General features: G+C 39.0%; 4 protein-coding genes across 6 annotated transcripts; all 4 read right to left on the bottom strand.

The window, feature by feature from the left end:
* Positions 1–42129: 42129 nt before the first annotated feature.
* Positions 42130–64064, bottom strand: LOC103720985 (CDK5RAP1-like protein). Of its 2 annotated transcripts, none has more exons than XM_008810986.4 (3): positions 63593–64064; positions 58050–59098; positions 42130–43017 (listed from the first exon to the last, which is right to left on the bottom strand). In XM_008810986.4, the coding sequence occupies exons 1-3, from the start codon at positions 63901–63903 to the stop codon at positions 42515–42517; spliced, it is 1863 nt and encodes a 620-aa protein (XP_008809208.1). In that variant the 5' UTR covers positions 63904–64064; the 3' UTR covers positions 42130–42514. The 2 variants fall into 2 exon arrangements, with proteins under 2 accessions (XP_008809208.1, XP_017701642.1); XM_017846153.3 differs by having other exon boundaries at positions 58050–59093; positions 63593–63681.
* A 4983-nt stretch (positions 64065–69047) lies between these two features.
* On the bottom strand, positions 69048–77065 carry LOC103720984 (beta-galactosidase 5-like). The gene is made up of 19 exons (XM_008810985.4): positions 76637–77065; positions 76420–76515; positions 76185–76297; positions 75998–76064; positions 75724–75816; positions 75387–75530; positions 74560–74648; positions 74232–74337; positions 74052–74139; positions 73169–73287; positions 72888–73052; positions 72491–72669; positions 72028–72137; positions 71823–71932; positions 71602–71712; positions 71391–71504; positions 71098–71303; positions 70178–70514; positions 69048–69668 (listed from the first exon to the last, which is right to left on the bottom strand). The coding sequence occupies exons 1-19, from the start codon at positions 76814–76816 to the stop codon at positions 69537–69539; spliced, it is 2559 nt and encodes an 852-aa protein (XP_008809207.2). The 5' UTR covers positions 76817–77065; the 3' UTR covers positions 69048–69536.
* A 15655-nt stretch (positions 77066–92720) lies between these two features.
* On the bottom strand, positions 92721–97764 carry LOC103720982 (zinc finger BED domain-containing protein RICESLEEPER 2-like). Its single transcript, XM_039117085.1, has 4 exons — positions 97585–97764; positions 94686–96712; positions 93358–94601; positions 92721–93118 (listed from the first exon to the last, which is right to left on the bottom strand). The coding sequence occupies exon 2, from the start codon at positions 96708–96710 to the stop codon at positions 95010–95012; it is 1701 nt and encodes a 566-aa protein (XP_038973013.1). The 5' UTR covers positions 96711–96712; positions 97585–97764; the 3' UTR covers positions 92721–93118; positions 93358–94601; positions 94686–95009.
* Positions 97765–137913: 40149 nt separating this feature from the next.
* LOC120105034 (pentatricopeptide repeat-containing protein At1g31430) lies at positions 137914–143971 on the bottom strand. Of its 2 annotated transcripts, XR_005507416.1 has the most exons (2): positions 141428–143971; positions 137914–138527 (listed from the first exon to the last, which is right to left on the bottom strand). XR_005507416.1 is itself a non-coding variant. In XM_039117084.1 (1 exon), exon 1 carries the CDS (start codon positions 143964–143966, stop codon positions 141951–141953), a length of 2016 nt encoding a protein of 671 aa, XP_038973012.1. In that variant the 5' UTR covers positions 143967–143971; the 3' UTR covers positions 141267–141950. The 2 variants fall into 2 exon arrangements, 1 of the variants encoding a protein (XP_038973012.1); XM_039117084.1 differs by lacking the exon at positions 137914–138527 and having other exon boundaries at positions 141267–143971.
* Between the last annotated feature and the right edge of the window lie 208 nt (positions 143972–144179).

Here is a 144179-nt window from a genome sequence, read left to right as displayed (position 1 = left end):
TGGCCACCTTATATAGCCACTCTCACCTGGTGATGGATCCCCTGGGAGTATGCTGGTGAGGATGCGAATCCGGGATGCTCATCCGATGGGAGCTGGCTGCGGGATCAATGTGGAATGCATCGCGGGAGAAGAAACGGGGGACAGATCGCGGACGGTTGGAATGGCTCAAATCCGGCAGAAGGGGACGGCTAGATGCTTGATTTCATGGGATGCTGGAAGCGTTAATCAGGGAGGAGAGTTGGTTGCAGGATTGCTGGGACGATTGCTCCGATCTTCTTCTGTCTTTGGACCGCGGAAGGAATGGATGCGGGATCGTCGGACGCCTGATGCGGAAGGATGGCTGACTCCGAGAGCGGCTGGGACGCGATGCTAGGAGGAGCGGAAGAAGAAGGTGGCCGGATCCATGGCGTGATACGCTGGGAGCCTGCGGAGCTTGTCTCGGACGCCCGGAATGGCAGCCGTGCGGAGGCGCTGGTCACGGCGTGGAGATGGAAATCCGAAAGAGGAGATGCCGCACGTGGTTGATGGCGGAGGAGCTGGGAATTCGGAAGAGGAGATGGCATGAACGCGGTGGGCACGACGCGGGATCGATGGGAGGAAGGTGGACGGCCCTGATGCAAGGAGGGAGGAAGGGGGGGAAGAAGATAAACAGTAGATATATGTATATATTTATTTTTTTTAACACTGTTCATATGAACAGTGTTTTCACGGGACACTGTTCATATGAACAGTGAATCATGGATATTCAATTATTATTATTATTATTATTTTTGTTTTAAAATTATAAATTTTATATGAAGGCAGGTAAGGAATTGGTTGGAAATTGGCTTTGGATTTGAGGTGGGTCATGATCGTTGATTTGCTTGAAATTGTTCTCGAGCCCAATGTTATTTAAATTTAATTCTTGCTGAGCTGCTTCAGATCGAACTCGACCAGACAAGACTAAAAACCGGACCGTGACCTAATAAAAAAGGTTAATCAAACTTTTGCCCCATACATAATTAATTATAACTTTCGATCGAATCAGGCCCAAAACCTATTTAATCATAGCCTTAGCTTGATTACAACTCCATCAGGTTACTAAACCGGGTCAACACAATCTCCTCCTTATATGTTTTCCTGTAATTTTCATGAAAGATTGCAAACAAGAGATAGACAAGTTCAGAGTCTGATTTAAGAAAAGAATTATTTGCTTTTTACCATATTTTAAATTTATTTCAATGATCATTCAATTTTATGGTAAAATACGTATTTATCAGTTTAAGAACATTGATAAGTGCTATGGAAAGATAACTAAATTATAGATTATCAAGCACTTATCACCATACCGTGAATAATCATCGGTAAAGGTAATGAAGTACGAATAACGTCTCCTGGCTCGCACATCGAATGGGCCATATACATCTGTATGTACTAGGGTAAGTATTTCAGTGGTCCTCTCCCCATGTCCTACAAAGGGCAATCTAGCCATTTTTTCTTGAAGACAGGACTCGCAAACTGGATATGACTCGAAAGTCAATGAGCCGAGAAACCCATCTTTATCCATTTTGTTCATTCTGTCCTCTCCAATATGGCCAAGCCTAAGGTGCCACAAATATTTTTGGTTTATCTCACCCTGAATCTCTTGGATCCTTTGGCACTCACTTCTTGCTCAGACACATTTACAGATACATCCATATGCAAATGATAGAGACTGTCAATCATAAAACCACGTGCGACTATTTTATTTCTGAAATAAATAGAACAACAGTCTTTGTCAAATGTAAAAAACATGACCTTCCTGTGCTAGACATGAAACAGAAATCAAATTTCTGCTAGCAGCAGGTACATAATAGCAGTCTCTAAGTAATAAACTAAAACCAGACGGTAGTCGCAGATGGTAGGTGCCCACAGTCACAGCAGCAACTTTTGCCCCGTTGCCAACCCGAAGGGTTACCGCACCTTCCGCCAGCCTTCTACTTTCCTTTAGACCGTGCATGGTAGTGCACAAATGAGCACTAGAACCAGAATCTATAACCCAACTAGAAGTAGAAGAAACCGTTAGATTAGTTTCAATTATGAGCAAGTCTATACCTTCTGAAGGTATGTCACCTTTCTTGTTCTTCAGGCTCTCGAGGTATGAAGGACAGTTTCTCTTTCAGTGGCCGTCGACATTGCAGTGAAAACATTTTTCTTTGTCATTAGCCCTTTTCTTTTGAACTTCCTTCTTTGGCTTCTTGTCTTTCTTCTGCTTCTTAGCAGGCTTCTTTTTCTTCCAAGTAGACTTTCTCTTGGAACCAGAAGTCAACTCAGCAGCAAAGACATTGCCCCTTGAACCTTTCAAGGCTCCCTCAGCAGTTACCAACATATTTATCAGTTCAGTCTTAGTGCATTCAATCTTATTCATGTGGTAGTTTACTATAAACTGTCCAAATGAATCAGGTAGGGATTGAAGGATCAGATCTACTTGCAATTCCTTGTGCATGTTCATACCGAGCTTCTCAAGCTCCTCTAGGTCCTTGATCATAGTCAGACCGTGATCATGGACAGACTGCCCCTCGCGCATCTTTGCTTTGAAGAGCCTCTTGGACACTTCAAAACGAGCTGTGCGACTCTGCTCACCATACAACTCTTGCAGGTGTGCCAGTATGTCCCTAGCAGTCTTCATATTCTCATGCTGGCATTGGAGTTCATTGGACATGGATGCCATGATATAGCACTTGACCCTAATGTCATCGTCTGTCCACTTTTCATGCGTTGCACGCTGATCAGTAGTCGGACGTGCTGGTAATGTGGGGATGTCATTGTCGAGCACATAGCCTATTTTCTCGCAACTCAGAACAATTTTGAGATTTCTAAGCCAGTCTCTGTAATTGGTACCAGTCAATCAGTTGGTCTCAAGAATACGGGTCAAAGGGTTTGAGGCTGACATTATGATCTGCAGAGAGTAAAGATTCTAGTTAGACTTTTGTACTTGATCCTTAATCTGTTCTAAGGACTTTTAGAACAAATGTACCTCCCACTATTTTCTCGAATTCCTCACACTCCCCTGGTAGGAAAACGGAAATCCTACTCGACTAGGGTTTCTAGTAGGTACTGCGGTCTCACCAATCTACATGGCACCTCACCTAACAGTTATTGGTGACAAATAGATGAATGAGTGTACAACTCTTGTACAATGCTTCTCAAGCATGTTGCAGTGCAACTTGGTCTCTAAGCCATGAAGACCTCACCTAACAGTTATTGGTCCCATTTCTTAGTTAAATCAAACCCACCGTATAACCGTAGAAATAAAGTCGTCATTGGGTCCTCACCTAATAGTTATTGGTGCCCAACCCCATCTTTACCCTACAACATCTCATGTCTATAGAGAGGTCCAGCCCCTCGATGCAACTTGACCACTGTATCCAGCCGAGACAAATCAACATCAGAAAGACCTTAGCAGCTCTACTACCGTGGAAGACCTATTGACTTAATATTGGTTAATCAGGTCTTAGTGTTTGCAACTTGAGCTCTTCATAAGAGGTAATCAAACAATTGGCCAGGTAAGCAGGTGGGAGGCTCCCCTTACTCAGAGAGTAAGGTCCTAATTAAGTAACCACCTTTCATGCTTTCCTAGACACCAATTAGATCAATTAATCTAATATGACTTGCTCATGTTGGTTCACTCTCGACTTGATTGAGAAGGTTTTAATTTAGGTCTCAATTGGGTTTGTTACATCACATGTAAACCTATCTACCCGCTCTCATTCACATCACATGCAAACGGCACATCACAGGCAGTTATAATCGCAGCATCAAATAAAGCTAAACTTTTAAATAGGTGATGATCATGGATTCTAATTAGGTCGTATTACAAGCACATGCACGTCAATCAATCAATTGGTCTTCAACTCTTGAATTGGTTCCAAGCTTCCTTGATTCGATCCTTGATCAACTCTTGATCCCATCACCATCAACCGCTTAGATCGCCGTTCATCTCATGCCTTGTCTTCAACTTAATCGTTGACGTACATCACATCACAGAAATACAACCAGATGTAAAATAAAAATAATAATAAATTACATCCCCTTTTAGGAGGCATGCAGGCCTCTCAAAACATCAAATAAGATGCATGCAAGCATCTGAAAAATTATATGACATTACATATCACATCGCAGGTCATTACATTTGATACCAAAAGGGTTTGAATCCTATGATCATCACCACATGCAGCAATTATAATTTTCAGATCTAAAATCTAATTGATTATCTCATGACATAGGTTGCTGATCATGCTAATCATGATTCTAAACTTTGTAATCCCATTAACAATGCAATTAGAATCATCTTTTTATCACATAAAAATCAGCATGCAAAAATCAGCATCCTAGAAAAAATCTGCATGCAGAAAATTTTCAGCATGCATAACCATTGAAATTTCAGATCTAATAAGCCTATTAATAATTAATCCTTACCTTAATCTACGATGCCTAGGCTCTGATACCACTGTTGGAAACCCTCCCATGCCGCAGAAAAATTTCAAAAATTTTAGATGCAGCGGAAGAGGCATGCGCGGGATCAACCGTTCATCGCATGAACGTTGTTTAAAACCGTTCGTAGATAGATAAAGATTAAAAACCTTTTTAAAAACATTAGAAGATCATATCTTCACCTTGTGCGGGTAGATGATCACCGCAAACTGATGATCATGGTTTTGGATGAAGGTTCGCTTGAAGCCGTTCAAGTGCCCGGCCTCTACGGGTATCCACACGAAGCAGGAACCGATCCAAGCTTTCTATCTCCCCGAGGTGCTAGCTTCCTTGCAGAGATAACTTTGATGGCTGATGTCCTCCCTTTTAATCAACCCTTGATTGTGCTTGGGAGGAGGAAGAAGAAGGATGAAAAGAGGAAGAAGATCAAAGCCCCTGCAGCCTTCTTTCTTTTCCTTGCATTGGAAGGAAGAAGGGAGGAGGAAAAGGCCACCAAATAATCTTCCCTTGCTTTCCTTTGCTTGCGGCTGAACCAAGGAAAGGGGAGGAGAGGGGGCCACAAATTGGAGAGGGAGAGGGCTTCTATGATGCCCTAGGTCAGCCCCCACGCCTCCTCTTAAATAGCATGTGGAGCTCCTACTTTGTAGGAGCTCCTTGATAAACTTCTAAGAGGGGCGCCGGCCCCTCTTCTTTGCCGCACCAAGCAAGGAAAAGGAGGAGGGGCGTGTGCCCCTCCTTCATGGTTAACCTAATCCTCCTTTAAGGAGGATTAGGAAGGTCACTCATGGTTAGGTCCTAATCTAATTAGGCTTGGACCAAGGGTGAACCAATTTGGGTTTAATCTAGGTAAGTCCTAATCCAATTAGAACTTAATGAACCATGACTCAATTGACCCCTTCAATCCTAATCCAATTAGGAGTCTTGTTGATTCATTAGATTAATAATTAATTAGAACTTAAGAAATCTGTTGCCCAAGGTGACAACCCAAGAGGGGGGGGGTGAATTGGGTCTTTTAAAAACTTTTAAACTACTTCTAATCTTTTAGATTAACTATGCTAAGTTGTATGGATGCTTAGTGAAGCTTAACCTTAGCAAGAGTATGATTCTAATCTAATCAACTATTAAGCAGCGGGTTCAATAAAAGATTAGTCTAATTTTGCCCTAGTATGCTATTCAATTTAATGATTGAGTAAATTGATTATGCTTGCAACTAAAGGATGCACGAAGAAGAGTTAAGCAAGCTTAATATCTAAGTGAGTGAGTGAGGAGGTCAGTCAACAAAGAGCATCACAAATACAACAAAAATATAGTGGTTCGGTGCATCCCAGCACCTACATCCACTCCCCAAGACCTCTTGGGAATTTCACTATAATCCTACAGATTACAGCCGGTTGTTTTACAAGCTCACAACCCAACTTGTTGTTTTACGAGGTCACAACGAACTCGGTCGGTTTTCCCAGGCTCACCGACTAGAACCACCTCCGATTGTTTTTCCGGGATCACAATCGAACCCTTACACGTTGGTTTTACCCTTGGCTCACCAACAAACCTAAACCCCGTTGGTTTTCCCTTTGGCTCACCAACAAACCTTACACCGTTGGTTTTCCCTTTGGCTCACCAACAAACCTTTAACCCCTTGATTCAATCCCTTGATTGAATCAAGTTACAAGATATTAAAACAAAGAATAAAAACAAATCAAAGCTTCTTAAACAAGCAAATATAACAATATAAACAAATAGAGTAAAGAGAAGCCCTCAAACGAGTTTTGAAGATGGAGGAGCTCGACTTCTTCTTTACTTGACCCTCTTCTGATTTGGCACGAAGTAGAGGATCACCGCGGCAGCACACGGATGGAGAGGAAGCTTTGGGATACACTTGGAAGCTCTTCTTCTCTCTATTTCACTTTGAATGGCCCTTATTGTGCTTATGGGAGATTTCCCTTGGAATCTCTTCCCTAAATGTTTTCTCCCACTTCCGTTCCTTCTCCCCTAGCTCTCTTCTTGTTTTTATAGCTTTAGATGGCGTGGAAACAAGAATATAGCCGTTAGAGACAAAAATAGAGCCGTTGGACACAGTCTGCACTTCCTGACAATATTACCGTTGGGATCGGAGTCGACTCGCGCGATCAGGAGTCGACTCGCCTGTTGCAGGAGTCGGCTCGTGCTTTACTGGAGACGACTCGGCCACTGTTCCAAATTTGAATTAAAGTGCATGCCTTGACTGGGAGTCGACTCGACTTAACCCGGAGTCGACTCGCCAACATCTGGAGCTGACTTGGCATTTTCGGAGTCGGCTCATCCCATGAATTTAGAGGACATTCTTTCTGATTTTCTTCCTCGAGTCGACTCGGATTCTCTTGGAGTCGACTCGGCTCTCAGAGCCCGAAAACTGATCCTCTGTATTTTTGGCTTGTCTGGTCTTGGAGTCGACTCGAACTTCCCCGGAGTCGACTCGCCTCTCAGTTTCCGAAACTCAGCCTTCTGTCATCTTGGTGTAGCGCTGCCTTGGAGTCGACTCGAGCTGTCTGGGAGTCGACTCGAATCTCAGAGTCCGAAAACAGCTCTCTGACTTTTTCCTTGTGTACCACTGAGAGTCGCCTCGCGCTTTCTTTGGAGTCGACCTGCCAACCATCGGAGTCGACTCGCGTTCCACAGGAGTCGACTCGAATCTCAGACCTGAAAACTGCTCTCTGACTTTTCTGCCTGTGACTCCTAGGAGTCGACTCAGACTTCTCCGGAGTCGACTCATACTTCTCCGGAGTCGACTCGAATTCCACTGGAGTCGACTCGAAGACTGTTCTTTTGAATTTTTCTTTTGATTTTACTCCTCCAATTTGAATCCTTTGAACTTTAAACTTGGGCCAATAAATTGTAGCTTTCTTCCAACTTGAGAGCTTTGGAGGCCTTCTTGTGTTCTTCCAACTTGCTATGTTCCTTGCAAAATAAATATCTTTCTCCTTGCAACATAAACATTAGTATCTATACTTCAAGGTTTTGTGATCATCAAAATCAATCTATGAATCAATCTTTGGGTCATCAATCTCCCCCTTTTTGATGATGACAAAACTTGGAGTATATGCAATATAAAAGATATTGATTTCTAGAAGTAATACATAGCTAAGTTGCATGAAGTGGAAAACATATATATGTAAAAACATACTTCATGATAATGCTTTAGATTTAATCAGCTTAACACAATTAACATATTTAAATTTTAAGCTGATTTGTATTCAATTCAAAGTAATAAAGCATTCAATTCAAAGTAATAAAGCATTATGAGTATATATAGCATATACTTAGATAGTTCTCCCCCTTTTTGACAACATCAAAAAGATAGTGAAACATTAAGCACAAAGATCAGAGCAGAACACATCGAGTGTGAATTCAAGAGGTTTTCTAATTTGATACCACAGATAGTTTTCTAATCAAGTGTAGGTGGAATCTTCCTTAGGTTAATTCAAGATATTCAAGGAAAAACATGAGTGGAAATCTAACCTCTTCAATAAGTATGAAAGCTTGTTCATTTAAGACCTTTTGCCCAATCTATTAAGTATTTTGAGAGCAATTTAATTAAGTTTCAGAGTAAAAGATCAAAACTTATATATGTGAAAGACATATCATCATGTTGGATCATTAATTCTTCTATGACTTCAAAGTTCTTCTATGATAATAAGAGCATTGGAGCACAAATACCAAAATATGAAATCATGCAATTTTTGATACATCTTAGAGCTCTTTTAAAGACTTTCTTTTATTTCTTTAGAAAGTAAGCACAATTTGATACATAAAAATATGAATTGGCACACAATTTAAGTTCTAAAGATCAAGTCAATTAGGACTCATTAGTGAATATCAAAATAGATTTTCTAAAAGATGCTCAAGAAGATTTTACACGTTATTCTCCCCCTTTTTCATTAAGTTAGAGGCTCTTAAGATCAACTTGCAATTTGGTTCATGATTTATCCATAAGATATACTAACCAAATAACACGCCTCAAGGTGTATCATAAAGATTTTCAGATTTAAATTTCAGATGATACATATTGGAGAGTATTAGGATCACTTTTCATTTAGTATTCTTTCTCTCTCCTTTAGTTATAAATTTATGCAATTAAGTTCCATAAGATCTCTCCTTCTGAAATTTTCTTTCTCCCCCTCAATTGATCATTCCATTTAAGAGTTTAGAATTTGAAGATAATGTTCAATAAAATTGTCAATCTCAAAAATATATTTTCTATAAGTTTCAGCTTATTTTCATAAGACTCAAGGTTTGAGATAAGACAACCTTTATAGAACTCATCTCAAGGTAATTAAAGCATGTCTTGCAATATAAGGAGGTTCATCAACATCGATCCATGAAATTCAAGGTATGCTTCAAATTAAAGTGACTTTAGGATAAGATACTGAATATCTAAAGCTCCCCCTCAAAAGATGCATTCTTCTTTAATCATTTCTTTTTTTTGTTGAATTTCAGATTTTAATGATAAACGTGAATAAAACTGAAACTTTATGATATCAAGAATGTAGAGTGATCTAGAATTATTCAAAATTTATAGCAATCACTCTTTTTAATCTTTCAAGAACAAGTTATGCTTCCTCTTAATCTTTGAGAAAATGTATAGAAATATTAATCAGAAAATGATTCAATTGAAGCTCAATTTCTTTCAAAAGCATTTACATTTTCTTTCTTTTAGAATCATTTGAGTGAGCTGAAATATTTCTAGCTTTAAGATCGTTCACTCCATTGATGGAAGTTTTTAATAATGTAGGAGAGAAAAACATATAGATGATCATTGAAATATATATATTTATAGAATTCAATTTCTTAATCATAGTTTTTCAGCAATGTATTCATGAAGCACAATAAATCTTTTTAATATCAAAATAAAATCATATATTTAGAAATTTTTGTTTGCAATCAAGATCATCGAAAGACACATCATTTGAACCAATATTAGTATACTTTGAAGATAAGAAATGATATGTTTCGGATGCGTATCGGAGCAATCACCAAAGGCATCAAAATTAATTCTGTTTTTCTTACATTAAGATTTTATTTAGAAATCATATTGAGTTTAAGCTTTTATACAAAATCAGATTCTGAATTATATAGGATTTTCAATTGAGGCTTTCAAAATCATAATTTGAGATATGTATCTTCCACATTATAGCTCATCTTAAATCATTATGATTGAAAACACACATTTCAAACATTTATAAGAGCATATTCAGAATATTTGTATTTATGTTGAGTTTTGGTATGAATTAGAACATTATATACCAAAGTTAAGCAAGTTGAAGGATAAACCAAACTCAATTCATTTTGCCTAAATAGAGATATCCTTCTCTTCTCCTTTTTATAAATTTTATTTAACTTTCAGATTTTAGAGATGATTCTGAATGACAAATCTGAAATTTCTTTTCAATAATAAAATAACTTCATATAGTATTTCAATCATTCAATCATGGAACATTACAAAATGTTGAGAATCCATAATTCAGAACATCATGCCATATGCAAAATATATCATGCATTAAAATATTAAGAAAAAGAATGTCAAGGATCAAAATCAATTCTTTTCAAATAAACTCCCCCTATTTAAATATGATCTTGCATTGATTTCATCCTTAAATTGTGTTTTCAAGTTATTAAAAAAAATGACTTGATTCTTCTTATATACTTTCATTAACTTTGTCTTTCATTTTTACTTTCTTATGCTCTATACTCTATTTGCTCCCTATCCGGTGGAGTTGGGAAGGGGCACGAGGTACTACCACTAGCCTCCCTCTTGTGCCGTCCCTAATATGCCCTACACCGAATAGTTGGGTCAAATAGTGCCGGGTACTACCACTAGCCTCCCCATTGGCACCATCCCTATGATGAGCAATATAGAAAGGTTAAAAATATTTACTTCAAACTCTCCCTGTTTAAGTGTAATTAATTATGAATTTTATTCCTTCCAAAGGAATGCTCACACAAGTCTCACAAATGTGCCGAATATATTATGTTCGTTTTGCTTTTCCTTAAGATTGAAGTATTTGCCTTTACTTAGATTTTACTTCTCTTGAATAACATCCATTTTCTTTTCTTTATCTCTCTCTCTTTTTGTTATTCTCAAGTAATTTACATGAAAGAGCAGAATAAAGAATTGATCTTATGTATCATATAGATGTATATCATGCAAACAATATTTTCATTGTGCTCAAGGATTCATAACTTCTCACAAGTTATTCTAAATTAGAGTTTTAATCATATACTTGTGTATTTCATGGTTATGATATAGCCATAGAAATATTTTAGATTGAGCAAACCATGAAACAATTTCCAAAAGCATAAGTCAATTAATACATATATGGACATGATATCAAAAGATTAACAATTAATGATCTTAATCATGTCATAATAAGATTTAAAGTTATTGACTTAGCTCAGCTAATTTATGAGAGAGATATCTAGAATTACTTATTCATTATATATTCTTCAAGCCAAACTAAATTTCTTATGTGTGAACTTTTGGCTGAAGAAGATCCTCTCTCTTGCTTGCATGTGAAAGTTTATTGTATCTTATGTGGAGGTGTCCTTCAAGCTAAAATCTCTCATTTTTCTTTCTTGAAGGAGAGTCATTAGTTTCTTTAAGATACAAAGCATTCATCCAACATATATATATTTTTAATTAGATGACTCAATATGAGATATGACAATAGTTGCATGTTGAGTCACTTTACTCAAGAGATTGCCTAAATATAAGCAAACACATATCATTAGAACTAAAAAGATAGATTCATTAAATCAGATGGTTCAAGGACAAGCATGTGAGGCAATAGGAAGATTTATCAAGGTCAAATCAATTTCTTATTTTCAAGATCAATTTAGTTTAGATTCTACTTGCTTAAGATAATTATCAATAAGATATGTTGTCTAAGTTTTAATCAACTTATCTTAAGCGGTTGTTTCTATCAAAATTCAGATTATGATTTATTTGTTATCAATATGATTCATTAAGGTTGGATTGAAGTTTTGCATAAGGGCACATAATAAGCATACATTCTGGTCTACTAGCTGTATGATAAAATAAATATTCTATCATGCTTCAATACAGCTTTAAACAATAGATCTACTTTGCTCATTCTTTTCAAATTCTACAAGATGGGGTCATAGATATACCTTCTTCATGCCAATTTTCTATAAGAGTTTTCTTGTGGTCTAACGTTGGTCAATGAAGATCCCCTTTCCTGTTTGTCTTAATTTGGAGTTTGAGAGAAGATGTTAATTCATTCATCATACATATTTCAAACTCACCTTGTATGATCTTAGTAAAAATCTACATATAAATCTTCATTAGCAGAACTAAGAATGATGTCACAAATTCTTCCTTTTGATACATAGATTTATCATTATTACTTTCTATCAAAAAGATTGCTTAAGCTTTTATCATGCTTTTGATGCTTGTTTCAAATCATATATTGCTTTATCATATTTGTAATGAGTGTTTTCAAATATGGTGGTTATTTAACATATATAAAGTAAGCACATAGGAGTCCATTCTACACACTCATTTGATAAAATATAACGTTCATAAAGCAAACAAATGATAATGGTGATTTTTACTTCTAATCATGCAAGAATCTTATCAAGATCTATTTCATCTTTTCTTGATTTAATCTTTTAGTAGTCATCAATTTTTCTTTATTAAGTGTATATGTAAAAGATTAACCATATAATTTGATTTTAGTATTTTGATAATAAATCATTAGTCTCATAAAGAATAAAATGAATTGATACTTCTACAACTAGAATTTTTCATGAATGTTCTATATGCATTGCTTGATGAATGATATCCAAGGATAGAAATATCTTTATTAGATTTGGCATTACTTTTCAAGAGAACATATCAAGCATAACATGTACAACTGAAAAATATGAGAGATACGCAATAGTTCATTTTCTATTTTTCAGAAGATCAAAAGAAGTTTTCATCAAAAATAGATCTAATAGAAGTCATATGTATGACAAGTATTGATGATAGCTTTTTTTTTAAAAAAAAAAAACATTTAAGTAGATGACTATCATACAACATTGCCTTTTTCAATTCTTCAAAGATTCTATTAATCCTATTTTACTTATAGTGTTCTTGGTGCAGAAACAATTGTATTCAATATTATTTTCTGTGCACAACTTAACACAAAAATTGGTTTTCAAAACTATGCCGTGATTCATAGTTTGCAAACCTTTATCATTTGATTGCTTTTTGTGAGTTTGTGCCAATGCAGAAAATATTTCAATTTGAGTGCCAAGAACAAAGCTAATGTAAGCTTTTGAAAAATTAGTGTTGGAAACAACATCTCTAGATTTAGAAATTATTTTTGTTTGTTTCCTTAGTTAGCATGCATAGCGAAGCTTTGACCTTTAAGAGGATAATCTAAGTAAGCCTATGGCAAGGTCTTTTGAGATTAAGTACATACTAGCATGAGTTGATTTTGTATGTTAAAGATGGTTTCTTTAATCTTGGTATTCATAGTGCATATATTCAAAAACATACCAAGTACACATTATCATATCTATGATCAATAAACAATAATGCCATGGATAAAAACTCTCAATCAAGCATATAGAGAATTCATAGAATTATTCTTAATAAATTAATCATTTTGCAACTTATCCAATAGTGAGTAAAGTATATTATAAAATGAAGTGATTTGATTATATTTCAAAAAGTATTTTCTATATCACAAAATTGATCAATACATGCACTTCATACTTTAATCAAATATTAAAACAAAAATAATGATGAGATGCAAGGATTACTAATTTCCTTATTATTATAATTATTATGTTTATTTAAAATTACTTTTCATAAGTAAGTTTTAAGTTTCAATGTGTCTAGAACACCCATTTGTATGAATCTATTTGTTCCATGGGTATCTTGGCACATCTATGTCTACATCCTCATATTTTCATTTTAGGTACCCAAGCTTGCTTGGGTCCTTGAGAGTTAGGACATATGGTTCCTTTTGGAACCTAAATCTGTTTAATAGTAATAACTTTACCATTTGATTTAATTGTGTTAGAACGATAGATAAAGTTGTTATGCCCATTCTTTTTATGTTTGAAATAAGTTATCTTATTTAATGGTTTGCTTGGTGAATTGATAACCTTTTTCTCTAGAGATTTATGGCTAAGTGAAGGAGTCAAGCTAAATTTTGATTTATCAAAATCAGCATGTTGGCTTTCAAACATCATTTTTAATCTTTCTGAACTTACAGTGAATTTGTTAATAAAAGATTTTAATTGATTAATTTCTTTACTTAAGTTTTGATTTTCTTTAATTAAGCTATGATTTTTCTGAATCAATTCTTCTGAAAATGACCTTAAGCTTTCATTTTCAGAATTTAGTTTCTTAAGATTTTTATTCTTTACAGTTAATTTTCTACATTCACTATACAACTCATGAAAAGCATTTAATAATTCATCATAAGAGAATTCTTCTTGAAAATCATTTGAGGTAAGAGTAGATTCAGATTTTACCTTGTCTTCTTGTGCCATAAAGCACAAGTCAGTTACCTCTTGTAGTTTCTTGGAGCTAATATCATCATTGTTGCCCCTAACCTTTATTTTTTGGCTTGACTCTTTCTTGGTCAAGGCTTTCTTCCTTTTTATCTCTTTCTTCCTTTCTTCTTGCTTCCTCTTTTTCCTTGTCTTTAGGAAGCTGATTTGCCTCGGAGTCAACTCGGACCTTATTGGAGTCGACTCGGCTAGCTTGGAAGTCGACTTGGAACTACTTGGAGTCGACTCGTTCACAGGGTCTTCAAGACTGTGTCTCTGCCTTTCAGACTATTCTTCTCTAGGAGTCGACTCGGACAAACTGGGAGTCGACTCGGCTACTGTGGAGGATTCTGCAATCTCATTGTTAGTACGCAATTGAAGCACATGTGAGCTAATCTGAGATTTATCATAAGTAGTTTCTAAAGTATCCCAGATCTCCTTAGCAGATAAGCATGCAGAAATTTCATTAAACTTCGTTTCATGAATAGCACAATATAATATGTTCATAGCATTAGCATTCAATTGTGCTAAGTCCTTTTCATTAATAGTTTGAGAGAGTGTATGAAGGTCATTTATTATGATTTTTCATAAATAATAGTTTTGTGATTGAATAAAAATGCGCATGCGTGCTTTCCAATATGTGTAGTCTATGCCATCAAATAGTGGAGGTGTATCAATTGATTGTCCTTCTCCTAGAAAACTATCTATTTGAGTTGTCATAATCTTTGGCTCTTGATCGTGAGATCAATAATTAAACTTAGAGCACCTGCTCTGATACCACTTGTTGCCCAAGGTGACAACCCAAGAGGGGGGGGTGAATTGGGTCTTTTAAAAACTTTTAAACTACTTCTAATCTTTTAGATTAACTATGCTAAGTTGTATGGATGCTTAGTGAAGCTTAACCTTAGCAAGAGTATGATTCTAATCTAATCAACTATTAAGCAGCGGGTTCAATAAAAGATTAGTCTAATTTTGCCCTAGTATGCTATTCAATTTAATGATTGAGTAAATTGATTATGCTTGCAACTAAAAAAATGCACGAAGAAGAGTTAAGCAAGCTTAATATCTAAGTGAGTGAGTGAGGAGGTCAGTCAACAAAGAGCATCACAAACACAACAAAAATATAGTGGTTCGGTGCATCCCAGCACCTACATCCACTCCCCAAGACCTCTTGGGAATTTCACTATAATCCTACAGATTACAGCCGGTTGTTTTACAAGCTCACAACCCAACTTGTTGTTTTACGAGGTCACAACGAACTCGGTCGGTTTTCCCAGGCTCACCGACTAGAACCACCCCCGATTGTTTTTCCGGGATCACAATCGAACCCTTACACGTTGGTTTTACCCTTGGCTCACCAACAAACCTAAACCCCGTTGGTTTTCCCTTTGGCTCACCAACAAACCTTACACCGTTGGTTTTCCCTTTGGCTCACCAACAAACCTTTAACCCCTTGATTCAATCCCTTGATTGAATCAAGTTACAAGATATTAAAACAAAGAATAAAAACAAATCAAAGCTTCTTAAACAAGCAAATATAACAATATAAACAAATAGAGTAAAGAGAAGTCCTCAAACGAGTTTTGAAGATGGAGGAGCTCGACTTCTTCTTTACTTGACCCTCTTCTGATTTGGCACGAAGTAGAGGATCACCGCGGCAGCACACGGATGGAGAGGAAGCTTTGGGATACACTTGGAAGCTCTTCTTCTCTCTATTTCACTTTGAATGGCCCTTATTGTGCTTATGGGAGATTTTCCTTGGAATCTCTTCCCTAAATGTTTTCTCCCACTTCCGTTCCTTCTCCCCTAGCTCTCTTCTTGTTTTTATAGCTTTAGATGGCGTGGAAACAAGAATATAGCCGTTAGAGACAAAAATAGAGCCGTTGGACACAGTCTGCACTTCCTGACAATATTACCGTTGGGATCGGAGTCGACTGGCGCGATCAGGAGTCGACTCGCCTGTTGCAGGAGTCGGCTCGTGCTTTACTGGAGACGACTCGGCCACTGTTCCAAATTTGAATTAAAGTGCATGCCTTGACTGGGAGTCGACTCGACTTAACCCGGAGTCGACTCACCAACATCTGGAGCTGACTTGGCATTTTCGGAGTCGGCTCATCCCATGAATTCAGAGGACATTCTTTCTGATTTTCTTCCTCGAGTCGACTCGGATTCTCTTGGAGTCGACTCGGCTCTCAGAGCCCGAAAACTGATCCTCTGTATTTTTGGCTTGTCTGGTCTTGGAGTCGACTCGAACTTCCCCGGAGTCGACTCGCCTCTCAGTTTCCGAAACTCAGCCTTCTGTCATCTTGGTGTAGCGCTGCCTTGGAGTCGACTCGAGCTGTCTGGGAGTCGACTCGAATCTCAGAGTCCGAAAACAGCTCTCTAACTTTTTCCTTGTGTACCACTGAGAGTCGCCTCGCGCTTTCTTTGGAGTCGACCTGCCAACCATCGGAGTCGACTCGCGTTCCACAGGAGTCGACTCGAATCTCAGACCTGAAAACTGCTCTCTGACTTTTCTGCCTGTGACTCCTAGGAGTCGACTCAGACTTCTCCGGAGTCGACTCATACTTCTCCGGAGTCGACTCGAATTCCACTGGAGTCGACTCGAAGACTGTTCTTTTGAATTTTTCTTTTGATTTTACTCCTCCAATTTGAATCCTTTGAACTTTAAACTTGGGCCAATAAATTGTAGCTTTCTTCCAACTTGAGAGCTTTGGAGGCCTTCTTGTGTTCTTCCAACTTGCTGTGTTCCTTGCAAAATAAATATCTTTCTCCTTGCAACATAAACATTAGTATCTATACTTCAAGGTTTTGTGATCATCAAAATCAATCTATGAATCAATCTTTGGGTCATCAAAATCCTAATCCAATTAGGACTTATTTAATTTTGGTCCTAATCCAATTAGGACTCTAATTTGAATCCGAAGTCCTAATCCGATTAGGACTCTAGGAATCCTATTCCAAGTAGAAATCCAATTTTAATTCAAAACTCCTAATCTCATTAGGATTGTAGGAATCCTACTCCAAGTAGGAATCCCAGTCCTACTCCAACTAGGATTCCCAGTCCTAATCCAATTAGGACTCTAGGAATCCTACTCGAAGTAGGTTTTGTGTTTAAGTCCAATTAATTAATTCCATTGTTCCTTCTTCAACTGATTATCAATCGAATTGATTACTTGTGAATCCTAATCACGATTCAACCATCGGATCGGTCAATACTTCTAATGTGTGTGACCCCATAGGTTCTATTCTGATTGGTAGTGAGATATATAATGATCTCTATCACAATATCATTGAAAACTCCTTTCAATAGATTGGAACGATTCCAACTCTACTCATTAGGGTTTATCGATCATCGAGATAATTCCTGTGAGTCCCACCAGATACTTAGGCAGATGAGAAAGGTCATATGCAATTTGAGAGTCTCCCTGCCTTATGGTATGATACTCACCCTGATCTTCCGACAGCATGACATATCAGTAGAGGGAGAGATCTCCAGGCATCTACTATTCACTGACACATACACTGCACGATCCCTTATTCGCATGGGTTATGAGAAGGTGAACGGACAGTGGGTGCGTGCAGGAGCTGGGATTCAGGGTGATGCACCAGAGGGTGATGCACCAGAGATTGGAGACCCCATCCCTGAGGATGAGGAGCCTGCCGATCATCCTACAACACCTTCAGAGGCTGGACCTTCGTCATCTGTTCCTGCGGGATACACAGATGAGTTTTGGAGTAGGATGACTGAGCTTATGTCAGCTCAGGCGAGGACTATCACTGATGGACTGATGAGCAGATTGGATATTATGACTGCTGAGATTAGCGATCTTAGAGAGCAGATAGGAGCTCTACGGAGAGAGAGAGAGGTTCATGGACCATCTGTGCCTCAGGCAGCTGAGTCAGAGATTTCGGCACAGAGTCATCAAGCTCACCGAGCTCCACGCCAGACTCAGTCCCATCAAGCTCGACCTCCCCTCGCCACTTATGCTAGGAGGATGAGGACTAGATCACAGCCATTAGATACCCCCTAGGCTGATGTTAGCACCTTTGGTATTAGTGCCTAGGATTTATCTAGTTCTCATATGTATTTTGTGTTGATCATGTACTTTGTACTTTGATTGAGGAACATTGTTTTGTTTTGGCATTAATGTATTACAATGTTTCATTTTGATCAATGAAATTGAACTGTTTATTATTTATTGTGTCTACTTATTGTGTCTATTTGATGATAACAAAAAGGGGGAGAAGCAAGGAAAGAGAAATAAGTTGACAAACAAGGTTGAACATTATATTAGGAAAGACTGTACATTTAAGGGGGAGTAATCTGTAACAATGAAAATGTTAAAGTCTAAGATTTAAATCGAATTTCAGAATTTGGCACATAGAATTTCAGAATTTGGCACATACCTTTCACACCTCGATACATAATCTGAAACTCATGCTTTATCTCAAATTTTTGAAGTTTCATCTTTAATGAAATATAAAAGAAAGGGGGAGTAATTCAAAAGGTCAAATTGGAAATATTTGGATGAAATAGGGGGAGACTTCACTCTCAAATTTGAAAAGCTGAAATTCAGCAACTTGAGCCCTTCTAAAACTAATTTTAAGATAAGTATCAATAGGCTCATACTCAATATTTTGTAATCATCAAAAAGGGGGAGATTGAGGATGATAGTGGTATTTTGATGATTAATACAATGATTAAGAGTATGTTACAAGTTAATTCGATACATCATTAATAAGTCCGTCACTCTCGATACATTAGTATAATGAGATTAAGATGTATTTCAATGATTATTAATGAGATAAAATTTGCGATAGGAAAGGGATAGTGAATTCTAAATTCTAATTCGGCAAAGTTTCAAGTGAAACATACTCTTAAGTGGACAATAGTAATTTTCATTGTTTGGAGTATGTAGCACTACCATGACATATATTCAAAATTGTTTAAAGTTTATTTCATTGATTATATGGATGAATCTAACCTTAAGTTGCAGCAAAGTGTGGATTGAGTCGACCCCAAGATTGATTGAGTCGACCCTGGCACATCAAGAAACCATCTGGCACACTTCTGCAAAAATGGCACGGATGAACAGTACTTGGATCGACCCAAGTAAAGGATGAGTCGACCCAATCCTCAAGCCTCAAGAAAACAGTTCTCTGGAAACCCTGAGAGGGTCGACCCAAATGAAACTTGAGTCGACCCAAACTTGAGTCGACCCCAAGTTAACATGAGTCGACCCAAAGGCAATGACATTCAAAAATAGGTTCTCTGGAAACCCTGAGAGGGTCGACCCAAGTGGAAGTTGAGTCGACCCAACTGAACCTTGAGTCGACCCAAAAAGTGTTAAGTCGACCCAAGTGAAGGAAGGCTGAGATACAAGGTTCTGTGGTTTCTAAGAGGGTCGACCCCAATGTTGCATGAGTCGACCCAAGTGAAAGTTGGGTCGACCCCAGTAAAAGTTGAGTCGACCCAAGCACGGGCAGAAGCATAACGGCTAGTTCTGCAGAAGTATTTTCAGACCTCCCAACAGTGAGTAACGGCTAGTTTTTGAATTCTAACCATTGGAGCTTGTCCAATGGATGAAGGAAACTATTTAAAGTGACACTATTCATCAGAGGAAACATCCTTTTGCAAAATATCAAAGCTTACACAAGAAAGAGAAGAGCCCTAATCTTCTTCATCCAAGTGCTTCATTCAAGAGTTAAAAGGAAGTGGTTGAGAAGACTCCAAGAGATATCAAAAGCTCAATCCACCCTTGAAGAGTGAAGCATTCTTGACAAAGAAGAGAGAAGTCTCATCAAGCGATAACTATTCTCTAAACTCTTCTTTGTAGCTTATAATTGTTATATTTGCTCATCTAGGAGCTTCAACTTTCTTCTTTCTTTTATTAATCACCTTGTAAAGGTTTGTTGGTAAGCCCGCAAAACCAACGGTGTAGGTTTATTGGTGAACCCGTAAAACCAATTGTGAAGGTTCGTTGGTGAGCCCGTAAAACCAACAAAGGATTGGTGATCCCGGAAAACCAAAGTGTAAAGGTTTTTGGATTGTGAGCCCGGAAAATAATCCAACTGTAATCCGAGGGATTATAGTGAATTCCCAAAGAGTCGCTTGGGGAGTGGACGTAGGTGCTTAGGAGAGCACCGAACCACTATACTTCTTGTGTGTTTGTATTGTGCATTGTTCTAATTTTACTCACTCATCAATTGACTAGAGTAAGATAGCAATAATTTAGAAAAACCAATTCACCCCTCCCTCCCTCTTGGCTTGTCACCTTGGGCAACAGAGGAGGACGCGGACAGCCGGGGCGGTGATAGCGGCTGCTGCGGTGCTTCACAGGCGGAAGGAGAGGGATCTCGAACGTTGATCGTGGAAGATGGATTCGTTGCTGGGGCGCTGCAGAAGGAAGAAACGGGTGTTGCAGAGGCGGAGGGCGTCAATCCGTGGCTGGATTTCGGGCTGGAGGTTGGCACGCGGACGCGGTTGGACGCGGTTCACGGACGCATGATGCTGGGAGGTGATCACAGGATGATCACGGAAGATTGCTCGCAGGGGAGAAGCTCGGATGCCGTGGATCTGAGACTCCAGACGATCGCTGATGCTTGGGATTACGGGCTCGGGCGGACGCCGTGGAAGAGGCGGATGGCTGGGCGGTGATCACGGGCGTTGCGTTGCTTGATCCGGAAGCTGGGATTACGGGGAAAGAAGATGATGTGGGGTGCTGCTAGCTGGTTCCGCAGGAGAATCAAGTGGAAGAGGATGCGGTGCTTTGGGTGTTTTGGGATGCAGACTGATGCGGAAGGATGGGCTTCGGATGTTTCTGGTGCATTCCATGTGGATGGTCGCCAAGTGTCGCTCTAATATGGTCAGGCCTGGCTGCTGCCCATAATTGTGAGTTTGATAAATGATGAGTTCGACTAGGATATGGCGAGATTGGGTGCGCACAGCTTGGGTTAAGCATCTTTCTGAACCAAACCTGTACCAAATGTGCATTTTATCTCTGATTTACGATAAGACTATGCGAAACACAAAATACAATTTAACTCGACGATATTATCATCATCTGTTAACAATAAGACTAATTTAAGTGGTATGTAGATCACATTTTTGTGCTCTCATCACACCCCCCAACTAGCTTATTGCTAGTCTCTAGCAATTCAGAGTAAATAATAACATGAGAGTACAAAAAGTGTTGGTCAATTCTTTGACTTTTTATTAAAGCTAAAGACATAAAACTAAGATATATACCCACTTTCGTAGGGCATCACGATTGCACTTAGCACGTGCAACAAGCCGTTAAACCCCTAGGTTATCCTAGTGGACGAGTGTTGTCTCGTGAAGGTTTGTAGAGATGTTACCCACAAACATCATGAATGATATGACATGAGGTCCTAAATTCTAAGCTAATACCCATGTAATTAATATATATTTTCAAGCATGGCAACTATCAAAGCAAGGGGAAATATGAAAGTGTAGTGTGCATAAAATAGTATGACTTTCTCAGAGTACTAATACCTCCACCACAACATGGTACCGCTTGAATTTTAGGTGTACTACTCAAGTTCACAAGTGTTTACTACAGTTTATTAGAGCCTGATCCATCAAATTTTCGGAATATCTCATGTTGTCTAAAATTGTCAAGAATGGTTCGCATAAAAAGGAGCTATCAATCCCAACTAAATATCCAAAGTACACAAAGGTCCAATACAATGGAGTCAAACCAGCCATTACCACATGTCACTGGGTTCAGCCCGACCAACCCTATTCATGCTTATTTTTATTTTTGAACACATATGATGATTACAATAGTCCAACCCCCTTAGGCTCTAGCAAGGTCCATGTAGCGAGTTTTCGGCCAATGACTCCTGATCCAGTTGGCTCAAGGCATTTGGTGAAACACCCCTCGGGCTTAATTACTCGAACCAGACTACGCCACGAGGTTAAACTTGTCATCTCCTCATTTTTTTTTATTTTTTTTTATTATTTTATCTTTTTTTGCAAAATAGAGAAGGCAAACTGAACCATATAATGTGACTGTATCGTGACTATAGGTCAACCAAGGTCGGAACATAAGACACTTAGATGATCTAGCCAGGGTATTCAACCTCTATCTTTATGTGAAAACCAAATCATGAACCTTATAGTACGGACAAGGATACTCGTACTTCTTTTACAGATATGGCTTAATAAAAATGCATTAAACAAATGTAAAATTCTGAGGCCTTCCTATAATCATTAAGTACATGTGCGGGGATCTAATAATAGATCTCTGATCAGTCATAGTATGCATGTGTTCCTTGCCTTAATAGTTGCACAAACTTAATATGAAAATACATGTGCATTGGTAATAAATCAAATGTTGCATTGTCCTCAATGTAATAGATACAAGAAATATTTATATGAGAGACAGTAGAGAAAATAATATTGGAGAGAAGGAAAATACCTTGAGCTGTTGATATCCAGAAAATAAGACCTACAAAACTAGAAAAAATATAATTCTAACTAATATACACATACCTTTGCCTTCATATTCAGTCATAAGAAGGCTCCCCCAAGGAAAAGGAGTCCTCTTCATCTGCAAAATTCTCAAGAAAGGGTTTTAACCTGTGTCCATTTACCTTAAAAATTTTACCATCTCGTGGATTCTCAATCTCAACCGCTCCATGTGGAAAAACAGTTTTTATAATATAAGGACCTGTCCATCTCGATCGCAACTTACCAGGAAACAGATGTAAGCGGGAATCATATAAAAGAACTTTTTGCAAAGGTTCAAAAGATTTTTTTAAAATTGATTTATCATGTAAGATCTTCATTCGTTCTTTGCAAATTTTAGCATTGTCATAAGCATCTCTGCGAATCTCATTAAGCTCGTTCAATTGCAATTTTCTAGTTAGACCGGCATCTTGTAAATCAAAATTTAATTTTCTAATTGCCCAATACGATTTATGTTCTATTTCTACAGGCAAATGACACGCTTTTTCGTAGACTAGCCGGTAGGGAGACATGCCAAGAATGGTTTTGCATGCAGTCCGATAGGCCCATAATGCATCTGATAGTTTCAAGGACCAATCTTTTCTTGATGGATTTACCGTTTTTTTCTAAAATATGCTTGATCTCCCTATTGGCTAATTCTACTTGGCCACTAGTTTGCGGGTGATATGGGGTAGCAACTCTGTGGGTGACACCATACTTTTTCAATAAGGTCTCGAAAGGCTTATTACAAAAGTGTTTTCCACCGTCACTAATTATAACTTTAGGCATCCCAAATCGTGAAAAAATATTTTCTTTTAAAAACTTCAGGACAGGTTTGTGATCATTGGTCCTACAAGCAACAGCTTCTACCCATTTGGACACATACTCGACACCGACTAAAATGTACTCATATCCAAAAGACGGTGAGAATGGGCCCATAAAATCGATGCCCCAACAATCAAAAATTTCGATAATAGTAATGGGTTGAAGAGGCATCATTTACCTACGAGTTAGACTTCCAATACGTTGACATGGATCACATGTCCTGCAGAACTCGTGGACATCTTTGAACATAGTAGGCCAATAGAAACCATATTGCAAGACCTTTGCAGCGGTTTTCTTAGAAGCAAAGTGTCCACCACAAGCATCAATGTGACAGAAAGAAAGTACGCTTTGTATATCATGATCCGGTATGCATCGTCTAAAAATTTGGTCATTGCAATATTTAAATAAATAGGGTTCATCGTAGTAATAATTCTTTACTTCGCGTAAGAAAATTTTTCTATCTGTCGACCCCCAATGCTCCGGAATCCGGTTCGTGACAAGAAAGTTTACAATATCAGCATACCATGGCATAGTAGAAAGTGCAAACAACTGCTCTTCGGGGAATGAGTCCTTGATGGGGAACTGTGATACCGAATCATTAAAAACTAATCGTGATAAATGGTCAGCAACCACATTCTCTACTCCCTTTTTATCTTTGATAGTGATATCAAATTCTTGGAGTAGAAGTATCCATCGTATTAAGCGTGGTTTGGCCTCTTTCTTATCCAACAAATATTTTAGTGCCGCATGGTCCGGGAAGATAACAATAGGAGCACCAAGGATATAAGAGCGAAATTTATCATAGGCAAATACTACTGCAAGCAATTCCTTCTCGGTGGTAGTGTAATTCATTTGAGCATCGTTTAAGGTTTTGCTTGCGTAGTAAATGACATATGGTTTATTATCCTTGCGTTGTCCTAGGACAGCTCCTATCGCATAGTCGCTAGCATCGCACATAATCTCAAAAGGTAATGACCAATCAGGTGGTCGCACGATGGGTGCAGTGCTAAGCATAGACTTCAACTTTTTGAATGCCTCCTGACAGGTTTCAGTCCAATTGAACGGTGTATCAAGGGATAGGAGGTTACATAATGGTCGAGCTATGACACTAAAGTCCTTGATGAACCTCCTATAAAATCCGGCGTGACCCAAAAATGATCTAACATCTCTAACCATCTTGGTGCAGGTAGCTTAGCAATTAAATCAATCTTAGCTCTATCTACTTCCATGCCCTTCGATGAAACAATATGTCCTAAGACAATTCCCTTTGGCACCATGAAGTGGCATTTCTCCCAATTCAGTATCAAATTCTTTTTCATACATCGAGCTAAGACGGCTTGTAAATGTGACAGGCAATCATCAAATGTGTCGCCAAAAACGGAGAAGTCGTCCATGAACACTTCCAAAAATTTCTCGTTCATGTCTTCAAAGATGCTGAGCATGCATCTTTGGAATGTTGCAGGTGCATTACACAACCCAAATGGCATTCGTCGGAAAGCAAATGTGCCAAAAGGACAAGTGAAGGTAGTCTTCCCTTGATCTTCTGGTGAAATTTCAATCTGATAATATCCCGAATAGCCATCGAGAAAACAATAGAAATCATGCCCTGCAACCCTCTCCAATACTTGGTCTAGGAAGGGTAGAGGAAAGTGATCCTTTCGTGTGACCAAATTCAGCTTTCGGTAGTCAACACACATGCGCCAACTTGTCGGGACACGAGTTGGAACTAGTTCACCTTGTTCATTTTCTACTACTGTCAAACCCGATTTCTTAGGAACGACTTGAGTAGGGCTTACCCACTTGCTGTCGGAAATTGGGTAAATAATACCTACGTCAAGCAACTTGAGGACTTCTGCCTTAACCACATCTCTCATCGTAGGATTTAACCTTCGTTGCATTTGCCTTGTGGTATTGGCATTGTCCTCCAAATATATCCGGTGCGTGCAAATTAAGGGGCTAATTCCCTTCAAGTCGGCAATAGACCACCCTAAGGCTCCTTTATGATTTTTTAGAACACCAAGTAATTTTTTTTCTTGGTCATGATTAAGATCAGACGAGATGATTATAGGGTAAGTGTCCTCGAGTCCAAGAAAGGCATACTTGAGTTCCTTCGGTAAAGGTTTTAACTCGAGCTTAGGCACTTGCTCATGGGATGGTACTATCTTTGCTTCTTGAGATGGCAACTGTTCAAATTTTTCTACTTTTGGTCTCCACCCATTGATCATCATGGCGTTCGAAAAATTCATACTAGGTTTGACCAACAAATCCTCTTCATTGGTGCCATTAGAGCACCAATCAATTAAACTATCGCCGGATGGATCGTTAAATGCTTCAGCTAACAAATATTTCTCCACGATGGTTTCAACCCAATCAACCTCCTTATTCTCTTTGTGATCATTGGGTTGCTTGCAAACATTAAAAATGTTAAGTTCCAGGGTCATGTTACCAAAAGAAAGCTTCATGACGCCATTCCTACAATTAATCAATGCATTAGAAGTTGCAAGGAATATACGTCCTAAAATGACCGGAATCTGAGACTGTGAGTTCGAAGCTGGATGTGTGTCCAATACGATAAAATCGACAGGAAAATAGAACTTGTGTTGCCCAGATAGACAACCCAAGAGGGGGGGTGAATTGGGTTTTAAAATGATTTAGATAATTTAAATCGTTATGGATGATTAATTAAAAACTATTGCAAGTTATTTAATGAATGCTAAGTGCTGTGAGTAATATGAGAGGAAGAAGAAGAGAGACAATCCAACACAAACACAAAGTTTTATAGTGGTTCGGAGCTAACCCTTGCTCCTACGTCCACTCCCCAAGTCTCACTTGGGAATTCACTATAACCCTCTTGGATTACAGCCGGTTGTTTTCCAAGCTCACAACCAAACTTGTTGTTTTACGAGCTCACAACGAACTCGGTCGGTTTTCCCAGGCTCACCGACTAGAACCACTCCGATTATTTTCCCGGGATCACAATCGAACCCTTACACTCGTTGGTTTTACACTCGGCTCACCAACCAACCTCAATCCCCTTGATTCAATCTCCCGATTGAACCAAGTAAATACAAGTTGTAAATAAAAAGGAAAACTAAGCTTCTCAAAAGCAGATGATAAACAATATAATCAAAGAGGAGTTTAGAAGCCCTCAAACACTTTTAAGTTGAAGAAGAGGAATGGCTTCTTGAACTCCGAGTCTCCTCTTGAATGTGTAGTCGACTTGAATGCAGGAGGAGCTTCTTTAATTGCAGGGAAGGTGTAGGCGGATGCAGTAAATGCAGCTCTTCCCTCTTTTTCTTTGAAGCACAGGTTGCAGAGATTGAATGCTCTATTGCTTTGAGTGGAATGAGTGTTCTCTGCCTTGCTACAGTCCTCTGTGGCAATTTAAACCAACCCCCACGGAAACTAGCCGTTAGAGTGCTTTTTCTGCCCGTTCTGCACACTCTGCGCAGCCTGACAATGTGTCCGTTGGTGGGTTGGAGTCGACTCGTGCGATCAGGAGTCGACTCGACTGTAGCGGGAGTCGACTCATACTCTTCCGGAGTCGACTCGGCAACTGTTCCAAATTTGAATTAAAGTTGCCTTCACGACTGGGAGTCGACTTGTCTTGACCCGGAGTCGACTCGCCAACTTCTGGAGCTGACTTGGCAATTTTGGAGTCGGCTCATCCACTGAAGTCCGTGGATCCAATTTTGAATTTTGTCCACTCGAGTCGACTCGACTGTCCTGGGAGTCGACTCGAATCTCAGAGCCCGAACTCCCTATCCTCTGTCTTTTTGGCTCGTCCAGTCTTGGAGTCGACTCGAATTTCCTCGGAGTCGACTCGGCTCTCAGTTTCCGAAACTTGGTCTTCTGCCTTTTGATGTGAAGCTGTCTTGGAGTCGACTCGAGCTGTCTAGGAGTCGACTCGAATCTCAGAGGCAGTAACTTGATCTTCTGTCTGTTGATGATCGCGGAGTCTCGGAGTCGACTCGCGTATTGCGGGAGTCGACTCGAATCTCAGAGTCCCAAAAATGCTCTCTGACTTTTTCTTTGTGTTCCGCTGAGAGTCGACTCATGCTTTCTTTGGAGTCGACTTGCCAACCATTGGAGTCGACTCGCGTTCCACTGGAGTCGACTCGAATCTCAGACCCGAAAACTGCTCTCTGACTTTTTCTGTGTGTTCCTCTTGGAGTCGACTCTTACTACCCTGGAGTCGACTCGAGCTCGTGCCAGTGAACTTGATACGCTTGGAGTCGACTCGTGATACTCGGGAGTCGACTCGCGTCTCAGACTTTGGTTCAGGCTGACTTCTTAGCTTATCCAAAATACTATGAACCAAGTCTAGAGACACTTAGACAGGATTTTCACTGAAACACTCAATTGAATTCATTAGTAATCAAAAGATATACTCAAATGCTTTGAGCTCATCAAAATCAAATGGGGTTTTAATCAATCATTCCACAATCTCCCCCTTTTTGATGATGACAAAATATTGAGTATATGTAAAGTGAATTGCGCAATAAACAATGAAATAAAATCCATAAATGAATTTAAATGTCTGGTAATTTAATTTATCCAAGTTTGAAAGGAGTGAAACAACAAATTTCGGAGTTAAAGCTCCCCCTTTCATTTGGAATTATATAAGCCTTCATATTATGCAATCAATTGTTTGGCTTATATGTTATTAATGATTTAGCTTGATTAAAATTCAGATTCTCCCCCTCAACATATGCATTCTACTATGTTTTGATTCTCTGAATTTCCTTTTAATGCTTTGGAGTTTTTGAACTGAATTTTTTCGTTTTTAGAGGAAAAATCTGTCAATTTGTTCTTGAGTAGGATTCAGCTAATCTCCGAATATCCCTTGAATAGATTCTGGAGATTACTCCATTAGGAGCCCCAAAAGAGAGATAATGAGCCTCGAGGTACCGAATCCACTTAGAACAAATTTGTGTTTTTTAAGAGTTTATCTTTTTATTGATTTCCATTGATTCCTTTTACATATTTTTTCATATTTCTCCCCTTTTACATATTTTATACATATTTCTCCCCCTTTTTGTCATCATACCAAAAAGGAGGTAATCACACACAATCAATGGCACAACCAATCATCAAATGGCACATAATTGAAGAAAAATGCGGCTACTCATTATATTAATTTGTATGTAAGTACATTTGAGCATACAATAAGTAAGGCAAAACAATACAAAACAAAACACAAAAACATCTATGGCCTCCTCGAAGATGAAGCTCCTCTCGAGGACGTGGCTCCGCCTCTCGAGGACGTGGCTCCTCCTCTCAATCTACTCTGCTCCATGAGGAGGGTGACTGCATCTGTGACATGCCCGAGCTGAGTGATAATAGACGAAGTGGCTCTGCTATGTGTAGTGGAGAGCTCAGTCACCGATGTCTGAAGTGCGTCCAGCTTGTCGATGAGCACATTCGACAAGCGCTCGGCCCCCTGGGTGGTGGTGCTCATGTCCTTCCGGATGTCATCGCGCATCTTCCGAGTGATGCCCGTGACCTCACTCATACTGGAAGACTGACCCTGGACCAAACTCCGGACATTGTAGATCTCTTCCCGTACATAAGCCGTCATGTCAGTCACGGCGGTCAAGGAAGGGACCAACTGAGAAGATACGGGTGCAGGAGTGGGAGCAGGCACCGAACCTCGGAGCTCCTGGAGCAGATCTCGGACTATCTCCTGCCGCAGCTCCCGGAGCTGCTCAGACGAGATCCGGACCTCCAAAGGCTGAGTGGGTGGAGCTGAGGAGGAGGGTCCGGCGGAGGTGGTAGGAGCAGGAGGAGTGGATGGAAGGTCTGGATGGTCTGGAAGGTCTGGGTAGTCTGAATCGGGCTCAGGACTAGGGAAAGGTCTGTTGGTCTGTGAGGTGAGGGACGACTTCCTAACCCAGATCCCCTCTCTCTTCCGAAACCCCATCCTGTGCAGGGTCCCCGTACACATGCGATCAGTCCATCGCAATGTGCGAGAGGGTTCCCCGTCAGGGATAGGAATCTCGTACTTCCTAAACAATAATGTGAAGACCATGCCGTAGGGTAGGGTGAGCCTAGGTCTATCTAGGGGCTCACACATATACCTATAGATGAGTTTAGGGAAGTTGATTGGGGTGTCCTGAAGAATGTAAAACATAAGAGCTAGGTCTCTTTCATTTACAAAATCAAATCTCCCTGTCTTAGGGAAGATGGACCTAGACAAAATACTCAAGAGGATCCGCATCTCAATCGGTAGTGAGCTAGCGGATACCTCGTCTATGGGTGACTGGGGTGGATGCCCTAGAACGGCCGTAAGGGCCTCAACCCGGTCCTCGGGGTGTGTGGGAGCCACCCCTACTAGTGGAAGATGGAGGATGTGTGCAATGAGATCCTCCGTGATGAACAGAGGGACACCGGCTACTGTGCCCTCGATACCTCCATCTCCCCGATGGACGGTACCATAGAACTCTCTAACAAGCCCTGGATATGTGGGGAGATCTAAAGTGAGGAAGTACTCTAGGCCCTGGGCTCTAAGCCTATCACCTATGGTGAACCCTTCCCGGGAGAGATAGTCGAAACTGACATATCTCCCGGTGGTGACGGCCTTTCCGGCCAATGGCCTCGCGGGAACCGCCCTAGGCGGGGAACGAGCCGGAGGTGGTTGCCTCGCTGGATCGTGCCGCGCCTTGGAGCGCCGCTCGGGACCGGCCTCGGGTCGGGACCTCTTCCTAACTACGGTCTTATGCGGCATTCTGACCTAGACGGGATGAAAACCTAAAGAACGGTGAGAGGTCGACGAAGGAAGCTTGGGACGGACCGGAGACGACCTAGGAACGGACGAAAACCCTAAGAACCGGTGAAAAATCGACGGAAAAGGGGTTGGAGACGATCGGGGACGACCTAGGAGTCGGCTCTAGGGCTTTTTGAACAGTGGCGGCTTGAGAGAAAAGTGTTTTCGAAACGACAAATCTAGGGTTAAAAAGTCGGATCCCGACTGCGAGTCGACTCCACTGAGTCGCGAGTCGACTCGACCTCGAGTCGACTCCAGAATATGCGCGAGTCGACTCTCCTTAAGCGCCTGTAGACCTCGAGTCGACTCCCGACTGTATGCGAGTCGACTCTCCCTCTGCTGCCATCTTTGCGAGTCGACTCCCGCCAATGCGCGAGTCGACTCCCCCTTAGGAGCCGGCTCTGAAACTTACTCGAGTCGTCTCTAACCTTGGCACGCACCTAAAAATCATGCTATTATCGTGCCAAATGAGGGAAAATCACTAAATTTCGATCTGATTTGATGATCTTTGAAAAGAAACTCCAATTTAACCACAATCTAATCATCAAAATCAATGAATCTAGTGGAAACTACCACTAGGATGGATCAATCACTCCTAATCCCCTTCTAAGCACACTAAACCTCTCTTCACTTAGGGATTTTGTAAAAATGTCTGCTAATTGATTATCAGTACAAACAAATTGGAGTGTCACATCACCATTCAATACATGATCTCTTATGAAGTGATGTCTTATCTCAATGTGTTTAGTTCTTGAGTGCTGAATTGGATTTTTAGTTAGATTAATGGCACTTGTATTATCAAAGTTAATAGGAATTTTATCTTGTTTAATGCCATAATCTTCTAATTGTTGTTTAATCCACAAGATCTGAGCACAACAACTCCCGGCTGCAACATATTCAGCTTCAGCAGTGGATAATGCAACCGAGTTTTGTTTCTTGCTAAACCATGAGATTAGGTTTTCTCCTAGAAATTGACAAGACCCGCTGGTACTTTTTCTATCAAGCTTACATCCAGCGAAGTCTGAATCTGTGTATCCTATTAAGTTTAGGCTAGATTCTTTAGAGTACCATAGCCCTATATTCTTAGTTCCTATTAAGTATTTAAAAATTCTCTTAACTGCAGCTAGATGTGATTCTTTAGGATTAGCCTGATATCTAGCACACATGCAAACACTAAACATAATATCAGGTCTACTTGCAGTAAGATACAGTAAAGATCCTATCATACCTCTATAAAGTTTTTGATCTACAGATTTACCTGATTCATCTTGGTCTAATTTGCATGATGAGCTCATGGGGGTGTTGATTGACTTGTTTCCCTCCATATCAAACTTCTTGAGCATCTCCTTGATATATTTGGCTTGATTGATGAAGATGCCTTCTTCAGACTGTTTGATTTGAAGCCCGAGGAAGTAGTTCAGCTCTCCCATCATGCTCATCTCAAACTCACTCTGCATCAAAGCAAATTCTTCGCAGAGGCGATTGTTAGTAGCACCGAAAATGATATCATCAACATAAATTTGTACTAATAACATATCTTTATTTTGCTTTTTCAGAAATAGGGTTGTATCTACATTTCCCCTAGAGAATTCATGTTCTAATAGGAATTTGCTAAGTCTCTCATACCATGCTCTAGGTGCTTGCTTTAAACCATAAAGTGCTTTGTTCAGTTTATAAACATGATTGGGGTATTGATGATTTTCAAAACCAGGAGGTTGTTCTACATATACCTCCTCATTAATATACCCATTTAAAAATGCACTTTTTACATCCATTTGAAATAGTTTGAAGTCCTTAGAGCATGCATATGCTAATAATAGTCTAATGGCCTCAAGTCTAGCTACGGGAGCAAAGGTTTCATCAAAATCTATACCTTCTTCTTGATTATACCCCTTTGCTACTAGTCTAGCCTTATACCTTATTACGATTCCATTTTCATCTAGTTTATTTTTATAAACCCATTTAGTGCCTATAATTGGATATTCAGAAGGTCTCTCAACTAGGTTCCATACCTTGTTTCTTGTAAATTGGTTTAATTCTTCTTGAATTGCATTTATCCAATTTACATCATTTTTGGCTTCTTCTATATGTTTGGGCTCAAAGTGTGAGACAAAGGCTAGATGGTTATTTAAATTCCTAAGGAATGCTCTAGTCCTAACCGGTTGAGATGGATCATCTAGAATTAGTTCCTTAGGATGCCCGTGAGCATACCTCCAAGCTTTAGTTAGCCGATGATCCACAATAGGCTCTTGGCTTGATGATGCTCCTTCAATCAATTTTTGATTATCATCTTGTAATCCCATCTCATCTATCTTTTCTTCAAGTATTTCAACATCATCATCAAAATTAACTTTCTTACTAGAGGAGATGTCACTAGAGTCATCAAATACAACATGTATAGATTCTTCTATAACTAAGGTTCTTTTATTAAAGACTCTATAGGCTTTACTAGTTGTAGAGTAACCTAAGAATATTCCTTCATCCGATTTAGAGTCAAATTTACCTAGATTATCTTTCCCATTATTATGAACAAAACACCTACATCCAAAAACATGAAAGTAATTAACTTTTGGTTTTCTGTTTTTCCACAGTTCATAAGGTGTTTTCTTTATGATGGGTCTTAATAAAACTCTATTTAATATATGGCAAGAAGTATTAATGGCTTCTCCCCAAAAGTACTTAGGGAGGTTGCTTTCACATAACATAGTTCTAGCCATTTCCTCTAGAGTTCTATTTTTCCTTTCCACAACTCCATTTTGTTGTGGTGTCCTAGGTGCAGAGAAATTATGGGTTATCCCCTTTTTACTACAAAACTCTTCAAAAGACTGATTTTCGAATTCGGTACCATGGTCACTTCTAATAGCTATTACTGAGGTATCTCTAGCATTGGTTACTTCTTTATGGAATTTCTTAAAAACAGAAAATGCTTGATCCTTATGTGCTAGGAACATGACCCATGTGTACCTAGAATAATCATCTACAATGACTAGACCATATTTATTTCCACCTAGGCTTGTTGTTCTAGTTGGTCCGAATAGGTCCATGTGTAATAATTCTAGAGGTCTAGAAGTGGAGACACATTTTATGGATTTAAATGAGTTCCTAGATTGTTTGCCAAATTGACATGCTTCACATATTTTATTCTTTTCAAATTTTAATTTTGGCAAACCTATCACGGAATCTCTTTTAACTAATTTAGTTATTGTGTCCATGCTTGCATGACCTAACTTACGGTGCCATAACCAACTAGCATCATTATCTTTAGTTTCATTAACAACTAAATATTGGTTATGTTTTGCAAGATCTTCTAGGTCTACAACATATACATTTCCACGTCTAATTCCTTTAAAGACTAAACTATTGTCATTAGGGTTTGTTATAATGCATAGTGATGATTTAAACATAACATCATATCCTTTATCACACAATTGACTAATACTTAACAAGTTATGCTTAAGACCATCAACATATCTAACATTATCTATAAAAGTTGAAGGGGTGATTTGAACTTTACCAATACCAATGATGTGACCTTGGTTGTTGTCTCCAAAAGTCACAGCACCTCCCTTCTTAGCTTCAAGGGTGAAAAATTGATCCTTATCACCCGTCATGTGCCTTGAGCAGCCACTATCCAGATACCAGCAGTTTTTGTTGACCTTGGCTGCAAGACACTCCTACACAAGCAAATCATGTCATCTTAGGTACCCAAGTTTTCTTGGATCCTTCATGGTTAGTCAAGTTGGTTCCTTTTGGAACCCATACCCTTTTAATTTTTCTTTTAGTTTTTCTTTTCCTATAGTCACATGCATTTGCTTTATGTCCTACAATTCCACAACAAAAGCAGGTTATTTTCTTAGTTTTACTTTCCCCAGCTTTAACAAAGAAGTTACTAAGGAGTTTTTGTTTATTTCTTGGTTTATACCCTAAACCCGCTTTATTAAATACTGCTCGTTGACTATTGAGTATCATATTTAACTTTTCAGAGCTATATGTAAATTTTTCAACTAAGGATTTGTATTTGTTAAGTTCTTTAGTTAGTGTTTGATTTTCTGCTTTTAGATCATTTAGTTCTTTTGTTAGATCCTTGTTTAAGATTTGTTTATGGTTTTTAAGTTCTGAAAGTTCCTTAGTTAGTTTTTCATTATCTTTACTTAAGGTGTTAGTCTTCTTAACTAAGAGTTGGTTGCTTGTCTTAAGTTCTAGATTTTCTTTGATAAGAGCATCTTTATCCTTAACTAATGAATCATACTTACGGATATAAGTTTGGTTAGTTACTTTTAGTTCTCTGTTTTTTACATTTATATCCTTATATTCAATCATTAGTTCATTAAAAGCATCATAGAGTTCATCCAAAAAAAAATCAAAATGCGTATCGGAAGTTACCTCATTTTCATTGGCCATGAAGCAGAAATTGGCCTTCTCTTCTTGTTCATCATCTGATGAGGAGGATGATGAGTCGGAGTCGGATAGTGTTGTGACAAGAGCCTTCTTCTTCTTGTACTTACTCCCCTTCTTCAGTAAAGGGCACTCAGCTCTTATGTGACCCGGCTTCTTGCACTCGTAACACCCAATCCCCTCATTTTCTCTTTCCTTACCCTTATCCTTTCGATAGGAATTTGAGGGGCCTCTCCTTTGATGATACGCCTTCTTGTGGTTGATGAATTTCTTGAACTTGCGCACAAGAAGTGCCTCACCATCATCTTCCTCATGTTCTTCTTCTTCACTGCTGCTACTGCAAGATAAGTCTTTGTTAGATGAAGTAGATTTTAAAGCTATTACCTTTTTCTTATGGGAGGACTCTTCCTCGTTGTGTTGTTTCATGGTGAGCTCGTGCGTCATAAGGGATCCAAGGAGCTCTTCAAGTGGAAGCTTGTTCAAGTCTTTAGCTTCTTGGATTGCCGTCACCTTGGCTTCCCATGACCTTGGTAGACAACGAAGTATTTTCCTGACAAGATCACTGTTAGTATAGCTCTTGCCAAGGCTTTTTAGGCCATTGACAATGTCAGTAAACCTAGTGAACATGCTAGTGATTGTCTCATTAGAATCCATTTTAAATAGTTCATACTTATGAACCAATATATTAATTTTGGATTCTTTAACTTGATTTGTGCCCTCATGGGTCACTTCAAGTCTATCCCAGATCTCTTTTGCAGAGTTGCAAGTAGAGATCCTATTGAATTCATTTCTATCTAAGGCACAATAAAGTACATTCATAGCTTTAGAATTAAGTTGTGCCTTTCTCATGTCATGCTCATCCCAATCCTTTTCTAGTTTGGGTACCGTGACACCCTCTACATATATGGATGGGATGTATGGGCCATTTACTATAATGGTCCACATCTCATAGTCTTGGGCTTGGATGAATATTCTCATCCTAGCCTTCCAATATGAGTAGTCGGATCCATTAAAATATGGGGGTCTTTGGGTGGACTGACCCTCAATGTGAGAAGATCCGAAAGGGGTTGTCATTTCGATCTTTTACTCTTGAGTGGAAGAGTTTAGGCTCTGATACCACTTGTTGCCCAGATAGACAACCCAAGAGGGAGGGTGAATTGGGTTTTAAAATGATTTAGATAATTTAAATCGTTATGGATGATTAATTAAAAACTATTGCAAGTTATTTAATGAATGCTAAGTGCTGTGAGTGATATGAGAGGAAGAAGAAGAGAGACAATCCAACACAAACACAAAGTTTTATAGTGGTTCGGAGCTAACCCTTGCTCCTACGTCCACTCCCCAAGTCTCACTTGGGAATTCACTATAACCCTCTTGGATTACAGCCGGTTGTTTTCCAAGCTCACAACCAAACTTATTGTTTTACGAGCTCACAACGAACTCGGTCGGTTTTTCCAGGCTCACCGACTAGAACCACTCCGATTGTTTTCCCGGGATCACAATCGAACCCTTACACTCGTTGGTTTTACACTCGGCTCACCAACCAACCTCAATCCCCTTGATTCAATCCCCCGATTGAACCAAGTAAATACAAGTTGTAAATAAAAAGGAAAACTAAGCTTCTCAAAAGCAGATGATAAACAATATAATCAAAGAGGAGTTTAGAAGCCCTCAAACACTTTTAAGTTGAAGAAGAGGAATGGCTTCTTGAACTCCGAGTCTCCTCTTGAATGTGTAGTCGACTTGAATGCAGGAGGAGCTTCTTTAATTGCAGGGAAGGTGTAGGCGGATGCAGTAAATGCAGCTCTTCCCTCTTTTTCTTTGAAGCACAGGTTGCAGAGATTGAATGCTCTATTGCTTTGAGTGGAATGAGTGTTCTCTGCCTTGCTACAGTCCTCTGTGGCTATTTAAACCAACCCCCACGGAAACTAGCCGTTAGAGTGCTTTTTCTGCCCGTTCTGCACACTCTGCGCAGCCTGACAATGTGTCTGTTGGTGGGTTGGAGTCGACTCGTGCGATCAGGAGTCGACTCGACTGTAGCGGGAGTCGACTCATACTCTTCCGGAGTCGACTCGGCAACTGTTCCAAATTTGAATTAAAGTTGCCTTCACGACTGGGAGTCGACTTGTCTTGACCTGGAGTCGACTCGCCAACTTCTGGAGCTGACTTGGCAATTTTGGAGTCGGCTCATCCACTGAAGTCCGTGGATCCAATTTTGAATTTTGTCCACTCGAGTCGACTCGACTGTCCTGGGAGTCGACTCGAATCTCAGAGCCCGAACTCCCTATCCTCTGTCTTTTTGGCCGTCCAGTCTTGGAGTCGACTCGAATTTCCTCGGAGTCGACTCGGCTCTCAGTTTCCGAAACTTGGTCTTCTGCCTTTTGATGTGAAGCTGTCTTGGAGTCGACTCGAGCTGTCTAGGAGTCGACTCGAATCTCAGAGGCAGTAACTTGATCTTCTGTCTGTTGATGATCGCGGAGTCTCGGAGTCGACTCGCGTACTGCGGGAGTCGACTCGAATCTCAGAGTCCCAAAAATGCTCTCTGACTTTTTCTTTGTGTTCCGCTGAGAGTCGACTCATGCTTTCTTTGGAGTCGACTTGCCAACCATTGGAGTCGACTCGCGTTCCACTGGAGTCGACTCGAATCTCAGATCCGAAAACTGCTCTCTGACTTTTTATGTGTGTTCCTCTTGGAGTCGACTCTTACTACCCTGGAGTCGACTCGAGCTCGTGCCAGTGAACTTGATACGCTTGGAGTCGACTCGTGATACTCGGGAGTCAACTCGCGTCTCAGACTTTGGTTCAGGCTGACTTCTTAGCTTATCCAAAATACTATGAACCAAGTCTAGAGACACTTAGACAGGATTTTCACTGAAACACTCAATTGAATTCATTAGTAATCAAAAGATATACTCAAATGCTTTGAGCTCATAAAAATCAAATGGGGTTTTAATCAATCATTCCACAACTTGTCTACTTGGACCAATACATCCTCGATAATCCCCCTTGGAATTTTAACTGACCTGTCAGCTAATTGCAAAGTGACGGAAGTTGGCTTCAATTCACCTAGACCAAGTTGCTCATATACAGAATATGGCAACAAATTCACACTTGCCCCAAAATCTAACAATGCTCGCTCTATCCTAAAGTTGCCTATGATGCATGGGATGGTTGGGCAACCTGGATCCTTATATTTAGGGAGAATGTTGTGCTGCAAAATAGCACTCACATTTTCAGTTAAAAATGCCTTCTTCTTAACATTTAATCGGCGTTTGACAGTACACAAGTCCTTCAAAAATTTGGCATATGAGGGTACTTGTTTGATTGCATCAAGAAGAGGTATGTTGATCTTTACTTGCTTAAAAAGCTCAAGAATTTCAGAATTAGGTTCGAGCTTTTGCAACGGCTTTAACCGTTGTGGAAAAGGTGGAGGAAAAGGACATTCAACTTTTTCGGTAGAAGTTGGGACCTCAACTTCTTCTTTGTCCCTTTCATCGGCTTTGGGAGCATCAGAATTAGAAGTGAGCTACGGTCTCAATGGGACGGTCTGATTAATGACTTTTCCGTTACGCAAAGTCATGATGCTCTTTGCATGTTCTGTATGCGAACTAGAAGGAGCCGTATTATTACTACCATGCACTTGTGGATTAGGTTGGGGTTGAGCTGGAAGCTTACCCTTCTCTTGGGTACTTAGGACGGTAGTCAACATTGACAATTGGTTCCTTATATCTTCAAAATTTTGAGTATTTTGAGCATTGATATTAGCTTGACCTTGTAGAAAAGTTTGTATAGATTGCAAGGTATCCTCAATATTCGGCTTCTGAGAGGGTGGTGATGCAAAAGTAGGATGTGCAGGTGGAGGAGCTGAATGGTGTGACTGTTGAGGATGATCATTTCTTCACCTAAAATTTGGATGATTCTTCCAACCAGGGTTATAGGTATTCAAGTATGGATCGTTATAAGGCTTTTGGTAGGAGTTCATAGCATTTGCTTGATCATGCAAGACTTCCTTGAATGCCAGTATGGTGGGGCAATCTGTAGTAGTATGACCCGACATATCGCAGATACCACAACACTCGTTTTTAAGCTCTATAGTCTTGACAGGCTCAACCTTACTAAGCTCAATTTCTTCTACCTTCCTAGTGAGGGCTGCCATTTTAGCATGAAGATCATCCTCAGTTCTAAGGTAGTAAAGGCCTCCCTGTACAGAGCTAGTAGGCTTAGGCAAAGACTTGTTGTTTCTATCCCCGTTATCCTAAAGTTGGGCAGTCTCAGCAAGGGAATCCAAATACTCCCATGCCTCATCAGGTTGTTTTTCTAAAAATCTACCATTGCACATGGTCTCTACAAACTGTTTCAACTGTGGAGATAAACCTTCATAAAAGAAGCTAATGGTTCTCCAAGTTTCGAATCCGTGTGAGGGCATGAGAGAAGAAGGTCTTTAAATATTTCCCAACATTCATAAAATGTTTCATTATCTTTTTGTTGGAAATTGTTGATATGTCTTTTCAAAAAGTTGGTCCTTTGTGTGGGGAAGAATTTTTTTAAAAATTCTCTCTGCATATCTTGCCAAGTTCTTATTGATCTAGGTCGCAAAGAGTTTAGCCATGTTTTGGCCTTATCCTTTAGAGAGAAAGGAAACAATGTCAACTTGAGGACATCCTCGGTGACGTTTGGCACTCTAAATGTAATGCTCAATTCTTCAAAATCCTTTAAATGAAGATACGGACTCTCGGACTCTAACCCGTGAAACTTGGGCAGCAATTGAATTACCCCGGGTTTGATGTCAAAATGTCCTACATTATCAGGAAAAATTATGCATGAAGGCTGACTAGTCCTAGCCGGTTGTAGGTATTGTCTTAGGGTCATAACATGGGGTTCACGTTCTCGATCGTGGTGGCTTCCCGCATCTTCATTTAAATCAGCCATCTCACAAGGTGTGAGATATTGCGAAGGAATTTCAAGGCTGTGTCCTAAGGGATGATCTAAAGTTGTACGACTTAATCGACCGGTGTCGTCCCTATTCTACTTTTGATGCAAAAATATTTCCCTCTCTTCTTTTTTTTTAAAAAATAAAAAATAAAAAATATATAAGTACCAACTAAAGATACCCTAAAACGACACCCTAAAACAAAAATCTATTCACAATCAAACATGCAACAAAACATTACACCTCAATTTCTAATGTTTTTCTTAAATTTCTAGACAGCTCCTAACTGGTTTGAAGAGGACACCTAAGCCTCCAATCCGGTCTAATGAACCGAGTTGATCAGGTAAGCCCCAGGTAAGTGGAGGGGTCACGATGCGTTCGCAAAGGTCCCACTTAAAACCCACTTGCCTCGAACAGATGAACTGTCTCCCTTATAGGGACAAAGCTTGCCTAGACATCAACTAAGCCACAGAGCGAAATTGGTGCAACTTTCGGTGGTCTTCGTCCTATTGAGCTCGAATGTCCTTAGGGGCCAACGTCTAGTTGATTTTAGTTTAGCTTAGGATATTTATGCACTGGGGTGATTTTTGGGCTAAGGACGAGTGATGAAATCCCGACCCTATCTTTTTAAATGGGTTCAGCCCTTAGAATATTTTATGCTGATGCCTTATACTATATGCAACAATCAAGAAATTTTTTTTTTAATATTTTATGACATGACATTAAATTCATTGAATAGGTGATCAAGCAAATTATTTATTTATTTTTTAAAAAAAATTTTATGAGTTGAAGTTTGAAATTTGAATTCTGAAATTTGAAATTTGAAATTTGAAATTTTAGGTTTTTCCTCTTTTTTTTTAATTTTTGAATAATCACCCTTGATCTTTTCTTAAAGTTTTTTTTTTATTGATTTTCAATTAGCAACAAGGGTTAATGAGATATAATAACAATAAAATTCTGATTCTAAAAAAATTAAATGCAGAAAATTCAAAACAGAAAGCAGCAAGGTTTTGTATTAATCTAATGGTACAATGTGTCTCAGAATGTCAATCAGACCGTTCATATTATTGAACAATGTGTCTTGCACTAGCTGACCAAATTTGAGGCAAATCAGACGGCTAATTTCTATGATATCAGAGTTTGATGCAGACTGTGTAGGGAATTAAAAATAGTAGTAAAGATTTTTTTTTTTCAAAAGAAAAATACTAACTACTAAGGTAAAAATTAAATATAAAATTATACTAATAACTCAGCCGTTCCCCGGCAATAGCGCCAAAAACTTGGTGCTTTCGAAAAATTGTTCTCCCAAGTGCAGGAGAATCGCACAAGTAGTATAACTCGGAAGTCCGAGGTCGATTCCTCAGGGAACGATCTATGGGTTATTAGCTTAATTTCAGATTAATTGATTCAATAAACTTATGGATTAAGATGATGGTTTGCAAATAGAAAATAAACCAGTCAATAGAGAATCGAAGTTTGGATAGATTAAGATGGTGTAGGGATCCAGAATCTCCTTTAATAATATCAAGTTCATGCGATAAATTCTATGATTCTTTTGTTTTCTTTTAAAAATTATAAGCAAATAAAATTTAATTATTGAGTATGTTCTTGATAACATGAATTCTCTTTTTAAGCATTCAACGTGCCTTAGAACGTCTATGATGAATCAAATAATTGAGGAAAACATGTATCAATAAGCATAAATCATAAAAGAATTTTCAACATATAAGAATCATAACATAATCAAAAGATAGATCGTATAAAGAAAAGGATTAGAATTTACATCATGAACTTGGTACACCAAAGGATCTTCCTTCACCCATCACCAAGAACTTTAGCTCATCATCTTCCTCTCTCTTTCTCACTCTCTTTTTTTTTTTTTAATAACAGAAACAGGGCATCCCCTATTTCTCTCTAAACCTTTTGTTTTTCTTTCCACTGCAGCAGCCCGGCTCCACTCTTCCTTCCCCCCCTCTTATAACAATCTTCACCGCCTCCCATTCGAGGTGATCACGAGCGTTGGAACGGAGGAGGACGCGAACAACCGAGGCGGTGATAGCGGCTGCTGCGGTACTTCACAGGCGGAAGGAGAGGGATCTCGAACGTTGATCGCGGAAGATGGATTCGTTGCTGGGGCGCTGCAGAAGGAAGAAACGGGTGCTGCAGAGGCGGAGGGCGTCAATCCGTGGCTGGATTTCGGGCTGGAGGTTGGCACGCGGATGCGGTTCACGGACGCGTGATGCTGGGAGGTGATCACAGGATGATCACGGAAGATTGCTCGCGGGGGAGAAGCTCGGACGCCGTGGATCTGAGACTCCGGACGATCGCTGATGCTTGGAATTATGGGCTCGGGCGGACGCCGTGGAGGAGGCGGATGGCTGGGCGGTGATCACGGGCGTTGCGTTGCTTGATCCGGAAGCTGGGATTACGGGGAAAGAAGATGATGTGGGGTGCTGCTCGCTGGTTCCGCAGGAGAATCAAGAGGAAGAGGATGCAGTGCTTTGGGTGTTTTGGGATGCAGACTGATGCGGAGGATGGGCTTCGGATGTTTCTGGTGCATTCCATGTGGATGGTCGCCAAGTGTCGCTCTAATATGGTCAGGCCTGGCTGCTGCCCATAATTGTGAGTTTGATAAATGATGGGTTCGACTAGGATATGGCGAGATTGGGTGCGCAGAGCTTGGGTTAAGCATCTTCCTGAACCAAACCTGTACCAAATGTGCATTTTATCTCTGATTTACGATAAGACTATGCGAAACACAAAATACAATTTAACTCGACGATATTATCATCATCTGTTAACAATAAAACTAATTTAAGTGGTATGTAGATCACATTTTTGTGCTCTCATCAATTGAACTCGAAATGTCCTGGCAGAAGAACGTACAAGCTCTGTATCATATGGCAGTACAGTAGCCCCAGGATGCTAGATTGCAAACACTATCATTCCTCAGGAGATTATATCGTGCCTCTAAATCTTTGGAAGAGTTTGAAAATGGACTACTCAAACTACTAGATTCACATCCTCCGTAAACAGACTTGCGGTCCCCTTCTCCATATAGACAGCAAGAAGTAGCACCATTTGACAGGATCGACCATCTCAAAAATATGGATCACCATCTCATCAGTTACCTTGCAGTTGCACCAGAAGACACGAAAGTTTTTTCATAAAACATGCTCAAGCTTGTGCGTGCAAGCACCTCTCCAGACAAAGATGCCCTCGTTGATTTCAAAATGCGGACTTCCACATAATCTCCAGCCTCTGGGTTTCGCATTCCATCAGCCTCAACTGTGTGCAGGAGAGGAACATTAAGAAAGGAGACTTTGTGACCTCTATCGCTCCTTCCAATCAGTTCTGTCTCAGGAGCCCTCTTATTGGGTCCCTCAACTAAAACAAGTTGAACAGTTCCCACCTGAGAATCATAGAACTGCCCGGTGCTTTCACGGAAGGCATCAATCAGTTCAGTCAGCCTCCTCTGTTTGACACTGTCAGGAACATCATCTATGTAATTTCTGTGGGCATGAGTTCTTTCCCTCATGCTATATGCAAACATGTATGCCATATCATATCCAACAGCCCTTACAAGACTCAGGGTATCAGCATGTTCCTCCTCTGTTTCTCCACAAAAGCCTGACAGAACCAAAGAGAAAACTCTATTAATAGAGTACATGATCGCATAGTGGATAAATGTGCTCAGGAAAAATTACTATTTGCTGCCGAAAAATATAACTCTAGGAGATTATTTTGTAAAAACTTCACCAAGTCATCTTAACCTTTTCTTTTACTAGGTCTAGCCAATTTATTCAACCATGTTTCGTGCATACATACAGGAAAAGAAAACATGTAATATAAGAGAAGGATTTACATAAATGAATAGAATCTTACAGGAATCAGCTGGACAAGAAAGTCAAGTAGAAAAAGCCACAAACGTTTGAAGTAGACAAACAAGTCTCACAAGTAACATATGGTGTTCTATGTCCAAGTTCACTCAAACCTGGATCACTTCAAATTTGACTCCAGGTAGTTCAAAATGGACTTGATGACATTCTAGACAGTGCTGTACGGTTCTACACAGTCCATAGGTTAAGAATAAGAATTGGTCTGATGCTAAAAAATATTGAAAAATAACTATTGACATGGAGAGAAGACCTCCTGTATGAGATTAGATAATTTGAGAATTACTATAGTTTTAAGATCTTAATAGAAATCCATGGAAAAGTAGGACTTCCAAAAATCAACATTAAAATAAATCTAGCTACCATACATTTCCTATTAAGAAAAGAACCCATATTCCAAATACTCTCTATTTGGACCCAAAAGCAGTACAAAAGACATGATCCATGTAAATAGTGGGCTCTATTACCTTCTTGTATTTCAAGAAAATGAATTAACATGTTCAGTCAGCACAGTGTCATTTTACGCTGTCAAAGTTGATGATATTAGAGGTTCCATGTAGTTTTTTCATTCAAATTCCCATAGCACTACTCTTCTAAAACTTTTCCCATGATCATTTGTATTCTCAGGTTCTCTGAGGATATAAAGAACAAATTGTATATTATGCAGTGAAGTGCACTGGCATGCTTCATACATGTTCCTGTAGAAGAAGTAAATATATAACAGCATTCTTGGGCTTGGGCCACTGGATACCTTACTTCCTGTACTTTATTGGATATTCTTATTTACCCCAATTATTTTCCATTTCAAATACATAGATCCTTAAGTATGTATGTGACGCAATTATGATACCAAATACGACAAGGGATCTTTTTTGTTCCTGTTTCCTTTTTTCTTGAACTAAAATCACTATTTTTCAGGAAGCCTTAAAAGTCAGACGGGTTGCTAAAAGTTTTTAAGTTAGATATGCTCAAAGGTCTATCTACTTAAGAAATATATTTTGCTTCTGTGTGTGTGTGTGTGTGTGTGAGAGAGAGAGAGAGAGAGGAGATGAGCCTCCCCACACCACTCTCATTGATATAGATATTTTCCTTTCGCAAACTTAGACAGATCAAGATCCTTATCCTCAACGGTTTAATTGGCTACATTGACTTTGAATGGCTATTACTTTCTTACAATTTTAAATATGAGATTGATTTGAAATTTCAGTTTCTTTCAGAATACCTTATATGTTCCATACAGCTATGTTCTTCCTCTCTTGATCATGGGTTAAAATCAAAATCCTATCCTCTCTCTCTTTACCCACATATTCCTCAAATCTAAACTAAAGTCAGATTTAGCTTTATATCAACCAGATCCCAAAATGCATTCGACATTAGTTTGTTCATAGATCTCAAAATTTCTAAAATTGGTAATTAAGCATAAATATTTCATGTGCATGGATAGAATAGTTCGCATTATTATCAGGCTTGAAGAACTTAACACTAAGGGTCTGTTTGGAAACAAGCTGCCAGATCCAACTGGATCGGTGGAAGAAGAGAGAACAGCATGGGAGAGAGGGAGGTCGTGGGAGAAGAAAGAGAGAGCTCGTGAGGTTCCTCATGATGAATAAATAGATGAACATCGGATACTTGCAGCGGAATATTAGGACCTTCGTTCATGATACTTCCATGGAAAAAGCATGCATATAATGTTTAAAATATTTATACCATCCCTTAATGGTACATCTGGAGTTGATTCGATCCTCTCAGAAGAGACTGAGGCCATGATTGCATACAACCCTCTAAGAATTATTACTTGCAGCTGCTTTATTTTATGTGATCTACTCTATGCAAGTTGTCTGCTTGCATAGAGTAGCCCTTACATGAATTTTCCTAATAATTATGATTGTGAACTTAGAGATAAACAGAAAATACAAGGACTTTTAGACTCTCCAAAATTCATCCTTAAACAAATAAATAAAAAAAAGACTACACAAATAAATCTTAATTTTCCTTTTCTACACCAAAATTCATGTCAGGGTGTTCACGACCCACATTAGTTATATTTATGCGCTAAAATAAGAATAGAAAGATATGTGGTATTTTTTGCGGCCTCAGAAGAGCATGCACTTTAGCTATCAGCATGACATTCTTCATGCTAAAAGAAACTGAATATGATCTTTAGTGAAGACTAGCATTGTCCAAACCATGTCTTACATGAAGATGAATTATCTGAAGCTAAAACAACTAGCAAACTCAAGTTCACTCAGATATGTAATTTTTCTCCTTGCCTTTCTTCTAACAAATTTTATGGTTGTATCTCATGTGGCATTACTCATTGATTTCATCGAAAATTCAAGATAACATAAGAAAATCAAAAATTAGAAAGCCCAGCTTTAAGAATATCACAGATACAGAACATCAGGATTCGATCAAAATAGCACTTTTGGAGCACCAGCATTAACAACAATGATGAGCCTCATTGGTGCTTGGTGTTGTTGAATACTAGACTCAATTACTTACATTAGCACTAAATACAATTGCAAAAATTGATTACACTACTTTTTCAGTTAAAACATTTGACATGCTGCGCATCTACATAACATAAACACAAAGGATATTTTTTATTAAACACCAAGGATGAGAATTCACAATAAATTCCATACCCTTGTTCCCGTCATCAGCTAACTTTGAGAGTATTTTTATTCCATTACGAAGATATTCTACTGATCAGTAAAAAAAGTATGATTGTCTGATTAGGATCGGTGCACCACAAACTCGATAATAACAACTATTTCCTCGTGTACTTTTATGATTGTTCCTGGTTTAACTATCATCCTTAACCAGCCACAAGTCAGATCTGAAGCAAACAGCATATCATAATCCATTATACCTGGTAGTCTCAGATATATAAAATCCAAGTAGTAATCAAAGAAGCTTGTCTAAACCCCAATCCATACTTCATATTTTACATATGCTCCCAATGTAAATTTACATCAGTTACTTGGGACAAATACCCCATTCCCCTGACAGGTAGGAGTTCTGGTGCAACGGACCGAGATTTCACAACAATTTGAAAGCTCATGATCAAAGAGTGCTTAAGGTTTGTTAGAAACTTGCAGATAAGGGTTTGTATTGTTCCTTCCAAATGTTCTAGAGGCTCTTATTGTAGAATAGATAAAGTTCTACAAATAAAGAAACAAAATACACTTTTAGCATATGCATTTACACCCTCCCCACACCCGGGCGCAGGCACAGAAAAAAAGCAACAATAATAACAAAAAAGAACTATGAGAAGTAATTGTTTTGAGCATCATTTGAGTATGGTAATAACAATAGCAAATGACAAAATGATTAGCTCTAGAAATAGACATTTTGAAGCAAGATTGTTGACCCCCTAATGGATTTTGATGAATACAAAACACTAGAGTTTAATTCCATTTATCTTAACAATTTACTTGAGGATTTCAGGTGATTAACTAAGAATATTGTTAAGAAATGTCTAGACAAGTTCCCATATTTTTCAAGAATTTATTGAAGAATTTTTGAGTTGAAGAAAACAGATCAGGGACAGCCGAGACGTCTCCGGGTCGTCTCAGAGACGTCTCTGGCACAAACAGGAAGAATTGGCACGTCTGGAGACGTCCCCGGCACCTGGCGAGGCGTCTCGCAGGGTCGGAGTCGACTCCCGACACTGCGGAGTCGACTCTCTCAGAGGCGGCAGAAAGGCCGATTTCAAGGGATGCGCGCGAGTCGTCTCCACAGGACGCGGAGTTGTCCCCGCGAGTAAAAAGCAGACCTTCCGAGTCGTCCCCAGAGAGCGCGGAGTCGACTCTCTCAGAGAATTCCAGAGGACTTGTTTTTCAGAGATAAAACAGCGGAGTCGTCCCCGAGGCAGCGGAGTCGTCCCCATACAAAAAGCGTAAACATCCCGAGACGTCCCCGTAAAGTGCCGAGGCGACTCTCTCAGAAAAACAGAAAAACAAGAAGTCATAGAGTCCTTCTACAGAGTCGTCCCCGTAAAGCGCAGAGTCGACTCCAAACAACGTCAAAAGAAAATTTATACAGCCGAGACGTCTCGCGTTGAAGCGGAGACGTCTCCGGAGCGCCTGGGACGCGACTGACACACCTTTTCAGGTAAATTTGAATTTCAAACGGTCATATTTTTGTGTCTAACGGATCTATTGCTTTTTGGGCTATAAAAGGGAGCTTTTAAGTGCCTTCCAACAACTTCTCACCAACCCAACACAAGATCATTCAAGAGAGAAGAAAGAAAAAGAGGTTCAAGGGAGTTAGAGCTTTCAAGAGGAGAAATCAAGTGCATTCAAGTTTTCCCAACTGATTTCGTGCTCAACCACTCACTCCCACTCGGCATTCAAAGCTCACATTCAAGCCAACGCGATCCACATCGGAAGAATCACCATTTCCCACGCTTCCAACGGCAAAAGGATTCTTCCGGGTTTTTCATTATTTCTCATTGTCATATTTGCTTATTAAGAGCTTTCAAATCTTTTGTAAAACCTTTGTTTATTGTGCTTGTTCCAGTCAAGGGACTTGGAACAAGGGATAGGCGTCCCAAGCCTAGGTTAAATTGGGGGATTGTAGGGTTCGTTGTTAGCCTGGGGTAAAACAACGAGTTGGGTAGTGAACTCGCAAAACTACCGTACTGTAATCGCTGATTATAGTGGAAATTCCCAAAGGTGTTTGGGGAGTGGATGTAGGAGCAGTGGAAGCTCCGAACCACTATAAACCTTTGTGTGTTTGCGATTGACTGTGATTGCTACTCTAGTTTTATCTTTGCACACACACTTGAGTATTTGATTTTAATTAGTCAAAAAGTTTTAAAACACCCAATTCACCCCCCTCTTGGGTGACCATCTCTGGGCAACAAGTGGTATCAGAGCAGGTGCTCTGTGTATTTCTTGAAGACCTAACCGTCTTAGCCAAAGATCTAGATGGCAACACCCTTCAATAATATTCCTGCTGAGGGGCAGGCAACCAATAGACCTCCACTCTTCAATGGGACAAATTATACCTATTGGAAGACTAGAATGAGGATTTTTATTCAAGCACAAGATTATGCCTTGTGGAGGGTTATAATCAAGGGACCACACGAACCATCTCACATGGTTAATGGCATTCAAGTTCCCAAACCTGAGGAGGATTGGGATGAGAATGATAATAGGATGGTTCAACTCAACGCTAGAGCCATGAACTCATTATTCTGTGCTCTAGATGTGAATGAGTTCAATAGAGTTTCCACCTGTAATTCCGCCAAGGAAATATGGGATAGGCTTGAAGTTACCCACGAGGGTACAAATCAAGTCAAAGAGTCTAAAGTGAACATTCTAGTTCACAAATATGAGTTATTTAAGATGGAACCCAATGAAACCATTTCATGCATGTTCACACGCTTCACGGACATAATAAATGGTCTAAAGAATTTAGGTAAATCTTACACTAACCCAGAACTTGTGAGTAAAATTCTCAGGTCTTTGCCAAAAGCATGGGAAGCGAAGGTCATGGCGATCGTAGAAGCCAAAGACCTCAACACATTGGGGCTTGAACAACTATTGGGCTCATTGATGACGCATGAGCTCACAATGAAGCAACATGAAGAAGATTTGCCAAAGAAGAAGACAATCGCACTCAAGGCTACTTCGAGTGTGTGTGAAGAATAAAGTAGTGAGAGTGAAGAAGAAAGCGAAGATGAGGATTTGGGTTTAATAGTAAGGAAGTTTAAGAAATTCATGAGAAGAAAGAAACCCTTTCCAAGAAAGAAATTTGGAGGGAGAAATGATTGGAAAAAGGAAAAAGAAAAGAAAAGAGACCCAATCATATGTTATGATTGCAAGAGACCGGGACACATCCGTTCCGAATGCCCTCAACAGAAGAAGCACTTTGGAAAGAAGAAGAAGAAGGCGTTGAAAGCAACGTGGGATGATAGTGACACATCCTCCTCCGAGGAAGAGAAGGAGGAGACCGCCAACTTGTGCTTCATGGCATTCGAAGACGATGAGGTATGTCAAAGCTCAACTACAAATTTTACATTAGAAGAATTATATGAAGCTTTTCAAGAACTCATGAGTGATTGTAGTATGCTAGGAGCAAAGAATAAAGAATTAAAGGCCTCCAATCAAAAACTAAAGGATGATATTAAAAACCTATTGATTGAGAAGGAGAGCGTTAAAAATGTTAACACCATTGACCTAGAAAATAAAAATTCAAAACTTAGCATTGAAAATGAAACGGCAAAAACACTAATTAAGGAATTAAATCTAAAAGTTAAATCCCTACTGAATAGTAATACCTCACTTGCGCAAAATGTTGAATCCCTTAAAAATGATAAAGAAGAATTGGCTAAAGAAAATTTTATTCTTAAAAATGAGGTACATAAGTACAAACCAATTGTGGAGAAATTTACACAAAGCTCTGAAAAATTAAATCTTATTCTATCCAATCAAAGAGCTGTTTTTAATAAAGCCGGATTAGGATATAAAACTAGCAAACAACAAAAGTATCTAAAGAATTTCTTTGTGAAAGCAAAAGATGTCAAAACTGAAAAACCTACATGCTTTCATTGTGGAAAAAGTGGACATAAAGTCTATTCTTGCATTCAAAGAAAGATTCAAACTAACAAGAATACATTTGTAAAGGGTAAAAACACAACTAAAGTATGGGTGCCTAAGGGAACCAACTACACTAACCAAGAAGGACCCAAGAAAACTTGGGTACCTAAGAGCTTCACATGATTATTTTGCAGGTATGCCTGGCAACCGGGAGTAAAAAGAGAATGTGGTATCTTGATAGTGGTTGCTCAAGGCATATGACCGGTGACAAGAGTCTCTTCGTCACCTTGAAATCAAAAGAAGGAGGAGTAGTCACATTTGGAGACAATGCTAAAGGTCAAATCATTGGTGTTGGTAAAATCTCCATATCACCCTCCTCATTTATTGACAATGTATTGTTAGTTAATGGACTAAAACATAATTTATTAAGTATAAGTCAATTTTGTGACAAGGGCTTTAAAGTGTCATTTGAATCTTCACTATGCATAATTAGTAGTCCAGTTGACAATGAGATCATACTTACAGGACATAGGCATGGAAATGTTTACATGGTAGATCTTGATGATCTCACCATGAAGGATGGCCAATGTCTTGTAGCCATGAGTACCAAAGTATATGAGACTAGTTGGTTATGGCATCGTAGGTTAGGGCATGCTAGCATGGATTTAATTTCTAAATTGATTACAAAAGATCTAGTAAAAGGACTACCAAAAATAGACTTTGAAAAGAACAAAATTTGTGCTGCATGTCAATTAGGGAAACAAACAAGAAGTTCTTTCAAGTCTAAGAACATAGTCTCAACATCAAAACCCCTAGAACTAATTCACATGGATTTGTTTGGACCCACTAGAACTGCTAGTCTAGGGGGTAAGAAATTTGGTCTTGTAATTGTTGATGATTTTTCACGTTTTACATGGGTTTCATTTCTTGCACATAAAGATGAGTCCTTTTCCGCTTTTATCAAGTTTCATAACAGAATTTCGAATGAACTTAATCTTAAACTAAAAGCAATTAAGAGTGATCATGGTACCGAGTTTGAAAATCAGCACTTTGAAAAATTTTGCGACGAAAATGGTATCAATCACAATTTCTCGGCCCCTAGGACACCCCAACAAAATGGGGTGGTAGAAAGGAAGAATCGCACACTAGCAGATATGGCTCGTACCATGTTGTGCGAATCGGATCTACCAAAATATTTTTGGGCTGAAGCAATAAATACTGCATGTCACATTCTAAACCGTGCATTAGTCAGATCTATTTTAAAGAAAACACCTTATGAGTTGCTGAATAATAAGAAGCCAAATATATGTTATTTTCATGTTTTCGGTTGTCGTTGCTTTATTTTAAACAATGGAAAGGACAATCTAAGTAAATTTAGTGCTAAATCAGATGAGGGGATCTTCTTAGGTTATTCCTCATCTAGTAGAGCATACAGGGTCTTCAACAAGAGAACTCTCGTTGTTGAAGAATCCATTCATGTTGTTTTTGATGAAGCTAATGGAGATTCTTCTAGAAAAGAAGAAGATGGTGATGCAGGTATACTTGAAGACAGAATGAAGGAGTTCTCCATACAAGACAAACAACTTGAGGATGAAGTCAAGGAAGATACAATTCAGCAAGATGAAGAAGATCTACCCCAAACAAGAAATCAAGATCTTCCGAGGGAATGGAGGTATGCACATGGTCATCCAAGGGATTTAATCCTTGGTGATCCCTCACAAGGGGTAAGGACAAGATCCTCTCTAAGAAATACTAGTAATTATCTTGCTTTCGTTTCACAAATAGAGCCTAAATCACTAGAGGAAGCCGAAAAGGATGAAAATTGGATAAATGCTATGCAAGAAGAGTTAAATCAATTTGAGAGAAATCAAGTTTGGACTCTAATGAAAAGACCCCCTAATGTTTCAATTATAGGCACCAAGTGGGTATATAGAAATAAACTAGATGAAGATGGAATAGTTATAAGAAACAAAGCTAGACTAGTTGCCAAAGGCTATAATCAGGAGGAAGGAATAGATTTTGATGAAACTTTTGCTCCTGTTGCTAGGTTAGAAGCTATTAGACTACTTTTGGCATATGCATGCTTCATGGATTTTAAACTCTATCAAATGGATGTAAAAAGTACCTTTTTAAATGGTTATATAATGGAGGAAGTTTATGTAGGACAACCTCCAGGTTTTGAAAACCACTTACATCCAGATTATGTTTATAAATTGCATAAAGCATTGTATGGACTTAAGCAAGCCCCTAGGGCATGGTATGAAAGATTAAGTAATTTCCTAATTGAAAATAAATTTAAGAGAGGAAATGTAGACAAAACCCTCTTCATTAAAAGAAAAGGGAATGACTTATTGCTTGTGCAAATTTATGTGGATGATATAATTTTTGGTGCTACTAATGATAGTCTTTGTCAAGAGTTTGCCAAGCTTATGCAGGGAGAATTTGAAATGAGCATGATGGGTGAGCTCAACTTCTTCCTTGGGCTACAAATAAAACAATCAGAGGAATGCATCTTCATCAGTCAGTCCAAATATATCAAGGAAATGTTGGAAAAATTCAAGATGAAGGATGCAAAGGAAATCAGCACACCCATGGGCTCAAGTTGCAAGCTTGACAAAGATGAAAAAGGTAAAAGTATAGACTGCAAATTGTACAGAGGTATGATAGGCTCTTTACTTTACCTTATGCTAGTAGGCCAGATATATTATTCAGTGTTTGCATGTGTGCTAGATACCAAGCATGTCCTAAGGAATCACACTTGCAAGCTGTTAAGAGAATATTCAGATATCTAGTAGGGACATCTAATGTAGGCTTATGGTACTCTAAACAATCTGATATAAACCTAATTGCTTATTCCGATGCTGATTTTGCCGGGTGCAAACTCGACAGAAAAAGCACAAGTGGCACATGTCAATTCTTGGGTGCTAATTTGGTTTCTTGGTTTAGCAAGAAACAAAATTCAGTTGCCTTATCCACAGCTGAGGCTGAGTACATTGCAGCTGGAAGCTGTTGTGCCCAAGTTCTTTGGATTAAGCAACAACTTGAAGACTTCGGTATCAAAATGGACAATATACCAATTAGATGTGATAATACAAGTGCAATTAATTTAACAAAAAATCCTGTCCAACACTCAAAATCAAAACATATAGAGATTAGGCATCACTTTATAAGGGATCATGTGCTGAAAAATGATGTGATGATTGAGTATGTATGTACTGAAAATCAATTGGCTGATATCTTTACAAAGCCCCTTTGTAAAGATAGGTTCAACCTCTTAAGGAATGCTTTGAGCTTGTATGATCCTAGCAAATAAATTGAACTTGTATTGCAATGCTTTGCTACTCAAACTAGTAATCCACCTCAAAGTCACAAATAGCAAACCTAGTATCTATTAAGTAAAAGCATGAATCTATCTAAGTTAAATGACGAACTGTTTGACTTTCCGGAGGATGGTTACCCTCCCTTGGACTCTTCATGGAGATATTTTCAGAGCCTATTTCATAGGTATTCGAAATTTGGTCAAACATTCCTCATTTCAATATTAATAATTCAAAAATCATTATCAAACTTTTATAGGGTGTATTATTAAAGGGGAGGATCACAAACAAACTCACTCTATATTCACCAAAAGAAATCATGTTGATTAGTGTGGTTAAATAAAATAAATTGGGAAAAGATAGAAATCATTCAGAAAATTTTCAGTGCCGGAGACGTCTCTGGCAAATCACAGAGACGTCCCCCCGGCGAGACGTCTCGCGTTAGTCGTGGAGACGTCTCGGGGACCGAACGAAAGTTTTTAAATTAGGTCGAAACAGCTCGAGCCGACCCGAGCTATCCTCTTTCGTCCCCAACGAAAACACAAAACCCTAGCCTCCATTTTCTCTCCACCACAAACCCTAGCCTCTTTCTCCCCATTTCCCTAGGGTTTCCGAGCCATGGCACCTAAAAGAGCTAGGAGAACGGGTGGGAGGCGTCCTAGGGTAGCGACCGACGACGAGGAACGGAGGGAAGAGCCTTCCGCGCCGTCTCCTCCGGTTGCTCCGCCAACCACGACCCTTTCCTGTGCAAATCGCACAGTAACCACTGGTAGGTACATTGACTTCCAATTTCTAGATAGTGAGGGGTTCTCTATTGGAGAGAGACTCCGTGCCCAAGGTTGGGAACACCTTTGTACCCTAAACACATCAACCTATCCCGGCCTAGTTAGAGAAATGTTTAGCAACATGGCCTTAGGGGACTCGGAATACACTGGATATGTCCGAGGGACATTGATAGAGATTAATGAGGATATCCTATCTAGCATATTGCAAATCCCCAAATACGGTGAGGCTCCGACCTCACATCCCCAAAGGGAGATTGCCCTAAACCTAGTTTTAGGACGAGAGGACTGCGGCCCTCTTGATGTAGTTAACTCCCAAGACCTCAATGCCGAAATGAGATTGCTTTTGAGCATTGTGAACTGGATCTTGTTTCCAAAAACCGGCCGCTTCGATTTCGTTTCGGAGCGAGACTTAGCTATCATGCACCATATCTTACTAGGGATCCCCCTAAACCTCCCTAGACTTATGTTAAACTACATCTCTATATGTCATAGGTATTCTAGGTTTAGCATACCCTATGGAATGATCTTTACTTTACTGTTCAAACATTTCAAAGTTCCCATTCCAGAAAATGAGCCTGCAAAACCTTTAAGAAACACCGACTACTATAATGAAAGCACAATGCGTAGAATGGAGTTTCACAAGGTAGATGGGTCTTGGGTTAAGGTCCCTAAAAGAAAACCTCAAACCTTAGAGCCCGAGATCCCACATCAGGAGCCTGACCACCACTCTCCTCCACATAGCCATATGGCCTTCCCTGATGTACCCTCCAGCTCAGCTGGACCTTCCACCTCTATGCCTCCTCCTCCTCCAGTTAGTGGGCCTTTCTCCCTATCAGATGAACAGATGCACACTCTAGCATCTGTGATATGCCAGCAGATGAGGGAGGAGATGAGATCGATGATCACTGCTGAGTTGGCCCCCATCCGTACCTCACATGAAGCTCTCCTACAAGAATTGAAGGAAATCAAAACTCAGGTAGAAGCTACAGCATCAGAGTTGGTTCATGTGAGTACCATCCAAACTATAAGATCAATTGAGCTACAGGAGAAATTGAAGATCATATCAGATGGTCTTCAAGAGTTGACAAGCCCTGGAGGCAGTGTAGGCACCGTGGCTGCCCAACTTAAAGGAAAAATTGAAAGGGCGAGTCTTGAGTTTGAAGCACTAGTAGCAGCCTTCCATCAATCTCAGGGAGATCAGTTTAAGACTCTACTAGATTCAATAAATGCATTCATAGAGGCAGCGGCTAGAGCTATTGAGCAACGTCGCCGGTGAAGGACATTTTGTAGACATCTAGGGTTCTTCTTCTTTTTGTAAACCCTATGCTCATTTTGAAACTTCTTTTGTATTAGGAATCAATACTTGTAATGATTTCCTTTCTTAACTTTGTAATGACCTCAAACGATTGCAATGATATATGAATGTCATACAATTCCTTTGAAACTTTGTGTATGTTTCAAATTCTGTGGAATCAAACTTTGTGTATGTGATTCTGTGATGTGCCATAAAAATCTCATAACATACCTTAAGTGTTCAAATTTGACACAACTTATCAATGCATATAAAACAGGGGGAGCACATCTTGTAATAACTATTTTAAACAAAAAAAAGGGTCTGAAATGAATTCCAAAACAAAGGGGGAGTGAAATGAATGCTGCATTCATTAATAGACATAACTTGGACAGCAGGAGCATAACTTGAATATCCTTAAGTGAATCATGGTAACATGCTGAATTCCACTAGAAATTGTGTTTTAAGTACCTAAGAATAATTTGTCCCCTTCATTGTTGATGACAAAAAGGGGGAGTAGATATATAGAACCTATATATGGAGTATATGAAGTATATGGAGTAGAACCTAAATATGGAATGCAAAATTTACACTCATACTTAAAAGTTGAATTAGAAAAGACAAAATTGAAGAATATTGGCTTTAAGATAATTGCCCTTCTGGAAAAGAAAGGGGGAGTCAAAAAGTACTCAGCCTTCAATTGTCTTTAGTATCAATATTTCATTAATTTACATTTTAACTTGATTCAAATTCAGTTGATATACCAAAATTGCTCAAGAGCTACTAAGACCAATACTTATGCATAAGGGAAAAACTGAAAATTGACTATTTTGAATTATGCACACTGTATCTAGCTCTAACCAAAACACAATACTTGTACATCTGATCAAATACTGTGTATATGTTTAAATTTCGAATTTTGCATATACTCAGTGTTTTGTCATCATCAAAAAGGGGGATATTGTTGACCCCCTAATGGATTTTGATGAATACAAAACACTAGAGTTTAATTCCATTTATCTTAACAATTTACTTGAGGATTTCAGGTGATTAACTAAGAATGTTGTTAAGAAATGTCTAGGCAAGTTTCCATATTTTTCAAGAATTTATTGAAGAATTTTTGAGTTGAAGAAAACAGATCAGGGACAGCCGAGACGTCTCCGGATCGTCTCAGAGACGTCTCTGCCACAAACAGGAAGAATTGGCACGTCTGGAGACGTCCCCGGCACCTGGCGAGGCGTCTCGCAGGGTCGGAGTCGACTCCCGACACTGCGGAGTCGACTCTCTCAGAGGCGGCAGAAAGGCCGATTTCAAGGGATGCGCGCGAGTCGTCTCCACAGGACGCGGAGTCGTCCCCGCGAGTAAAAAGCAGACCTTCCGAGTCGTCCCCAGAGAGCGCGGAGTCGACTCTCTCAGAGAATTTCAGAGGACTTGTTTTTCAGAGATAAAACAGCGGAGTCGTCCCCGAGGCAGCGGAGTCGTCCCCATACAAAAAGCGTAAACATCCCGAGACGTCCCCGTAAAGTGCCGAGGCGACTCTCTCAGAAAAACAGAAAAACAAGAAGTCATAGAGTCCTTCTGCAGAGTCGTCCCCGTAAAGCGCAGAGTCGACTCCAAACAACGTCAAAAGAAAATTTATACAGCCGAGACGTCTCGCGTTGAAGCGGAAACGTCTCCGGAGCGCCTGGGACGCGACTGACACACCTTTTCAGGTAAATTTGAATTTCAAACGGTCATATTTTTGTGTCTAACGGATCTATTGCTTTTTGGGCTATAAAAGGGAGCTTTTAAGTGCCTTCCAACAACTTCTCACCAACCCAACACAAGATCATTCAAGAGAGAAGAAAGAAAAAGAGGTTCAAGGGAGTTAGAGCTTTCAAGAGGAGAAATCAAGTGCATTCAAGTTTTCCCAACTGATTTCGTGCTCAACCACTCACTCCCACTCGGCATTCAAAGCTCACATTCAAGCCAACGCGATCCACATCGGAAGAATCACCATTTCCCACGCTTCCAACGGCAAAAGGATTCTTCCGGGTTTTTCATTATTTCTCATTGTCATATTTGCTTATTAAGAGCTTTCAAATCTTTTGTAATCAAGGGACTTGGAACAAGGGATAGGCGTCCCAAGCCTAGGTTAAATTGGGGGATTGTAGGGTTCGTTGTTAGCCCGGGGTAAAACAACGAGTTGGGTAGTGAACTCGCAAAACTACCGTACTGTAATCGCTGATTATAGTGGAAATTCCCAAAGGTGTTTGGGGAGTGGATGTAGGAGCAGTGGAAGCTCCGAACCACTATAAACCTTTGTGTGTTTGCGATTGACTGTGATTGCTACTCTAGTTTTATCTTTGCACACACACTTGAGTATTTGATTTTAATTAGTCAAAAAGTTTTAAAACACCCAATTCACCCCCCTCTTGGGTGACCATCTCTGGGCAACAAAGATTATCCTTCTGAATGCAAAAAAATTTGAATTTTCACTAGGGCTTAAGCTGATGGACCCTTCAGGCTCCGATACCAGAAGGTACAAAATAAGTTCGAAGATTAAAAAACTTAATTATCACCATAATTAAATTGAGTGCAGCACAAAACAGAAGCCATGTAAGCAAGTGCTGACGTGAAAGTTCAAGAGAGCTATACAACCATTCATATATCTATGTGTACGTATTTCTTTATACAAGCAATCCAATAGTCCATTAACTTGATAGGACAGATATCAGATAAAAACAGCCTACCCAAAAAAGACAAAAAGAAAAGACACCATACTAAAATTCAACAATCGATTATTTAGAAACTTCAAAATTAAAAGGCAAAAGGAAAAGGCTTACCACATATAAAATCACTACTTAATCCTACATCTGGAACGATGTCTCGTATTTTGCGCACAAGGTCCATGTAAGCCTCCCGGGTATAACCTCGACGCATTCTTTCAAGCACTGAGGTACTCCCTGTTTGAGCTGGCAAATGAATATTTTTGCAGATATTATACCTATCCCGCATTAAGAACAATAAATCATCTGGAAAATCCTTTGGATGTGGTGATGTAAATCTGAAGCGCATCTCCGGAAATTCCAAGGATAGTCGATTCAAGAGATCAGAAAACCGCAATCCCATATTCTTCACTTTGCACACACTGGAAAATCCTTCACTAAGTCTCCAATTTGATCCTGGTTCTTTGGCTTCTGAAGTATCATTATAACTGTTCACATTTTGACCAAGGAGAGTTACTTCTTTTACACCCTCTTTCCATAGTTCACCAACTTCTCTAACAATTGAAGACACCGGACGAGATCTCTCTCTGCCTCTAGTGAATGGAACAATGCAAAATGAACACATATTATTGCATCCCCTCATTATTGAGACAAATGCAGTCACTGAATTGCTTGGAATTCTTACTGGACTGATATCAGCATAAGTTTCTTCAAGGGAGAGAAGCGTATTGATTCCTTTTTGCCCATAGTCAACCTCTTCTAGTAAGCGAGGCAAGTCCCTATAAGCATCTGGTCCACAGACTACATCTACCATTTTATCTGCATCAAGTATTTTATCCTTCAACCTCTCAGCCATGCATCCCAGAACAACAATCTTTGGCGGACGCAGAGACTGTGATCTTCCAACAGAAACATTAGTCTTCCATTCCCTTTTCAGAAACCAGAAGTAGTTTAGTCTCTGCCAGACCTTTTGCTCAGCATTGTCTCGGATGGCACAGGTGTTAATAAATATGACCTCTGCATTCTCAGGCTCCTTCACAACTTCTACATACCCTGCATTTTTCATGATAGACAGTACTATCTCCATGTCATTAACATTCATTTGACATCCATATGTCTCATGGTAAATACGTCCTTTATCATTGTTCTCAGAAGTTGACACTGGACTAGACAAAGCATATAAAATACAAATGATCAGAATTCCAGTTTAAACTAACCAAATTGTGCATGACATTCCAGCCTCTAACATGTCATATCTGAAGGGAAAACATCTTATGCACAAATAATGCACTGAAAACTGATTATTAGAAAAACTTAAATTCCACCATAGGAGGCAACAAGTCACAATAAGAGATGACTCGTACAACAAAACTATAACTTATATTATTCCGTAATTAGAAATTAACAACATAAATAGCGATGTAATAATATTGAATAATAATATAGTATACATAAAAGCTAGGATAAAAGCAGGTTGCTAGATGTACTCAGAGATTGGTAGAACATACTGCAATCCATAAAGCTGATCCACAAATGTGGTAAGTTTGTAGGTGGGCAAGACAATATGATCACACACTGATTATGTTTTGTCTAATCAATCTTTAAGTAGTCCAAATAACCAATTAGATAGCATACAAATCACTTCACAACAATATATGCTAAATGTAGTTGTTTATTGTCGTCCCCTTATACCTATTACATCCTATCCTGAAATCTTTGGTGAGCAAAGATCAAGAATCCTGTAGGAACATTCTTTAGCTAGTCTCCTAGTTTGCACATAATTCATGATTTTTTGGCTATTGCCACACTTCATGGTATCAAGCTTGGAGACATAACCAGAATCCCCGCGATCACTTAAAAAATGTTGTTTGAGACCAATATATCCATTTTCTATTCAACTGCTAGACATGAAAGCATAAATATTCTCTCTTTATTCATACTTTTCATCTATTGTCTCATTAGTGTATTGGCAATCTTAAGAAATGGCTCAAAGCAAGGTTTGTCGTATGTACTGACCGTACCGTATTGTACCAAAATCGAATAGGTACATGGTATGAAGGACGTACCAACACTTGTAATGCCGAACCGGCCCCTATACCGAACATACCGATACTATAATAGAATGGAACCGATACGGGGTCCGGTACCAAGATGACGAACCTTGGCTTATAGAATTCCAATAGAAACACTAAAAAATGCATGAGGATTAACTAAAGAGTATAGATTTCAACTTAATATAATAACTAGTGCAAAAGGATCAAATCCTCAAGCTCTACCACCAACTACGATTGAGGTCTGCTCAACAAAGAAGGTGGAAGATCGACTGAACAGTTAAAATTTCAAAAATAGGAAGAAAAGCAAAAAGGAGCAAAGATTTCAACTGAGGCTACTCAAAGGGGTGCTACCAATGGCTCAACATATCACTGTTTACTGAGGAATCAAATAAATACTGAATTGATCTCTTAAGTCAATCTAGATTGTGAATTTGTACATCACTATTTACTGAGGGATCAAAAAAGCACCTAATTAATATCTAAATAAATCTAGATTGTCAATTCTAGAACACTGCCTTTGACCCGAAAGTACCAAAAATTGATCAAAAATTACTTTGATGTCGACCCTATTCAGAATGGTGTGTAGCACTACTGGAAATGGTGCTGGCCCTACTAGGAGTATGCCTTTGACAGCAGGTCAGCAGGACTAATATGCCAGAAAGTAAGATTAAGCAAAGGTTACAGTATTTTAGAAATTAGACCATATTCATCGAGTCTCGGGTTCAAACGGTTCAAGATACCAGGGAAAGGTAATACAACAGTATCTCCAATTTATCCAGAAAATTATTTTTCAGCTACTAGTATCACTGGGATATATTAAAACATCATTTGTCAATGGTGGCTTTGGACTGAGATTCTTGTGCTTGGCCCGCAACTTGAGCCAAGTTACGCAAGTTCCTCGACAGATTAACATAAATACAATACCTAAAGTAATAATTTCATGATGAAACATGCAGAAGGGATTGTATTGATATTTCTCAAAATCCAACTACAACTTTGATGCCTGTTCTCATGAATGGTTAATGACATACATGCAAGAGGAAGTCCAAGCATTGAGGTGTCCACACCATACAATACAAATCTAAATCATATTTTTAATGAAGAGGGTCAAATTTAATGGGATGACAACGATGATGTATTATTATCATGTTAAGACAGTTAACAGCAATGATGGTGGGTATGGCTATGACAATAGGTATTATCAGAATGGTGGTTCCAATGTTGATGGAAGCTGAATGGCAACAATCAAGGTAGTCCTACATTTGATCAAAAGCAATGCATGCCAGTAGCTCTTTCTCTCTTGCAGATACTGGACTGATGGTTATATTAGATACTCTAGCATAGTATAGGGGGTACAGTAGCAGCTATACTAAGTAGGGGCACTAACTGCCTAATTCTCTACCGTACACTCATGTCTGGTGTACTTTTAACTTTGACAGCAATTGGATTGTTGTCCCCGTTCTCAATAGGTGTTGAGTTATTACTTATATTAGGATCATGATAATGTAGATCCACACAAAAATAGTCGAAATGGAAATGTCATCAACATTACATCGATATATTATATCATTTTGACAAATGTTTTGTTAAACTTCAATCTCCATATAAACTCCCTGATTAATAACCAAAGGCAATAACAATATGAGCTACCACACAGCCCATCGAAAACAAGTTCAGATCTGTACTTTCTAGTATTATTTTCAATGTCTCAGAACTGAAAAATATAACCTGCTCCAAAAAGCTATAGATTAGCCCTGAGTTCATGAAGATCAACAAAAAAAAGAAGAGGGAGAGTGGGAGAGAAGCAGAAAATCGCATAAAGAAGGCACTATTATTTCCAAATTAGGACTCTAAGAAGAACAAAGAGTCTTCATAACACCTTCCTAGTCCCAATAAAATTGACTAGCTTTGTTTTTTGTTTTTTTTTTTGATGGAAACGGAGGGCCTAAGCCCTCCCATATAAAAAAGTAAAATATGTATTCTAATGGAACTCAACATGGAAAGCCATAAAAAATAATCCAAAACATTAGTCTTATGATTTAAAATCATTCCTAACCTAATCCAGATCTAAAGTGGGTTTTGCAGATTATAATCCTATTCAAAATAGGACACAGAAACCCACAAAATTCAGTGCTAAAATGATTAAAAAATACAAGAAAATCAGATACCTGACCTTTTCCTAGAAAATTAGGACTGCCTAATAACTGAAAATCAGCACATAGTCTCCATATGTGACTTGCATTCAAAATTCCACACTTCACCATGAGAATGCAATCTTCTATCTTTATTGCATCTTCTCACATGAAAAGCACAGATTGAATCTACACTTACCTTTTCCGGCATGTTTGCAGCATGGAATGACCTCTTCCATCAACTATGAGAACAAGTAAAAACAAATTCTCCTCTATAGAAATTCCCAACATAAAATTCTGATAATATATGTCTAACAAATAGTAGTAGGTTGATAGAGTCCCACTACTCCACTGATGATTGAAGTAATAAGGACTCAAAGTAAAATCTTACTTGGCTTACCCACTTAAAGAAATACAAGAGCAAGCAAATCCAAGCTGTCATAAAGTTTCCCTCAAATGAAATTAGAGCAAAAAGAACCCATCTAAGTTAAAGATACATCTACCTCAAAAAAAAAAAAAAAACGGTGTCCCACTACTACTTTATGATGAACCTAATAGCCTTTCTCCTAAGGGTTATTTCTAAAGATATCCTCTTCCCTTCAGCACCTTGTAAGGAGAAACTGTTTACGTTAATGAGCATAATGTTGCTCCTTCCTGCTTTCTCCTTTGGAACACTTTGTTTCCAACTAAATAAATTTGGGCTGCATCATGACTTTTGATCAAGAACACTTCATATTGTTCCTCAAAAGTAAGAATCTTCCACCTACCATGGCATATACACTTCAAAGGAGACTCGTCCCTGCACCCAATTACAAAGCATTTCCTCTCTTTTTTCTTTTTCTATGAGAGTCACTTCCTGCACCTGCACTTGCTTCTGGAAACTAAGTTTTGCCCTTCAATTTCTCAACATCATGGCCCACAAGAACAATCATAGGTCGCTTTTTAACTTTTCTAAAGATGCAACTTCCTGTTTGCCATCAATATAGCATGCCACAGCTATCTCCATCTCCACCTTCTCTACTCCACCTCCTTCGGTCCAAGTAAGAAGGCACGAAACTATGCTTTTGTAGGTCAAATGAACCATGTATAATTTTGACTTATTGGCATGCTTCCAGGGAGGAGAAAAAGAAAAGAAAAAAATTCCAACCCTAAACAAGCTAAAGAAATCGTCTTCAATACAAAATGAAAGAAACTACAGCATTTTAAAAGTACAAGTTTGTGTAATTCTAGCAATTAAAATTTAAATTCATGCCAATTAAATAAGTGCGGATCTCCATGCAAGCAATTCCAAACAAATTGAACTCAAAAGTCACTTATATTTGCTTACGGTGGCAGAATAACCACAAGATAACGCATAGAACAAAAGAACAATCTTGAACCATAACGAATGCACAATAAATAGAATCGTTCAATTCCAGTGGCTCTATTCAAAAGCATATACAGACATTTGGAAAATATTAAAGAAAAAGCTTACTCTTGCGGGGCTTCGGAGGCCACGGCGGTGGCCGCACACCGGGCAAAGCGGCGGAAGAGACTTGGAGAAGGGTTGGGGCTGGGAACAGAAGCGATGCTGGACACGGGAGACAAGCAGCGAAGGAAGAGGGGATTGAGAGAAGATCTGGGGGTGGGTGGCGGGGGCGGGGAGATGGGGGGGCGATGATAAGGGTTGGAGAAGGCGGAGGTGGGGAGGAGGGAATAGAGAGGGTGGCAGCGGCATCGCCGGAGAGAGGAGAAGTTGATGCGGACTGCCGAGCGGGGCTGGTAGAGAGGGGAGAAAGAGGCCATGGCGACTGTTTGTGGGGAGAGAGAGGGAGAGAGAGGGAGATATCGGGTCGGCGGATACCGTGATAACAGTGGATAGGAGCGGAAGGGCGGGAAGCCGTCCGGGAAGAACCCTAGCTTGGGCGGGGTCAGGTGCTGATCTAACGCCACAATATCCCAATCTACATGCATGAAATAATTATTTAATAATTAAAAGAGAAAAAATTATTATTATTTTTGGTACAATAGACGGAAGAAAAATAAAACAAATATAAGTAAGAAACAACAAAACGTAAAACGATGTAGCATCCAAAAACCACGAACATAGCCTAAACTAGAAATATAGGTGGAAGATTAATCTCTGTATAAATAACGGATTCCACATGAAACCCACAGCTAACATCACTGCCTGCCAGCCAATCCACCATAAAATTGACCTCTCTAATTACATATTCAGCTCCGAAATAATTTAGTGAAAAAATAATATAATGGATGTCACGACTAGATGTTGTAGAATGCATTAGAGTATTGATCCATGTAACGACAATGACTAAATCACCCTGCAAACAGGGTCTCCTTTTTTTTTTTTTTTTTTTTGCTAAAAAAAAAAAAGGGGGTAGGGGGAGGAAGGGACAAGCCCACCCCCGCGTAGCAGCCCCCACTGGGCCCCCGCCCCGCTAGGAGAATGTTCGATGCGGGCAGAAATGGCCGTGTGTTGGGCACCCCGACCGGTTTTACTCATACCCTCCCCACCCGTGGGCCCGGCTCAGCTACTCCTCTGAGCTCTGGCTCGAGTTCCACGTGTGAGTACGTCACACCCGGCACCACCCCGGCTACTAGCGGTTCAAGAGCGGTCCTACACCACAAGTCCAAGCAGTGGCCAAAGTAGTGAGCTCCGGTCCACAATTTAATCGTCGCCGCAGCGATTCGAACTTGGGACCTTGTGGTTAGAATTGCTGCCCAGTACCACTAGGCTACCACCTTGGTGGCAACAGAGTCTCCTTTTGCCGGTGGATTTTCGGCCGTTTTTTGACCGGCGGCCATTTTCTCTACCGGCGATCGTGATTTCTAGTTGTGGGAAGAAAAAAAAAGAAAAACGAGAAAAGTCTAGGGCATTACCTTGACTCCGGCGATGTCCGGCAGCCCTATTTTTCGATGAGCACAGTGATGAGATGCCGTGATTTTGAAGGGAGAAAAAAAGAAAAAAGGATCATGACACTCGACGATGGTGGGGGGCTCGCTCTTATAGAGGAGCTCTTAGTGTCCCCACAACCCTAGGACTCCTCATCCTGATCGAAATCGTCGGAGGGAGAGGAGCTGATATACGGAGGGAACTGACTCAGGAATCTTCCTTGGATGATATACGAGGTGAACCCCCGCCGCAGGCCGAGCTTAAGCTAGTCAAATGGACGTGCCCAAGTGGGCCTTCACATTCTTCCCTCCTTAAAAGAGTTTTGTCCTCGAAACTTAATACACCTTAATTTTAATAAATAAGGATACTTAGTCTTTTTCTACTCCACCATACTTCTACTGCGAAACTCTGATCTAAACCAACTCTTTTATACTTGTCCTATGCCTATCCCAATGAATCATAATCCTAAGCTTAATTTTCTACCCATGATCAAACCTATTGCTCTGACACCATAATTGTCATGCCTTAGATCCGGAGTATGACATAGCTGTGCTACCGAGGGATACAGCCCATGATAATATGAAACCAACATTACACTTAGCTTTCAATTCCATATCAAATATAATTGAATAAATAGAATCCAATTTTATTCCATTAAATACAACCAATACTGGTTTAGAGCTTCTAAATCCAAACATAAGTACCAAACCCATAATCCTCAATATCAAAAAATCATTAACTACAAATTCATAGTCAATTTAAAATGCTAAATTTTTTTTACAAAATCGCCACGCTTGCTAGCGCGAACTCCAAGCCTGAACCGATCTTCGTCCCTACTGATCCTATTCACCTAAGAAGAGAAAAATAAAAATAGAAATTTATGAGTGACACGACTCAGTAAGTAAACCTTTCACTACCTTACTAGATCAAGCATAAATTTTTACATAAAACAATGCATTATATATAAAAAATAAATATTGCAAAATAGTACATTCATAGTATCATATAATAAAATAAGTCATAAAGTCAATCATACATGCATAAATCATCAATATGTCATAAACATGGTTCAGGGTATAGAGCATAAATAAACTCATAAATCATTTACCATTTAACCATATCATTGATCAAAATACTTATCTGAGTCTAAATGCTAAGGTCACTATTATACTCATGATAGGGTCGTAATTGACAAACACCAACTACTATTATCTGCTGGTAGGGTCATATGCCAACTACTATAATCCGCTAGTAGGCTTGTATGCCAACTACTATTGCCTGATGCTAGGGTCGTATGAAATTGGATGTCGATCTATCCCACTTTTAGGGGCTATACATACTATCTCAGAGCCTTTTTGCCATAGTTCTTAAGACAATTTTTTCTTAAATCATATTTCTTGAATCATATTGTTTTAATTATACATGAATAAAATACTAAATCGCTTTATAGAGTTCATAACCCATAAATAAGCATTTAACAATAGAATAATCATGAAAGTAATCTTTTCATAACAAAAATACAATTTCACAAATATGGTGTTCATAATTCATAAATAGTGCTTAATGGTAAAAAAATTATTGATCCATTATTTCGCAATAAATCATGAGTTTCATAATATCATGTGCTTGATCCTTAATTTAAAAAAATATATGATATCATCAATATTTAACACTATTTTTATTTTTCATAATACCAAAAAATAAGTAAAAATTTGAAAATTAGTAAGGAGCATAAGGCCTACTTACCTTTTCTGCCTTAGACTATCAGACTTCGCTAGACGACTCCGCTAGACCTATTTAAAATATCAACAACAAAATTAATTTCTAATTGATAATGACTTTAATAAAATAACACAAGAAGTCTTGACCAAACGCATAGTGGTTTTATGTAGGTCAGATTTAGACGATTCGCTCAATGAATCAAACTCGATCAGGGCCAAGATTAATCAACATGGTTTATCAATGAAAATTTCAATGACGTTCATCAGAGCCGGGGTGATCGGTCCAGTAGGTAGCCCGGGTACCAGAGTGATCAAGGCCCTTTATAAAGGTTAACTCGGATTCGTAGATCAGGTCGACAAAACCCAATACTTAGTTCCATAGGTCTTCTAGAGCGAGAAAGTAGAGAGAAAATATGAGAGAGAAGGAAGAGAGAAATAATAGAGAGCTCTCTCTCTCTCTCCTCCTCCTCCTCTACTTCTCTTCTTCTTTCTTTCTTTCTTTCTTGGCAAATAGGGAAAAGGTAGAGGGTGGACTGGTAATTGGCCATGGTAGTCCGGCGAGGTGGCAGCCGACGGTGTTGATGGCCGGCAGCAGCGATCGACTGACAAGAAAATTCAAAAAAGTCCCAAAAATAGGAAAATTGAATATTTTTTTATTTTCCGTGGAACTCAACTGAAGGTCCGACACCAAGAGGCAGCAGTGCTGGTGGCTGGAAAGAGGAAAAAAACTCGGCCAAAATAAGCAAAAAAAAGGGGTCTCCTTTTGCCGGTCGATTTCTGGCCAATTTCTTGGCTGGTGGCCATGATTCCTAATCATGGGCATAAGAAGAAGAAAGAAAGAGAAAGAAGTCTAGGGCATTACCTCGACTTCGGCAAGCACGGTAACGAGATGCCATGACTCTAAATAGAGAAAAGAAGAAGAGAGGGCAATGGCACTCGACGGTGGTGGGGAGCTCGCTCTTATAGAGGAACCCCTAGGGTCCTCGTGACCCTAGGACTCCTTATCCCGGCCAAAATTGCCGGAGGGAGAGAAGGAAGACTCCCTTGGCTGATATGCGAGGCGAACACAATTCGCCCCTGCCGCTGGCCGAGCTTGGGCGGGTCAAATGGATGGGCCCAGGCGGGCCTTCACCAATCATTCTTCCGCGCGAAAGATACAACCGGAACCGCCTCACAAATGCAAAGCAGTGGGTGAACTTGGGCTGCCTTGTGTCAGGCCTGGTCCATTACTTACAATATCTAAGCCCAAGCCTAGCCATCCTACATGCTTTAGCTAAATTGGGCCTTAAGATTGAAACAGACGCCCAGAATAGGTCTCCTGCCACCGACAACCTCTTGGGTGGAGAACATGCCTGTCGCTGTACTGAAAAAAAAAGGCAAAAGGAACAAGACTAACAGTCACACGTGTCACCTTTCTCTACCACCCATCCTTAGAGCCATCCAACAAGAACCTGACAACTCCCTCATCCAGCCTGTACCCAAGGAAATAAAGTAGGAAAAGGAATACCTCCATTAAAATACCTTCACAAGCTCAATCCATGCCTTCAAAGGTCCCACCAAGAGCAAGAGCGAGGCCTCAATTATTATCACATAACTTCGCAAGACAACCACCATTGACATAGAAAAAGACAGCAGGCAACATGACCAATTCAGTTGTCCTCAGGAGCAGTGCAGTCATGCAGGTTGTACCAGCATAATAATTATTACCACACCAACATTGTAACACAACCAATATCATTGCAATTATTGCGTTCTTCTCTGAAATTTTGGAAGTTCTACTGAACATATGACCTTTTTCTTGAGGACCGTCTACTTCTCTAGTCTATAAAATAAATTTGTTAAAATTTACTATTTATGTGGATCATGCTAACGTAGGATGGCATGCTCTCTTGAGTTCTGACTATCCAGAGATAAAATTACAAGGGTGATTAAGATTGTATTTATGGATTTGATGGGTTTTTTCATGGCATCATAGTGCAAACATCTTTCAGGGACTCCCTGGAATATTTGTCTTATGATGCTTGTAGTGCCAAATTTTATCTACAGTGAATGCATCCCCTTGTTTTCGGAAATGTTTTCTATTGTTTTTCTCCTCTACTACTATATGATGAGTCCATAGTTATGCGGGCACCCCACCTCATGGAACTCTTTCTTTCATTCAATTTTTAGTTTTTGTTTTCTTATTTTTTGTTTGGGAATTTTATCTCGCATCACATCACATGTAAGCCTCATATTAAGAAATCATGAGGGGGAACAAAAGAAAGAAAGAAAGAAAAATCTCAGCACCAATACACCACTTGTAGAATACAGATAAATTGGGGGTAGACAAGTAAAAAATGACATCAATTAGCATCTTCACAATCAGACCGAAGCTTAAAATAACCTTACATCGTGAACTGACATTAATCACAACTTTCTTCCACAGAATAAGAAAAAAAGGACATCAATGAAAGCAAATATGCAATCCACATCTCTCTTCCCTTTGTTTTTTTTTTTAATTTTTGCCCCCTTTGTCACCTTCTCCTCTCCTTTCTGGTACCAACTTCTGAATAAAGGTTGGGAAACCAGTGAATAATTTGGAGCTGGAGTGACATCTCTACCTAAAAATAAATGCAAGGACTCAACTACAAATCTACCATCTTTCCCACCAACATTAACTCCACACACAACAAACACACCTTTCTTGTGTGCACATGCGCACTTCACAGTTATTTCCATTCTCTCTTATACTCCTATCGGGTACAGTTTGCACGAGAGCGAAACCAATTGAAGAGCCTCCTTCAGTTGCACTTCATCTCCCAAGCTCATGATAATGGCTGAGCAGTGGGGGAACATATTGCTTCTACAGCCACCCTTTTCATCACATTGGGGCATGGATCCCCACCGAAATTGTCCGTGGATATCGTGACTGCACATCTCTGCTGCCCAATGCATTTCTGTTAAAATAGACGACAATGCATTCACAATCAGTCTCATAAACCAAGAGCTAAAAATGTCAATTTCTATATCTAACACCTCCCTATATGTCCATACTGTGCAAGACATCATAATTGTTTTTGTACAGGTAATATAAGACATGATGAATAAGACTATTTGTGTTCATTGGTAGATTTTGGTTATAACCAATTTCTCCAGTCCACCCAAGTGATCATATGGTATTAGCAAGAGCTCTGTGCTCTAACATCTCATGTGCAGCAACCAATGACACCTTAACAGTAGTTAAAATTGGATCTTCAGAAATCTCATATAAATTGGGACACATTCAATGTCATTTGAGTTCTAAATGGACTTGTCCTATACTTTTATTAATTTGTAGGAAGAAAATCTCCAAGCAGTTTGAGAACTCTAAAACAGAACATATGCATAAACAGCTAAGAATACAGGCAGATATCAAGAGATATGCATATGGCAGAAGATAGAAAGATGAAGCGAAGCATTCAAGAACCTTTTCCAAGGTGCTGTGCGAATTTGTCGAGTGGCAAGCTCCCTGTTGGAAATTTCCACAAGTTCCCAAGGGTGTGCCAAAGCTGGCAAACTTGATAGCTGAGATAGACTGTCCTGGTGCACAACGAAGGTGAACTTTTGGCTTATGGTGCTCCACAGGCTGACCATAGCTCTCAATATGCCAATTCTTTATTGTGGGATGCCACTCAGAAACGTCAGCACAAACACTGGACACAGATTTCTTAACAAGAGAAATCTTTGTTGCATCACCTCCAAGTTCTTCGAATACTACTAAAAGATTTTGGGCTGGCTGTAACCAGGACCTTGGCACATGATACCTGAGCATCCAACAATTAGTTTTAATATGCTTGATCAAATATAAAAGAAACAATAATTAATTCAAGTAGAACCTAAGATTCAGTTCAGTATCCCATGGAAATTACACCAAGTAATAAAATCTTTCTAAGAAATTTGCTCTGTCATACAGTGATCCAATAGAGCTTGGTTATGATACAGCACCAGAAATACCAGTTAACAGTTGGCTGATCAACTAAATCGGTACCTTTCATAATAAGGCTTCATTGTAACCTACACTTGGTCACCTTATTTAATTTAATTTAGTTGGCATCATTGAGGCAGATAGAATCAACTGTAGTAATTCATTGAGATGCTATGAAATTTATGGGAGGAGCTGACTTAACAACAAACAAATGACCTCATGATATCAAGTCTTAGCAACACCAAAGACATGATATTTTTAAAGCCGAGTGGAAGAATATTTTAACAGTGACAACCAACTGCTTAAACATGTCATTGGCTCATTAATACGAATGTAATGTTGGCTTTATTTCTGAAGGATGATAAAAAAATATAATGAAACAAAAGTTCATAACACAGAAAAATTGTCGAGCTGTTTCTTACCAGCGTTGGGTTGGTTGACCACAACCACTTTGACAATTCGGTGATCGGTATGTCCCTGCATAGTTGCATCCTTTGCAATCCCCATCTGGGGCCCATAGAGACCAGTATCTTCCAACGCTTTGTCCATTTATCCACACTTGACCCTTACCCATACTGCCCATATCCAATGCCAGTGGGTCATCTCCAGCAGGAGCATCAAAGTAGGCCTGATCATGAAAGGCAAAAGAAGTGAACCAAGAAAAAAAAACAAATAGAAACTGACCTACAGATCATGGCTAGGCCTCATTTCTTACCCTATACCATGTTAAAGGCTGCTGCTTTTGAGATGCTAGTGACTCTTTCATCCATTCAACTGAAGAAGTGCCATCTAGAGAGTTTATATTCATAGCTTCTCCTTTCAGGCCAACCTGCATATATAATCATGAAAACAATAAAGATTTACCACATTTACATCCATATCAATCCTTCCACTTAAAATCCACTAATCATGTGAAAAAAAATGACCTGGTATGACCATTTCTGCCAGGTTAAATCTCTTTTTCCTTCATCAACTCCATGTAGCATCACAGGACCTAGGACTCCAGTGTTCCACAACTCATAATGCACCCCAACGTTCTTCACACACAATAGGACAATAAAGAGGATTAAGTATTCAGGTTGAGTTGAAAAGACAACCAATATCAGTAATCAGAAAATGAAATGGAGAAACCAGTAAAGTAACTAACTGGCAGTCCAACAGCGACACTTAGCAGTGCAATTCTGTTAGATCCAGCACGAAGATTGATATTGCCGGTATATGTGATTCTCCTATTTTCCCTGGTTCCATAAGCAGAACCTGCATAGCAAGGTCACAATTTTAGTATCTTGATTGTTGGGCGTTGAGCTAACTAAGATCGCATGAATAAACGAATTACTTATCTGATAATATACCTGAGAGTTGATCATTGACAAAGACATGCAGGGCATGACCAGCTGACTGCACAGTCAGAACAGGAAGTTGACCCCCTCGTAGAAATCCTTCAGCAGGACTTACATCAACACTGTGAAAGACAAAAACAAGAGTTTTCTCTATCTCACGGTACAAGACTTTATATCTGCTGTACAGATATAGGCTGTACAAGAGTTTTACAGCCTATGCTATTTTATGATTTACTTGGCCCAAAACCCATGCAAGCTTGTAGTTCAGTACAGTTCAGCATGTTGGAGGGTTCCTCCATACAGAATTCAATGGCATGACTCGCTCGATGACCCAATATTATATACAAACAACCGCAAAGTACTATTATGAATAACAATCTGGCAATAAGAAGTGATAACTAACGAGCAAAAATTTGATACTCTATATATGCTTTATATCTCTAACATTCAGATAAGAAGGTTGATCCAATCTCACCTGGTAATGTACCATAGATAATCACTGGCATCTCTGGTAACATTTATCTGCTCCAAAAGACCAGTTGTGGAGATCAATGAATTATCTTCCAATGAAGCAACCTCCTCATCATATGTCTCCCACATAAGGGACTGACTGTCAGCAGGAAACATTTGCATTTGAGATGTTTGAACACCAACCTGCAATGAAAACAGAGGAATTTTTATTTTGGGTAAAACCAATATAGCTTTTGCCTCTCAGTATGCGACCTTTAATAATCTAATTGTAAATTGAAATTAGGCTATGGAAGTATCTAGTAATGCAAAAGTGGCTTTTCCTGCATATCATGGACATTTAATGACATGAAACAACATTGACAAAAAGAGTAAGCAAGTTGAAACAGATATGTGTCACTTACTTTTGCAGTATTGAATACTACATTTCTGCAGTCAGGAAGGATGCTGATTGACCAAGGAGGCAGATTGTAGTGCATGTTATTAAACATTACTCTTGCAACAGAATTAAGGTTGTAGTTTGCAAGGAAAGCTGCGCAGCGTCCCGATTCGGAACTGAAGACATGAGCCTAAAATGCCAAAACATAGTTAGACAAACTAAGGTAAAAAATCATCTTAATATCCAAAAAAAAATAGCGGTATCAAATAAATAATTGACTGTCCGGAAAAGGGAAATCTAACATACCTGTTCATAACTTCCGAGAGAAGTAACAGTTGGATCAGCAGAAACTAAAGCTGGTTCACATAACTTGATGGCCTTGTGGAGCTCTTTCAGATGTCCGTATTTAGGTTCCCTGATAAGTCCTGCCATTTGCCAGAATGTATGACATTACCAGTAGTCCACATTAGGGGGGAAAAAAGATATGCATAGCCTCAACCAAAAGTAGAATCAAAGTTTGCCACATTTATATTACTATAGCAAGGAAAAAAGAAAGTATCATATAAGTGAAGATTGGGAAATGGAAACTAGGTGTTTTAGCTAAATTTTTTTAAAACAGCACGTCATTTTCAAACTGCATAGTAGAATCTCAGAAAACTAGATCAAATCATGTTACAGATAACAGAAAACATGTAAGCAAATCTCCTCAAATATTTTTAACAAAACTAGAAAATACAAAGAAACCTGGTATAATATCTGACAGCTACCATAGTCTACATGCATCACTTACTATACCCCAGGCAACTAAATGTTACCAAGAAAACAAATTTAACGTTCAGTCAGTAATTTCCCTTTATTTACATTTATGGATGATAAGAGCTAATTTTGATGATCAATAACTGCTTATAATAATGAGCATTTAGTCCGCTATTTCTTTTCTTCTCATTTTAAGGGTGAAAATAGATAATTTTGACTTATTAACAACCATTGATAACAATATTTGCCCATTTCATTAGACCGTATAATTGATATAATTTGATCAACAGAGCTCAAATGGACAGAATTATTATTTAAGAAAAGGCCGATCCATAATCTTTACAATACAGTGAAATTTAACAATATTAAGAAAATCTGGAAGAAACTGCAGGAATCATAAAAAAGACTCTAAAATTTGGTCCTTTTTTCTTACCGTATTCATCAATAGGAGCATCATAATCATAGCTGGTTGTAATGAAGGGACCTCCCGCTGTACGACCAAAATTAGTTCCACCATGATACTGTAGCAAACAAGCATTGAATATCACCTTTTTACTGATACAGATTTCCACACAAGCACAAAATACCCACATAGCAATTGATCTTTTCTAACCATGTAATAATTAATGAAGGAGCCACCCTTTTGTATAAAGCGTGCAACAGCAAATGCCAGATCCTCAACTGGTCGCTGGCGAACAGTGCCCCCAAACTCTGTAAACCTGCAATCGCAAGGAACCAAAAGGAAAAGGAACTCATGTTCAGCTTGAAGTAATCAATTCCTTTCAAATTGTTTCTGTAGCATCAAAAACCTATTCCAGTAGTTTTAGGATGAAATCTATACACAATGATGGAATTTTCATTCTTTTAACCTATGTCCAAAATGAAGTCTCTATGGTCTGTGATTCAAAGTTGAGCCTGTCATAACTGTAGAAACAACTTACCAGCCACTCCAAGCTTCAGTCCACATTGTAGGCTTGTAAGGCTTGTTGGGAGTAAAAGCATCACAATAGAAACCATTGCATGCATTTATCTGTTGCCAAAATTTAAAGAATAAATAAAAATCACAACAAGAGGCTTGAACATTTCGTCCGAGAAAGAAAAAAAAAAAAGCTCTAACACATTATCAATCAGCATCAACCATGATTATGAGAAAGCCTAGAGATCTATTACATCGGTTTTCCATCAGATTTAGACTACTCTTCACATGGCACAAAACAAGAAAGAAAAAATATATTATTTTTACTATAAAATTCAGTGTTTAATAAACATTGCGCAACTCAGCATATTGTCCACAAACTAGTTAAAGGACCATCTTTCTGGTCAGATCATCACTCTAGTCTGCACTAAGTACAGTTATAATCTAAAAAACTAAATTAATGACAAAAAATAATCCCAAAATTTTTTTTTGACCGAGCTCATGCATCCATAGTTTGGGAGATGTGGCATAGGCATCCATGCTACTTTATTATGAAAAGAATACGAGACAGCCGGTATATACTGAGTCTCCCATTTCTCTGCATATACACTAACTAGATGTGCCTCGCTGAGAGTGCAGCAAATAATATCATGTGAAACAAATAGTGAGCACAGAAGGTGTATTAGCAACTAAATGAGAAAAACACCGCCATCAGATCATGGAGAACAAGACCAAGAAACCACCTTAATTAGCCAGCAGAGGTAAAGGACCCTAGCTTCAATACCATATAACTTTGCTTGTAAGACATATAGGCACAAAAAAATGTAGAGAGGAAAGAACAAGTCTTCCTACCATTGGATCTGGGGCATCCTCCTCCTTGCACATCACCCAGGGGACACCTGTTCCCATACCAACCGCCATTTTAGCAGCCCAGTTCACATATGCATGACCAGCAGCACCAAATGCGTTACTTTCTGGTCCATACTCATTCTCAATCTGCACCCCATGAACCAACCGACCTCTAGATCAGCCAAAAAAAAACTCGATTTTTTCTTTAAAATTTTCTTTTTCACAATATTTTATAAGACAAATAGATCTCCCAGAGCCAAAGGCTAAATGAAAAGAGTATTCGGAAGAAGACCTTAAATTCCTCAGAAAAGAAAAAAAGGGAGAAGAAGAAAAGCCATGCCTGTGAGAGTATAATTGGGCCACCCTGCGACGCAAATAGCGACTCGCTCTTCATCATCTGCACAATCTTTTGGGTGAATCCTTGCATCGCCGTCTGCAACACCAAATAAGAATAAATTGCCAATGGAGAATCTATTTAGAAAGCAAAGAAGGCCCAAACCATGCAAAACAAATTAAATAAATTCCAGGAAACAAGGCCAAAATCTTTCTGCATCTTTTCAACCAGCACAAGAAAATGAGAGAAGTATGGAAATGCAGAGGACAAGGAAAAGAACCTTGAAAGGTTCATTGTCTGTTCTGAAGCTGATGCCTGAAACATACTTCAACCACACTGGAAATCCTCTACACAAGAAAAAGGAAAAGAAAATTAAAAAAAAAAACCTAAGAAAGAAAGAAGCTGGTCATCTTGTCTTTAGAAGATCTAACAAAGAAGAGGTGTGTGAGCACAGAGAAGAGGAGTACCCAAAATTCCACTCCCCGCAAATGTAAGGCCCGATGCGGAGGTGGACATACAACCCCGCCTTCTGCACTGTCTTTATAAACCTCACCAAATCATAGCTCCCCTTGAAATTATACTGCAATCCCAAAGAAACGCATTCCCATTAAAGATCCCATAACAACAAATCCAAAAGAAATCCGGCTAACCAGATCTTACTAAAAAATAATAATAAAACAAGAGAGACAGAAGAAATTATACACTTCCAGGAGAAGGCTCATGACCATTCCAGAACACATAAGTTTGTACCACATCCAGCCCTCCATCCTTGGCCTTCTGTATCAGCCCTTCCCACATCTACCCCAGAAACCAAGAAAAAATAAAATGCCAGTTAAGTACAAAGCCAGGGACAAAAAGAAAAGAAAAGAAAAGAAAAGAAGAAGATGGTGAAATCAAAGGAAGCAAAGAGATGGGATACATCTGGGGTGCTTCTGGGGTAGTGAATGGAGCCCGAGATGAGAATCCTCCGATGGCCATTTATTACGACGGCCTTGCGGTCGTAGGTGACTCCACATTGCGCGGCAGGAAGGAGGAGGAGGAGGAGGAGGAGCAAAAGCAGCGGCCAGGAGACGGATGGCAGTGAGTTTTGAGCTCCCATTGCTGGGTTGCAGCTTCACCACCACTCCGCCCAAATCTCCCTCCCCCTCTCCCTCTCTTTTTTCTTTCTAGGGAGGGAAAGCTTTAGGACTGGAGGGAAAGCTGAGCTGTGAGAAACACAGTACTTGGTGGTGGAGAGAGAAGGGAAGAAGGAAGGGTGGACTGGTCTTCTAGTCTGCCAAGTAGTCCATCTGTTGCCTCTCTTGGATGAAGTGACCATAGCCAGTGCAGAGCCTAGAATGGGAGTTGGGGTTATTATTATATTGCGGGAAGATGCTGTGACACTAAAAGAAGAAATTAACAAATAAATGGTGCAGGCTTGCAGCTCATCACGTTACGCTTTTCCGGTGCTCGCCTTCACGGTTCACGCTCTCCCAAACCTACTACCAGGGTTAGGTTTTGGGTTAGGGTTACATCTGTTTTTGTTTGGGTATGAAATGGCATCATCCTTCTTTCCTTATGCAAAACAAAATAGCTGAGGAGCATGGTTGCTTACCATGCTTTGCGGTGTGCACCCAATGCAGAGCTTGATGATCATGATTAGAAAATAGACAGCTATCATATAGTATATTTTTATAAATTTATTTGATTTATGAGAAGAATTTTTTAATAAAATAATTTTTTAAAATAGTTTTTGCATATTTTAACTATAGAAAAATTGCACATCTTAAAATAGTTATATTTAGTTGGGCATTATTTTTTAAAAAATTATATAAAATATCCGATATTACTTTTAATAAAAAAATTTACTTTTTTTTTTTTGCTAAAACGGATGTATCATAGAGTCTCTTCAGATTAGCCTGCATAGAAGGCTACCAATCTGCTGGTCCGGTGGCCTCTCGATATATATGCTTACCTGTCTATAAGTATGAGAGTATTTTTGGAGAAAAAATTATGAGAATTAGACTTTCTTATCTTCTAAATTATTTTTTTTCTATGAAATATGATATCCCTCTATTTTTTTGTGATTTTTTTTTTATCAAATGAATCCTAGGTGTGATAGTGGGCATCGAGCATCCCATCCAACTTAGCGCTATAAACCGCACTATTGAGGATCCTGGGTGATAGCTAGGATGGCTGCATCAGCTGTTGTAAATTAGATCGATAACCACCAGGCGAAGTTAGTTGCACCGCTAAAGTGGGCGCTTCTTTATTATTAGCTGGGTCAAACTGGAGCGAGAGATCAGGGGAATCACCGTGGCGTAACGAGCGCGGTAACAAGGTTATCATTAGTTTGCGACATGAGTTGTGAAGTGGGACCGAGATCGGAGTTGCAGGCTTTTTTGTAAATGAGAATAAGAGGTTTCCGTGCCCTAGTTTCCACAAATGCCACCACCGTCCATGGCAAAAGCCTCGGTGAGTCCTCTTCCCTTGTCTCTGTCCGAGTCTTTGCCGCTCCCGTGACCGATTACCCGTGAGGCGTCCAAGGAACTATTGATGAGGTGCTCGGGCTTGTGGATGGGTGTTTTTGTTTGTCTCCGTGCTATAAATACAGAAGAAAACGTCAAGTAAAAGAAAGGGTACATACAATGAGTAGGGTACCACTCTATGGCCCGAACCTGACCCAGGATGAACAAGCCTAGTTTAGAGTAAACAGATTTCGATCGTGAACAAATCAATTCAACTGAACCTATTTATTATGCGGGGTGCACTTAGGCTTTCAATAGTAGTGGTACACCTCCAAATCAGTTACAGCTCACTATAAAGTTCAATCAATTAAAACATACCATGATGCCAATACATGGTGGATCGAGAGCGGCTACTGAGCGGGCTCAGCGCCATGCTGCCGAGCTTGCATATCAAGAGCTCCCATGGTTGGCCGCATCATAACCGAAAAATTTAGTGATCATCGAGGTCCCACCAATATAACAGGCAGGACGTCGTCCGCATGCAAAGCATTCACGCTTGATATTTTGGCGGTACTCAAGCCAATTAATTTTGGTCGACCCACATGCCCTAATTCTCTGGTGGTATGTAGGCTCCTCTACCGGATATACATAAGAAAAGTGAGGATAGGGGGTAAAGGAGGTAAGAAAAAGAAGAGCAGCCGACCATTGAGTTCTCTAGCGTCATCGTGCTTCTTGCCACGATGCCTAAAGCCAGTCAGTTCTCGGCGGCAACAATTAGTAATCCATTACATATGTTTAATAATCAAATTAAGCCAAATTGATCTATTTATGACTTATTTACATTCTACTTATCTATATAAAATTAGGTTAATAGTTCTTTCTTGACCTCACTAATTTAACCTTCTTTCTTAAACAAGTTATGTTTGTGGGATGATTGGCTTTTGATTTTGATTTCTAACCTACTTAATAAGAAGGTTAGCTTCAGTTTACCAGCGTTTTTTTCTTCTTTTTAATACTTATATCTCAACTCCACTTATTGTCATGCCTAAGTAGAAGGTGAATTATGCCCCAAACATGTGCTCTCTTTTTATTTAGACATTAATAAAAAAATTAGAGAAAAAGGGAAAAAATGTATATAGAGTCTTTATTGATTTAGAGGAAACTTATGATAGGATGCTAAGAAAAGTGATTTAGTGGACTTCGAGAAGAAAGGATGTGCATTTATATCAACGATCGGCACCAAGGCTATATCTCTTTGTACTAATTATGAATGAACATACAACTAATATTCAAAGAGATGTATCATGATATATATTATTTATGGATGATATATTTTTCATTGATAATAAAAATTGATTGATGAACAAAACCTAGATCAAATATTGAATTAGACTTATGGTGGAAAAGTTTAGAGAATTCGAGCTTAAAAATTAATAGAATAAAGATAGATAATTAGGAATATAAAATTAATAAGAATGAAAGTGAAAATATAATATAATTGATAGAGGGAAAAACGGATCGTCTGGCCTTCCTCTCTCCACACCGGCAGCTCCCTCGGCTCAACCGGCATGGTCACCCTCGGGCCAGATTTGAACCACAACAATAATTAAGATTGATGAATGAGAGATATTATAAAGTGACTAAATTTGCTATTTAAGATTTATTATATAAAATAATGAGAAAATAGATGAAGATAGATATAATAAAATTAGATTTTGTTGTATAAGGTGAAAATGTGTGCCTGGAATATTATATGATAAGTACATACTTTTAAGATTTCACAAAAAATTTATAGGACAATAGTAATGCTTTCAATGTTGTAGTACTTAGGGTTCCAGGTAATAAAGAAAGCACATGGAAATAAATTAAGTGTATAAAAAATGAGAATGTTAAGATAGATTTGTAGTAAAATTGAGAAGGATTAATTAATAAATTAATATAGTATAGGAGTTGTGAGACTTGCACAATTTAAGGACAATGTTATGAAAAATTGATTAAGATGGTATGGACATGTACAATGAAGATATGATGAGACACCTATAAGAAGAGTTATTTTAATTTGTATAGAAGATTAAAAAAAAGAAAAGAAAAGGAAGATCTAAATTAATATGAATAAATTGTGAGAAAGGATATGAAGAAAATTGGGATTGTATTAGAGATGGCATTACATAGACATACTTGATGAACAAGGATCGAGAAGCAAATCCAAATAGTTGGAAAAGGACTAGATAATTATAATTATGACTATACATATACCTATATTGAGAAAAGGAGTTGCCCAGTTACGCTATAATTATCTAGGTCCTACTACAAGATTCAAATCTAAAACCTCTTATTTTATAAACAAAGGGTATAACCATCAGAGCAAGCAATAGCTTATAGAAGAGTATCATAATTAGCTCATAATTATTAGATAAGTTGGTTAACACCCAACTCTCCATGAAAGAAGTCTTAGAGTCAATCTCAAACCGGCGGTAAATAATCATTATGTTACTCAAAAAAATATAAAGTGTCGAAGTCACCACCAATCTTTGGTCTATATAGATCTTGCTTTATTATCAGATTTATTTCACTTTTCATATATATACCAAAACTATAGTTAAATAGAAAAATAAAATAAGAAAAAGAAGATCAGAAAAAACATTTGCAACTTCTTATTTTGCTAGGAGATATATAGTAGAATGGAAAATTAATTGCATTAGATGCTCATGTTCAAGGCAAATTGCATAATTTACAATAACAAAAAATAATTAGTGAGAAAAAGACGTTGCAACGGTCTTATTGATTTGATGTAAGGTCTCTTTCAAGATAGTCCAGGACCACTTATAGCCTTCTTCCAAGCACCTCCCATGAAGAAGCCAAAATTTACTCAAATATGATTCAGTTCGACATCTACTCTATAGCAGCTGACAATGATTGGATGGGCTGCTATTGGGTCCAAAGTTTTCCAAAGGTTTTACGCACCACAAAAACAGTAAAGAACAATATATGGTGCCTCATGCTTAAGACGCTGAGACGAAGTAGTCATGCTATGCTTCCCGAAGAAAGAATTGGCTTCCGTCTTGATCAGTAGACGAGAACCCCACGATATTTTGTCCCAAGATTTCGGTACAACAGCTACAGGAGCCTTAATGGTACCTTCTTTATAACAAATCTTAAAATCACTACATGGTTGTTCTCTCAATGTTATGGTTCTTATTTACAACCTGCATATGTTTGTGTGTACATACATATATACATACATACATATATATATATATATATATATGTGTATGCATGTATGCATGAATGAATGTATGTGTGTGTATATATATATACACATCTACATATACACACACACACACATATATATATATATATGTATATATAGATATACATATATACATGCATACATAGATACATACATACACAAATATATATATATGGATACACATATAGTTTATATATTATATAGTCTAGAATGTACTCGAATGCATTTGGTCCAAAATATTTCTCAATGGAAAGTAATAATGGATCTTTTAAAATAAAAATGGATATTATTGAACATGATTTATGGTCGCATTTTTGTGAACTTTTAAGCATGTATTGAATCAATGAAATGAAAACAGTATAATGCCATATCTTCATTTGATCTGAAGTTTAAAAGCATCCAAACCAGCTAATTTTAGTTTGTATATATTTTAAGGTATTTACATCAAGATTAATGATTTAAATTTGTAAATTATATAGTATATAATATATCTTAGGTCACTGGCTATATTGCTATGGTTCATTTTATACTTACTTGACACGCATATAAGGGCTATCTAAATAAATGATTTTGTCACTAGATATTTTATACTATACACTAAAGATTATGATGTACAATATTGATATTCATCCATACACTATTAATTTCTACTAAGATATATTTGTGACCAATTGTATTCGAGTGCATCCTAGCCTAATTATACATAGATATATTTATATAGATGAGATGATATCATTTTTCAACCTTTTCATTATTTATATTATTTATATAAAATCAAATTTTTATGTAATAAAATAAAATTTACTCTGTAGGTGGTAATATATTTTGTAACTAAAATGCTTTAATATACATTTTTGCTTTTACTCCTCGATATGGCCTCATGTTCCCATCATCTGATGCGGTGTAATGGTGCCTTAACCAATTCTTTCTTTGTTTCTTTAGAGAAATGGGGCTCTCATGCATTATCAGTTGGACTTAAAAAAACCATTATCTCACTGTAGCAAGTTCTGAATAACATCATGAACATCAAACCATTTAAATATAAACAATTTCATTATGCGAACATGTAACAACTAAAATCTCATCTAAAAAGACTAGCTAGAAGATATTATTTGGATTCCTTGATCCTGCATAAGTACTCCAAATCTATCCAGCTAATAATCCATATGGAACTAAACACACGCCCGCACGGGGCTTCATATGCTCTCCCCATTTAAGCCCTGATGTCCTTAATGAACTTGTGCTGCAGTGTCCCCTAGTTTATATATGTCATGGGCTGGATCCGCTCTAATATTATTTGTAACAACTCAGAACCTCACCCAAAAAAACTAGCCAGAAGATATTATTTGAGTTCATTGATCCTGTCTAGGTACCCAAAATCTATCCAGCGAATAACCGATGTGGGACTAAACACACTCCTGTACAAGGCCTCACACAACCAATATTTGCCAAACCATTGACAATTGAATTTACCTATAAGCTTGCACCATGCAGCAACTCTCGACTACCTTATTTCTTGCTATAACGACTGATACAAAATTAGGAATCACTATTCCTTGCGAAAAAAGTAATATAATCATTAGGAAAATATGTGCGGATATTTATTTAGTTATACATCAGCTATGTATTAGGTAGATCTTGGATATTTATACTGAGCCAAGAAACCCAAACAATATCATACGGCTGGCCTATTTGGATAAAAATTTGGGTTGTTACAAATAATATCAGAGCAGATCTAATCTATAGCCTATATAGAATAGAGACACTACAACATATATTCATTTGGACTGGCCGCGAGCTGATCATAATGTTTGTCGATTCTTAATCTACCGACGTCGGCTATCCACCGAGTAGATTTTGAGTACTTATACAAAGCTAAAAAATCTAAATAGCATCTTCCAGCTAGCTTTTATAGGATTTGTTATATAATGGGATGACAGAGTTAAATGGAATTATTAAACCTTGCTTGGAGTAAACGGATAGACATAGTTTGACATATATAAAATATACAACGTAATCTGAACTGACTGACGGTGTTATTTTTAAAAGCAAAAGAGTGGGGCAGGCCGGGTTCATGCCGTTGCCGACAGCAGTCATCTTGGCTAACCGGCTTGAGTGGCGTAATCACCGGTTCGGTCCAACTCGGACCCCTCCACTTTCGTTCATGTTTTTAAAGGCAAGGCGCCATCAGTAGCATTTCAGGCGTGAGGTTACTTTATTCGTTGATATATCGTTCTTTTCTCTTTGGCCATTCCATTTTCCTAATTTTTTATTGGTGCCAGGCTTCCATTCCTTTCCTAGTTTGCTGGTTGCCAAATTTTTGCCTTCAGATTTCTCTGCCTTGCGTGGAATCCAATTGCGTAAAGCTTAGGGGAGGGTGGATTTCTCTGCCTCCATCCAAGTCTCGTCAATCCTGCGGGGGAGCTTCGCTTTACGCTTACTTTGGATATGAACAACAAATTCAAACATTATTCTTTTAATTCTCAGTGAATATAATTAATTTCAGAATAAAAATAAAACAAGACTTAATGCCAATTTTTTTATATCATGATAAAGCCAATGTACTTGTGGTTTCTTTTTGGTTAAAGATAAATTTGTTAATGGAAAAAATAATGGACAATGTTTTGAATTATTTTATATAATGAAGTGACATAAAATGACAAGTAGGGGTGGCAATTAGTGGGTGACTCTCGCAGATCAGGGATGCCTCACCTGAATCCAACCTATAACTATTTTAAGAAGCGAAGAGGGCAGAATCTCGTTCCATAATCATCTCCCAAAGATAGGCATTTATCCAAAATACTGATATTCCGAGTCTCTCGAATATACTTTTTTTAATTAAAGAATTAAAGAATTAAAGATCTTATTTTTAACTTGCTCTTTCGTTTAGTTGTCTTATATCTCTTTAGCTGTGAGCTTTTTATTGCGGGGGTAGAATATTTATTTATCATATTTTTTGGATTATTTTTGCTATAAGTTAGCTCAAAAACTTCTTGCTATATCAAATAATTAATTTGTTTTGCAGTTTAAAACTAAACATGTTAACAACACACATATTACCAACTCTTTTCCATCTATTCCTTTTTAAATTATCTATTGATTCATGAGAAATTATCTAAATATATATTTTAGAATATCTAATTACACCAATATATAACCCAATGACCATTTGGGTTGAGAGCTTTTGACCAGAACCTAACGAACTTGTTGGCGGATCATGTCTGAATTGGTCAAGTTGCATCTCTAGACAACTACCCCAAGTGACCGGGATGCTTGGATTTGGAGGACCTATCTGAAGTTTGGCCGAGCCTCATCAGTATTTATCTCTAGATCATGGTCTATCCTGTCATATAACCAACATCCAAACTAGGGCTTAAAGTTTGTTAGGATTTTCTAGCCATCACTATTTAAGCTCAAACTACTTCTCTATCAGCATAATACAAAATATTCTATATTTTGGCTCCATCCCATTCTTTTAGAGAATGATTCACCAAGAGCATGACAAAAGTGTCTTCTTTGGCCCATAACACATCATAAATAAAAAATTCTTCGTATCTTACCTAATGTTTGTTGCCATATAAAGGAGCCTCACTCTCTATTCTTTGAATCAACACAAGATTTGGGGAAGATGATGAATCGAAGAAAGAGCAGTAAAGAAAATATGTGATGAGAAAATTCTCATCTTAAGATGTTAAAAGTGCACAATCAATAGGTGCGGAGCGGCAACAATTGCTTAAGCAGGAGCTATTATTAGTTTTGGAAATGTCTAAAATCCTTAGTTCATTCTGTGGTGTGATATCTATCAAAAAGCTCAATTTTTTCTGCCTGTCAAAAAGCTCATTTTTTCCTACCCATCTGCATGCTTACATTTATGTGTGAGCATTTATGTGTGTGATTTTAGTTTCCTATCTTTTGGATTACATTTATGTGTGTGATTTTCTTTATGGAAGCTGCACTGCTTTTGCTTTGGACACCTACCACAAGTGCCCAAATGTAGTGTGTTTTTTTTTTGTGCACCATGCATGTTGGAACCAACCATTTTGCAACAACATTTTGATTCAACCACCTTACTTTGATTAGCTTATAAGAGCAATTGGTCATAACAAAAATAAAGTATGACCTTACAAGCTGTCTTGCATCTTTTTTTTTTTTGGTTAAGTGTCTTGCATCTTCAATCCAATAGAGAGTTCCTCCGTTAGCTACCTAAACTGCCTCGCATCTATTAGAAATACCATGGGCTTACTTGTGACTATTACTATTTCTTTATCTATTTATGTAATAGATTGCGGATTTTACACAAAAAAAAAGTCACTGCATAATTTATTTTGCAAGATAATCATTCTTTTTTTTTTTTTGCAATGTTGTCCATGTTTAGTGTTTTTCGAACCAAATTGCCCCTTATATATTTAACATTGGATTTTCTTTATATATATATATATATATATATATATATATATATATATATATATATATAAAACCAAAAATCATGCTCAGCTTGATGAAACAACGTATACACAGCAGTGCTGGTAATTGAGGTGGGCTCATGGGCAACGACAACATGTTAGATTGTAGTAGAGACCAGAGGGGTGTGATTAAATATGAAGTGCGGCCAACCAAGTCTTAGAGGGCTATAGTGTTCGTCATAGAGTCTAGAGGAGTGGGAAAGGGGAAGATAGGTGTTCTTATAGCTCGGGTAAAGGAAAAGGGAAGGAGAATGCAGATGAGGTGGCAAAGGAGGAGATAAAGGAGAAGATTAAGGGGCATTGGTGGGTGGAGTAGATTGTGAGGTCAATGAAGAGGAAAATATCTACGTGGAGGGACTTATATCTGAATAGGAAAAAAAGAAGATGAGAAATGGTGGTTAGTTTTGGAGGATATGTCTTCTACATGTCAACAAAACATCTTTTTATAGATTTTATCAAGTACATATTCTAAGCATTTTTTATAGGATATGTACAAGTGAAAAGATTTGGCTAATGAGGCATCTCCCCTTTTTTTTATAGGCTTTACTGAGTACAATGAATGGTTAGATATATACAAGTGACACAATTTCAATGGTTAGGATCATTTTAGCTTTTGCTATAAGAGCCAGGAAACATATGTTGCCTTCTTGCCAAATTAGCAGGTTTCTAGAGGATTCTACAAGCTTCCATCTCATTGGGCTCCTTTCAATAGGGAAATAGTGCACCCAATGTTGCATGGAAGGCACCAGCTGTAACATTTGGCCCCTCTACTCTAACATGGCTCCAACCTAGGCTCATCACTAAAAATACCTATTCGAAAGTGATAGCATATATACATGACACCACTCAATAGTATCCACTACAAAGTCTATCCTATGAGGAGAGTTTTGTCCTATTCCATTGTTTTTACCTATCTATCTTCTTCTCTTTTCCTTCTCTAAGTTTATGTTGAGTTTAGCTTTTCTCTTAAAGCTTACTTATATTATATTAAAATTACTTATCATATATTAGATTAATGGCTTATCATGATCATTAACTATTGATGTATCTTCGAGAACTAATCCAATCAAATTATGGTTGATACAAATATTAAATTTGCTATAGCAATATATAACAACTTGCATATGATGCACAATGTGCGGGATGCCATTTTTTCTTCTTTTTCTAGCTATTCTTGAATGTAATATAGAATAGATATAATTGAATAAATAATAGAAGTAGAATAGAATATAATAGATATAAGAGCTTAAGTTTTTATAAAATAAAATTTTGATATTAATATTATGATACATGATTGCTATACAAAAATTTTAATAGTATATGTATATCTATCGATATACTAAAGTAATATATCATAATGAAATAATAAGAATAAATAAGAAATAGAAAAATATTACATCTAGAAAATATTTAAATACAATATATTGAGGTCAAAAGTTGTTGTATCTTTTAAGTAAGATCATGTTCATAAAAATATAATAAAAATTAGTAAAATATCAGTGTAATCTAATAACGCATGAGGATATAGGCAGGATACGACATTGATGAAAAATATTTTTATTAATATCATCATATATTAAGTAGGTATAGTTATTAATAATATCGTTAATTTCTGATTTAGTTTAATATTCATGAATTCTTTATTTAATATGGTTTAATAAGCTAATAAGCTTTTTACTAATGATATTATGTCATTATAGTTTGATAAAGAATTGTATTAAATAAGAATCCTATTTATTATCCAAAATAAATAGCTCTATTAATATAATGATATTTATAATACAATTAATTATTCTATTAATATTAATACCATAATTTTTATATTCATTATATTTATATGATATTATAAAATTTTACCAAATTATCTAAATACAACTAATATATAATATGTAATATAATGTATATTAAATGATATATCACATTATTAGTTATCATATACATATTATAATATCAGAATATTATACTAAATAATAATTATCTTAATATTTTATTAACGGATTATGAACTAGAATCCATGTTGCAAAGGACTGTTCGCTTAATTTCAATCCAATCGAGGACCAGATGATAAATTTCTCCTTGCAGTCTCCCCATAGCGCTAGCTTTTCGTCTCTAGACCTATTAGATGGCATGAAAAGCTAAGTTGACACCCATATTATGCATGGAAGTATGTGTATGTGTATATATATATATATATATATATATATATATATATATATATATATATATATATATATATATATATATATATATATGGAGTTAATATTATTTTGGAATTAGAGATTGTTGGGCAAGAGAAATAAATCTTTGATGAATAGCTGCAATTTCAACAAAATAGTAAACAATTCAGGTTAAATCATGCTAACTATTAATTTTATTTTTTCAAGTAAATAAATAAATTAAGTAAATTAGCTGACACTTGCAATACGAGTCAATCATATTTTTAGTAGTAATATGAAAAGCAAACCAAATCTTAGCGACCTCTTTATTATTTATTTATTTTTAATTAAAGGAGGACAAACCAGGTTCAGGCCGCTGCCGACGGTGGTCGTCGTGGCTGCCGGCTTTGGCGGCGTAATCACCGGCTCGGCCCCACGAGGACCTGCCCACTTTCGACGATCCACAAGCTGTAAGGGGCCGCCGCACTAATGCCATTTCCGTACATATTTTCGTCTCCTTTCCCTTTGTTAATTTGATTACTTTGTTGGTTTTGGGTACTTTGGTTGGTTATTGGTATTACTTTTGTCCTTGGATTTCTCTGGTGGTAAAGGGTCTACATCTGGTTTTGGGTCGTACTTTGTTGGTATACTTTTGACTGTCCCTATGTTAACCCACTATGGGTTACAGCTTTCAGTGTCACCAAACATTTTAGAGGACGATCATCTGATAGATACGTCGATGTCATAGTTTTGTTGAAAATACTGTACGATTACACCCTAGAATTTGGATGCCTTGTGATGGATTGCATTATGCATTGAGTTCTTGGTACCCAGTCCCTTTCTTTCTAATTGGTGCTATTTTGTTTTTTTATGGCCTATGCTATGATCTTTACTTTTAGTTTAGGTCACTAATTTACGATTAGTTGTGTTTTGTTTTTGGCTTCTCCTTCGCCTCTCACTACATGGCCTGTTGGACAAATTGCACAAAATGGAAACTAGTTTTAGGTATTTCTATGTTGTGCATAATCAGAGTTGACAGGCATATTGAGTAAATACAACTATAAAACATAACCTATAGCTTTGTTATTTCTATTATATGCTTATTAATATTTATTTTTTGTAAATTTATTTATCTAAGTTATCACCTAATGTGGCTTCGTCAATAATTACTAGCATAGTGGATTGACATTTTATCTTTAAAAGCTTGCATGTCCAAACTTTGAATTCCAAGTGTTAATTGCTCAAAGAGAATATTACCCACTATAGTTTTTGTTGCCGTTGAGAACTAGCCTATTCTAGGCACCATGATGAGAAGTGCCACGATGCTGGAGAGCTCGACTATCAGCCGCTCCAGTCTGGATCGGAGAGGACGAACGACACGTGGTCGCCATCGGAGTCTTTGTTGGGTGGCCGGACTCCGACCTGAAACAACACAAACGAAAAAGTCCTCTGATCAAAGTGTATCTGACGGGAGACCCCCATATGCCTATATCAGGATGGTGCTTAGAGAACAAAAGAAGATTCTCTCTCAATCTGTTAGGGTGTCTTATGTGCACTCACTTCTTGGATTTCCCTCTTTTATTGATTGAGTGGATAAAGGAGCTTACTTACCACTGAAGAATTAGGGCACGCGGGCTGACTAAAAATGACTAGTCTAGGTACAAATTGGACATTAGGTGTGAAAGTCTCGCACATGGATGACGTCTCACCTATCACATCAATAGACATTCGGTGATCACTAAGGCCCTCGGTTAAGATGCAGCCAATCGTGAGGAACTATGATATGCGAGATCGCTCGTGTGGTGCTGGTCCTACCAAGTGGCCGCTCTTGATCAACCACATGGTGGCATTGTAGAAAATTTTGATTGGTTGGTTCTTCTGGTGAGCTGTGGCCAATTTGGAGCCGCATCAGTTGCCTCCTACATTCGCAACCAAGCTAAGCTAGCCTGCTTGGGCTATGGACGTAGTCTTCTTAGAAGGGCCATTTCGATGGAGATTGCTGAGGAGGATATGTGGTGCCTTTTCATTAGAAAAACGACGATTTTCTAGATCTAGCATTTATTAGGGGCATAGATGTGTTATCCTTTTCGAAGAGCTGTAATCATGAGGAAAATGTCTGTGGATTAAATGGGCATCTTGGTCTTGGTAGCGATACGAATGGGTTGTCTTGGGACAAATGCCTAAGAACACATGTCCAAGGTTTGGCGAACCATCACCTCAGAAAGGATTGCTTAAATCCTTGATAAATAGGGAAGGCGGCAACCCTGGCCCATTCACTTCATTCTTTTATTCTCGAGAGCTTAGAGAGAGAAGAGATATGAAGGTGCAAGGCATGACTCGTGTGCTTCCGTTGCAAGGTTCTCCTTCTTTTGCCTCAACTAGAATCTTGTCTTTGTCTCCTGGTAGGTTTTTCTGCTTTCTCTTCCTTTTTTGTCTTCTTCTCATCTTCTTCTCTTTTCCTTGGGGACGATTCATGAATCCATCCTCTGGAGGTTGGTCTTCCGACGATGAGGTAGTGGGTTGGGGTTCTTCTGACCAGGTCTCTATGACCTTGGGGGGAGTTCTTCTCAAGGTGTCATCTAGTCCGAATACTGAGATAAGCTTCCTAAGGGAGTTCGACCTCGATCGGATTTGGATGGCATTTTTCATTTTCGAGGACTTTGCCCTTGAGCGCCTTGGTCCTTCGGATTGGGTTACTTCGCCCAGGGAGAATCGGATAGCATTGTATGAGGAGTCCCTGCAGGTAGGGCTAGGGCTCCCGATCCTGTCGGTTATCGCCGACCTACTGGGCCAGTACTAACTTGTCTCCACACAACTCGTCCCTAATGCTTGGAGGATGATTATAGATTTCTCTTGCTTTGTCCAGCTTTAAGGGATCACCCCTATGCCATCGATGTTCCAAGTTTTCTTTCACGTAAAGGCCCATCTTTGAAATAAGAGGTGGTGGTACCTTTCTTGTAGGAAGGATTATAATGTCCTTCCTCATGGTCCTTCGTTCATCCATGGGTGGAAAGGGTCAGTATTTCTTTGTGCCTTCATGTTGACCCTACAGAGTTGACTTTGATGATGCAAAATGATTGAGTAAAAAGATGACTAATCTATTACTTTGAGTTTAATTGATTAATTTCAAGAAAACTTTGATAACTCTCTAATGAAGATCATCTATCTAAAGCTCCATATCAAGAAGCATAACTCCAAAAAAGCCATGAGAACAATTTTTGGAAGCTCGCATGTAGATATAAAAAATTTCATCCGAAGCTATCTTAAGTGTCAACTCCAAGCTTGCAATGAGTCAACCCCGGAACATTATTACTGTCAGATACGTCTTCATGAGATGACTCCAACAGATTGCGAGTTAACTCTAGAATAGTCTCAGAAGAGAGATATAAAGCCGTGCAATTCACTATAGTGGCGAGTTGACTCATGAAGTGCATGAGCCGACTCCAATCTTACAAGAGTCGACCCTAGAGAAGAGACAGAGCTGGAAAATTCATCGCATTGGCGAGTTGACCCATGAAAACTACGAGCCGACTCTAGTCAAACAAGAGTCAACCCCAGAAAATAATGAGTCAACCCTTAAACAACCACAATGAAAAGATAGAGAGTAGTAAAACTTAATTTGTTGAAGAGTCGACCCCCGAAAATAATGAGTCGACTCCTGTCACCAGACAAGTTGACCCTTGAATTGAGAGAGCCGACTCCAAACTATACACAGGTGAAAGACAAAACGTAGCAAAAGCAAAAGCAAGCTTAAGTTGACATCGAAGATTATAAGGCAACTCTTGAAGATCACTAGTCAATCTTTGAAGATGTTGAGTCGACTTTTCTATACTTAACAACAGTAGCGGTTAATTTTTCTGAGTCAGAATGACTATTTTCATCTCATAATGGCTATATTACTTGTCTAAAAGCAAGGAGTATGTTCCAACCTAGCATTTGTCGACCTCGGGACTTGCAAGATCTCAAGCTCCTCGAAGGCTAAGGAGGCTTCTTTGACTTTCTGGAAGAACCTTGCCTTAATTGGGGACCTTGCTTCAAAATCTCCTTGAACTTGTGTAGATACCAATTGGGAATTGATGAAAACCTTCATGCGCTGGACTCAAAGTTCTCGGGCGAGCTTTAACCCGATCAAAAGAGCCTCGTACTCTGCCTCGTTGTTCGAAGCTTTGAACCCAAAATGTAGTACATATTTAGCTACAACCCCTTCTAGGCTGGTTAAGATCAACCCAATCCTACTTTTGTTGGCATTGGAGGTAGGCCTGTTAACGAGCCGAGCCGAGCCCGAGCTTGGGGAGGCTCGGGCTCGGCTCGTTTCACAGAACTCGGGCTCGGGCTCGGTACCGAGCTCTGTATTGGGCTCGAGCTCGAGCTCGCTTGGCAAAATAAAAGCTCGGGCTTGAGCTCGTAAAGCTCGTTTCAATTACAGCTCGGGCTCGGGCTCGATATGAGCTCGGGCTCAGGCTCGATACGAGCCCGTTGGTCTGTTTTTTGTTTCCTTGAAACAGCACAGAAATAATTTGAATGTATATAAAAGAAATCATAAAGTGGTAGAACAATAAACAAGTAAGAAATAGACAAGCAAGATTGGACTACAGAAGTTTCAGTTTAATTATGCCAGCATAAATTCTTTTTGGCTCTGCGCCTAGCAGTACCATAAGACCACAGATACAAGTGTCACAACAAATTAAGGGAAAGTATGAACACAAGTTGTTAAAAAGATGCATCATCTTGAACGAAGACATCTTAAATGGTATTCATCAGATTGGCTGCCAATAAAAAGGACAAGAAAATTTTGAATTAGACATTCATCACTGTCCTCTACTGTTTAATTTACAAAGAGAGCGCTGCATGAGCAAGCTATGGTGACCGCCAGGTGTTCTGGATGTTGTTTGAGCTGATAACCTCCATGGCTCTATTTCAGTAACATCCTATGGCCTGGAAGGAGAAAATTGACTATTTGACGCATCAGTTCAGCCTGTGATGCACGACAGCAACTATGGCGATGTTAACTATGGGTGTATCCTGGCTCTTTTCAAGGAACGAGCTTCACTTTTCCCTTGGGAGTATTCCTCACCCAACGGCCACCTTGGATGCAAGTCAAATTGTATCATGGCAAACAAGCAATTAGGTGCAGTGGCTACTAAACAAAACAAGATTATAAAAGCAAATGTAAGAAATAATTTGCAGGGTTTTTTTTCAAAAAAGAAAGGGAACTAATTTGTTTGACTATTTTCAAACAACTAAGAATTTGCTGAATTTGCTTGTGAAGAAAAAAGTATACAATGGCATGTTATAGGAACAAATACAATGGCATATTCACCAACCTGAATTGCCATGTTATAGGATCACAGCCATCAAACCAATGGCATATGCATAACAAAGCTGCACTGTTCATTTCATGGCACGAGAGTTAACAGGTCTGCCATTGAAATCAGCTCACGCTAAGCATCTCTAAACAGCCATTGATGTTAACAGGATTGGCTCTTGCCTATAAAAAAGGTATAATAAACTAAACAAAGATGAAGATAGATAGCTGACGAACACTGCTCGATGACCCAACTAATAGGTCTAGTTCCAAACAATGTTCCAGCTAATAGGCCTAGCTCCTGAAATTGAAAAAGATCTTTAAAATTTAAAACCCAATTCCAGCAATTACATGTGATTTTTTAAATTCATGATGTCTTTCCTTTGATCTTATAATTTTGGAAAATAATCACCTGATTATGCATCAAAACTAGGGAACAAATTCGGCTGTTCAGTTTCACATAAATTACAGCATCTATCCCTGCAGAAAAAGATAAGAATATTAAGAAATCAAAATATAGCCATATACATCATATGGAAGCTGAAAATCAACAAAAGATTAGTCTATATGACCAAAACAAATAATAGTTACTATAAAGCTTGTAACTAATGTCAACATCTTGAGTGCTCACTATTGAAGATTCAAGAGGTTCTGCATCCAATATTAGTACAATAAGAAGAACTACCTTGAGTAGATGAACTTGGACCAAAATATCTTTGCGAAGAAGTCATAAATAATGATCTGCTAGATGAAGCATTACCTTGAGTAGAAGAATAACAATAAGGTACCTCCTGCTCATAGGTGGATGAACTTGGACCAAAATTTCTTTGCGAAGAAGTCATATGATCTTTATCTGCACCACTAGCTCCATCTTCAGCATTGTAATATGGACGTCCATCTATACCATAAAATGACGACCCAGAACTAAAGGATGTAGAAACCATGAACATGACTAACTTGTTTCTGTTGATCCATCAAGTGGCTGGCAATTGTTGAAATGGTCACAGACAAAAAAAGGCAATGACAGCAAGCCCGGTCACAGACAAAAAAGAAAAGAATTAACCACATCCAAGCACAAAGGCAATGACAATCAAAGAGATATTAAATGGTCTAAGTGAAACCCCACCAAACTAAAAAACATCCAATACAAATCAAGTTCTACAAAAGAGTTGAAGAAGCATAATAAACATAATAAATCTCAAGTTCTCAAGTAGTCTAGTTTAGACCAGTCTCTGTATTCCATTGCATAAACTCTTCATCAACCTGTAAATTAAACAAGAAACCAGAAATTATAAATTGAAAAACTAACTACTAAAAGATATATTAAATACTATAAATGATACTTACATTTGATGACTGCTCCAATCCAAGCTCATGATGCAACCAATCTCTAGTACAAATCAAAGCTTCTACAGTCTCAGGCTTCAAAGAGCTACGATATTGATCAAGCACTCTACCTCCAGCACTAAAAGCAGCCTCTGAAGCAACAATAGTAATAGGAATGGATAATATGTCCCGAGCCATCTTTGATAGAGTGCGAAATTTTAGAGTGTTGGCTTTCCACCAATTCAAAGCATCAAACTTGTCATAGTCTTCTTCACCAGGCTTGCAAATATCTTCTTCTAGATATATGTCCAACTCAGTTTTATTTGAAGGAATAACATTCCTATATTATTCAGCCCACATATGAAAGGCATGATTAGCCCTTCTTTTTCTTTTCAGTTTGGAGGAGGTACTAGGGATATTGCTAGCATCAATATCTATTTGTTCATCTGAAGATACATATTTCTTGTAAAGCATATCTAAAGCTTCATGAACATCATCAATATGGCGTTGAAAAGCATCCTCACCATAAATTTTTGGAAAACAAAATATAATGAGCTGCATTTTATAGCGAGAATCCAAAACTGCTCCAATTGCCATTAGTAAGTTACAGTCTCCCCAATATTTCTCAAATTTTTCATTCATTCTTCGAGTCATGCGCATCACAAAATCTCTAGTATCGAAGGACATATCATTTAATTTCTCCTTCACTCTCCAAATTTCATTAAGGAACAAATTTGAAGTTGGATATTGACGTCCTGAGAATACTTCTATGACTTCATTAAAAACTTCCAAAAATTTTGAAACCTCTGTAGCTCGTATCCAGTCCTCCTCGGATGGTAACCATTTATAGTTGGAGTCTCTTTCCTTGTACATTGGAAACACCGGTTTGAACTCCAATGCTAACTCTAGCATTTCATATGTTGAGTTCCATCGAGTAGGCACATCAAGTTGAAGAATTTTAGAGGTTGACAACTTCAATTGTTTAACAATTTCAGTAAACTTATGAAGTCGTGAAGGAGACATCTTCAGATATTTCACACTTTCGTAGATATTCTCAATTACATCCCGTATTTCTGCTAAACCATCTTGTACCATTAGGTTCAAAACATGTGCACAACAGCGAATATGAAATATTTTTCCATTGAAGTAAAGCTTTCCTTTGATTGCAAAATTATCCCTTAAGACTTTGACTGCTGTGTCATTCGAAGATGCATTGTCTAACGTAATAGTAGAAACCTTATCTTCAATCCCCCATTCACTTAGACACCGAAGAATACAATCAGCAATAGCAATTCCCGTGTGGGGAGGTGCCAAGCTACAAAAGTTTAAAATTCTCTTTTGCAACTTCCATTCAGAATCTAAGAAATATCCAGTGAGGCAAATGTACCCTATTGTTTGATTTGAGGTCCATAGATCCGTCGTTAAGCTAATTTTATCAACATTTCTTAACATTGACCTCAACTTTTGCTTCTCAATTGCAAACATTTTCATGCAGTCACTCCTCAAAGTAACCCGCTTTATTAGCTCAAATTTTGGGTTAAGAGCTTTACATAATAAAACAAAGAACTGCTGTTCCACCATCCTAAAAGGATACTCATGCACTATAAACATCTTTGCAAGAATCTCTCTTATCTTGTTTTTATCATACTTGTAAGTTGCTAGCATTGCATGACCTTGAGTAACATCAAACGATAATAAGCTTTGTTTTAACTCTTTGTCTTCGCTAGACTTAGAAAGTTTTTGAGGCATGCAAGCATTTAAATGTCTTTTGAGATGAGTTGTGGCACCCCCCTTCTTCCATGCCAATTTAGCACTACAATAATTGCATTTTGCCTTTGTGTTACCATCTACTGTTACGATTTCAAATTCAGTCCACACCTCAGATCTCTTCCTCCTGTTTGGGTCATCCCAAGATTGTTCTGTACCCATTTCTTTCATTTCATCCATGGCATCATCTTTATCAATAATATTTTCCAATTCAACAAGTTCGTTTGCACTATAAGCTGTAGAGGCATGTTGATCGATTTCATGTTGCCCATTTGACATTTCTAGAAAAATATAAACAACCAGTCAAATTACATATTTAGTACATAAGCATGCCATACAAAGCCTATTTAAGGCCAAAACAAAACCAATCAAATTTAGATGCCAATTTATTTAAATACTTGAAAGCATAACATTCAGCTCTCCTCCCAAACACGTTTTCATAAAGAAATAATAATAACAATAATAACAGATAAACCAATCGAATCATGAGATTATAGTTAGACAACTCAAGAATGTAAGGAAATGAAAAGAATTCAGAATCATAATGCAACCTTAAGAAACCAATCGCAGACAAGGTTAGCAGAGATTCCTAAATCGTAACCCAGAAGAAAGAAACCAATCCCATAAAATAAAGGACTAAAATTTTGCCATGATTAATTCAAGGTAAGAGCTTTGGCATGTGGGAAAAAACAAAAAGGAAAGCAAGTGCAGTCCCACGATAGCAAGAGCTATCAATAGAATACACAATCCTAGCCCAACAGCACTGATCCTAACAAGAAATCGAGAAATAATTTTGATGATACCAGATCGAAGCATACGGGGGAATTAAAAAGGAAAGAAGAACAGAATATATTAATATCATGGGCAACATTGATCGCCAAAAAAAGAAGAGAGAAGGAGGAATAGAAACCCTTCTCGGTTCACCTTTTGGGAAACATTCTTCTTCTCCTGGCACTGATGCAGAATCACATTATGCTCATAAAAAAATCCCAATTAGCAAAAAAAACGAAGAGAACAGAGGAAAGCTCACTAGAAAAGTGATATGGAGAGGAGAGAGATGGGCGCAGTGAATGCCAAACAAAGGCGAAGAAGGTGGGTGACATCAGAATCCTTTGTATTCTAATCCACCGTGAGGAAAGAAGAGGGAACTCACCGTGACGCCGAGGAGGACGATGAGAAAGAAGAGAAGCACCGCGCCGGCCGTTGGGAGAAGGAATGGAGGAGGACGATGAGAAAGAAGAGAAGCACCGCGCCGGCCGCCGGGAGAAGGAATGGAGGAGGACGATGAGAAAGAAGAGAAGCACAGCGCCGGCCGCCGGGAGGAGGAATGGAGGTCCGCGCCGGCCGCCGGGAGGAGGAATGGAGGATGGTTGGAGACTTGGAGTCTGTCTTGGAGTTGGAGAGGAGCCGAGGAGGTGAGGAGGCTTAGCCGTTCGCCCGTTTAGAAAATTAGGAGACTAGGAGAGGGAGAGATGGGGAGAAGGGCTTTGGCCCGTTGGATGCAGGGTTTGGTTTCCAAATGATCTCGACCGTTGAATTTCAAACCTTAAGTCACGGGCTCGTTTAGGCTCGTGAGCTACTCGGGCTCGAGCTCGAATTTAAACGGGCCTCATTTTGAGCTCGGGCTCGGCTCGGCCCGTTAACAGGCCTAATTGGAGGATCCATCCACATGAAGTGTCCATAAATAATCCAACTCATGGGGTGTCGTGCAAGCTAGGCTCTTCAAATACTTGAGGACTGAGCACTCCACAATGAAATCCGCCAGCGCCCGCACTTTAATAATAGGTCGAGGTTGATAGCGTGGGTCAAATTCACCGATTTCCACCATCCATTTAGCCAACCTCCCTGATGAATCCTGCTGCTGTAAGATTTTCCTCAGCAGTTGGTCGGTCAGGATGGCGATGGAATGGGCTTGAAAATATGGGCAGAGCTTTCTTGTCAAGATGATGAGTACATATGCCACTTTTTCTAATCTAGAATATCAAGTTTCCGCATCTCAGAGGACCCGACTCACATAGTATATAGGCTTCTAGACTCCAAACTCCTCGAGGATGAGAACCGAGCTTACAGCCGTTGAGGAAACAACCAGGTAAAGGTAGAGCACCTCATCAAGAATTGATTTAGAGAGGAGCAATGGGGTGCTGAGATAACCTCGTCGCTCTTCGAATGGGGCTCGACATTCGCTCGTCCAATAGAACCCCTATAGTTGCCTCAAAATTTTGAAAAAAGATAGACTCATTTCAGCTGACCTTGCAACGATATGCTCAATGCCACCATTCGTCCAGCAAGGTGGTGTAACTCCTTTTTATTCTTTAGGGGCATCATCTCTAGTATGGCATGGATCTTCTCAGGATTCGCTTCTATTTCTCGTTGAGTGACCATGAACCCAAGAAATTTTTCAGAGGAGACCCTAAATGCGCACTTGGTTTGGTTGAGCTTCATGCGGTATCTTTTTCAGGTCTAAAAGGTCTCGTCCAGATTAGCAACATGATGCTCGGCCCGTCTACTTTTCACTAGCATGTCATCGATGTAGACCTCCATATTCCGACCCATATGGTTCCTGAATATATTATTGACTGGGCGTTGGTAGGTGGCTCCAGCATTCTTCAATACAAAGGGCATGACCCTATATCAGTAGAGCCCCTTGTCCGTAATGAATGAGGTTCCCTCATCTTCGGGCGCCATCCAGATCTGGTTGTAACCCGAGAAAGCATCTATAAAGTTGAGGAGTTGATGGCCTGAGGTGGCGTCGACCAACTGATCGATTCTTGGTAAAGAGAAGCTATCGTTCAAGTGGGCTTTGTTGAGATTAGTGAGATCAACGCACATTCGTCATGCCTCATTCGGCTTCTTGACTAGCATGACATTGGCCAACCAATCGGGATAGTTTACTTCTTGAATAAAATCAGGATGGAGAAGCTTCTCCACCTCTTCCCCAGTTGCTTTCTGCCTTTCTAGGGCAAAGCTCCTCTTCTTCTGCTGGACTGGCCGTTGAGTAGGGTCTCCACTTAATTTGTGGGTGATGACCTCCAGATCCATGCTTGGCATATCAAAAGCTGACCAGGCAAAGACGTCAGCATTAGCTTGGAGGAACTCTAGAAGCTAGGTTCTGATGACATCATCAAGACGGGCTTTAATTTGCATGGTTTGTCAGGCACCATCACATCAAGAGGTGCAAAACAAAGTTCCTCGGTTGGCTTCCTACGTTGTTGCTTCTAGCTATTTCGGGTATTGAAGTTTTCGACGGAAAATATCTCCCTCGGCTTCTTTTCCTTGAGCGTAGCCACGTAGCATCGTCGGGTGAGCGCTTGGTCACCTCGGGCCCCTCCTACACAAAATGGTATTATGGGCAGATAGAACTTTGACAACCAGAAAATCCATCATGATGATGGTTTTTTGTGGGGCCCACCCTGTTGTGGCAGGGAGAGTGATGGTTCCTTCCATGGGAACCGGATCTCTAGAGAAGCTGACCAGGGGAGAGGTGATCCCCTAAAGCTTGTCAACTGGCAAGTTCATTCTAGAAAAGGCCTTGTAAAACAAGATTATCCACCGAGCTTCCATTATCTACTAGAATTTCTTTTACATCATAGTTTGTAATAGTAAGAAAAACTACAATGGCATCATCGTGGGGGGTTTGTACCCATTCTCCATCAGCATCCAAGAAGGAAATGACTATCCTCAGTCTCTTCATCGATGAGCTCCTGCATACAAGCTAGTTCTCTTCCAGCATTTGTTCCCCTAGCTATGGTGCTGATGATTCCGGCCATAGGTTAATTAGCGACCCTTACGTTAGGAGAGGGCAACTTTCGACGAGGGTCGGCTTGGTCCCAAGAGTTTCGGACGTAGGAACTAAGGTAGCCCCGTTGAATTAAAGCCTCAATGTCATTTTTCAATTAGAAGCACTTTTGGTATCATGCCCATGGTTATGGTGGAACGGGTAATATCGCATCATGTCCTTAGGAGCCATCGACTTCATCTTTCACGACCATTTCACATAGCTGTAGTTGCGGATCTCCATAAGAATCTACCGATATAGAGCATTCAGGGGTGTGTACCTCTCGAACTTCCGAGTAGGGCTTTCTAATCGGCAGGGGGCTTCTTCATCCCCTCTGGATTTCTTGATGGGGGGCGCTAAGTATCATGGGCCCATTTATTGTTCTGCCCCCATCTACCTCTCGCTGTGCTGTCATGGCCTTCTCAGCATTGATATACTTGTCTGCCCAGGCTAGCAACTCAGCGTAGTCTCTCGAAAACTTTTTTTTTAGGAAGAAAAGGAACCTCCTCATGGTGGACATCACGACCTAATGATTCAGGTCGCGTACCTCTAGCATGGTCGCATTAAAGTGTCTAACATAGTCTCGTAAGGACTTGTCCTCCCATTGTTTGATGGTGAAGAGGGTGTCTGAACTTTTTCTTGGCCTTTTGTTGCTTATGAAATGGGCAGCGAACATCCGGTTAAGCTGCTCGAATGAGGGGATCGAGCCCGACAGTAATCAATGCACCATAACTAAGCTATCTTCCAAAGTGTAGATGGGAAAGCTCTACACAGTACCACATCAGTGACACCTTGGATCATCATGAGAGCTTTGAAACTCTCTAAGTGGTCCAAAGGGTTTGAGGTGCTATCATATGCCTCCAGCTGTGGTATCTAGAAATTGGGAGAAACAGGTTCTCCCATTATCTTTGTCGAAAATGGGGGTACAGTGGTGAACTCCACATCTTGGCTTTGACTAGCTTGATGCTGCCTCAAGTCTTTAAGGCACTAACACATCTCCTTGAGCTTGTGGTCGTGGTTGGTTTTCCTTTTGGAAGCCCTATTAAGGCGGTGAGAGAAAGAATGGCTGGACGCCAACTTCTCTCAAGAGGAAGATTGGCCCTCCTCCATCTGACTCCATGACTTGATGTTGTGGTTGCGTGGAGCCTTGTCGGAGCTATAACAGTGGAAAGGCTGGTTGGGAGGTGCCTGCCCCCCACTCTGAGGTGGGGAGTGATGACTTGAGCGCTTCGGGTTCTCATGATAACCCTATTCATAGGCTTCTCATTGTTGCAGCTGTTAGGGGGCAACTGGTTTTATTGCATGTGTTGGATTGCAATAGTCAGTGCCTGGATTTGTTGAAGAAGTATTTGAAATTGTTTAAAGGTCACCACCGAGACCATCTATGGCTCTAGTGATGGTGGAGCCCACCACAGGCTCTGTAAAGAGCCGTCAGACTCCTTTAGTGTGTTTGGCTGGAAATTGAAAGGTGTTGGCTACGCCTTTCAAGACTTCATAATGGTATAAAGACGAAACCTCCTATGATGGGCTTGTGACTCCTTCCTCTAGTGCCAATATATTGCCACTGAGAATTGACTTGACCTCTCCGACCTCTTTCTCTAGCGCCAATGTGTTGTCGCTGAAAATCTTGACTGTCGACTGCTCCACTCGGGATCGGATCTTGATCAACCATTTGTTGGCGTTGTAGCTGTTGTAATCTGTTACGGGGACGGACGCTTTGGCCGGAGCCTCACGCAACAGTTAGCCCACATTAAGCTAGCAGAGAAAGAGGACTGCGTTCCTCCCGAGGTATTGTCCGCTTTGGGCGCTCCGGCCCGCGCGTCCAGCGCAGACGGGGGGAGACTGGTGCCCTCACGGTTTTGTCCCACAAAAGGGCCCTCAAGAGGAAAGGATTTCCACCCCCCATTTAAGGCACAGAACCTTTCCGCTACTAGCCGATGTGGGACTAAATTCGGGTGCACCCCCCCCACAACATAGCCCCCCTAGCGGGAAGGTTCCTGTGGCGCCTCCCAGTCCTAGGGGGTAGTCTGCGGCAAGGGGCGCGGCCCTTCCTCTAGCACCAATCTGTTGCGGGGACGGACGCTTTGGCCGGAGCCTCACGCAACAGTTAGCCCACATTAAGCTAGCAGAGAAAGAGGACTGCGTTCCTCCCGAGGTATTGTCCGCTTTGGGCACTCCAGCCCGCGCGTCCAGCGCAGACGGGGGGAGACTGGTGCCCTCACGGTTTTGTCCCACAAAAGGGCCCTCAAGAGGAAAGGATTTCCACCCCCAATTAAGGCACAGAACCTTTCCGCTACTAGCCGATGTGGGACTAAATTCGGGTGCACCCCCCCCCCCCCAGCCGATGTGGGACTAAATGCGGGTGCCCCCCCCCCCCAAACAGTAGCGAATTCTGATTGGCTAGTTTTTTTTGGTGAGCTATGGCTGAATTGGAGGCGGATCAATTTTGTAGTCTGATACTTTGATTTGCAAAAGTTAATAAAAACTCCAGCTTAGCACGATGAAAAGCTTGTTTACTTAATTTCAATTCAATAAGCAAAACAGATAGAATCTAAATTTTTTTTATCAGCTTGGTTTAAGCCTAAATATATATTTTTTAGTTATAACAAACTAAATTTGATGGTGCCTGGCTTGTCAACTCGAGTCGGCTGATTCGTACTTTTTTCTTTTTTTTTGATAATAGGATTTGTAACCTTTCCCACTGGGCATTAGGTTGTTGTTTCCCTTATCCTTCACTTTTCTTTTGTAAATATTATGCTGTCTCCTTTTCCTTGTTAATGCTCTCAGTTCATCTTAGTCAGGTGGGACCCATTGTAGGGATGGTACCGGAGCACACGAAGCGGGCCCATTAATCCGTTGTAGTTATCAGTGTCGGAGTTATTAATGAAAAAAACAAAAAAAATAATGCATTAATAGCCATGGAAAAAAACTTTTTTTTTTGGTGAATATAGAAAAAAACTTTCAAGATTACCGACATGTTGGTAGAGAGAACGAATAAAGAAACAAGTGTACATCATTCAGGGCCCTCCGCCGTCCCATCCTCACTTCCGTGATTTTTTTTTATTTTCTTTTTTTATTTAGTTGGGGAAGAATCGGCCAATCCTTCCAAGGGTTCAAAGTTGCTGTCACATCTCATTTCTGTTAACGAAGAAGACAGGTTAACCGAAAGGGCCAAGGTTGCCAAATTTTGATCTCTTGATCAAACTTACGATTGGATTTTTGATACAGCAATCATTTCATATGGTAGTAATGCTTCGCAATCTCATTTCTCATTAGATTGAGCAGATGGTAGAGGTAAGGCCCAAAATAGTTGCATTTTATAGCCCAACACGGGCTACTATTGTGAAGACTCATGCAGCATGTATTTAGTCCCAATTTAGTTATTCGTCGAGGAGATCTTGAGTACTTATACAGGACTAAAAAATCTAAAAAAAAACTTTCTGACCAGAGTTGATCATAGAGATGGGCATTGGGCCGGGCCGGCCGGCCCGGCACGAAGCGGGCCGTGCCAGGCACGGCCCGCTTGCTACAGTAACGGGCCGTGCTGGCCGGCCCGGCACGAAGTGGGCCGTGGTCGTGCCTAGCACGGCCCATAAAAGGGGGCCGGGCTGGGTTACGAATTCCTGGCCCGCGGGCCGAGCCCGGCCCGGCCCATAAGGGCCTGGGCTGGCACGATTCGTGGGCCAAGCACAGCACGGCCCGCGAGCCAGCCCGGCACGGCCCATAAGGGCCTGGGCTGGCACGATTCGTGGGCCAAGCACGGCACGTCCCGCGAACCAGCCCGGAACGGCCCATAAGGGTCTGAACCGGGCCTGGGCCGGGCCAGGCACGGCTCGTCCCCTTAAAATAAATGGGAATAAAATTTTTTTAATAAATTAATAAATATTGGGAACTAAGGATTTATTAATATAAAGCCACCTTAATGGTGGGGGGTTTGGCATAGACCCCTACCAGTTTATTAATTTAAATCAAAATGGTACATGAAGGGAGGTTTGGACCTTGGTCTGACCTCCAGAATACAATAAGAAAGGAAAAAAAAACAGAGATGACTCACTTTAACAATTAAAAAAATAAAAATGTACAATTATAAAAAATTAAGAAATAAAAATAAATGATCAAAATCTTACTAATCATCAGTATTCACTATTCAGTAGTGTTTGTATCATCATCATCAGAGGATGTTGTATCATGTCCACCTTTATCTTGAAGTCTCGCCTCAGCATCCAACCAATCTTTGAAGCAGAGAAGCATCTCAACCGTTTCGCCAATCATCCTACTTCTCTTTTCGTCAAGAACACGCCGACCTGCACTAAAAGCGGATTTCGATGCTACTGTGGACTCGGCACAGCTAAAATATCGCGTGCAATTGCAGACATAACAGGATACTAATTTTTAACACTCTTCCACCAAGATAATACATCTAGACTCTCTATTTGATTTTCATCATATGCAGACTGAATATCATTTCGTAAATAAAATTCGAGTTCACTACTTAAAGATGAAGAAGATGAAGATGAACTTGAAGCATGTGTGTGTTTTCTTTGTGCAATGAATGAAAAAATAGATGACGAACGAGAACTACTAGAAGAAGAAATAGAGCTTTGTACGAAAAATCTAGATCCACGAATTTTTTCATCATATATAGCATAAATATCATAAAGAAGTTGTTTTACCTCAATTTTAGCAGGTTCAGGATCTTGAATCATATTTTCACAATATGCATCAAGTAAAATTAGTACGCCATTCAATTTAACTTTTGGATCAAATACAGCAGCTAAGTTATGCATAGGACATATCTTGTCCCAATACTCATTCCATTTAGATTCCATTTGTTCAATAATAGGCATTAAAACATCATCATATCTATGTTCTGCAAATTTTTGACTAATCATATATGCTTGTTGTAAAAATGAACATGAAGTTGGATAATAAATACCAGAAAGAACATTAGTAGCATTATAAAAACTAAGCAAAAAATCTTCCAAAATTTTTCCTTTATTCCAATCAATTTCAGTCAATGTAAAGCCTAATCCACGATCATTAATATATGCACTTAATAAGTTTTTATATGGGTATGCATCATGTATCATGCTATATGTTGAGTTCCAACGAGTAATTACATCAAGTTTAAATTTTTTAAAATGTTTACCATGATTTATACATAGTTCCTTAAATTCTTGAAGTCTTGATCTTGAAGCATGAATAAAAAAAACTGCATTTCTAATTTTTGAATTGACATCTTGAATCATGCCCATGCCAGCTTGAACAGAAAGATTTAAGATATGACATGCACATCTAATATGCAATAAATTTCCATTTAATATGGGATGCAATGAGTCCTTTAATAATGTAACAGCAGAATTATTATTAGATGCATTATCAAAAGTAATAGACATAATTTTATCATTAATATTATATGAACATGCAGCTTGATAAATGGCATTTGAAATTTGTTGCCCAGAACGTGGAAAATCAAAAGCACGAAAAGCAAGAATACGTTTATTTAATTGCCAATCATTATCAATATAATGAGCAGTAATAGCAATAAAACAATTACTACCTACATATGCTGACCAAATATCAGAAGTTAATGAAACTTTTACATTTAAAGTAGAGAGTGTTTCAATTAAACTTTGTCTCATTGCTAAAAAGTTAGTCATAGCTACTGTTCTAAATGTACGCCTACTAGTTCTTTTGTAAGCAGGTTGTAGGTTTAATTGAACATATTCTTCAAAATTAAAAGATTCACATAAACTAAAAGGTAATTCATCCTTAACTATCCATTTTACAAGTGCTTTTCTTTAATTTTCATGATTATATGCAAAATTACCTAAAAGTGATCCCCCTTTATATTAAGGGTACTTTGAAGATGAGAATCATGCATCCTATGACTCTCTTGATGTCTTTTTAAATAGCCTGTTCCCCCACTACTACTACAACTATAAAGTTTGGCACATTTTTTACATTTTGCTTTCCAGACTCCATCAACCATAATTCTATCAAATTCATTCCATACAGCACTAGTCCTCTTACGAGAAGAGGTTTGATCTTCACTCGGTTCACTAGTTCTAGAGGAACTAGGAACATGGGGTTGGGGATTAGTTTCTTCACCCTCAGAAATAGGAGGAATGCCAAAATGACTTTTCTCAAAAGATGACATATCTAAATTGATGAATGCAAAAAATAAAAAACTAACCACAAGGAGAAATTAAGTAGAGGACCAGAGGTAGAGCCGAGATTTGTGAGCTTCCTCTTGTGCGCTCAACAAGAACCTCCTTTTCTTCTCAACAAGAACCTCCTCTTGTGTAGCACTTGAACACTTGCTAAATACAAACTAAAAATTAAATTGCTAGAAGAGCACTTGCTAAATATTGCTAGAAGAGAGAAATAGTAGTAGTAGAGAAGGAGAGAAGAGTTGGTTTGGTGTGGTGAGAATGAGGAAGGAAAGGGGTATTTATAGGACTCCAAATATTTTTTCCCCAAAATACCCCTCAAATTAGCCGTTTTATGATTGTTGGGAGGGGTATTTTGGGTAAAAACCAAAAATAGCCGTTATGGCAACGATTTTTTTTTTTGCTAGACGGGCCGTGCCAGGCACGGCCCGTAACGCCTGGCACGGCCCGTAACGGCTATTTTTTTTTGCCATATGGGTTGTGCCAGGCACGGCCCATCTCGTGCTAGGGCCCGGCACGACCCGCCACCCCACGGGCCTTGGGCCGGGCCGGGCTTAGCTTTTAGGCTAAGCGGGCCGTGCCTGGCACGGCCCGTTTAGTAACAGGCCGGGCCAGGCACGGCCCGTTTAGTCTGTGGCCCGGTGGGCCTGGGCCCGGCACGGCCCGATGCCCATCTCTAGCTGATCACGGGCTTTCTAGCCCGCCCAGCCCGGCCCGAAATTTTTCGGGCTTGGGCATTAAAAAAAGGCCCATGGGTCGGGCCTGGGCAAGAAAAACGGCCCGACCAAAAAAATCGGGTCGGGTCTGGTCGGGCCATTCTGGCCCATTTCCAGATTCCAAACAAAGAAAAAATCGGTCCTGTCGAGTCGGGCCTATCGGGTCGGGCCGGGCTAGACGAGCCTAGAACTAGATTTATAAAGTCGGCTCGGGCCTGGACAAAAATTTAAGCCCGACGGTCAGGCCGGGTCGGGCCTGGGCATAGCCATTGGGCCTAATTTCTGCTGTAGAGCCCGGCCCGGGTTTTGATCAGCTCTACTTCCGACTAGTCTTTTTAGGTGATGTCCTGGTTTATAACAAATGGTATCAGAGCGGACACGGCCCATAACCTATGTAGAATAAGGGACACTGCAGTACGGATCCATTGAGACCGACCACGGGCTGATCGTAGTGTTTGTGATTAGATTTGAATGGATTTGAACATTTAGTCTGACGAGAATATCAGAGTTTAAACGAACGAAGTATGTGAGGATCCGCACGGGCATGTGTTTAGTCCTCCATTGGTTATTAGCCGAGGAGATCCTAAGTATTTATACAAGACTAAGAAATCCAAAAAAATACCTTCCGGTTAGCCTTTTAGGTATCAGAGCAAATTCGGTCTATAGCCTATGTGGACTAGAGGACACTGCAACGAGAGTTCATAGAGGCTACCTATGAGCCGATCGTGGTGGTTGTGATTAGATTTGAATGGATTTGAACCCTTAGCCTGACGAGGACGTTGGGGCTTGAATGAGGAAAGTATGTGAGAACCCGTGCGGGCGTGTATTTAGTCCTATATCAGTTATTCGCCAAGGAGATCTTGGGTACTTACACAAGATTAAGGAATCCAAAAAATACCTTCCAGCTAACCTTTTTGGGTAATGTCCTAGTTTGTGATAAATGGTATCAGAGCGAACTCGGCCCATAACCTATGTGGACTAGGGGACACTGCAGTACAGATCAATTAGGGCTAACCACGGGCTGATCGTAATGCTTGTAATTAGACTTGAATGGATTTGAACTTTTAGCCTAATGAAGAAGTCGAGGCTTAAACGGAGGAAGTATGTGAGGACCGTATAGTCGTCATCGCTTATTCACTGGATGGATTTTATATATTTATATAGAATCAAGAAACTCAAATAATAACTTTTGGTTAGTCATTTTGGGTAAGATCCTGAGTTGTTACAACTACAGTACAACTAACCAGCACATAAATGGTGATAAATAAACCATCTATCTTTGGTCCCCTAGACTAACCCATAATGACCTAGACCGGCCTGGATTAGCTTGGAGCACTACTGGTTGAGCACATGTCCTGCACGTGATGGAGGAGAAAGACCCTTGTTTTGCTTTTGTTTCATCCCTATTTAGCATTCATCGACTGCCGGCCACGTGGCTATTGCTGCTGTCGCGGACTTTTTTTTTTTTTTTTTTTTTTTTTTTTGCTAATGTAAAAGGGAAGGGGGGAGGAAGGGACAAGCCCAACCCCGCGTAGCAGCTCCCACTAGGCCCCCAACCCGCCAGGAGAATGTTCGATACGGGCAGAAATGGCCGTGTGTTGGGCACCCCGACCGGTTTTACTCATACCCTCCCCACCCGTGGACCGGTTCGGCAATCCGACCCCGACCCTACGTGTGAGTACGTCACACCCGGCACCACCAAGGCTACCATCCGGACCAGATGCGTTTCCAGACCCCGAGTCCAGGCACGGGGCATTCGGTCCCCAGATTTAATCGACGCCCACGCGTTTCGAACCTGGAACCTCTTGGTTGGAAACAGAGCCCCGTTCGGAGGTCGAACCTCTAGCTGACACTTGCCACCATTGCCAGCCAGCCAGATTTTCTCCTAGATCGAGCACAAGCCGCCTCTGTTTGCTGTGTTTTTTTCCTCGCCTCTATTTTTTTTCTCCTCTCTCTTCCTTTCTCTCTCTACAAGCTTTAATGGACCAATGGAGGATCTAAACACCTATGTGGATTCCGGTTGAGCCTAGGAGGGGTCCTGGCTGACATTATTACGACCATCTACCATCTTCTTCCATAAATTTCCACCATCGGTTGTGGTCATTTATGATTTTTCTGATGATTGGACATGGTTCTTTAAGAGAATAATCATCTGGGCAAGAAAACTTTGAGCATTATACTTTCATCCTAGTTCATAGATCGAGGTGTGGGTGGGTACACATTGGGTTTTAGTTTGTCATCAATAGTGTTAATGATCTCTATAAATAATCACCTATACACACACATATGCATATATGTTTATTTATGTATCTAAGAATCATGTATCGATGACTTTTGATTTTGCAAATATAATTATCATTGTTACATGATTGTCGGTATGAATATGCACAAGTATATGTTTTCTCTATGATATGTATATATCAAATATTGATGGTTTTTCTAATGCTTGAATTATGATACCGGTTGCTTTGAAACTTTGGAAATGAATATACTATTAAGTTATGTTTTATTTGGAAACAACAAGATTTAATAAGTTGATGATAAGAAAGAGATGTTTGGATTAGCCACGTTAATTATGGATAACCAACTATGGGCAGGAATGTGGTGTGTGAATAGCCAACCACAAGCTGCAACATGGTGTGTGAATAACCAACTACGACGGAGATGTTAATACATGAATAGCTAGCCATGGGTAGGAACGTCGCATGTTGGTTTGCTGATCATGTGCTGGAGCATGCCGTAGATAGTCCAAAACCGAAAGTTAACTATTGATGGGTCTGGATCTTGTTAATGAAAAAAAGGATGATAAGTCACATGAAACCACTTTTCAATAATTGATGATACTTGTGACGGGTTTTTGGATGATATATGATGAATGTTTGTGTGTGTGCGTGTGTGTGTGTATATATCAATTTAATTGAGTCATAATGGATGTCTAATATGAGATTTCATGGTTTATATTTTCACTCCAGTATTGTCTATTTTCTTATCTTTATTATTATTTTATTTTTAATGGTGTTGGTGTATGGAGATTCTTATTGGGAACTCATACCAATTTGTTGCAATTTTTTTTGTCTGGAATAAGATGTTTAGTGTCAGATGGGTTGAGCATTGGAGGTTGAGCAATTGAATAGTTAATTAGTTTATTTTTTGATACAAGATGAATATTTAAAATTTTATAGCTAAACAAATTTTACCATTTAATAATAGAAGATTTATTTAGTTGGATTATTATGATTATTATATGTTTGATTTAAATTTCTAGTATTATTGGAATATTGCTCATCTTGTAGGTCTTGCATGATCTCAGCTTTAGGAATCATGCAATGACATGGATTATGGGTTTGGGGCATGAGAGGATTTGTTTGATTGAAAGCTCGAGAAATCTAGTATGATCCAAGTAGGCATGGAAACCGGCTAAAGGTGAACCGGTTGGGTTCATTTAGTAATCGAGTAAGCTCATCTAATTTTAAACCAATGTGGAGCTGTTCACCAACGGCTTGCTTAAGAGATATAGTGAGAGTCTAAGAACATTTGAGACCTATTTCATGTAGATTATACATAAAACACCAATTTTCTATCTAGAACAAATCATATCCATTAGATTTAATCAACACAATCTTGCCCCTTCATCAAGAAGCCCTGACATCTAAATCCTTGAATGCAGCAACACAGTTTTTTGTGGCAAACCCTAAATCCTCTTTTCTTTCTTTTTTTTTTTCTTATACTGAACCAAGAAAAAATCGATAGCAGCATATTGCTAATTACGAGCACGTAAATAGTTAATATCCATTAACTCTTTAACTTAATTACATTAAAGCAACAGATGAAGGGTGAAGCATCTTTAAAATATTTCAAGATATTCCAACATCTTGCAGAACAAGAGTAAAACGGTTAAAAAGATGAAATACATAATAATCATAACTATATATTCTGAATTCTTGTTGCTGCAAGACCTAAGAAGACAAAAATTTCATATGAAACAGTATAAATTTTCCAAAATGATTTTATTTGTAAGTTATCTAAAGGTGATTTGATATTTTCGTTGACAAATTTTCTTAGAGAAAATATATCAAGAGGTGATGTATCATTACAGCAGCAACTGACGGACCAAAGTCCTCTCCAGTGTCAGAATGAGTAGCATCTGCTCCAAATATTATGGTCGATATATTGCTGAATGAGTAGCATCTGCTCCAAATATTATGGTCGATATATTGCTGAACCAGGGGAATTCACCAACTTATAGCATCTCAAAGTGTGGTATGTCTTCCTCCCATCTGCATGAATCATATAGATAAGAAGTGGAGGTAATGAACAATATAACACCATATTTCATAAAAAAAAAACAATATAACACCATATTTCTTCGTCCTTCATACTATGTATATCTTTATAAGAAAAATGAATAAAGTGCTTAAAATTACCTTGACATTAATTTAATGCGACACATTTGCTAGGTATTTTTTGCTAGCTTTGAAAATTTGATTTGCTAGGCAGCACTGGCATATCAATCCCAAATCAGTTCACATATTCGTCTGAGATCTCCTATATATATTCTTATGCAAGCATCATGATCTATTCTTGCAATAATGTGCATGGGCACATAATAGACAAAGAATATATAGAAAGAATAGTGGGATCATATTGATGGAACGTGAGAAATGAAAACACACCATATAAAGAATCAATAATGTCAGTGTAGAACGAAAAATTCAATAAAATTAGAGTTCAATTTTGTGGAGACCAAAGCATATGTAATCTAGGATCGTTTGGATCGTTTCACATGCATAATTTTTTTCATTATGAACATTGCTAGTTTTGTGTGAGATCACAGAAATGGAAATCACACATGTCAACCGCTCAAATGCCATGCTTCGCATTCAAGACAATCGAGGATCTTTATAGAAGAAGAAGAGGAAAGCAAGTGAGAAAGTCTTCGGTAGGATTTACAGAGAGAGACTTAGCCACCTTTTCTGCATTCTTTTTGAGTTTAACAAGTGGGGAGGGGTGGTTACCAATCTAGGATTTATAGAGAGACTTAGCCACCTTTTCTGCATTCCTTTTGAGTTTAACAAGTGGGGAGGGGTGGTGACCATTGGTAACCACCCCAAAACCATTCTCTCCTTGCCTTTTAATTCAGCCTAGGTTGGATTGGGTTGAAATATCATGGGCTCACTGTTGTGCGGTTCCTGTCCACCTAAAAATATGCTAGACAGATCGTTGTTAGAACCGACGAACAAAAGTTAAATTTAATTTACTCTTACCTGTTCTACTCGAAGAATAGTGGTTGTAAGAGGTCGATCCACAGGGAGGCGATTGGAGTTGCTTAAAAATTAGAACGTTCACTCGGATTTGAAATCGATTTTTGAATAATAGAAGAAAAACATTATATCGGGGATGATGATGGAATCTCTAGTCTACCGGAGAATAATTTTTAATTGAAATTAACTAGACGACATGTACTCAGATTCAAAAAATATTTTTAATAAAAAATAAAGCTCTGGCATAAAATTAAAATGGATGAAACTAAGAGATTGAAGCAAACATAAATTTCATAAAAGAAGATTTAATGTATTGCATAAAAGAAATTAAAATTTCAGCATAAATAAAATCTTAAAAGTAAAACACTCCACCAAAATAAAATTCTCTAAAGTTAAAACTTAAAACATTGTTCTCAATTAAAACTCAAACTCAAAACACATTGCTCTTAATTAAAATAACAATAAACATAAAACATTGCCCTTAAAAATAAAACTAAACATGAAAAGAAAAAGAAAAAGAATAAAAAAAACAAAACAAAGCACTGGCTCTGTTTGAAAACAGAGCATCAACACTTCTTCTTCCTCCAACCGAGCCGAGCACCCCCTGTTCCTCCTCTGTTTCTTTGGCTCAACACAGCACCACCCGAGAGCTCTCCTCTCTTGGTTCCCACCCCCCACCTGAGCACCCTCTGCCTGCCTTCTTCCCCCCTTCTTATAGCACTTGGAGACGCGGTGCTGGGACGAGGAGGAGAACGCGGAGGATGCGCAAGAGGCGGCCGGGCGCGGGATCCTCTCTTCTCCCTTCTTCTTCGCACGGGAATGGAAAGAAATCTGGGAGAAACGTGGATGGATGAAGCCGGAGGGGGCTGTGGCGTTGATCAAGAGAGATGAGGACGTGCAGACGGCTGTGAGTCAGGCGTTGCTGGGATCACGGAAAAGGGGTTTCCTTCTTTGGGTGCCGGATTGGGGCGTTCATGGCATGGGCGAGCTGGCACGGACGCTTGGATGCGGAGGAGAAGATCACGGAAGAGCTGGGAGCGTGATCTTCGGGAGGAGCCGATCATGGACGCGGTGGAGGGGCTGATGCGGAAGGAAGGAGGCGCTGGGATCTCGAATCCGGCTCGGCCGCGATGCTGGGAGCTGAGATTTGCTGGCTGTGAACGCGTTGATGGCGTGGGATAGCTGATGATGAAGCGGAAGCGGAAGATGGCTGCGTGATGCTGGGGATCCGACGGGAGCTGGCACGGTGGCTGGCACAGAATCAACGGGAGGACGTGGATCCGTGGGTGCAGAGGCGGAGGCTGCCGTGGGACCACCGCTAGCATCACGGGAGGGTGATCGACGGAGGAGGTGCTGGGATTTTGATGGCATAGAGGAAGGAGATCACGGCTTTGGAAGGTGCAAGCGGACAGGATTGGAAGGAGTTGGGAATCCGGAAGAGGAACACGGATGGGATGAATCCTTTCTTCTCCCCTTCTTTCGCACGGGATGAAGCTGGGTGCTGTGCCGTTGAGGTGCGCTGATTGCGCGTTGGGGACGAGCTGGCAGCGACGCGGATGGAAGGTGAGGACGCGGGCTGGTGACACGTCTGATACGCGGAAGGCTTGCTGGAGCGTGGCTGAAACGGGCGAGAGAGCCGCTGGAAGGAAGAAGAATAGTGAATCATCAAAACAAATTTCCGTAGCACTGTTCATATGAACAGTGTTTTTACGTAACACTGTTCATATGAACAGTTTCATCTCAAATACTGTTCATATGAACAGTGTTTTCACGGAACACTGTTCATATGAACAGTGATTTCAGGAATGAATAGTAATTTCGGGAATAAATAGTAATTTCAGCTATTGTTTATGGGATTGGAGGTTAAAAAGTTCTTTTTTTTTGTGATGAAGTGAGAGTGGGAATCTTTATTCCGGAAGAGTGCACGTGCTAATCCGGAAAGGAAGGAATGCGAGGATCACTGGAGGATCGCACGCGGGCTCGGATGTTTGGGAGCAATTGTGCTCGATCAGATCATGGCAGGATTGGGCCCGCATTGTTTGAAGTGTGGGGAACGAGCTGATTAGGCTTACTTGCATAAATAAAACATTAATTAGTTAATTTTATTATTAATAATTAGCTAAAATACTAATTAAAATAGTCTGATGATTGCACTTTTGTGCTCTCATCACACCCCCCAACCAGCTTATTGCTAGTCTCTAGCAATTTAGTGCGTCAATGATAAAATGAGAGTATAAAAGTTTTATTTATTATATATATATGAATATGCATGAACTAAGATAAATACTCACTTTCGTAGAGCATTACGATTGCACTTAGCACGTGCAACAAGCCGTTAAACCCCTAGGTTACCCTAGTGGACGAGTGTTGTCTCGTGAGGGTTTGCAGTGAAGTTACCCACAAACTTCAATCCCAAAATAAAATTTGGTTTATGAAATGAAAGTCTTATTTCAAGTACATAACTGATAAGAATTTCAAAAGCACACAAGGTTTTAATTACTAAGTAGCCCAATTTCTAGGTTAGTATGCAATTTAAGTTGAAGTTATTAAGTTTTCCGTTAGGAAGTTGTAAGACTTATTTATACTTGAGTGCTCAGTGAAGTTTGGACCATACACAAGCTAAGGTTTTGGATCTCCAAAATATCGCTAATATTAGTAGTTTCCAAGAATTGGTCGGACAAGACCTATTTGCTGATTCAAAATCATCTTATCTGCAGGATTTCGAGAGCTGTGGATGTTTACTTTAATACCTCATGGGTTTTATCTGTAATATTCCAGTTTACTCGAATTTTTACAACGACGGCTTTCACACTATTGTCTTTCTTAAGGTCAATATACATTTTTTTTTCATCATTTTTTTTTTGTTTTTTTTTTTATTTTTTTTTTCATTAAAGAGAAATGATAGTGTATATATTGTGCACTTTTACTCCTGTGATGATTCCTCCATGTAGCGAGCAATTAGTCGACAATTCTCACACCAGTTGGCATGAGGTGTCGGGCATCAAGACTCCCCTACGGACCTATGCTCGGGTTCCTCATCACAAGCCCGCTGACCTTTGACAATAGGTAGCCCTTTTCGATGTACCTGACTAAATCCTTTTTTTTTCTTTTTTTTCTTTTTTTTTTTGGATCAGAAAAAGATGGTTCATCAGGATTCGAGATTGCTACCATATTCTCAACACAATGTCGAACCTATACCTTAGAAAGTGCAGGCCAGATGTGTTGTGAAATTCAAAGCACTAATTAGCTTACAACTCACTAAAAGGAACTTAATAAAAAGAACTCACTTCGCACTACTTCCAACTAGTCATTGGGCTCTTAGATTTTATATACCTTGTGTGTTGAAAATTTTTTTTTTTTTTTCAAAAATTTTACCTAAAAACTCTTTTTTTTTTAATTTTTATAAAAACTCTTTTTTTTTAATTTTTATAAAATTTTAAATGCTTAAAAATACCCCCAAACCTAAATCTAACATTGTCCTCAATGTTAAAGAAAATTTAAAGCAGTAAGAGGACAGAGGAGAAGTTACCTGATATGGGTAGGTAAATTGAAAATTGTGGTAAAATTCTCCAAACCTGCATGTTAGTAATTTTTTTTTTTTTTATAGAAGATATTCATATGTTGGGTTGCCTCCCAAGAGCGCTAAGTTTTATGTCTTCAGCCAGACAATTATAATTCATTCATGATACACAGGGTCGGTCAGAAGTGTCTCCTCGACTTCTGGACTCAAATACTCAAGGTATGGTTTTAAACGATGTCCATTAACTTGAAATGACCTACCATCTTTAGTATTGCATATTACTACCGCACCATGCGGATGTACTTTCTCTACCGTGTATGGGCCAGTCCAGCGGGATTTAAGTTTTCCAGGGAATAGATGTAATCGAGAATCATATAAGAGAACTTTTTGTCCTTGGTAAAACTCTTTACGAGTAATCATTTTATCATGCATGACTTTCATACGATCCTTGTACTTCTTAACACACTCGTAAGCATCGTTCCTAATTTCTTCAAGCTCGTCAAGCTGAAGCTTCCTATGTTCTCCTGCTTTGTCAAGATCGAAATTTAAATGTTTAATAGCCCAATAGGCCTTGTGCTCTAACTCAACAGGTAAGTGGCAGGCCTTGCCATAGACAGTTCTATATGGAGACATTCCAATTGGTGTTTTGTAAGCCGTCCGATATGCCCACAGTGCATCTGTTAGCCTAAGAGACCAATCCTTTCGAGATGTATGAACAGTTTTTTCAAGGATGGTCTTGATCTCCCGATTGGAAATTTCGACTTGTCCACTTGTTTGTGGATGATATGGTGTACTGACCTTATGATTAATGTTGTACTTTCTCATAAGGGCTTTAAAGATTTTATTACAAAAATGTTTCCCCCCATCACTAATGATAGCACGAGGGGTGCCAAAACGAGCAAAGATAGATTCTTTAAGGAACTTGATCACCACTTTGTGATCATTGGACTTACATGCGATAGCCTCAATCCATTTTGATACATAGTCAACTGCCACAAGAATGTACTGATGCCCAAACGACATAGGAAAAGGACCCATAAAATCAATACCCCAAACATCGAAAATTTCTATAATTAAGATAGGGTTCAGGGGCATCTCATTCTTTCTCGAAAGTTTTCCTAATCGTTGACATCGATCGCAAGATTTACAATAGTCATGCGCATCTCGAAAAAGTGTGGGCCAATAAAATCCGCACTGCAAAACTTTTGCAGCAGTTTTCTTCCCACTAAAATGACCACCACAAGCATGGTCATGACAAAAGAAAAGGACATTCCTTTGATCGTGTTCAGGGATGCATCGTCTAATGATTTGATCAGGACAGTATTTAAACAAGTATGGTTCATCCCAAAAATACCACTTCACACGAGCTAGGAAGCGAAACTGTTCCTGTTTGGTCCAAGAGCTGGGCATTTGTTCAGTAACAAGGTAGTTGACTATGTCAGCATACCATGGAACATTGGTGTGGGAAATCATCATTAGTTGTTCATCCGGAAAAGTTTCGGATACAAGTAAGGATTCTGCAGATGACTCAACAATCAGTCTGGACAAGTGGTCAGCTACTACATTTTCAGATCCCTTTTTATCTCGAATTTCAAGATCAAATTCCTGGAGCAATAGGATCCAACGAATGAGCCTTGCCTTAGCATCCTTCTTTGTGAGAAGGTACTTAAGGGCGGCATGATCAGAATAAATAAGGACCTTGGATCCTATTAGATAGGGACGAAATTTGTCTAGAGCAAAGACAACAGCCAACAACTCTTTTTCAGTGGTAGAATAGTTAAGTTGGGCATCATTCAGAGTTTTGCTCGCATAGTGAATCACATGGGGAAGCTTCCCCACTCGCTGACCTAGGACGGCACCTATTGCATAATCGGATGCGTCACACATGATTTCAAATGGCAGACTCCAATCAGGGGACCTTATGATGGGTGCTGAGGTTAGTTCAGACTTTAGTCTTTCGAAAGCAGTTATACAAATTGGCGAAAAATTAAAAGTAGCATCTTTCGCCAACAAATCGCATAAGGGTTTCGACAATTTACTGAAATCCTTGATAAAGCGGCGGTAAAAACCCGCGTGCCCTAAAAAGGATCTGACTTCCCTAACAGTCTTAGGAGGTGGCAATTTAGCAATTAATTCTACTTTGGCCTTATCCACCTCAATTCCTCTTTGGGACACAATGTGTCCCAAAACAATACCTGATTGGACCATAAAATGACATTTTTCCCAGTTAAGAACTAAATTTTTCTCTTTACATCGTTCTACAACAAGGGTCAAGTGATGCAAACATTCATTAAAGTTAGATCCGAATACAGAAAAATCATCCATAAAAACTTCTAAAAATTTCTCCACCATGTCGGAGAAAATACTCATCATACACCGCTGGAATGTAGCCGGTGCATTACATAACCCAAAAGGCATGCGACGATAGGCAAAAGTACCATAAGGACAGGTGAATGTGGTTTTCTCTTGATCCTCACGTGCAATTGGTACTTGGTTATATCCAGAATAACCATCAAGAAAACAGTAATGAGAGTGGCCAGCTAGACGTTCTAACATTTGATCAATGAAGGGTAGTGGGAAGTGGTCTTTCCTTGTCATGGCATTAAGCTTCCTATAGTCGATGCATACTCGCCATCCCGTTTGGACTCGAGTAGGGACTAACTCATTGTGATCATTTTTCACCACAGTTATGCCAGACTTTTTAGGTACAACTTGAACTGGGCTTACCCACTGACTATCAGAAATAGGATATATAATCCCTGCATCTAACAGCTTAATGACCTCGGCTCGAACTACGTCCTTCATGATTGGATTAAGTCGCCTTTGTGGTTCTCTAGAAATTTTTGCATCTTCTTCTAGATGGATTTTATGTTGGACCACAGAAGGACTAATCCCCTTAATATCAGCTATAGACCAACCGATAGCTTCCTGATTCTTCCGAAGGATACTTAACAACTTCTCTTCCTGTTCTTTAGTTAGATTCGATGCAACTATAACAGGTAAGGTCTTGTTTTCCCCAAGAAATGCATACTTCAAGTTTTCGGGAAGGTCTTTGAGTTCTAGTTGTGGAGGTTTGACATTGGATGACACTAGCTGAGATTCCGAAATAGGCAATGATTCAAACTTGGTGGCCCATCTGCTAGTATCCATCACAGGAATGGAATCTAACAATGCATTAACCTCTTGACTTGACTCACAATCTTGACCAAAATTAGCCAAACATCTTTCTAATGGGTCAGAATAACTCGACTCTTCAAAAGAACTGCTAATTATATTCTCAATCATGTGAATTTCTTCCAAATCGTCCATCTCAGTTGACTGACTACTACTATGAAAAATATTGAGCTGGACAGTCATGTTCCCAAAGGCTAGAGTCATTATTCCATTTCGGCAACTAATCACAGCATTTGAAGTGGCCAAAAATGGTCTACCTAGGATCACCGGGATGTGACTTTCTGGATTTTTTACTGGTTCAGTTTCAAGGACTACAAAATCCACAGGATAGTAGAATTCATTAACTTTTACAATCACATCCTCCACAATTCCTTTGGGATACTTCACAGTCCTATCTGCTAATGACAAGGTAATATTTGTGGACTTTAATTCCCCCAAACCTAGTTCGGTGTAGACAGAATAGGGTAATAGGTTCACACTTGCTCCTAGGTCTAATAGGGCTCTCCGAATGATGGTTTCTCCTATTTTAATTTCAACAGTGGGGCAACCAGGGTCCTTGTATTTGGGGGCAATCTGTTGTTGAATAAGAGATGAGGCTTGTGCCGCCATCACAGCTTGCCTAGGAATACTGGTTTTCCTTTTCACCGTGGTTAGGTCTTTTAAGAATTTTGTATAGGAGGGGATCTGTCTGATGGCATCTAGGAAGGGTAAATTTATTTGAACATTTTTAAAGACTTCCATGATTTCATCGTACTGAGATTTTTTCTTTGAGTCTTGTAGTCTACTAGGAAAGGGAGCCTTAGGTGTGTAAGTTTCTATTGGTTTCTCCTCTATTCTCTGTGTTCCCTGTTCTTGTGCCTTTTTCTGGGGGGAATTTGGTTCATGCTTTTCTTCTTTTTCTTGCACAGGAAGTTGGACTTTGTTGTCCACTTGCTTGCCAGACCGTAAAGTGGTAATTGCCTGGACTTCATGGGTAGGGTTTTCATTAGAATCAATCTGAAACTGGCCTCTCGGCCCTTGATTCTGTTGTCTACTAGGGTTAGGTACTGGCTGACTGGGCAATTCACCTTTCTTCCTATCCCCTAGAGAGTTAGCTATTTGGCTCAGACTAACCTCAAGTTTTGCGATCGCTTGCGCATGGAATTGATTAGTCTGGGTTTGAGCTATGTTGGTCTGTTGTTGCTGTTGGATGAAGTCTTGTTGCTGCTTCATCATGTTAGCCATCATGGCTTCTAATGATGTAGTTTGCTGAGGGATAGGGGCACTATAAGTAGGGATAGGTGGAGCCAATGATTGGTTTATTTGTGATGGACCTATCCTGGAAAAATTCTTCTGAAAACCTGGTGGACCACCTTGATGCTGAATAGGTTCATTTTGCTTGTATGAGAAATTTGGATGGAACCTATTATCAGGGTGGTAAACTGGGCTGAATGAATTGGGAGTGGGCTTCTTGAAGGCACTATATGAGTTTAGAGCATTTGCCTGCTCAGCCTTAATGTTGGGTAGACTAGGACAGCACTCCACTAGATGCTCAGAACTATTACACAAGATACATAAACTATGTGGCTCGTGATCCACTTTCATGATGGGATTTAACTCTTTGTATGAACTCGAGCTTGTAGAAACAGTGAAAGCATCAAACTTTTTGCTTAAGTTGTTCATTCCAGTCACCAGATTGGACATGACATTTTTGAGTTCTGGGTCTGCCTTCATTTCATAATTACCTGGTTTTCTAGACCCGGACTCATCTCTATTTACTTCCTCACCATAGCTACTCCAATTTTGGGCGTTCTCGGCTAAGTCAACAAGAAATTCATAGGCTTGATCCGGGGTTTGGTTCATGAACCTACCCTTGTGCATGGACTCAATCATGTTTCTATGTGCTGGAGGTAGTCCTTTATAAAAGAAATGGACCAGATCAGCCTTTTCAAGGCCATGGTGTGGGCATTTGACCAACAAGTCATGGAATCTTTCCCAAAGCTGGGAAAATTCCTCCTCAGATTTTCCTCTAAAAGTTCTGATTGCATCCTTAATTTTTTCAGTTTTTACCATGGGATAGAACTTAGCCATGAACTTCCTAGATAGTTGTTCCCATGATGTGATGGAATTTGAAGCTAGGGAATACAACCATGCAGCAGCACGATCCTCTAAAGTCATGGGAAATAACCTTAATTTAATACCCTCTTCATCTAAATTTTGATTTCTAAACGTTTGACAGATTGTCAAAAATTTGTTTAGATGAATGTAGGGTTGTTCACTCTCGAACCCATGAAACTTGGGTAACATGTTTATTGTTGCAGCCCGAATCTCGAATTGGGCTGCATTATTAATTGGTAATACTATGCAAGTAGGGGGACTAGCGGATGCGGGTGCAAACAATTCATTTAGGGTTCTAATGTGTTCACCCATTATAGAGATCGACGGTTGGTTTACAGTTCGCAGGTTGTGATGAAAAGTTCTTTCAATCTCAGGATCAAATGGGGTTAACTTATCCCTTAATGACCTTCTACCATGCATACATTTTCCACAACTTAATTAGATTCGACTCCTACAATGAACGAAATCCTAAAAGAAGAGAAGGGCTAGACACAGATGACCACAACCAACACCACACAACAATTTGACCCTATTAGTCTTAGAACTAAGTGAGGTTTAGTAGCTTCTTAAATCTAGTTGCACAGAGATGTATCAGGTTAAAAAGTTCCTGAAATTCTCTCCTAGATTAGACAGCTCCTAATCTCCCTTTCAGATTAAGCTTGAGCTTACCAGTTAAGCAATCCAGTAATCAGTGACCAGGAAAGTCCCGGGGTGTGTGGTGGTGCCAGAAGGGATACACCGATACCACAATACCCGTAACAGTTCTCACTGTTGTAAAACTTTCCTAGACATCACCAATTACTAAATCCTCACTGGAGTGGCTTTCAGCCGCTTCTTTCCAAGAGCCTAATTGAGCTCGAAAACCCTAAGGCCAACGTCTAATTTGATTTTAATTTAATTTGGCTTAGGATAAGTATGCAAGGTGGTGATTTTTGGGCTAAGGACAGGTAATGACTTCCCGACCTTATCTTTTTAATGGATTTTGCCCTTAATTACTTTATGCAAATGCTTAATATTAAATGCAGCAAATAATCAATAATTTTTTTTTTTAAAGTTTATGCAATGTCATTAGGTTGTATTGATTAAATGAGCAAGCAAAATATTTTTTTTTTACTTTTTTTTTTATTTTTATTATTTTTTAATTTTTTAATTTTTTTAAATTTTTTTTTATAGCAATAACTTGAATGTAAGCTAAAACTAATCCTTATGCGTCACTCAATCTCCGAATGCCCGTTGAATAAGCTCTGGAGATTACTCCGTGAGGAGCCCCAATAAAGGTATGATAACCTCGGGGGATTGCACCTTATCAATTACTAGCAAAAATAATATTTTTTTTGAATTTTTTAATTTAATTAACTTTTTTTAACCTTTTTTTTTTGAATTTCAAATTTCGAATCACAGAATTCAAATTTTGAATTTAAATTTTTGAATTTTTTGAATTTTTGAATTTTGAAATATTACTTTTTAAAAAAAAAAAATTTTTGAATTTTTTTTTTTGAATTTCAAATTTCAGAATTTAATAACTACGAAATTATTAACTGAAAATAATAAAAATAAAAACTTACTACCGGAGTACGTTCACTCCGGGCATCCAAAATCCAATTTGATCTTCGTGATCGTTCTTGCTTCTCGATTTGCCTCCCCGGCAACGGCGCCAAAATTCTGTTGTGCGGTTCCTGTCCACCTAAAAATATGCTAGACAGATCGTTGTTAGAACCGACGAACAAAAGTTAAATTTAATTTACTCTTACCTGTTCTACTCGAAGAATAGTGGTTGTAAGAGGTCGATCCACAGGGAGGCGATTGGAGTTGCTTAAAAATTAGAACGTTCACTCGGATTTGAAATCGATTTTTGAATAATAGAAGAAAAACATTATATCGGGGATGATGATGGAATCTCTAGTCTACCGGAGAATAATTTTTAATTGAAATTAACTAGACGACATGTACTCAGATTCAAAAAATATTTTTAATAAAAAATAAAGCTCTGGCATAAAATTAAAATGGATGAAACTAAGAGATTGAAGCAAACATAAATTTCATAAAAGAAGATTTAATGTATTGCATAAAAGAAATTAAAATTTCAGCATAAATAAAATCTTAAAAGTAAAACACTCCACCAAAATAAAATTCTCTAAAGTTAAAACTTAAAACATTGTTCTCAATTAAAACTCAAACTCAAAACACATTGCTCTTAATTAAAATAACAATAAACATAAAACATTGCCCTTAAAAATAAAACTAAACATGAAAAGAAAAAGAAAAAGAATAAAAAAAACAAAACAAAGCACTGGCTCTGTTTGAAAACAGAGCATCAACACTTCTTCTTCCTCCAACCGAGCCGAGCACCCCCTGTTCCTCCTCTGTTTCTTTGGCTCAACACAGCACCACCCGAGAGCTCTCCTCTCTTGGTTCCCACCCCCCACCTGAGCACCCTCTGCCTGCCTTCTTCCCCCCTTCTTATAGCACTTGGAGACGCGGTGCTGGGACGAGGAGGAGAACGCGGAGGATGCGCAAGAGGCGGCCGGGCGCGGGATCCTCTCTTCTCCCTTCTTCTTCGCACGGGAATGGAAAGAAATCTGGGAGAAACGTGGATGGATGAAGCCGGAGGGGGCTGTGGCGTTGATCAAGAGAGATGAGGACGTGCAGACGGCTGTGAGTCAGGCGTTGCTGGGATCACGGAAAAGGGGTTTCCTTCTTTGGGTGCCGGATTGGGGCGTTCATGGCATGGGCGAGCTGGCACGGACGCTTGGATGCGGAGGAGAAGATCACGGAAGAGCTGGGAGCGTGATCTTCGGGAGGAGCCGATCATGGACGCGGTGGAGGGGCTGATGCGGAAGGAAGGAGGCGCTGGGATCTCGAATCCGGCTCGGCCGCGATGCTGGGAGCTGAGATTTGCTGGCTGTGAACGCGTTGATGGCGTGGGATAGCTGATGATGAAGCGGAAGCGGAAGATGGCTGCGTGATGCTGGGGATCCGACGGGAGCTGGCACGGTGGCTGGCACAGAATCAACGGGAGGACGTGGATCCGTGGGTGCAGAGGCGGAGGCTGCCGTGGGACCACCGCTAGCATCACGGGAGGGTGATCGACGGAGGAGGTGCTGGGATTTTGATGGCATAGAGGAAGGAGATCACGGCTTTGGAAGGTGCAAGCGGACAGGATTGGAAGGAGTTGGGAATCCGGAAGAGGAACACGGATGGGATGAATCCTTTCTTCTCCCCTTCTTTCGCACGGGATGAAGCTGGGTGCTGTGCCGTTGAGGTGCGCTGATTGCGCGTTGGGGACGAGCTGGCAGCGACGCGGATGGAAGGTGAGGACGCGGGCTGGTGACACGTCTGATACGCGGAAGGCTTGCTGGAGCGTGGCTGAAACGGGCGAGAGAGCCGCTGGAAGGAAGAAGAATAGTGAATCATCAAAACAAATTTCCGTAGCACTGTTCATATGAACAGTGTTTTTACGTAACACTGTTCATATGAACAGTTTCATCTCAAATACTGTTCATATGAACAGTGTTTTCACGGAACACTGTTCATATGAACAGTGATTTCAGGAATGAATAGTAATTTCGGGAATAAATAGTAATTTCAGCTATTGTTTATGGGATTGGAGGTTAAAAAGTTCTTTTTTTTTGTGATGAAGTGAGAGTGGGAATCTTTATTCCGGAAGAGTGCACGTGCTAATCCGGAAAGGAAGGAATGCGAGGATCACTGGAGGATCGCACGCGGGCTCGGATGTTTGGGAGCAATTGTGCTCGATCAGATCATGGCAGGATTGGGCCCGCATTGTTTGAAGTGTGGGGAACGAGCTGATTAGGCTTACTTGCATAAATAAAACATTAATTAGTTAATTTTATTATTAATAATTAGCTAAAATACTAATTAAAATAGTCTGATGATTGCACTTTTGTGCTCTCATCACTCACAATCTGGTTCCAAAAGTCAAACCACTCGCATATAGTGGGCTCGATATGATCCATTTAAATTCAAAGATCCTCAACATCTGTCAATTCACGAATCTTTACACTCGGTGAGTTGTGCGACACGCGAGTAAACCTGCACTTGGAAGCTCAATTCTATACACTTGTTAGGGAAAACATAGAAGCTACCACCCAAAAGAAAAATAAAAAATAAATATGTCTCATTGTGCCCTAGACTTATTTCATTACATCAGTCTAAGCATACCTAAGCCCTCAAAGGCTGTCCACAGTTATGTTTGGACACAACTAGGTGAAATAAGTCTTCCTTCTACACTCATGCCTCTTGGCTTCAGACCAACCACTTTCCTAGACACGTCCCATAAGGCTATATTATTTCATAACTGTCAGAAACATGCCAAAGTAGCCAATATTGACCCATTACTGCGAAAACATAGTCGAAAGTTGCATAGGGCACCAACTAAGGCTACTTTTGACTACCTTGCCTCCAGGAATTCAAAGCACATGTAGGCCCTGTTTGGGGGAGCTGTTGGCAGTAGAGCTGTTAGAAGTAGAGCTGTTGGAAGTAGAGCTGTCTGAAGTAGAGCTGTTATAAAAAGCTGTTTGCTGTTTGGTAACTACATTCGTAAAGTGCTGTGGTACTTTGTTTTGTGTTTGGTAAACAAATTGAGAAAGTACTTTTGTATGACAAAATTACCATAAAGAACATTGCATAGTATTATACAACAGAACATAATAAAACATAACATAAATTAATACATAAATATACGATATAGTATAATATTATTGTAATATAAAATAATATTATGTTGATATAGCATAATAGTAATATAATTATTAGAGTAAATTAATATTTGGTAATATAACATAATATTAAATTATTTAACATAACATATTAATGTATTATGATATAATGTAATATATATTATATTTATAGTATAATACAATAATAAAAGTATAAAATATTATAATTATTAGTATAAATTAATTTTTCATAATATAACATAATATTAAATTATTTAACATAACATATTAATATATTATGATATAATATAATATGATATTATATTTATAGTATAACACAAAAATAAAGGTATAAAATATTATAATTATTAGTATAAAATAATTTTCCATAATAATTTCCCATAATTTTCTATAAAATAATTTTCCGCGGTCCAGAGGCTCTTCTTCGTGGTCCACGCTCGAGGAGGACCTCAGCGTGGGCCGCGAGGTTGATGATAAAAAAAAAAATAATAGATTAATTTTGGAAGGTATGGAAAAGGATTAAAATTTTTTTCTTCTAAAATGTGGTTCAAGAGATGCATACAAAAATTGAAAAGAAAATACTTTTTCTTATAGAAGGGAGTCTGACGGTTAGGGTTCTTGGCTCCAGCAGATTTTTAGGTTTATAAAGGGACAAATTATATAATTATGTTATTTTAATATGGGCATTTTTGTCAAAAATACAGCTTTCCGAAAAAGCTGAAACAGCTTCCTCCCAAAAGCTCCAAATTGGAGCTTCCTCCCAAAAGCTGTTTCAGCTTCCCGCAAAAGCTGAAACTGCTTTTTGAAAAATTTACCAAACACAGTTTTTCATCTAAAAGTACTTTTGGAGGGCCAGAAAGTGCTTTCTGGCCCTCCAAAAGCTCCCCCAAACAGGGCCGTAGTATGAATCATATGCTATGGTGATTTTCTCTTACTGCAAGAGCATATGCCTTTATCTATGAAGTAACTAATATCACCATACAAATCTTGGACTAGATGTAGCCACACGCCACCCGTGTACATCCATCTAGGCTAAGTTCTTTATTAGCTCACTTCCTAATGGCGCCTGATCAAGTACTCACATCCAATTCTTATCCGGGCTTACATGATTTTGGGATATCATGTTCAGTCCAAATAACTTAAATATAGACATCATCTTGATTTTAACGAAGGCGACATATATCATTCAATAATTTCAAACTTATTTACTTAAGCTCGCTCTCATAACTCCATGAAGTATACATTCTCATCTCAGCTCACTCCCAAAGCACATGAGGCGATTGCTCGTGTGAGAAAGCTAATCTATACCTGGCAACATACCTTTAGTATATGTATGATTATGCTAGTTTCATCATTGTTGTTCCATCCAATCATAATCAAGAGAAATATTTGGAATCAGCATCACGTAACAAGGCCTATGGAGGTACAGGCTAAAGAGATAAAATTCGGCCATGATACTAATAAGCAGGTTGATAGATCAAATTAGCTATGATCAATCATAAGGCGTATGAAACTGGATGGCCGATAGTAGACCAAGGTGACCGAATCTATCTTCAAGATATTTCTAAGTGTTGAAAACCACACTATAGGCCAAATAAAAAGAGGGCTAGTGCGAACACATTAGATGAGCCAAGACTGATAAATATGATTATCGGTCTGATAGTTGGTGTGGAGTAACTATCTACATTTTGCAAGAAGAATCGGCATTTAGGCCCCATTTGACAGAGCTTTTGGAGGGCCAGAAAGCAAAAGCACTTTTAGGTGGAATAGGGGTGTTTGTTAAAAAAATTGAGAAGTAGTTTTAGCTTTGCTATAAAGCTAAAACAGCTTTTTAGAAGCAGCTCTATTTTGGAGCTTCTCCGGAAAAGCACTTTTAGGCCTCGTCGGTAAGCTATTTTGAGTTATAATTTTTGTTTTGAACCAAAATACCCATGATAAAATATAATAATTACAAAAAATGATAATATTAATATATAATAATAAGAATTATAATATCTTATATCTTTATTATTGTATTATACTATAAATATAATATTATATTACATTATATCATAATATATTGATATATTATGTTATATAATATTAAATTATGTTATATTATTATGCTATAGTATATAATATTATATTATTATATTATAATAGTATTATATTATATTACAATAATATTATACTATATTATATATTTATGTATTAATATATATTATATTTTATTATGCTCTATTATATAATACTATGTAATATCTTTTATGGTTATTTTGTCATACTAAAAGTACTTTCTAAGTTTGTTTACCAAACACATATTAAAGTCTCAGACACTTTAAAAATATAGTTACCAAATAGTAAATAGTTTTTTATAAAATCTCTACTTCGAAAAGCTTTACTTCCAATAGCTCTACTGCCAATAGCTCTACCAAATGGGACTTTAGTCTTTCCCAAACCAAATTGCCGCTCGTATGTTTAACGATGGGTTTCCTTGATACAGTGGTCAATATATATATATATATATACACACACACGGTGCGAAAAATCATGATTAGCTTGATGAAACAAGATATATAAGGCATGAAAGGCCATTAGGGAAGAATTGGTGGCTATGCCAGTGAAATTGAGGTGGGCTTATGGGTGAGGATGACATATTAGACAATAATAGAGAAGAGGGGGTGTGATTGAAGATAAGGTGTGGCCAACCAAGGGTTGTAGAAGAGAGCTATTGTGTTTATAAAAGAGTCAAAGTGGTGGGAATGGGAAAGGAGAAGGTAGGTGGTGTTCTTATATCTCAGGCAAAGGAAAAAGGAAGGAGGATGTGGTTGAGGTGGCGGGGGAGGAGATTAAGGGGCATTGGTGGGTGGAGTGGATGCTGAGGTCGACAAAGAGGATAATATCTACATTGGTGGAGATAACATTGTCTAGAGTCCGGGAAGACGAAGATGTGGAGATGATGGTTAGTTTTGGAGGACATCTTCTACATGGATACACATATTTAGACTGATATGCACATACCGTTTACACTGAGACAGATTTTTAATAGACAACTTTTATATTAATTGATGCGCATGCACCTTGCTGTTTTGTATCTTTCTAATTCATCCACCCTCCATCTACGAAGAGACTGATACAAGTTTTTTGAAAGGAGAAAGCAAATTCACCTCTTAGAAAGCTATTGCCAAGTGCTTCAACAAATATTATAGCAACTTATGCTCAGCTAGAATACTCTAGTATTGGCATTGATAAGAGTTTGCTCTACAGTAATTCATCCATAGAATTTTCAACCCTTTCAACACCCTTCAGAATAGACGAGATCCTAGAAGCAATTTTCTCCTTAGGTAAAATCAAAGCTTCAGGTCCGAATGGGTTTCTATTGATATTATTTCAACACTTTGGAAACTTTTATGGATGACTTGCTGGTATTATTTCAAGAATTCCAGAAGGGTCCACAGAATATTAGTAGGTTCAAGTTTTGCATACATAACTTTGATCCCTAAAAGGGATGGTGAGTTTTCAGCAAAAAATTTCAAACCTATTTATCTGTTGAATAGCCTGTACAAGACCATTACAAAAGAATGATAAAAAAGAATACTAAATAAAATGTTATAAGAGACTCATTGATCAAAAATAAGTAATTTATCAAGAGGGAAGTTATCATGATTTTATAAATTTGTCAAGAGCAAGAAAGATTGATGAATATGATCTATTAATAAGTGATCATTAAGACATATCTTCCTCTTATTTGCTATAAAATATATTACTTTATTAATTTGATATCAAAATTATTATGAGCATGACTAATATGATAGTAATATATAACACTAAAAATAACAATATTACTTTTTTTAATCACCATCACTTGATAAAAATATTATTTCTTAAGGAAAAATGATGTAAAAAACTAAATTTGAAAAAAAAAAGTTAAAAATGATGGAAATGAAATAATGGTTGTTATTGACATTAAAACCAGCTATATAAAGTACATCCGTTTTAGGGATTGGCGACTTACCCATTCAGTGACTTTGGCACTGGACGTTCCCAAAATGGGTACTATCGGGTCTACCCCGTGTACACCATAGACACATCCTACTTCAACCACTTTTTTACGCATTCCTCACACCCTCAACAAGCGAACCCATATCCAGTTTATGGTCTATTTTAATCCGTCAAAGCATTGATGAATCTTGTGCTCCGCAAACGTCGACCCTCTAATGGCACTCCTAAATGTGTTATAAGAGATTCACTTATTAAAAACAAGAAATTTATTTATCAAGAGGAAAGGTATTAATAATTCATAAACTTATTAAGAAGAAAATATTTTTAATGAATATGAGCAATCTCATCAAGAGTATTTAAGAAGTTTGATGAATGACTATAATCAGTAAAAATATACTAAAATAAAGAGCCTTATTAAATAAGAACCCTATTTATTGTCCCAAAAGTAAAGAATCGCATAAATAATATTATTAATATGATCTAAAATAAAAAACCATATTAAATAAGACCTCTACTTATTGTCCAGTAGAAAGAAATGTATTAACAATATTGTGGATATTCACATGGGGAATGGAGAGCTCAGTACAAGGTGAGCCTTCATTTTAGTTATATATAATATATATATAAGATTTGAGAAAATTTTGGAGTTAGGATAGCTATGTGTTGCAGACTTACAACTCAAAAACTTAAATTATTGAGAGGAGGACCAGCCGAGACTAATAAACTCATATGACATCATCAAAGTGGAACTATGATAATCTTGCCTACCCATTCTTAACACCCTCGTCATGGTTGGCTCTTACTCAAGAGAGGGGGCCCATTCATAGCTCGACTCCTACTAGACCCTAAGGACTCATTTGATTCATGGGAAGAGGAAAGGAAAAAGTGTGGCCAACAGAAAAATAGAGAAATGCATCATGTTCGAGTTTTCAAAAGAAGAGCGATGGAAAAGCGAATTTCTTATGGAAATAAGATTCTCATGTTTTATAAAAAAAAATCATGTGGCATATGGCGAAGTCCAATTTCCATTAGCTAGAAATTGGAATATCCTTTTTTTTCAAAAGTATATGTAAGCTTTTAGATAGAATGAGATAATTTTTTTATAAAGGGTATAATAGATATTTTGCATAACTTTCCTAAAAAAGTAGATGCTCAACCAAATATGTTATTTTGGAATATGACACTTTTCTATAGTCAACCAAATATACAAAAACCACTTTCTCAAGCATTATATACTCAGGCATTAGCTTTCCAGAAAAAATATTCTCGTGAGAAGACATTCTTCTCAGGACTCAAATGAGTCATAATATCTCTTCAGTGAGGGGCCCATATAACTAATAAAGGTTGTAATGCACAATGAGCTTGGCTTTGATATCACCTATCACAAGCTTAGCAATTCTTCAAGCATCTGTATAGCATTTAGAAGTTTTGCTTGCCTACAATCTCTTCAGCCTATTACTCTAGCCTTTCAACCTAAAATTTCCACAAGAGGGATCAGAAAAGCATACACAAGAGAGAAAGAGAGAGTTTAGAAGAATGGAGAGTAGTATTCTATTGGAGAACTCTTACAACTCTCTGCTTGGGTGGTTTGGATAAGGAGGCCTCCCTCCGTCCCTTTTTATAGACTATATTGAGTACAATAAATGGTTAGCATATGTATAAGTATCACAATTTTAATTGTTGGGCTTATATCAGTTCTTTTCAAATTAATAAGCTTCTGGAGAATTTCACAAGCTTCTATCTCATTGGACTCTTTTTTTAATAAGACGGTGGTGCATCTGATGTTACATGGAAAGCCCGGGCCATGACATTTAACCCCCTGCTCTAACCTGGCTCCAACCATGGGCTCACCACTCAAGAACCTGTCCCAAAGTGATAGCATGTGTTACGGGGGGTTCCCCGAATTTAGTCCCACATCGGCTAATCAGCGGAAAGGTCTGTGCCTTAAATGGGGGGCTCAATAACCTCTTCTCACCGAGGCGCCTTTTGAAGGACAAACCCGTGAGGGGTGGAATGGGTGGTTCCATCCGGGGCGCCGTCAAAGCGCGGACCCCCGGGAGCGGTCACGATCCCCGATCCCCAAAGCGGACAATACCTCGGTGAGGACGCGGTCGCTTTCCCTGCTCGGCTGGTGTGTGGGCTGTGCTGGTGACGGGGTGCAAATCCCGCATCAGATGGCGCTAGAGGAAGGGTATGAACCTCCGCCTATCCAGTAAGGAGCCGACCCGGGCACAGGACCTTCCCGCTGGGGGGCTGTGTTACGGGGGGTTCCCCGAATTTAGTCCCACATCGGCTAATCAGCGGAAAGGTCTGTGCCTTAAATGGGGGGCTCAATAACCTCTTCTCACCGAGGCGCCTTTTGAAGGACAAACCCGTGAGGGGTGGAATGGGTGGTTCCATCCGGAGCGCCGTCAAAGCGCGGACCCCCGGGAGCGGTCACGATCCCCGATCCCCAAAGCGGACAATACCTCGGTGAGGACGCGGTCGCTTTCCCTGCTCGGCTGGTGTGTGGGCTGTGCTGGTGACGGGGTGCAAATCCCGCATCAGCATGTATTTACAAGTCTGGAGACACCATCTATCAGTATCCACCACATGGTCTGTGCTTTAAAATCTGCAGCAGATGAGGTCGGAGGAGAGTTTTATTCTATTCTATTTCTTTTTTACTCACCTATCTTCTTCTCTTTCCTCCTTTAGGTTTCCGTTGAGATTAGTTATTTTTAAGCTTACTTATATAATACTAAACTTATTGATTGTCATATAACAGATTAATGGCTTATCATGATTACTAACTATTTATGTATTCCAAAAGACCAATCCAATCAATATATGGTTGAGCAAACAGAAATAATAAATTTTTTATGGCAGTAGATAACAATATCCCTATAGGCTACAGACTGATAATAGTGCAATTGGTGTTTGGATGGAAGACGAAAGAGCATATGGTCGGCAGTAGCGGTAGTACCTTCATGAATGTGACTAGATGAAGTAATATATGTGACTCCAACATCATTAGCTAACATGATTCTCCAATTAGAGATTTTTGGGCAAGGGAAATAAGTCTTTGATGAGTAGCTGCAATTTCATCAAAACAATAAATAATTTGGATTAAATCATACTGATCATTAATTTTATTTTTTCAACTAAATAAATAAATTGAGTAAATTAGTTGACCCATGCAAACATGAGCCAATCATATTTTTAGTAGTAATATGGAGAGAAAAAAAATCTAATCTTAGATCTTTTTATTTATTTATTTATTTATTTTAATGAAAGCATGGCTGATCGGGTTTAGGCCGCTGCCTAAGGTGGTCCTAATGGCTGCCAGCTTTGGTGGCGCGATCACCGGCTCGGCCCCACCAGGACCTTCCCACTTTCGACCATCCACTACCTGTGGGGGGCCGCTGCACTAATGGCATCTCCGTACATCATCTCGTTTCCTTTGGGCTTTGGCTATTGGTATACTTTTTCCTTGGTGGTTAGCTAACTAGCTATTAAAGTGCCTGCATCCGGGTTTTTTTGGGTAATACTTTGGTTGGTATTCTTCTTTGTTTCTTTTCTTCTTCTTCTATTTTGCTTTAAAAAAAAAAAAAGGGATGAGGAGAACCTCACCCGCATAGCAATCCTCAGGCCCCCTTTTTGCTAGAGACTATTCAATACGGATAGACAAATTTTACTCATACCCTCTCCACCTGCGGAAGAGCCCCACCAACATGGCAGCCCCTTCCACGTGTGAGTACGTCACACTAGCACCATCTAAGTACCGGCGGATCAGATGGCGATTCTACCGGACAAACTAGGCGGGGACATCCGGTTCACATATTTAATCGACGCGCGTGCGTTTCGAACCTACGCCACTCCAGTGAAATCTTAGCTCCGTTCCAACCATGCTCCCACCTCGGTAGTCATTGGTATTCTTTTCACTGTCATCGTTTTAATCCACCTTGGGGTTACAGCTTTCAGTATCACTTAACATCTTAAAGATCGTCTCACTTCATGAAAGGACAATCTAAGAGATATGTCGATGTCATAGTTTGTTTATATGACCTTTGTTATGATCTTTACTTTAGTTAATAAGTCAGTGATTAACAAAGCTACTAAAATTTAGTATTAGTTAGTGTTTTATCTTAGGACTAGTGATATGTAGCAATCAAGCTAGATCAAACCAAATACAAATTGGATTGAATGTAAGATATATTAAAAAAATTTTAATCTGAATCTCATATATTTATTAAATAAGATAAAACTTCAAATCTAAATATTTTTTTAAATAGATAATTAAATTTAATTAATAATAATAAATTGAATCAAATTAAACGTTAATGCATTGCCATCCAAACCTTCCAATCAAGTTTAATAGGTTAAGATTTGATTGGGGGTAGAATGGATCGTCCTGCCCAGGACTAGGGACCATCCCATTCCGGCCAAGTAGACCTCGGCACCGACCAGACGGAACCTCGGTCCCGCTTAGAGCCAGTCCGACCTCGGACCTCGTCGAAGGCCAAGCCGACCTCGTTCAAATTTTTCCATTGTTACGATCTGCAGCAACTTCTTCTGGTGCTTATAATGACGAGCCCCAGGCCAAGCTCGGGGCGCCTTGCTGTGTCAACTGCAAGCCAAAGAGCTCTATCAACTGTCAGGATATACGACGACGTGCCTTGGCCCAAGCTCAGGGCGCTCTGCTGAGCAGACCTCAAAGTCAAGGAGGATAGGCCGATCTCAGGGTCTGCCAAGCCGACCTCATCAAACATGTTGTGGCCCTCAAGTCGGCCCAACCTCAGTGCTTTATTGAGCCCACCTCACCGAATATTTGTCGTGGCCCTCAACTCGGCCCGACCTCAACACTCTGCCAAGCGGGCAAGGCTGATCTCGGCCCCCGCCAAAGGCCGAGCTAATCTCGCCTGGTACGCACTGTAGCAATGTCCTGTGGCAACTTCACTGCACCATGCTTCGCTTGATTGCCACGCCGAGACACGTCGACAAAGAACTACGCTTTGCTGCCCTAACCATGCCTGCTGACAAGGGCCATGCCCTGCGGCACCTGCCAGCGTCATACTGCACGTAGGGACAACTCAAACCGTGTGCCTCAAGCAAGCCGTGGCTGCGCGCCATTTGGCCAACACCATCTCCTCTCATGATGAGGACAGGCCACACCGCCGCCGCCTGGGCACCTCCGCAGAGACTATAAATAGCCACATCAGATAACGCCTAAAGAATCTTTTGGCCAACAAATACTCCACGCTAATTTAAGCATCCGAGAGTCCTCACTGGAAATTTTGGTGAGGCTTTGTGCAGGTACGCTGGCGCACGAAAAGTGGCATCCTATTTTCTTCTTAACCGATAGCTCCCCCGACTCTACCGGTGTGGTCACCCCCGGGCCAAATTTAAACCACAGCAACATTTATAACGCATCCCTTCAGACATCATGTTGTTGTTTTTTGCATCCTTCATTTTTCTTTTGTAAATATTATGCTGGCTCCTTATCCTCATCAATTCTTTCATTAGTTCACAGGTGGGACCTATTGTCGGAACGGCACCCTTAGGCTCCGTTTGAAAACTTGGAATTAAGGAAAAAGGAATGGAATGGAAGGAAAGTTAAAAATTTTGATGTTTGGGAGTTTTTTAGTGAAGGAAAAGGAAAAGAAAAGGAGGGAATAGTAGGAGATAGGAGAAAAAATTTTGGGCTCCAATTCTCTCCTTTCTTTCCTCCCATAAGTGAGAGGATTTGGAAAGAAAGAAATTGAAACTTAACAAATTTTTTATAATACCTATTTTACCCTTAAATTAAAGAAGTACCAAATTATAAGGACAAATATATCCTAGGGCATTTTTTGTTTTAACCTTTCATATGTCATCTCCATCTCTATATACTCATCTGCTGCACCTCTATGGAGCTTCATCTCCACAGCTGCACTTTCTCCATCTTCGACCCGATCCATTTGCACCTCTATTCATAAGCATGCCCCTTTTATAATAAGGGTATTTTAGTAAAAGTGTTAAAAAGGTACGCTTTCTTTTCTTTTCTATCTAAACTTCCAAACAAGAGAATTCTCTTCCCTCCTAAAACTCCCAAATAAGAGGAGAGGAAAGTCTATTCTATTTCTCTCTTTTCTTTTTCCTCCTCATTAAAGTTTTCCTTTCTTTTTTTTTCTCCTCAAAACTCCCAAACGGAGGGTTAGTGTCGGTGGGAGTGAGAAACCGACCTATTAATCCGTGGTAGTTATCAGTGGAGGTGTTGTTAATGAAAAAGAATAAAAATATTGCTTTAGCTAAAGAAAAAAATTAAAGATTACAGACATGTTGATAGAACAAATGAATGAAGGAACAATTGCACGTTATTTATGGGGTTCTCCATCCTCTCATCCTTCCTTCAACCTTTTTTATTATTATTATTTTAAAAGAATCAGCCAATCCTTCAAGGCTTCAAAGTTGTTGTCAAATCTCATTATTGTTAATGAGAAATGATCTGGTTAACAGAAAGGGTCGAGGTTGGCTGAGCCAAATCTTGATTAAACTTATAATTGGATTTTGGTGACTGCAATCATTCGACATAATAATATAGTATGATCCAAATCGGCATGGAAATGAGCTAAACATGGACTGACTAGGACTAGGCCTAGCTCTAGCTCAGTTCATTTAGTAATTGAGCAAGTTCATTCAATTACTAACCAAGCTCAAGTTTCTCACCAATAGCTTGTTTAAGAGATTTAGTGAGGGTAAAAGAATATCCGGTGCTTCCATTTATATTTATACTATATATAAAAACACTAATAATTTTTGTGCAAAATAAATTACGTCTGCCATATTCAAAAAGCCTTAACATCGAAATCCTTGAATGCAGCAACAGTGGATTTTGAGGTGAGCTCTAAATCCTCTTTTCTCTTTTTTTTTTTTTCTTTTTTCCTGCACTGAAGAATAAAAGAGTAAAAAAAACTCGTATTTGAATCTAAGCAAAAAGGATCTTTAGCTCGACAATATATAAGTCTATCAGTTTGGCAAGTGCCCAATTAAAGTAGAAGTGAAAGTTTTCATCACCAAGGTTGAGCTCATTGGCTCTTTGGTTTTCGTTCTTCCAGATATGTTTTGTTTCAGACCTTTTTTTCTAATTTTCATGCCTCAAGTTAAGAAATCAAAATCCAAAGTCGTTTTTTTTCATTCGAGACTATAGTGTTCACCACCTACAACTTGACCCTAAAAGGCCTAAACATTTAAAGAAGAAAAAAATAGAACATTGGTTTATAATTGCCTTGAACCTGTTTCGGTTCATGGACACTATCAAATGGCATGTTAACACTGTCTACAATTTCCTATCTTTAGCCAAGCCAAGGTAATGTATGACGAGGTTAGAGCAAACCCACTGGTGTCAAGTGAAGACCATCATGATTTTGGGTCAGCATTAGCTGCAAGTAAAATTCCAAATTCCAAACAGAGCCACATCCTACTCAAACATGATGAGGAACTACAAAAGTAAATTTTGAGGATAGCCGGTTTGCATCTGCTAGCAGGTTTGCTTCTTTTAAATGAAGAGCATTATAATTGCAATAAACAATTACAACAATGATGGATGTTCAGAATCCCACAAGGATAACAGCTTCATCGTCAATTGTATTCCTGACAGGTCCTAGACAGCATCCTTAATCTGAGCTATGGTATGATCATTAGGTGCTTTGTTACTTTCCGACTTTTTTGGATTTATTCATATTAGACTGATATAAATCATCCGTTGTAGCAAAAAAAAAAAAAAAAAACATGATGAGGAACACCTTGCTTAGAACATTACAAGAGCTGAACTCAGGTGTCAATCAATTCAAAAGCCCCAGTTATGGGATCTATCTAGAGTAAATAATGACCGGATGCCACTATAAAAACAGGTTGAAGGCCAAGATTTTCTAGTAAGCATGTGATCTAATATAATTGTCTCAAACCACAAGTTTGCAGTACAAATGAACAAATATGATGGTGGCATATTGCTAATTACATACATGTGTAGAGTTAACGTTCATTAGCATCCTATTTAACTTAATAAACTAGATAGAGAAAGGCAAATCTTCAAGTTAAATAAATAAAATCATCAGATGAAGAATGAAGCATTTTAAAATGTTTCAAGATATCCTGATATCTTGGTTGATATATATCAACCATGGGACTGACATATTGGCAAAAAAAAGAAAAAAAGAAAAGAATAAAAACAGGTAAAGAGATGAATTACATATGATTATACAATTATATATTCTGACTTCTTCCTATCGTTGCAAGCCTTAAAAAGACAAAAAAATTATGTAAAAAAGCATGGACTTTCTGTAATAACTTGTAGTTATGTAAAGATGTATGGTTTGATATTTTCATTGGCAAATTTTCGTATGAATGCTTCAGCAGCTGATATGAGAGTGCAAATATTAGTTTCAAAGTTCCAATGAAGAAGGACTTGCCATTCAACGAATCACAGGCATCCAACCTTAATCTAACCATCAACAGCCTCACCATGCCCCCAGGTAGATACCTGATTGCTCTCCAGTAAATGTAATTTGAAGTCCCCTTTTCAAGGAAAGAGAAACAAGCATGAGCATGCCTCCCGTAACTGTACCCTGCTGAGAATCATGCCATGTCTTGAACACATCCTGAATGAATTCTTGTCAATGAACTTGAGCACAAACAAGTCCAGCATATTTTGTCACTTCAGGCCAGTCTTGGGAAGCAACAACCTGTAAGCACGGATCGATTAGAGAAAATATACTAAGGGGTATCATCATCAGTCTGTTATACATACAAATTCTAAATAATGGAATCATTAGAGCAGCAACTGATGGACTAGAGTCCTCTCCAGTTTCAGGATGAGTTACATCTGCTCTAAAAATTATGATAGGTATATCACTGAACCAAGGGAATTCTCCAACTTATAGCATATAGAAGTATGGTATTTCTACCTCCAATCTACATGAATCATATAGACAAGAAATGGAGGTAAGGAATCATATAACATGGTGTTTCTTCCTCCCCCATGTATTTCTTTATCGGAAAAATGAATAAAGTGCTTAAAATACCTTGATATTAATTTTCAGTGACACAGTTGCCAGGCATTGTTTGCTAACTTTAAAAACATGATTTGTTAGGCAGCACTGGCATATCAATCCCAAATCAGTTGCACATCTTTGTCCGAGATCGCCAATGTTCATATACAAGCATCACAATCAAAAGACTACTATTGCAATAATGGGCATGCGCACATAATAAACAAAGAATATACAGAAAGAACAGTCACAGCATATTGATGGAATGTGAGAAATGCTAACACACCATATAAAGAATCAATGTTGTCAGGAAGGATGGGTAAGAGAAGCTCTGCTTCTTCTCCTTGAGTTTGTCTGTGGCAGCATTATACACCTGTTGAAGAGCTTTCTTCACTTGTTCTGGCCTTGCAGAATGGATTGGTTTTGCTAATTCGTAATTAAATTAGTAAGGAAAGACTTAATATCTCAACATCTCTCAAAAAGTATGGTCTTAAATCAAGCGGAATGAAGAAAAAGGATTAAAGTATCCAACTCCAATTTGTTTGGGATCAAGGTCCGCCGTACCAACCGTACTGATGTACCGGTAGGCACCGGTACCGGTACCATACCGGTTTGGCTGGTTCTGCTGGGTTTCAGCTTCAGCGTCGTTTTGCTTTTTTTGGAGTTCTCTCTTTTGGATTTTTTTTTGATGTTTCTATGTTTAGGTTTAAGGTTTAAACTAGATGATGCATCTTATTACTTCCAAATGATTCAAATCATGAGATGAAGAACAAAAAATATCTTCAAAAAGGCCACAGCGTGCGGCAAATTTAATATTTAACCCGTACCGATGCGAACCGAGCCGGTTCGCACCGGTACAGAGTTAGAACCGATCGGTTCTGCTAGGTCGGAAACGATTTCAAGGGCTGTACTGGACCAGTGCCTGTCGGTACCGGTCCAGTACGGGGTTCAGCATACCATGTTTGGGATTAAGGCTTAGTTAAATTAAGTACTAGTTCTTGGTTGAATTACTGCAATATTAGATCAGTAAGATTTAGGTATAGTTGTGCATAAATTGATGTAGGTCTGCAATGCTTTTCCCAGGGACATGAACAACTAAGATGCATGCATGCTCTCGTGAGGAAACATTAAGCAATTAAACCTGCTTAGGATAAAGATTATTGGGAACGAAAGATAAACTTGCCAGATATTTGGCAAGTTTGTGCTAGCTCCTGACAAAATCCACAAGCAGTGCCTTCTTGAAGTTGGACAGAAAACCTGCACTCCATAGTGCATCTGTTATGCCACTGGTAAAATCCATAAATTTGTGGCCCAAGTTTTAGAGTGTACGTAGTATGTACCTTGTCATTATAGTCCATTGGTTAACCTGAGACAAATATTCCTCTTCTTTTTCAGTGTCATGATATTTTAGCTCTATAAGACACAATAGATAAACAAATATTCACCAGCACAATATTTTCTGGATGCTATTTGCTGTAAATGGATCAAATTAATATCTTCCAAAAGTAAAAGTTGAATCAACTGTGTCAATCTTGTGCCTTTAAAACCAGCCCATATACAATTTTGTCTTTGATTACAAGCTAAAGCCGATTTATTAAAGATGAGCACGCACGCTATATATGAAGCAACAAATGAATCATTCACAATCATGCTCAGAAAAATTATTCTAAATTTATTCCCCTTTTTGTTATGTAGAGCAGAGCTGAAGAACTATTCACTGCGGAAAGAGAAAATAAGCCATATGAAAATGAGACAATTAGAGCCTATCGTGCACAAATAATGGGTTGGCATGGGAAAAAGTGGGCTCATCTTTCCTGGATGTGTTGCTTTCCAAGATTGCGGCTAACAATAACTTTTATAATTAAAGAAGCATCAAAATCTTCCTAAGTTTCTGATTTTTAGAGTGGTCTTTGCTAATACAATGATCCAGGTGGGTTAAGTAAAAGAGATGATTCTACATGTAACCTTCAAACACCTAGAACACAGTCAACACCACAAGGACCTGGCTTGCCTGAGTCAGCACAGATCAACTTTATATTTCAAATACAGTAGGCTACATTAGCTATGCTTTCATTTGTTTACTGAAAAGAGCAGAAAGATTTCCAATTATATAGCACATATAAAATTATGCAGATACAAGACTGCTAAATCAATTGTGAAAAAAAAAAAAAGCTTTCATTCCTTCGTTGAATAGAGCAGAAGGATTTTCAATTATATAGCATATGTAAAATTATGGAGATAAAAAACTGGTAAGTCAATTATGAGAAAAAAAGGCAAGTTTTCCTTTCAAATAAAAAGGCAAGTAAACCCAAGACCAATGCAGCCTTTGCCTTCTAGATAGTAAATTTAATCAGCCCTCACCTTGGTTTCTTGATGAGTGATAGAAATGCTGTAAAGTACTCTGAACAGTGTATGATCAGTTGAGCCAAAAGGTGAAAATGTTATATGGTTTATATCCACTTTTATAATGAATGTATCAGGATATTCTTCTTCTGAATGACAAGAATACATTAACTTGAGAAACAGTGAAAGAACGCACATCAAGAGAAATTGAATAAACAAAGTATACTGTCAGTATTCACTCCTTCAACAACCTTGCTAATGAGGAAAATCCCCTCAGTGTAATATCCTGAACAAGTGAGGCAATAAAGGCAAGGTTCTCCGTCAACAATCCTATATTATTAAACTAGTAGTCACATAAGCTGAGTCATATTCCAGGAAGATATAATTCAAGAATATCATCTACATGTTCTTCAAAAATCCTCCGAGTCTTCTGGCTTCCACTTTGTACGAGTTCTGGTTACAACATGTCCAGGTGTAGGCAGCATCTTCGCACGAAAATACCCCACTTGGGCGAACTGTTTTTACCAATAGAAGCTACTAAGCTTGTATTCCTCATTAAACACCAGAGAGCTATGTTAGTCAAGTTTAGGTAAGCTTTAACTTCTGGCATCAAAACAAAAATTTGATCTCAAAATCAAATGTGTGACTGTCAACTGTATAGGCTGCTTCAGTAAGATTTGGCTTGAACGGTGTTCCCAGGAGAATCTCCCAGAATCAAGCAAGTTTATTAACCATGTGGCTTTCAGTGGACAATTTGCCCTGGAACATCATGTTTCACCTCTCCAGAAGGTATGATGTGTAAATAATGACTTGATCATTTATCTCGATTTGTTCATCCGAGTCCGTAAGCCTGCTTATACTGTTCAGCACCGAGTAAATCTGACTTCTTTGAGGAGATGCAGTATCGGCAACAAGGAACTCATGAATCATGCCATTCACTTCAATTGAACTGCAACCTGGTGTCTTCTTGATGCCAAGATCTTTCATCTTCCTCCTTATTTTGGTGACATCATCCCATCTGTCTGCCGCAGCATATATATTAGCCACAAGAGTATGTAGACCAGGATTTCCAAACTCTAGTTCAATTACTTGTTTGGCCAGTCGCTCACCCATCACAACATTACCATGGATTCTACAAGCATTAAGCAAAGCACCCCACAAAGGTAAGATGCTTTTATCATTATTATTGGGTATATTTCCAATCAACTTCTCTGCATCATCTAAAAGACCAGCACGGCCAAGGAGATCAACCAAACAGCCATAGTGTTCTAATTTGGGTTCTATGTGACGCACTTTCTTCATAGCGTCGAAATACTTACAGCCTTCATCCACCAATCCTCCATGACTGCAAGCACTTAAAACACCAATAAAGGTGATATCATCTGGTTCAGCTCCAACACTTTTCATCTCTGTGAATAACTCAAGTGCTTTGCTTGTTTGCCCATTTAGAGACAGCCCACAGATAATTGAAGTCCATGTTGCAGTGTCCTTTCCTTCCACTCCCCTAAATATATCCAAGGACTTCTCTATGCACCCACATTTTGCATACATGTCTATTAGTGCTGTGCCAACCACAGCATCAATTTTTATCATATTGTCCTCGATGTATCCATGAATCCATTTTCCTTGTTCGAGTGCTCCCAAACTAGCACAAGCTGTAAGAAGAGCAGCAACCGTGTACTTATCGGGTTTGACTCTTTTCAGCTGCATCTCTCTAAAAAGTGCCATAGCTTCTTGAAAGTGATTATACTGCACATATCCATTAATCATAGCAGTCCAAAGAATTACATCTTTCGCAGGGCTCTGGTTGAACAACTGTCTTGCTTCATCCAACTGGCCTGAATTCACATATCCTGAGACCATGCTAGTCCAAGAGATCACGTTTCTTTCTGGCATGCAACTGAAGAACCTACGAGCCATATCTACACTGCCACATTTCGCATACATATCCAACAAAGCATTTCCAAGAGGCACACTGAATTTAAATTCTTCATTCATATAACGATGAATTCTTGTTCCCAACTCCAAATTCCCTGTTGAAACACAAGCAGAAAGTGTACTCACCAAAGTAGCTTCATCAGGCTTAACACCCTCCTGATCCATCTTCCAGTAGACAAAGATAGCGTCCCCAAACTTCCCACATTTAACATAAGCCGCGATGAGAACATTCCAAGAAATTATATCCCTTTCAGGCATTTCATCGAACAACAACTGTGAAATCTCAACTCTACCCATGTCGGCATACATGCCCATCAGTGAGTTCCTTACATATGGATCGAAATCAAGTCCAGTTTTAACAACGAGTGCATGGTTCTTTCTCCCTTCCAATTCCATGTGAAGGCTGCCTATCGCCTTCAAAACAAAGGGGTATGTAAAATTATCTGGCCGCAAACACTCCTCCCTCATTCTATCGAACAAAAGGAGAGCACTCTTTAGATTACCCTTCTTTGTGAATGCTTTAATCACTAAGTTGTAGATGAAAAGTGATCGGCTCTCGAGGGTTTCAAACACCTTTGTTGCATGGTTTAGGTCTCCGGACACAGGATCGGTGCAGAAGACCATGAGGTCATCTATCACATCCCTGCTGAGGTGGAGGGATGAGACGAGGATTTGGCAGTGGATTTGCTTCAGTTGCTTCATGGACTTGCAATTTTCGAGGAGGGAGATGCATCTCTTCTTGGTTAGCCTTCTGGCTTTGGAGCTGGAAATAGAGAAGCGATAGCAGATAATTTTTGAAAGAAGTTGGAGGGAATGGGCAGAAATCGCGTGTCGGCGGATGTGGAGCAACATGTGAGGGTGCGTGCCGAAGTCTGAAACCCAGACCGCGTGGTATTTATGCGACTGCATGGCTAACACTAACAGCCATCTGTTTTTTTTTTTTCCTTGATTACAATAAAAAATAGAAATTATTGCTTAGCCAGAATTGCCACCGCAAATAGGCCGGGTTGTTTTATGACCTGACCTGATCCAACCCAATCTAAAAGACTCGTGCGGTTCGGTCAG

This window comes from Phoenix dactylifera, unplaced genomic scaffold, assembly GCF_009389715.1.
Source record: "Phoenix dactylifera cultivar Barhee BC4 unplaced genomic scaffold, palm_55x_up_171113_PBpolish2nd_filt_p 000182F, whole genome shotgun sequence".
Classification (NCBI taxonomy): domain Eukaryota; kingdom Viridiplantae; phylum Streptophyta; class Magnoliopsida; order Arecales; family Arecaceae; genus Phoenix; species Phoenix dactylifera.
Note: the sequence above shows the minus strand (reverse complement) of the source record. Positions and strands in the feature narration are given on the sequence as shown.

Bases quoted from the DNA above. Each gene is read 5' to 3' on its own strand.
- LOC103720985 (XM_008810986.4), bottom strand. From the start codon at position 63,903: ATGGCCTCTTTCTCCCCTCTCTACCAGCCCCGCTCGGCAGTCCGCATC. The intron at 59,099-63,592 runs GTAAGCTTTTTC...TGCTTTGTCTAG, and splicing joins GCCTCCGAAGCCCCGCAAGA to TCCAGTGTCAACTTCTGAGA. The intron at 43,018-58,049 runs GTAAGCCTTTTC...TGGTTCTGTCAG, and splicing joins AAGTAGTGATTTTATATGTG to GCTTTTGTGGAGAAACAGAG.
- LOC103720984 (XM_008810985.4), bottom strand. From the start codon at position 76,816: ATGGGAGCTCAAAACTCACTGCCATCCGTCTCCTGGCCGCTGCTTTTG. The intron at 75,817-75,997 runs GTTCTTTTCCTT...TTGGTGTTGCAG, and splicing joins CAGACAATGAACCTTTCAAG to ACGGCGATGCAAGGATTCAC. The intron at 71,713-71,822 runs GTTAGTTACTTT...TTGTGTGTGAAG, and splicing joins GTGTCGCTGTTGGACTGCCA to AACGTTGGGGTGCATTATGA.
- LOC103720982 (XM_039117085.1), bottom strand. From the start codon at position 96,710: ATGTCAAATGGGCAACATGAAATCGATCAACATGCCTCTACAGCTTAT.
- LOC120105034 (XM_039117084.1), bottom strand. From the start codon at position 143,966: ATGTTGCTCCACATCCGCCGACACGCGATTTCTGCCCATTCCCTCCAA.